The 144,179-nt window shown below is 41.2% G+C and overlaps 2 long non-coding RNA genes and 1 pseudogene across 5 annotated transcripts; 2 read left to right on the top strand and 1 right to left on the bottom strand.

Moving 5' to 3' along the window:
- Window positions 1-22,078: 22,078 nt before the first annotated feature.
- Window positions 22,079-55,694, bottom strand: LOC149120908 (uncharacterized). 3 transcript variants are annotated; one of them, XR_016224639.1, is made up of 4 exons: window positions 55,397-55,694; window positions 54,676-54,808; window positions 25,493-25,628; window positions 22,079-22,439 (listed from the first exon to the last, which is right to left on the bottom strand). It is a non-coding gene; the product is annotated as an uncharacterized LOC149120908 (long non-coding RNA). The 3 variants fall into 3 exon arrangements; XR_016224637.1 differs by having other exon boundaries at window positions 55,293-55,694; XR_016224638.1 differs by lacking the exons at window positions 22,079-22,439; window positions 25,493-25,628 and adding an exon at window positions 49,565-49,784 and having other exon boundaries at window positions 55,293-55,694.
- Window positions 22,668-22,735, top strand: LOC138848378 (U6 spliceosomal RNA; annotated as a pseudogene).
- Window positions 55,695-56,490: 796 nt separating the features above from the next.
- On the top strand, window positions 56,491-59,424 carry LOC149120909 (uncharacterized). Of its 2 annotated transcripts, none has more exons than XR_016225081.1 (3): window positions 56,491-56,593; window positions 57,269-57,434; window positions 59,281-59,424. It is a non-coding gene; the product is annotated as an uncharacterized LOC149120909 (long non-coding RNA). The 2 variants fall into 2 exon arrangements; XR_016225080.1 differs by lacking the exon at window positions 56,491-56,593 and adding an exon at window positions 56,602-56,858.
- The last annotated feature ends 84,755 nt before the right edge of the window (window positions 59,425-144,179 follow it).

Consider the following 144,179-nt stretch of genomic DNA (forward strand, 5'->3'; position numbering starts at 1 on the left):
TCATTTTCCAAAACACAGAATCTCACCTTGGTTGTGTTGCCTATGGATTTCTAATCCTGAAAGGTCAATTTGCTGTGTTTTTTTTTTTTTCTTTCATAATGGCTACTCTGTGCAAAATCTTGCTTGTATTGCATCAGAATACAAAAATTGGGAAGGAAGAAGGCAAAACCAACTCAGACCCCGAAAACATTTAGGAAATTGCCACACAAGAAACCACAAATCAGCTGAGGCACCCAAAACAATGACAGCAAGCCAGAATTGGAGCAAGCCAACAGCTGTGCCCTGATTGAAAAAGAACCTTCCTCTTGTACCCTGAACTCAATATGCCAGCCTCAAAACCAAAGCTCACATCAGAAAATTCATTACAAACCATGATAAATAAGAAAAAAGAGAAAAATGCCAAAAAAATGCAAGAATCCATGATGATATAGGGCTTGATTTAGTCGCTAGGAAACCAGCTGTTCACGGATTCATCCACCCCTCCAGCTGACTGCCTGTGGAATTCTGAATGAATTAACCTGAAAATCACAGTGAAACTCAGTTTGGAGGCAATTAATATCTGTCACCTCAGCCAAAGTGTTCCATTTTATTTTCCAAAACACAAAAACTCACCTTGGTCATGTTACCTGTTGATTTCTAAGCTTCAAACGCCTATTAGTTGTGTTTTTTATTTCATAATGGCTACTCTGTCGAAAATCTCGCTTGTATTGCATCAGAATACAAAATTTGGGAAGGAAGAAGGCAAAGCCATCTCAGACCCAGAGAACATTTAGGAAATTGCCACACAGGAAACCACAAATTGGCTGAAAAACCCAAAACAATGACAGCAAGCCAGAATTGCAGCAAGCCAACAACTGTACCCTCTTTGAAAAAGACAGGTCCTCCAGTACCCTGAACTCCATATTGCAGCCTCAAAACCAAGCTCACATCAGAAAATTCATTACAAACCATGATAAATCAGGGAAATGTGAAAAAGCCAAAGAAATGCAAGAGTCCTTTTTGATATTTGGCTGGATTCAGATACAAGGAAACTGGCTGTTTCCAGATTCATACCCCCCTTCCACAGACTGACTTTGGAATTCTGATTGAATTCACCTCAAAATCGCACTCACACTCAATTTGGAGGGAATTAGAATCTGTCCCCTCAGCAGAACGGTTCCATGTCATTTTCCAAAACACTGAAACTCATCTTGGTCGTGTAGCCTGTAGATTTATAATCCTGAAAGGGCAATTCGCTGTGTTTTTTTTTTTTTTTTCATAATGGCTACTCTCCAAAATATTGCTTGTATTGCATCAAAATACAAAATTTGGAAATAATTTGGGAAGTCAAAACCGACTCAGACCCAGAAAACATTTAGGAAATTGGCACTCAAGAAAGCACAAATCGGCTGAGGCACCCAAAACAATGACAGCAAGCCAGAATTGGAGCAAGCCAACAGCTGTGCCCTGATTGAAAAAGACCCTCCTCCGGTTCCCTGAACTGCATATTGCAGCCTCTAAACCAAAGCTCACATCAGAAAATTCATTACAAATCATGATAAATAAGAAAAAAGAGAAAAATCCAAAGAAATGCAAGAATCCATAACGATATTGGGTTTGATTTAGTTGCAAGGAAACCGGCTGTTCCCAGATTCATCCACCACTAAAGCTGACTGCCTGTGGAATTCTGACTGAATTAACCTGACAATCCCAGTGAAACTCAAGAAACCAAATTTCAGCTGAGGCACCCAAAACACTGACAGGAAGCCAGAATTAGAGCACGCAAACAGCTGTGCCCTGTTTGAAAAAGACCATTCCTCCGGTGCCCTGAACTCTATATTGCAGCCTCAAAACCAAAGCTCTCATCAGAAAATTCATTACAAACCATGATAAATCAGGGAAATGTGAAAAAGCTAAAGAAATGCAAGAGTTCTTTTTGATATTTGGCTGGATTCAGATAAAAGGAAACTGGCTGTTTCCAGATTCATCCCAACCTTCCACAGACTGACTTTGGAATTCTGATTGAATTCACCTCAAAATCGCACTCACACTCAATTTGGAGTGAATTAAAATCTGTCCCCTCAGCAGAAGGGTTCCATGACTTTTTCCAAAACACAGAAACTCATCTTGGGCGTGTTGCCTGTAGATTTCTAATCCTGAAAGGGCAATGCGCTGTGTTTTTTTTTTTTTTTTTCTTTCATAATGGCTACTCTCCAAAATCTTGCTTGTATTGCATCAGAATACAAAATTTGGGAATAAGTAGGCAAAACCGACTCAGACCCAGAAAACATTTAGGAAATTGGCACTCAAGAAACCACAAATCAGCTGAGACACCCAAAACAATGACAGCAAGCCAGAATTGGAGCAAGCCAACAGCTGTGCCCTGATTGAAAAAGAACCTTCCTCTTGTGCCTGAACTCAATATGCCAGCCTCAAAACCAAAGCTCACATCAGAAAATTCATTACAAACCATGATAAATACGACAAAAGAGAAAAAAGCCAAAAAAATGCAAGAATCCATAATGATAGAAGGCTTGATTTAGTCACAAGGAAACCGGCTGTTCCCGGATTCATCCACCCCTCCAGCTGACTGCCTGTGGAATTCTGACTGAATTAACCTGAAAATCACAGTGAAACTCAGTTTGGAGGCAATTAATATCTGTCACCTCAGCCAAAGTGTTCCATTTTATTTTCATAAACACAAAAACTCACCTTGGTTATGTTACCTGTAGATTTCTAAGCTTCAAACGCCTATTTGTTGTGTGTTTTATTTCATAATGGCTATTCTGTACAAACTCTTCTTTGCATTGCATCAGAATACAAAATTTGGGAAGGAAGAAGGCAAAGCCAACTCAGACCCAGAAAACATTTGGGAAATTGCCACACAAGAAACCACAAATCTGCTGAGGTACTCAAAATAAGGACAGCAAGCCAGAACTGCAGCCAGCCAACAGCTGTGCCCTGATTGAAAAAGAACCTTCCTCTTCTGCCCTGAACTCAATATGCCAGCCTCAAAACCAAAGCTCACATCAGAAAATTCATTACAAACCATGATAAATAAGAAAAAAAGAGAAAAAAGCCAAAGAAATGCAAGAGTACTTTGTGATATTTGGCTGGATTTAGACAGAAGGAAACTGGCTGTTCCCAGATTCATCCCCCCCTTCCACAGACTGACTTTGGAATTCTGATTGAATTCACCTCAAAATCGCACTCACACTCATTTGGGAGGGAATTAGAATCTGTCCCCTCAGCAGAAGCGTTCCATGTCATTTTCCAAAACACAGAAACTCATCTTGGTCATGTTGCCTATGGATTTCTAATCCTGAAAGGTCAATTTGCTGTGTTTTTTTTTTTTTTCTTTCATAATGGCTACTCTCCAAAATCTTGCTTGTATTGCATCAGAATACAAAATTTGGGAATAAGAAGGCAAAACCGACTCAGACCCAGAAAACATTTAGGAAATTGGCACTCAAGAAACCACAAATCGGCTGAGGCACCCAAAACAATGACAGCAAGCCAGAATTGGAGCAAGCCAACAGCTGTGCCCTGATTGAAAAAGAACCTTCCTCTTGTGCCCTGAACTCAATATGCCAGACTGAAAATCGATGCTCACATCAGAAAATTCATTACAAACCATGATAAATAAGGGAAATGTGAAAAAGCCAAAGAAATGCAAGAGTCCTTTGTGATATTTGGCAGGATTTAGACACAAAGAAACTGGCTGTTTCCATATTCATCCCCCCCTTCCACAGATCGACTTTGGAATTCTGATTGAATTCATCTCAAAATCGCTCTCACACTCCATTTGGAGGGCATTAGAATCTGTCCCCTCAGCAGAAGCGTTCCATGTCATTTTCCAAAACACAGAATCTCACCTTGGTTGTGTTGCCTATGGATTTCTAATCCTGAAAGGTCAATTTGCTGTGTTTTTTTTTTTTCTTTCATAATGGCTACTCTGTCCAAAATCTTGCTTGTATTGCATCAGAATACAAAAATTGGGAAGGAAGAAGGCAAAACCAACTCAGACCCCGAAAACATTTAGGAAATTGCCACACAAGAAACCACAAATCAGCTGAGGCACCCAAAACAATGACAGCAAGCCAGAAGTGGAGCAAGCCAACAGCTGTGCCCTGATTGAAAAAGAACCTTCCTCTTGTGCCCTGAACTCAATATGCCAGCCTCAAAACCAAAGCTCACATCAGAAAATTCATTACAAACCATGATAAATAAGAAAAAAGAGAAAAAAGCCAAAAAAATGCAAGAATCCATAATGATATAGGGCTTGATTTAGTCGCTAGTAAACCGGCTGTTCCCGGATTCATCCACCCCTCCAGCTGACAGCCTGTGGAATTCTCACTGAATTAACCTGAAAATCACAGTGAAACTCAGTTTGGAGGCAATTAATATCTGTCACCTGAGCCAAAGTGTTCCATTTTATTTTCATAAACACAAAAACTCACCTTGGTCATGTTACCTGTAGATTTCTAAGCTTCCAACGCATATTTGTTGTGTTTTTTCTTTCATAATGGCTATTCTGTACAAACTCTTCTTTGCATTGCATCAGAATACAAAATTTGGGAAGGAAGAAGGCAAAGCCAACTCAGACCCTGAAAACATTTGGGAAATTGCCACACAAGAAACCACAAATCTGCTGAGGCACTCAAAACAATGACAGCAAGCCAGAAGTGGAGCAAGCCAACAGCTGTGCCCTGATTGAAAAACAACCTTCCTCTTGTGCCCTGAACTCAATATGCCAGCCTCAAAACCAAAGCTCACATCAGAAAATTCATTACAAACCATGATAAATAAGAAAAAATAGAAAAAAGCCTAAAAAATGCAAGAATCCATAATGATATTGGGTTTGATTTAGTTGCAAGGAAACCGGCTGTTCCCAGATTCATCCACCACTAAAGCTGACTGCCTGTGGAATTCTGACTGAATTAACCTGACAATCGCAGTGAAACTCAAGAAACCAAATTTCAGCTGAGGCACCCAAAACAAAGACAATAGCCAGAATTGGAGCACACCAACAGCTGTGCCCTGTTTGAAAAAGACCATTCCTCTGGTGCCCTGAACTCTATATTGCAGCCTCAAAACCAAAGCTCACATCAGAAAATTCATTACAAACCATGATAAATAAGGGAAATGTGAAAAAGCCAAAGAAATGCAAGAGTCCTTTGTGATATTTGGCAGGATTTAGACACAAAGAAACTGGCTGTTTCCAGATTCATCCCCCCCTTCCACAGACTGACTCTGGAATTCTGATTGAATTCACTTCAAAATCGCTCTCACACTCCATTTGGAGGGAATTACAATCTGTCCCCTCAGCAGAAGCGTTCTATGTCATTTTCCAAAACACAGAAACTCATCTTGGTCGTGTTGCCTGTAGATTTCTAATCCTGAAAGGGCAATGCGCTTTTTTTTTTTTCTTTCATAATGGCTACTCTCCAAAATCTTGCTTGTATTGCATCAGAATACAAAATTTGGGAATAAGAAGGCAAAACCGACTCAGACCCCAAAAACATTTAGGAAATTGGCACTCAAGAAACCACAAATCGGCTGAGGCACCCAAAACAATGACAGCAAGCCAGAATTGGAGCAAGCCAACAGCTGTGTCCTGATTGAAAAAGAACCTTCCTCTTGTGCCCTGAACTCAATATGCCAGCCTCAAAACCAAAGCTCACATCAGAAAATTCATTACAAACCATGATAAATAAGGGAAATGTGAAAAAGCCAAAGAAATGCAAGAGTCCTTTGTGATATTTGGCAGGATTTAGACACAAAGAAACTGGCTGTTTCCATATTCATCCCCCCCTTCCACAGACCGACTTTGGAATTCTGATTGAATTCACCTCAAAATCGCTCTCACACTCCATTTGGAGGGCATTAGAATCTGTCACCTCAGCAGAAGCGTTCCATGTCATTTTCCAAAACACAGAATCTCACCTTGGTTGTGTTGCCTATGGATTTCTAATCCTGAAAGGTCAATTTGCTGTGTTTTTTTTTCTTTCATAATGGCTACTCTGTCCAAAATCTTGCCTGTATTGCATCAGAATACAAAAATTGGGAAGGAAGAAGGCAAAACCAACTCAGACCCCGAAAACATTTAGGAAATTGCCACACAAGAAACCACAAATCAGCTGAGGCACCCAAAACAATGACAGCAAGCCAGAATTGGAGCAAGCCAACAGCTGTGCCCTGATTGAAAAAGAACCTTCCTCTTGTGCCCTGAACTCAATATGCCAGCCTCAAAACCAAAGCTCACATCAGAAAATTCATTACAAACCATGATAAATACGACAAAAGAGAAAAAAGCCAAAAAAATGCAAGAATCCATAATGATATAGGGCTTGATTTAGTCGCTAGGAAACCGGCTGTTCCCGGATTCATCCACCCCTCCAGATGACAGCCTGTGGAATTCTGACTGAATTAACCTGAAAATCACAGTGAAACTCAGTTTGGAGGCAATTAATATCTGTCACCTCAGCCAAAGTGTTCCATTTTATTTTCATAAACACAAAAACTCACCTTGGTCATGTTACCTGTAGATTTCTAAGCTTCAAACGCCTATTTGTTGTGTTTTTTCTTTCATAATGGCTATTCTGTACAAACTCTTCTTTGCATTGCATCAGAATACAAAATTTGGGAAGGAAGAAGGCAAAGCCAACTCAGACCCTGAAAACATTTGGGAAATTGCCACACAAGAAACCACAAATCTGCTGAGGCACTCAAAACAATGACAGCAAGCCAGAAGTGGAGCAAGCCAAGAGCTGTGCCCTGATTGAAAAACAACCTTCCTCTTGTGCCCTGAACTCAATATGCCAGCCTCAAAACCAAAGCTCACATCAGAAAATTCATTACAAACCATGATAAATAAGAAAAAAGAGAAAAAAGCCAAAAAAATGCAAGAATCCATAATGATATTGGGTTTGATTTAGTTGCAAGGAAACCGGCTGTTCCCAGATTCATCCACCACTAAAGCTGACTGCCTGTGGAATTCTGACTGAATTAACCTGACAATCGCCATGAAACTCAAGAAACCAAATATCAGCTGAGGCACCCAAAACAAAGACAATAGCCAGAATTGGAGCACACCAACAGCTGTGCCCTGTTTGAAAAAGACCATTCCTCAGGTGCCCTGAACTCTATATTGCAGCCTCAAAACCAAAGCTCACATCAGAAAATTCATTACAAACCATGATAAATTAGGGAAATGTGAAAAAGCCAAAGAAATGCAAGAGTCCTTTGTGATATTTGGCAGGATTTAGACACAAAGAAACTGGCTGTTTCCAGATTCATCCCCCCCTTCCACAGACTGACTTTGGAATTCTGATTGAATTCACCTCAAAATCGCTCTCACACTCCATTTGGAGGGAATTAGAATCTGTCCCCTCAGCAGAAGCGTTCTATGTCATTTTCCAAAACACAGAAACTCATCTTGGTCGTGTTGCCTGTAGATTTCTAATCCTGAAAGGGCAATGCGCTGTGTTTTTTTTTTTTTTCTTTCTTTCATAATGGCTACTCTCCAAAATCTTGCTTGTATTGCATCAGAATACAAAATTTGGGATTAAGAAGGAAAAACCGACTCAGACCCAGAAAACATTTAGGAAATTGGCACTCAAGAAACCACAAATCGGCTGAGGCACCCAAAACAATGACAGCAAGCCAGAATTGGAGCAAGCCAACAGCTGTGCCCTGATTGAAAAAGAACCTTCCTCTTGTGCCCTGAACTCAATATGCCAGCCTCAAAACCAAAGCTCACATCAGAAAATTCATTACAAACCATGATAAATAAGGGAAATGTGAAAAAGCCAAAGAAATGCAAGAGTCCTTTGTGATATTTGGCAGGATTTAGACACAAAGAAACTGGCTGTTTCCAGATTCATCCCCCCCTTCCACAGACTGACTTTGGAATTTTGATTGAATTCACCTCAAAATCGCTCTCACACTCCATTTGGAGGGAATTAGAATCTGTCACCTCAGCAGAAGCGTTCCATGTCATTTTCCAAAACACAGAATCTCACCTTGGTTGTGTTGCCTATGGATTTCTAATCCTGAAAGGTCAATTTGCTGTGTTTTTTTTTTTCTTTCATAATGGCTACTCTGTCCAAAATTTTACTTGTATTGAATCAGAATACAAAATTTGGGAAGGAAGAAGACAAAACCAACTCAGACCCCGAAAACATTTAGGAAATTGCCACACAAGAAACCACAAATCAGCTGAGGCACCCAAAACAATGACAGCAAGCCAGAAGTGGAGCAAGCCAACAGCTGTGCCCTGATTGAAAAAGAACCATCCTCTTGTGCCCTGAACTCAATATGCCAGCCTCAAAACCAAAGCTCACATCAGAAAATTCATTACAAACCATGATAAATAAGAAAAAAGAGAAAAAAGCCAAAGAAATGCAAGAATCCATAATGATATAGGGCTTGATTTAGTCGCTAGGCAACCGGCTGTTCCCGGATTCATCCACCCCTCCAGCTGACTGCCTGTGGAATTCTGACTGAATTAACCTGAAAATCACAGTGAAACTCAGTTTGGAGGCAATTAATATCTGTCACCTCAGCCAAAGTATTCCATTTTATTTTCATAAACACAAAAACACACCTTGGTCATGTTACCTGTAGATTTCTAAGCTTCAAACACCTATTTTTTGTGTTTTTTATTTCATAATGGCTACTCTGTGCAAACTCTTCTTTGCATTGCATCAGAATACAAAATTTGGGAATAAGAAGGCAAAACCGACTCAGACCCAGAAAACATTTAGGAAATTGCCACTCAAGAAACCAGAAATCGGCTGAGGCACTCAAAACAATGACAGCAAGCCAGAATTGGAGCAAGCCAACAGCTGTGCCCTGATTGAAAAAGAACCTTCCTCTTGTGCCCTGAACTCAATATGCCAGCCTCAAAACCAAAGCTCACATCAGAAAATTCATTACAAACCATGATAAATAAGGGAAATGTGAAAAAGCCAAAGAAATGCAAGAGTCCTTTGTGATATTTGGCAGGATTTAGACACAAAGAAACTGGCTGTTTCCAGATTCATCCCCCCCTTCCACAGACTGACTCTGGAATTCTGATTGAATTCACCTCAAAATCGCTCTCACACTCCATTTGGAGGGAATTAGAATCTGTCCACTCAGCAGAAGCGTTCCATGGCATTTTCCAAAACACAGAATCTCACCTTGGTTGTGTTGCCTATGGATTTCTAATCCTGAAAGGTCAATTTGCTGTGTTTTTTTTTTTTCTTTCATAATGGCTACTCTGTCCAAAATTTTGCTTGTATTGCATCAGAATACAAAATTTGGGAAGGAAGAAGGCAAAACCAACTCAGACCCCGAAAACATTTAGGAAATTGCCACACAAGAAACCACAAATCAGCTGAGGCACCCAAAACAATGACAGCAAGCCAGAAGTGGAGCAAGCCAACAGCTGTGCCCTGATTGAAAAAGAACCTTCCTCTTGTGCCCTGAACTCAATATGCCAGCCTCAAAACCAAAGCTCACATCAGAAAATTCATTACAAACCATGATAAATAAGAAAAAAGCCAAAAAATGCAAGAATCCATAATGATATATGGCTTGATTTAGTCGCTAGGAAACCGGCTGTTCCCGGATTCATCCACCCCTCCAGCTGACTGCCTGTGGAATTCTGACTGAATTAACCTGAAAATCACAGTGAAACTCAGTTTGGAGGCAATTAATATCTGTCACCTCAGCCAAAGTGTTCCATTTTATTTTCATAAACACAAAAACTCACCTTGGTCATGTTACCTGTAGATTTCTAAGCTTCAAACGCCTATTTGTTGTGTTTTTTTATTTCATAATGGCTATTCTGTACAAACTCTTCTTTGCATTGCATCAGAATACAACATTTGGGAAGGAAGAAGGCAAAGCCAACACAGACCCTGAAAACATTTGGGAAATTGCCACACAAGAAACCACAAATTGGCTGAGGCACTCAAAACAATGACAGCAAGCCAGAAGTGGAGCAAGCCAACAGCTGTGCCCTGATTGAAAAAGAACCATCCTCTTGTGCCCTGAACTCAATATGCCAGCTTTAAAACCAAAGCTCACATCAGAAAATACATTACAAACCATGATAAATAAGAAAAAAGAGAAAAAAGCCAAAGAAATGCAAGAATCCATAATGATATTGGGTTTGATTTAGTTGCAAGGAAACCGGCTGTTCCCAGATTCATCCACCACTAAAGCTGACTGCCTGTGGAATTCTGACTGAATTAACCTGACAATCCCAGTGAAACTCAAGAAACCAAATTTCAGCTAAGGCACCCAAAACAAAGACAATAGCCAGAATTGGAGCACACCAACAGCTGTGCCCTGTTTGAAAAAGACCATTCCTCCGGTGCCCTGAACTCAATATGCCAGCCTCAAAACCAAAGCTCACATCAGAAAATTCATTACAAACCATGATAAATAAGGGAAATGTGAAAAAGCCAAAGAAATGCAAGAGTCCTTTGTGATATTTGGCAGGATTTAGACACAAAGAAACTGGCTGTTTCCAGATTCATCCCCCCCTTCCACAGATCGACTTTGGAATTCTGATTGAATTCACCTCAAAATCGCTCTCACACTCCATTTGGAGGGCATTAGAATCTGTCCCCTCAGCAGAAGCGTTCCATGTCATTTTCCAAAACACAGAAACTCATCTTGGTTGTGTTGCCTGTGGATTTCTAATCCTGAAAGGGCAATGTGCTGTGTTTTTTTTTTTTTCTTTCATAATGGCTACTCTCCAAAATCTTGCTTGTATTGCATCAGAATACAAAATTTGGGAATAAGAAGGCACAACCGACTCAGACCCAGAAAACATTTAGGAAATTGGCACTCAAGAAACCACAAATCGGCTGAGGGACCCAAAACAATGACAGCAAGCCAGAATTGGAGCAAGCCAACAGCTGTGCCCTGTTTGAAAAAGAACCTTCCTCTTGTGCCCTGAACTCAATATGCCAGCCTCAAAACCAAAGCTCACATCAGAAAATTCATTACAAACCATGATAAATAAGGGAAATGTGAAAAAGCCAAAGAAATGCAAGAGTCCTTTGTGATATTTGGCAGGATTTAGACACAAAGAAACTGGGTGTTTCCAGATTCATCCCCCCCTTCCACAGACTGACTTTGGAATTCTGATTGAATTGACCTCAAAATCGCACTCACACTCCATTTGGAGGGAATTAGAATCAGTCCCCTCAGCAGAAGCGTTCCATGTCATTTTCCAAAACACAGAATCTCATCTTGGTTGTGTTGCCTATGGATTTCTAATCCTGAAAGGTCAATTTGCTGTGTTTTTTTTTTTTCTTTCATAATGGCTACTCTGTCCAAAAGCTTGCTTGTATTGCATCAGAATACAAAATTTGGGAATAAGAAGGCAAAACCAACTCAGACCCCAAAAACATTTAGTAAATTGCCACACAAGAAACCACAAATCAGCTGAGGCACCCAAAACAATGACAGCAAGCCAGAAGTGGAGCAAGCCAACAGCTGTGCCCTGATTGAAAAAGAACCTTCCTCTTGTGCCCTGAACTCAATATGCCAGCCTCAAAACCAAAGCTCACATCAGAAAATTCATTACAAACCATGATAAATAAGAAAAAAGAGAAAAAAGCCAAAAAAATGCAAGAATCCATAATGATATAGGGCTTGATTTAGTCGCTAGTAAACCGGCTGTTCCCGGATTCATCCACCCCTCCAGCTGACTGCCTGTGGAATTCTGACTGAATTCACCTGAAAATCGCAGTGAAACTCAGTTTGGAGGCAATTAATATCTGTCACCTCAGCCAAAGTATTCCATTTTATTTTCATAAACACAAAAACTCACCTTGGTCATGTTACCTGTAGATTTCTAAGCTTCAAACACCTATTTTTTGTGTTTTTTATTTCATAATGGCTATTCTGTGCAAACTCTTCTTTGCATTGCATCAGAATACAAAATTTGGGAATAAGAAGGCAAAGCCGACTCAGACCCAGAAAACATTTAGGAAATTGCCACTCAAGAAACCAGAAATCGGCTGAGGCATCCAAAACAATGACAGCAAGCCAGAAGTGGAGCAAGCCAACAGCTGTGCCCTGATTGAAAAAGAACCTTCCTCTTGTGCCCTGAACTCAATATGCCAGCCTCAAAACCAAAGCTCACATCAGAAAATTCATTACAAACCATGATAAATAAGAAAAAAGAGAAAAAAGCCAAAAAAATGCAAGAATCCATAATGATATAGGGCTTCATTTAGTCACTAGGAAACCGGCTGTTCCCGGATTCATCCACCCCTCCAGTTGACTGCCTGTGGAATTCTGACTGAATTAACCTGAAAATCACAGTGAAACTCAGTTTGGAGGCAATTAATATCTGTCACCTCAGCCAAAGCGTTCCATATTATTTTCATAAACACAAAAACTCACCTTGGTCATGTTACCTGTAGATTTCTAAGCTTCAAACACCTATTTTTTGTGTTTTTTATTTCATAATGGCTATTCTGTTCAAACTCTTCTTTGCATTGCATCAGAATACAAAATTTGGGAATAAGAAGGCAAAGCCAACTCAGACCCTGAAAACATTTGGGTAATTGCCACACAAGAAACCACAAATTGGCTGAGGCACTCAAAACAATGACAGCAAGCCAGAAGTGGAGCAAGCCAACAGCTGTGCCCTGATTGAAAAAGAACCATCCTCTTGTGCCTTGAACTCCATATTGCAGCCTCAACCAAAGCTCACATCAGAAAATTCATTACAAACCATGATAAATAAGAAAAAAGAGAAAAAAGCCAAAGAAATCTAAGAATCCATAATGATATTGGGTTTGATTTAGTTGCAAGGAAACCGGCTGTTCCCAGATTCATCCACCACTAAAGCTGACTGCCTGTGGAATTCTGACTGAATTAACCTGACAATTGCAGTGAAACTCAAGAAACCAAATTTCAGCTGAGGCACCCAAAACAAAGACAATAGCCAGAATTGGAGCACACCAATAGCTGTGCCCTGTTTGAAAAAGACCATTCCTCTGGTGCCCTGAACTCTATATTGCAGCCTCAAAACCAAAGCTCACATCAGAAAATTCATTACAAACCATGATAAATAAGGGAAATGTGAAAAAGCCAAAGAAATGCAAGAGTCCTTTGTGATATTTGGCTGGATTTAGACACAAAGAAACTGGCTATTTCCAGATTCATCCCCCCCTTCCACAGACTGACTCTGGAATTCTGATTGAATTCACCTCAAAATCACACTCACACTCATTTGGGAGGGAATTAGAATCTGTCCCCTCAGCAGAAGCGTTCTATGTCATTTTCCAAAACACAGAAACTCATCTTGGTCGTGTTGCCTGTAGATTTCTAATCCTGAAAGGGCAATGCGCTGTGTTTTTTTTCTTCTTTCTTTCATAATGATTACTCTCCAAAATCTTGCTTGTATTGCATCAGAATACAAAATTTGGGAATAAGAAGGCAAAATCGACTCAGACCCAGGAAACATTTAGGAAATTGGCACTCAAGAAACCACAAATCGGCTGAGGCACCCAAAACAATGACAGCAAGCCAGAATTGGAGCAAGCCAACAGCTGTGCCCTGATTGAAAAAGAACCTTCCTCTTGTGCCCTGAACTCAATATGCCAGCCTCAAAACCAAAGCTCACATCAGAAAATTCATTACAAACCATGATAAATAAGGGAAATGTGAAAAAGCCAAAGAAATGCAAGAGTCCTTTGTGATATTTGGCAGGATTTAGACACAAAGAAACTGGCGGTTTCCAGATTCATCCCCCCCTTCCACAGACTGACTTTGGAATTCTGATTGAATTCACCTCAAAATCGCTCTCACACTCCATTTGGAGGGAATTAGAATCTGTCACCTCAGCAGAAGCGTTCCATGTCATTTTCCAAAACACAGAATCTCACCTTGGTTGTGTTGCCTATGGATTTCTAATCCTGAAAGGTCAATTTGCTGTGTTTTTTTTTTTTTCTTTCATAATGGCTACTCTGTCCAAAATCTTGCTTGTATTGCATCAGAATACAAAATTTGGGAAGGAAGAAGGCAAAACCAACTCAGACCCCGAAAACATTTAGGAAATTGCCACACAAGAAACCACAAATCAGCTGAGGCACCTAAAACAATGACAGCAAGCCAGAAGTGGAGCAAGCCAACAGCTGTGCCCTGATTGAAAAAGAACCTTCCTCTTGTACCCTGAACTCAATACGCCAGCCTCAAAACCAAAGCTCACATCAGAAAATTCATTACAAACCATGATAAATAAGAAAAAAGAGAAAAAAGCCAAAGAAATGCAAGAATCCATAATGATATAGGGCTTGATTTAGTCGCTAGGAAACCGGCTGTTCCCGGATTCATCCACCCCTCCAGCTGACTGCCTGTGGAATTCTGACTGAATTAACCTGAAAATCACAGTGAAACTCAGTTTGGAGGCAGTTAATATCTGTCACCTCAGCCAAAGTGTTCCATTTTTTTTTCCAAAACACAAAAACTCACCTTGGTCATGTTACCTGTAGATTTCTAAGCTTCAAATGCCTATTTGTTGGGTTTTTTATTTCATAATGGCTACTCTATACAAACTCTTCTTTGCATTGCATCAGAATACAAAATTTGGGAAGGAAGAAGGCAAAGCCAACTCAGACCCTGAAAACATTTGGGAAATTTCCACACAAGAAACCACAAATCGGCTGAGGCACTCAAAACAATGACAGCAAGCCAGAAGTGGAACAAGCCAACAGCTGTGCCCTGATTGAAAAAGAACCATCCTCTTGTGCCCTGAACTCCATATTGCAGCCTCAAAACCAAAGCTCACATCAGAAAATTCATTACAAACCATGATAAATAAGAAAAAAGTGAAAAAGCCAAAGAAATGCAAGAATCCATAATGATATTGGGTTTGATTTAGTTGCAAGGAAACTGGCTGTTCCCAGATTCATCCACCACTAAAGCTGACTGCCTGTGGAATTCTGACTGAATTAACCTGACAATTGCAGTGAAACTCAAGAAACCAAATTTCAGCTGAGGCACCCAAAACAAAGACAATAGCCAGAATTGGAGCAAACCAACAGCTGTGTCCTGTTTGAAAAAGACCATTCCTCCGGTGCCCTGAACTCTATATTGCAGCCTCAAAACCAAAGCTCACATCAGAAAATTCATTACAAACCATGATAAATAAGGGAAATGTGAAAAAGCCAAAGAAATGCAAGAGTCCTTTGTGATATTTGGCAGGATTTAGACACAAAGAAACTGGCTGTTTCCAGATTCATCCCCCCCTTCCACAGACTGACTCTGGAATTCTGATTGAATTCACCTCAATATCGCACTCACACTCATTTGGGAGGGAATTAGAATCTGTCCCCTCAGCAGAAGCGTTCTATGTCATTTTCCAAAACACAGAAACTCATCTTGGTCGTGTTGCCTGTAGATTTCTAATCCTGAAAGGGCAATGCGCTGTGTTTTTTTTTTTCTTTCTTTCATAATGATTACTCTCCAAAATCTTGCTTGTATTGCATCAGAATACAAAATTTGGGAATAAGAAGGCAAAACCGACTCAGACCCAGGAAACATTTAGGAAATTGGCACTCAAGAAACCACAAATCGGCTGAGGCACCCAAAACAATGACAGCAAGCCAGAATTGGAGCAAGCCAACAGCTGTGCCCTGATTGAAAAAGAACCTTCCTCTTGTGCCCTGAACTCAATATGCCAGCCTCAAAACCAAAGCTCACATCAGAAAATTCATTACAAACCATGGTAAATAAGAAAAATGAGAAAAAAGCCAAAAAATGCAAGAATCCATGATGATATTGGACTTGATTTAGTCTCAAGAAAACCGAATGTTCCCGGATTCATCCACACCTCCAGCTGATGCCTGTGGAATTCTGTCTGAATTAACCTGAAAATCACAGTGAAACTCATTTTGGAGGCAATTAATATCTGTCACCTCAGCCAAAGTGTTCCATTTGATTTTCCAAAACACAAAAACTCACCTTGGTCGTGTTACCTGTAGATTTATATTCTTCAAATGCCCATTTGTAATGTTTTTTATTTCATAATGGCTACTCTGTCCAAACTCTTGTTTGTGTTGCGTCAGAATACAGAATTTGGGAATGAAGAAGGCAAAGCCAACTCAGACCCCGAAAACATTTAGGAAATTGCCACACAAGAAACCACAAATCGGCTGAGGCACCCAAAACAATGACAGCAAGCCAGAATTGAAGCAGGCCAACAGCTATGCCCTGTTTGAAAAAGACCATTCCTCCTGTGCACTGAACTCTATATTGCAGCCTCAAAACCAAAGCTCACATCAGAAAATTCATTACAAACCATGATAAAAAGAAAAAAGAGAAAGAAGCCAAAGAAATGCAAGAGTCCTTTGTGATATTGGGCTTGATTTAGTTGCAAGGAAACCAGCTGTTCCCGGATTCATCCACCCCTCCTAGCTGACTGGCTGTGGAATTCTGATTGAATTCACCTGAAAATCGCACTCACTCTCGATTTGGAGGAAATTAATATCTGCCCCTCAGTGGAAGGGTTCTATGTCATTTTCCAAAACCCAAAAACTCATCTTGGTCATGTTGCCTATGATTTCTAATCATGAAAACCCAATATGTTCTGTTTTTCAATTTCCTGATGGATCCTCGTTCTAAACCCTTGTTTGTATTGCATCAGAATACACAATTTGAAAAGGAAAAAGGCAAAACCAACTCAGACCAACAAAGCATTTAGGAAAAAGTCGCTCAAAATGAAAAATTGCCTGAGGCACCCAAAGCAATTACAGAAAGCCAGAATTGGAGAGAAACAACAGCTGTGCCCTAATTGAAAAAGACCATTCCTCTGGTTCCCTGAACTCCTTAAGCCAGCCTCAAAACCACAACCCACATCAGAAAATTTATTACAAACCATGATAAATAAGAAAATGTGAAAAATGCAAAAAAGAAAAAGAAATGCAAGAGTCCTTCGTGATATGGCGCTTGTTTTAGTACAAGGAAACCAGCTGTTTCCGGATTCATCCACCCCTCCCAGCTGACTGACTGTGGAATTCTGATTGTATTCACCTGAAAAGAGAGAACATTTATAAGTATATTGGGACTGTGGAACCTGTCATTTACCAATCACATGTTAGACTGAATCATAGACCAAATATAGGGAAGAAATCCTATGCATGTAAACCTTGTGGGAATTCATTCAGTATTAAATACCCTCCATCACAGCACTCATATTGTGGAAAACCCTCATGTGTGTAATGATTGTGTGGAAACCACTCACCAGAAGTCAGATCTCATTAGACATCAGAGAATTCACACAGGGTTGAAATCTTACAAATCTAATGACTGTGGGAAGTTCTTTGGCCAGAAGAAACACCTCATAAATCATCAGAGAATTCACACAGGTGAGAAACCTTTTGAATGTAATGACTGTGGAAAATCCTTTGGCCAGAAGGCAAACCTCATAAATCATCAGAGAATTCACACAGGTGAGAAACCTTATGAATGCAATTACTATGGAAAATCCTTTGGCCAGAAGGCAAACCTCATAAATCATCAGAGAATTCACAGAGGGGAGAAACCTTATGAATGCAATCATTGTGGAAAAGCCTTTGCTGAGAAATCAAAGCTCACAAAGCATCAGACAATTTGTACTGGGGGAAACCTTATGATTGCAATGACTGTGGAAAAACCTTTGCTGAGAAGTCAAACCTCAGAAAGTATCAGAGCCTTCACACCATGGAGAAAGCTTATAAATGAAATGACTGTGGAAAAGCCTTTGGTCCCATCCTTGCATACCAAGGATAAATCCCACTTGGTCTGGGTGGATGATCTTTCCGATGCATTGTTGGATTCAATTGGCCAGAATTCTGTTGCAGATCTTTGCATGTATGTTCATCAGGGAAATTGGTCTATAATTACTTTCTTTGTTGCACTTTTTTCAAGTTTAGGAATGAAGGTGATGTTGGCTTCATAGAAAGAATTTGGGAGAATCGCCTCTCTCACAATTGTTTTGAATAACTTGAGAAGAATTGCAGTTAGTGCTTTAAATGTCTGTTAGAATTCAGCAGTGAAGCCTTCCAGTTTTGGGGTTTTCTTGGTAGTGATGGTCTTTATTACTGGTATCATTTCCATCTGGTTATGTGTGTGTTTAGGTTTTCTATATCTTTGTTGCTCAATTTAGGTAGGTTTTATGGATGGAAGGATGGTGGAAAGCCTCTTTGCTGTACTTCATAACTCATAAGATATCAGAGTATCCACACAGGGAATTTTCTACTTGACCTTTTTGTGCAAGTTATATCTCATGAAATATTAGAGAATTCACCAAGGGGAGAAATGCATGAATATAATACATGTGAATAGCCTTTGTGGTGCAAATCAGACCTCATCAAACATAAAAGAATTCTCATGGGGAGCAATTTTATGAATGTAATGACTCAGAGCCTTTTACCATAATTCAGCCCTCATTGTACATCATCAAATTCATATAGGGAAAAACTCCTTTGAAAGTAAAATCCCTTTAATTAGAAGCCATACCTCATAAGACAACAGGGAATTCACGTGGGAGAGAAACCTTATAGGTGTAATGAGTGTTGGAAAGCTCTGCCCAAATCTCTCCTTATATCAGAATGCACAACATATATATCTAATGAATGAAATAAATGTGAGAAAGTCATTTCACATAGGTAATGCCTCATAATCCATCATGGAATTTGAACAAGGGAGAGACCTTAACAATATAATGAATGTGGAAGAGCTTTTCTCCAAAATTCATGTAAGTATTGTGACAAAACCTTTTGCTGGAAATCACATCCTATCCAACAGAGACTCATGTAAAGGAGAAAGCTTATAAATATTATTAGAGTCAGAAGTCAATGGTACATCAGAGAATTGACACAGGTGGTTTCTTAGGCGTATACTGATTGTGCAAAAACATTTTCTTTATTTCAGGCTTGTATAGACACAGAATTCACAAAAGGTGATAGTCTTTGCATGCTGTAAATACAATAAAACCTTTAGCCAGAAATTAGACATCAACAGACTTCAGAGAATTCATAAGGAACAAAAGTCTATGCAATGAATTTGGAAAATGTATTTCTGTTATAAATCAGTCTTCAATTCCCATGAATAGACTCACAAATGAGAAAACATGCATGCATAGAAAAGTTTTGTACCATAAATTATCTCTAGATGGTAAACTAATATATCACACAAAAGAAATATCATGAGTGTAATGGAATTGGGAAACCCTTTGCTATAAGGCAGATTTCCAGAAAGCTTAGCAAGATTACAGAAAAGTCTCTGAAAATGTAACATGTCTGAAAGATTTGTTGGCATCACAAACTGGAGGATAGCTCAAGTGCATGTGTTTTTGTGCCTGGCATCCAAATTGATATCTCTTTTTCTTTGATGAATTCCTTGTTTATTTATTTAGCAGATTTAGAGACAAAGGATTCCTGTCCATTGATTTACTACTATATGCCCACAATTGCCATGGTAAAGTATATGGCAAAAACTGAGTGCTGGGGGCTGTGAATCTGATTCATCACTGATAACATTGAAGACATTGGTTCCTGGTTCTTATGCTGCTATGCATGGAAATGTTTCTCTAATTTCATTTTCAAATAGTTCATTGTTAATATAAAGAAATGCTTCTAATTTTTAAAATTTCATTGAAATAATTTGTGATTAATGTGTCCTAGTCATGCATTATTACAGGGTGTAGTGCAATATTTGCACACATTTATGCAGTAAAAAGTGATCAAGCTAAGCAACTACAGTTTTATTAAGTTTTTAAAGAGTTATTTATTTGAAAGACAGAGTTACAGAGAGAAGTAGCAGCAGAGAGAGAGAGAGGTCTTCCTCTGCCGGTTCACTCCCCAGATGGCCACAATGGCCGGAGCTCTGCCAATCTGATTCCAGGAACCAGGAGCTTCTTCCAGATCTCCCACTTGGGTGCAGGGACCCAAGGACTTGGGCCATCTTCTACTGCTTTCCCAGGCCATAGCAGAGAGTTGGATCAGAAGAGGAGCAGCCAGGACTAGAACTGGTACCCACATGGGATGCTGGTGCTTCAGGCCAGGGTGTTAGCCCACTGTGCCACAATGCTGGCCCCCAAGCAACTACAGTTTCTAATTCTTCTCCATGATTTGAGACTACCAGCTCCTCTCCTTCAGTTCTTTACACAGAACCTAATATGGTTGAATGTAGTCATCTCATTATATTATGGAACACCAGAAGTTCTTTCTGCCTCTTTGATTTTTGATACCTATTATCCAATCCCCCTCTATCCCTAGCTGCTTCCCTTCTCAGCCTCTAGTAATCACAGTTCTGTGTTCAGATCCATTATTTTCTTTCACTTCCACATGCGACAAGGACCAGGTGACATTTGTGTTCCTGCTTCTGGCTTATTTCAATTAATTTAATAATATTTTGTTCTTTTTTTGTATCTAAAAGAGGTTGCCCTGTCCATTGTTTTTCACTGATGGACAGCTAGATTGGTTTCACATCCTGGCTGCAGTGAACTGTGTTATAGTGGCTGTGTTATGGGAAAATTGCTGTATCTTTGATATGCTCTCCTCCTTTCCTTCTAATAAAATTTCCTTATTCTATATAGCCAAGAGCAAGATAACTCTCACATGGTAGGTCAATTTTTATCTTAGTTTAATTTTTGTTATTTATTTGAAAGAGTTACAATAGAGGTAGAGACACAGAGAGGTCCTCCATTAGCTGGTTCGCTCTACAGATGACTACAAAGGCCAGAGTTATGCCATTCTGAAACCTGGAGACAGGAGCTTCCTCTGGGTCTCCCTCATGGGTGCATGGGCCCAAGGACTTGGGCCATCTTCTACTGCTATCCCAGGAGATAGCAGAGAGCTGTATTGGAAGAAGAGCAGCTGGAACTAGAACTGGCACCCAAATGGGATGCTGGCCCTTCAGGCCAGGGCTTTAACTCACTGCACAACAGCGCCAGCCCCAATTTTTATCCTTTTTAAGGAATGACCATACTGTTCTGCATAACATCTGTACTAACTTGTGTTTTCACCTACCATATATGGTGGTTTTCTTTTCCCATGTGCTCTCTAGCATTTGTTATTTTTTATCAGTTTGGCATAAAAATGATATAGTATTGTTCATGTTTTTGTGTATTTTGAAATCAGTTAATTTGTTTATTAAATCTTTATTATTTGAAAGGTGGATTTAGAGAGAGAGGGAAAGACATAGATAGCTTTCATCTGCTGGCTCACACCCCAGAGAGTTTCAACAGTTGAGCCTGGGGCATGCTGGAGTCAGGAGCTTCATCCAAGTCTCCCACATGAGTGGCAAGGACCTGAGTCCTTCGTCCATCTTCTGCTGGTTTCCCAGGTGTTTAGCAGTGAGCTAAATTGGAAGTGGAGATTCCTAAACTCAAAGTGGAACTCAGATGTTATGCTGGCCTCACAGATTGCAGCTTTCCCCACTTGGCCACAATGCCAGCCCCTCTATCAATTTAATTCCTCAAAAATAGCTCAGTAATGTTGGCATCTATCTCATTTTGTTTTTTCTCTGTTATTATTCAACTTATTGATGTCTTATTTTTGTTCACATTATTCCTCTCAATTGCTCTACCTGAGGTGAGTAGGGCTGCTGTGTTGCTTAAATGAAGTGTATGCTTTAGATTACTCATTTAATGAGTGCATGTCATTCACATAGCACTTCACTGAAGTTCTACTATGTCCCAAATCCTCTTCTAGGCACAGAATTTAGACCACTTTTCTCTTAGGCCCAGATCTTGCCTTTAACATACTACTTGGAATTTAGTAGCTCATGAAATCTGCAGACTGCATAAATGAATGAATATTTTGAGGGCTGTGCTTTTGTGGAGGAACTTCATAGGAGACCGAAGGAATAAAATAAATCAAAAGTATCCACAGTATATAGAATGTATACTATTTTACAAGTCACAGAGAAGAAGAAGAAGAAGGAAAGTAGTAAGACTAGAAAGTTTGTGGCAAGACTAACAGGCGCTGGTCAAGAACTTAATAAGCACATTAGGAAAGCAGTAAGGTTTCTTTTTTTTTTTTTTTTTGAGGAAAAGTTTTTATTTCTAGTGATGAAATTGGCTACAGAACATTATGAAAGTTTAAAAATACAAAGAGAAATTGTCTATAATTAATAGATTCAAAATTTGACAATCAGTGAATATAATTATTAGTCATTACCAACAACAGTTATTGATTTGAAAGGCAGAGTGACAGGAAGAGGGAACCACTGCCTCACTCCCCAGACACTTGCAATAGCCAAAGCTTGACCAAGCCAAAACCAGGAACTGGGAATTCATTCTGGATGTCCCATTTGGATGCAGGGACCCAAGCACTTCTGCCATCCTCCGTCTCCTCCCAGGGTGCACACTAGCAGAAACTTGCCTCAAAGCAGAGAAGCTACCACTCAAGCCAGACATTTGTATATGGGATGTGGGTGTGTGGTGGTGATAGCAAGCCCTCATAGATAAAAAAAAAAAAAAGACAAAGTTATTTCTATGCCAAGGAAATTACTCTGTAGTCTTTCTCTTATAAACTACGTATTGCTGAACCTAGATAATTTTTCCTTTATTTAACAATGACATGAAAATGTCAGTTGAGTTGGCTTTCCTGAAGACCTTGTTTCTTGAATATTAGTGGCTAGTTGAGATAAATTCTTTTCATCTCTTTCTTGCTTCGGCAGCACATGTGCTCGCTTCGGCAGCACATATACTAAAATTGGAACGATACAGAGAAGATTAGCATACCCCTGCGCAGTAAGGTTTCTTTACCTCCCTGTAGGCTCTGCTCTCCAGAGGTGAACAGGGTCCTCTAAACCCACTTGCTGCACACACAAACACCTGAGTGTTGTATTCTCCCACAGGTGTTGGAGACTGATATGGTGTTCTGATTTATATTTACATAATGGCTAGTGACATCGGGCATATTCACATGTTTTGACCATGTACATTTCTTCTGAGAAATGTCTATTCAGATCCTTGCCTGTTTCTTCACTGTATTTTTTGGAGTTTTTCCAATTCATGTAAATGTTCTGGAAATCTGTAAACATTCAGAGTTTTAATTTTTCCTGCCATCTGTTCATTGTATCTACACTCTGATGTTTACTTTGTTGTGAAGAAGTATCTTAGTTGGATATACTCAAATGTCTCTGTTTTTATTTTTGTGACTATTGCTATTGGAATCTTACCCAAAAGCTATTGTGTGTTGACAATATTTAGAGTTTCCCTATGTTTACTTGGGTTTGGGTCTTATGATTACATTTTAATTCACTGTGAGTTCACTTTCACATAGTGTAAGAGATGTTGGAGTCTCTTTTCAGGCTTCTACATATGGATAATCAAGTTCCTCTGCACCACTTGTGAAAGAGATTCTTCTTTCTCCAGTTCATTTTAGTTCCTTTGTTAAATATGAGTTGCTGGTAGAAATTTGGGTTTATTTCTATGCTACCAAGTCTTTTCCATTGAACTATGTGTCTGTTATTATATCAGTGCTAACACTTCTTCTTCTTTTTTTTTTTTTTTTTGCAGTATATTTATTTGAAAGGCAGAGTTACAGAGAGGTAGAGGCAGAGAGAGAGAGAGGTCTTCCATCCACTGGTTTACTCCCCAAATGGCCACAATGGCCGGAGCTCTGTTGATCTGAATCCAAGTGTCAGGAGCTTCTTCCAGGTCTCTATGCAGGTGCAGGGGCCCAAAGACTTTGGCCATTTTCTACTTTTTTCTCAGGCTATACCAGAGAGGGGTATAAGAAGTGGAGCAGCTGGGAAACATACTGGCACCCATATGAGATGCCAGCACTGCAGACGGTGACTTTACCTGCTTTGTCATAGTGCTGACCCCTGTAATATGTCTTAAAATATGGTGTGATGTCTCCAGCTTTTTTTTGCTTTATAATATTGCTTTAGATGTTAAGCATCTCTCATGTTTCTATGTGAATTTTAGCATCATTTTTTCTAGCTCTGAGAACATCGTTGGTATGTTGATTGGGATTGCATTGAATTTGCAAATTGCTTTTGGTAGTATGGATATTTTGGTATTATTCTTCCCATTCACAAACATAAGTTTTCTGTGAGACTGTCAAAAAGCCTTGACAAAAATTGGACTTTATTACACAAAAATTCATCACTTTTTGGGATCATTTAAATCCATAATTTTGCACTAATATTTGATAAATAATTAAAGACTTTGAGCATTTTAGTAGGAGAAATTAAAATATTTATCAATTTATTCAAATATTGTTTAGATGTGATATTCAAATATTGTTTAGAGCCATTGTCTGTATTCCCTCTAAATTACGATCTTTTTGCTTTTTGCCTGTTAAACTTGTCCCTTGATTCAACAACCGTTTTTAATGTAATGTAAACTGAAAATGTCATTTCATAAGCTAAAAAAAATGACAAAGAAGGAAAAAGAAGGGAGGGAGGTTGAGTATATAATTATGTTCTCCGAATTTTTTCTATAAAACATATTGAATCATTTAAAAGCTAATTAAAATTAAACTCAAAATTGGACCATTATGACCAATATTTAAAACAAGTGATTAAAAACTGTAGATGTCTTCAATTTTGATTATCATTCTTCTTTAGAATATCTGAAAGAAATCCAGTTTCTCACTTTAAAATATACCAGTGTGTTAGAATTTAGTATTAAATGACTTTGTTTAAAAGTTTTATTTAATCTATTGCTTTAAGTAGTAATACTATGGCCATTGTAAAACAAAATCCTTATCATTTTTCATAAAACAGGAAGGGCCTTTAAAACATCATCACTAAAAATATTAAGAGACCTAAAATATAACATTCTTAAAACCCAAGTGATACCATTCAAAATTTTCAAATATGCAGGGATAGTTCATGTCAAGTAACTAAATAATTGTTAAGTGTATATATGGAATAGCTTCTATAAATTCTTTTGGCAAGGGCTGGCACTGTGGCATAATGGGTGAGGCTGCCACCTGCAGTGCTGGTATTCCATAGGGGCATCAGTTCAAGACCTGGCTGCTCCACTTCCTATCCAGCTCTCTGCTATGGCCTGGGAAACACTATAAAATGGTACAAGTCCTTGGGCCCCTGCAACTGCATAGGAGACCAGGAAGAGGCTCCTGGTTCCTGCCTTCCAGTCAGCACAGCTCCAGCCATGGAGGCCAACTGTGGAGTGAACCAGTGAATGGAAGACCACTCTCTCTGCCTCTCCTTCTCTCTCTGTGTAATTCTGACTTTCAAATAATATAAATAAATCTTTAAAAAATTCTTTTGGCAAATAGATGAAGCTATTTGTTATACATTTCAAATAAATAGCAAACATACTAGAAAAATATATTGAATAAAATTTAAGCAACTCATAGCTATACACAGAAATTTCTCACCATAACAACATAGCAACCACTAAATTTCCAAATTCAATTTTCCACAACTTAGAATCTTTAACTCCAGAAGGAGTACAAAATTGACAGAACAGTGGCCTATGTATCAGGATACCTAATGCTAATACAGAATTATCCCTGCCACAACTTACCTATGTGACCTTGAACAATTCACTTTACTTCTCTGGGCTTGGCATTTAGCATCCTCATGTGATAAAGGAGGCTTGGATAAGATCAGTTGTACTCTATCTTGAGACTTCAATGATCTCTCAGTTTCCAAACAGGCACCTTAAGGGAAAGTAAACCTTTAGATCAAAGCTTACATTTTTAAATCTAAATATATTTTAAACTCTTTCTACAACTAGTACAAAACAACACATTCAAATGTGTACCATGCCACTTTTCAATATTTGGGAATAATTAATGCATCATTTTAGAGCATTGTCTGGAGGCCAGTGCTGTGGTGTAGCTAGTAAAGCCACTGCATGCAGTGGGGGCATCCCATATGGAGGCCGGTTCAAGTCCAGGCTGCTCCATTTTCCATTCAGCTGTCTGCTATAGCCTGGGAGAGCAGTAGGAAGTTGGCCCAAGTCCTTGGGCCCCTGAATCTGCATGGGAGACCCTGAAGAGGTCCTGGCTCCTGGTTTCAGATTGGCATATCTCTGACCTTTTAGGCCATCTGGGGAGTGAACCAGCAGATGGAGGACCTCTCTCTCTTCCTCTTGTTCACTATCTGTGTAACTCGGACTTCCAAATAAATAAATAAATAAATCTTTTAAAAAATCAAAAGAATATTGTCTGGCACACAGTGCACCACTAAGTACAAGATATTATTAGTAATATTAGATTGAAATATTGAAATAAACTAGGCAATAAGCCTTAAGATGCAAATTAATACCAAGAAATATAATCTCAAATTTCTGTGTTCAACAAGGTAGTCTCTTTTCACTACTAACTTTATACTAAATAAGATATTTTGATATTTTGTTAAGAGTAAATTTATCGGGGGCCAGCGCCGTGGCTCACTTGGTTAATTCTCCACCTGTGGTGCTGGTATCCCTTATGGGCAAAGTGTTCTAGTCCTGGTTGCTCCTCTTTCAGTCCAGCTTTCTGCTATGGCCCGGGAAGGCAGTAGAGGATGGCCCAAGTGCTTGGGCCCTGCACCCGGATGGGAGACCAGGAGAAAGCACCTGACTCCTGGCTTTGGATGGGCACAGCTCCAACTGTGGCAGCCATCTGGGGACTGAACCAATGGAAGGAAGGCCTTTCTGATTTCTCACTGTATATAACTCTACCTGTCAAATAAAAAAAAATATTAGTTTTTCATAAAAACTGCAGTATTGAAAAAGTTCTAAAATCCCTCTAATTCTAAATGTCTGTGACTGCTAACTCATTAGCACATATTGCATTCTTTACATCTGGGTAATCATGACAATTCACTTTTAAATGATTAACAGATCTGCTGTTATATATAAATACATGCTTTTCCGAAAATCATACAATAAGCAGGCTACATACTTTACTTCAAGTAGAACTGCCATATCCAGTCCTACAATTGTAAATAAGACAGTTTCAATTGTTCAGCATTATCAATTATAAATTCCAATCGTGTAGCAATACTCATAAGAATTTAGGGGGCTGATGCTGTGGAGTAGCAAGTAGAGCTGTGGCTTGCAGTGCTGACATTCCAATTGGGTGCCAGTTCAAGTCCTGGCTACTCAAATTACTATCCATCTTTTTAGGCAAGTAAGACTTACTATCCAGCAGTAGAGGATGGCCCAGGCCCTTGGGCTCCTGCACCTGCATAGGAGACCCAAAAGAAGCTGCTGGCTCCTGGCTTTGGATTGGCAGAGCTCCAGCCATTGTGGCCAAATGGGGAGTGAACCAGCGGTTGGAAGACTGCTCTCTCTCTCTCCTTCTCTGTGTAACTCTGATTTTCAAGTAAAATAAATGAATTTTTTTAAAAAAAGGATGAAATAAAAAGGAAGATGAAGATTACAAAATTGTTTAATTTTTTTAATAAATATAAATTTCCAAAGTACAGCTTTTGGATTACAGTGGCTTCCCCTCCCCCAAAACATCCCTCCCACCCATAATCCTCCTATTTCCTGCTTCCTCTCCCATCCCAGAAGATTACAAAATTGTATGAAGGACATTTGTACAGTAAACAAATATACTGATTTCCAATGCAATATTTGAATACTTGAAGCAGGAACGCTAAGTACTTCTTTGCCAAAATAACATGTTTTCTCCAGTGTAAAACCCATTTGCCATCCCAATACAAAAAGGGATTTGGGGCAAGAAGGAAAAAAGAAGTCCACACATGCGGAAATTTTAAGCAAAACAAAATAGAGAATGTATTTAGTTTCATGTAAATCACATGAGAATTAATAGTATTCTACCAATTTGCAACAAATATTTTTAACTTTAATGAATGAATGAATTTTCAGTTACATAGCAGGAAACTTCTACCCTCTCCCATAAAACTGAAAGAGAAACTTTTTAAAAGTAAAAACTGATGAAAGAATTCTGCAATACATGTTAATGTTAAGTAGCCCAGCAGAGTTTATTTAGAAATACAAACACACACACAGAAAATAAATACATTAAAATCTTACTGAATAGGTCAGTAATAGTTCAGGATCCAATATGTGTGCAAAAGATTCTGGATTTCCCAGTCACTTTGTATAGGAAATGATGTGCTTTGCTATGTAGCATGTAACTTTAGATTCCTGAACACCTCCACTTTGCTTCTTACCCTGAATCCCAGCAAATACAGGAACACAGCTGTTGAGTCATTCATTTTCTGGATTTGAGAATATCAAAGAATTAATGAGTATAGAAAGTTGTACAGCAGAGACCAAGAATGTCCAAGGGAGGTCACGTAAATCAATTGAACAAGTCAAACTACTATGAATGTATACTGAATGCTCTGTTTTTAATATGTCTTACTTACCTAAAAAGACATGAGGGCTATTGCTCTCTCTCTTAATACAACTAAGGAGAAGATATCACCAATGCTCAAGAAAAATGAATACACAGCAGAGCTAATACAAAATCCCCAAATTCCAAAATAGAAAAACTGGATATGCACTCCTTACACACACCCTGAAGTGGCAATGAAGTAGAACAAATCTAAAATTAGAAAAAAATCTTTTTTTAAAAGATTTATTTATTTATTTGAAAGTCAGAGTTGCACAGAGAGAGGCAGAGAAGAGAGAGGGGTCTTCCATCCACTGGTTCTCTCCCCAGTTGGCTGCAATGGCCAGAGTTGTGCCAATCCAAAGCCAGGAGCAAGGAGCTTCTTCCAGGTCTCCCACATGGGTGCAGGGCCCCAGGACTTGGGCCATCTTCTACTGCTTTCCCAGGCTATAGCAGAGATCTGGATCCATATGAGCTGCCAGCGCTGCAAGTGGTGGCTCTACCCACTATGCCACACCACTGGCCCTGAAAATTCTTGTCAAATTAAGAACATTTAACCTTTGTTTTAGAGTGCATTATTAAAATATCTAAACTGGGGGAATACATAATTTCTTTCTTTAGAAATCAGAAGAGAAAAAGAACACTTCAAGCCTACTGTGACACCACACAGAAGGAATGGAGAATCATGATCTCAATTAGCCTAGGGACAGAATAAAAGGGAGGGAAATAGGAACAACAGAATTAAGATGAATAAGCTTTGACAGCTGAGGGAATCTGAATGTAAAGAAAAGGCATGCAGTTAACTGAAACAATAGAGATAAGTCTGAGAGGAAAAAACATTGTTAAGTCATATTAATGGGGCCAGAGCTGTGACTTAGTAAAGTAAAAAAAAAATCTAAAATTTGTTTTTAAATTATATAATTAAAAAAGATAAAAAAGATGTTCAATCTTAAGTCTCTACAGCATAAGATATACATCAATTTTCCCAGGTTCTATTTGCATTTATTAACAAAGTTTCATGGGTGTAATCACTAAAGTGGCTCCAATAAGTCTTTTTATAAAAATTATTTTTTATTTTGACAGGCAGAGTGGACAGTGAGAGAGACAGAGAGAAAGGTCTTCCTTTTTCTGTTGGTTTACCCCCTAGTGACCGCTGCGGCCAGTGTGCTGCAGCTGGCACATGGCGCTGATCCAAAGCCAGGAGCCAAGTGCTTCCTCCTGGTCTCCCATGCAGGTACGGGGCCCAAGCACTTTGGCCATCCTCCATTGCACTCCTGGGCCATAGCAGAGAGCTGGACTGGAAGTGGAGCAACTGGGACAGAATCTGGCTCTCCCAGCAGGACTAGAACTTGGTGTGCCTGCACCGCAGGTGGAGGATTAGCTTATTGAGCCATGGAGCCTGCCTCCAATAAGTCTTAACCTGGGATGCAACTAAATTTAACAAGGATACTCAATAGGAATTTTAGAAGAATTCCAAAATATGTATCAGAATAAAAATAAATACTTTACTTGGTACATCTCATTTTAACTATACTATTGTCTAAATTTCCAAATATCAGATGTACTAAAAAAATCCCCAAAGCAGCAGAGTTGGTCCGACATGATGAGGAATAAAATAAAGAAAATGAGAATTCGCAGATCCCAGATTAAAATAACCAAGAAGGCCCAATAAAAGAAAACTCAATGTCTTCATACACTAACATTTATTACCTCAGATTTATTTAACAAAAAGGTGATTATTCCAGCTACATCCCATTAGGTAGCCCAATTTTACCTGCTAAATCCATTTAAAAAAAGCACCTCATGATATATTACTAAAATCATATTGCTATATGCCATCCACCATGTCCACTGTACCTTATACCTAATGTTAACAGATCTGATGAAAATCAGTAGATAAATGATGTGTCTTAACCACGTGTGGGAAATGTCTTTTGTTCAACGTTTTTCCAAAAACCCCTCAGTCTCAGTTTGCCTTCACCTTGAAAAGACACTTCTGAGGTTTACTAATCAGTCCAGCTTCTTCGGGCCTCCCTCCAATGAAAGGGGCTAAAATCCATCAAAATAAACTCTAGGCACTGTCCTTGTGCTCCCAGTGACTTTTTCACTCTAGGGGCTCACAAACCTTCTAAATTCTTTAGATCACCTGTGATGTCCATTAGTTCTCAAAGACTATGATGCAAGTAATTTCCCCTCTTGGAACCTTGTTATTAACTGTGCTGTATGAGAAATGAAGTCTCCTACACACCTTGTGCTTACGATTCTCCAAACCATGTTGCCTGCTAGGACTTTGGCCATGAATATAGGACAGCAATACCTGAACATGATTACTGAGATCTCCTTAATAAAGGATAGACTGGGGCCAGCACTGTGGTGCAGTGGTGTAATCCTTTACCTGCAGTGCTGGCACCCCATATGAGCACCAGTTCTAGTCCCCATTTCTCCTTTTCCCATCCAGCTCTCTGCAATAGCCTGGGAAAGCAGTAGAAGCTGTTCCAAGTGCTTTGGTCCCTGCCAAAATGTGGGAGACCTGGAAGCTCCTAGCTCAGATTGGCCCAGCTGCAGACATTGCAGTCATTAGGGGAGTAAATGAGCATATGGAATACCTTTCTCTCTGTCTCTTCCTCTCACTGTCTGTAAGTACACCTGTCAAATACGTAAATAAATTCTATATATATATATATATTTACATTTATTTATATATATTTATGTATATAAATATATTCATATATAAAATATATTATGCTTTATCATATATTATATAATATATAATAATTATAAACAGATAATATTATATAATTTATTATAACTATTATATATATCATATATATATATTATTGAGATGACTTCAATAGCCAGAGTGTGGCCAGGTTGAAGCCAGGAGCTCCTCCTCCAATGTGTGTGGCAGCAACCCAGGCACTTGGACCATCTTTCACTGGTTTTTCAATCCATTGGTATGGAGCTGGATCAGAAATAATTATATATTTATATATAAATAAATTCATATATAATATTTATATATAATTATATATTATATATTTATGATAATTATATGTAATTCTATATTATGTATAGAAATATATAATATATATTATAATATATAAATATATATATGATGGATCAAAATGCGGCATTCTCCATTTGGCAGAAGAGACAGGCTCCAATATCTACTGTCTATGTCAGTATGTCAGTATAATGCAGGAGGTAACCCCTCTACCAAATAAGAAAAGCTATTTCAGTTCAGTTGGACATCATTCTGCTGACTGTTGACCTTATTACTGTTAGTCTGGATGCTTTCATTGGTTGCAATCCAGAGACCCAATTTTCCCATAGATATAAACATCAGCAAACATGAAAATTTGGTAAGAAAAGCTTAAACTGAGAGTTATGATTAGTAAATATTTTAACAAAATTTCTCAGAACCCATCTAATCCAAACCTTGGACAATTGGGAGCTGTTGTACTTGGCCCACCCATAATTGAAATGGATTCTAAATCCTTCAACTGCAAGGAGAGTATCATAGACATTAATGCTCCAAACGGATCCAGTTCCCTGCTAATGTGTCTGGAAAAGCAGCACAGGGTGACTCAAATATTGGGGCTCCTGCACCCATGTGAGAGACCTGGAAGAAGCCCCTGGCTCCTGATATCAGTCTGGCCTAGCCACAGTCACTGCAGCCATTTGAGGAGCGAACAAACCAGGAGGAAGATCCATCTCTCCCACTCTCTCTTTCTAGTGCTGCCTTTCAAATTCATAAATAGACCTTTAAGAAAGTCGATCACTTCAATAAATTTGTCATTGCTCAGTCATGATTACTTTTACTACCTTAAATTCTTTTTCAAAAGATTTATTTATTGGAAAGGCAGAAAGAGGAGCTGGTGGTTGTGGTGCAGTGGACAAAGTTGCTATCTGTTACATTGGCATCCTCTACGTGCACCAGTTCAAGTACCAGCTATTCCATTTCTGATCCAGCTCCTTACCAATGGACTGAAAAAGCAGGGAAAGTTGGCCCAAGTGGCTGGGATGCTGCCACGCACATCGGAGGAAAAGCTCCTGGCTTCAACCTGGCCACACTCTGGCTATTAAAGTCATCTCAAAAATGAATTAGGTGGTGGAAGATTTCTGTCTCTCCCTCTCTCTGTAACTCTTTCAAATAAGTAATTAAATATTTTAATATGATAAAAAATGGCAGAGAGACACAGAGACAAAGAGAGAAGGAAAGAGAAGCAGAGAGATCTCCCATCTGCTGGTTCACTTTCTATATGGCTACCACTGTGCAAGACCAGGTTTCAAGTCCCCATTGAGGTTACAGTTCTCCAAATTAGATGACAAGAAGGAAAGAATTTGAGCTATTATCCATTGCTTCCCAGGGATATTAACATGAAACTGATTTGGAAGTGGAGTACCCAAAACTCAGATTAGCACTGCAATATATGATGCGGGCATCTGTTGTGATGGTTAACAAATTGGAAAACCTAGAGGAAAAATCAACAGATTCCTGGACATACACAATATACCAAAATTGAGTCATGAAGACATATAGAAAAGCTAAACAAATCAAAAACCAAGACAGAGATTGGATGAGTAATAAAGACCCTCCCAACAAGGAAAAGTCCAGGATCAGACAGCCTCACTATTGAATTCTACAAGTCTTTTAAAGAACTAATGCTTCTCAAACTATTCAACACAATTGAAAGAGAGACAATCCTCTCAAACTCCTTCTATTAATCTGACAATGACTCATTCTATCATTTATTTATACATAATGTTGAGAAAATCAGAAGTATTTGTTAGGACTTCTGCTAAAATGCACTAGATTTATAATTTTTAAATACATCTTTCCTAGATGTAATGCAGTCCTTTGCTACTTTAGAGTATCAGAAATTTAAAATGTTGGACTGGTGCTGTGGTGGAGCAGGTTAACACCCTCGCCTGAAGCTCCAGCATCCCATATGGGGGCCGGTTCAATACTCAGCTGCTCCACTTCTGATCCTGCTCTCTGCTATGGCCTGGCAAAGTAGTAGAAGATGGCCCAAGTCCTTGGGCCCCTGTACCCATCTGGGAGACCTGGAACTAGCTCCTGGCTCCTGGCATCGGATCAGCACAGCTATGGCAGTTGCAATCAATAAGGGAGTGAACATCAGATGGAAGACCTCCCTCTTTCTCTCTGGTTCTCCTCTCTGTCTGTAACTCAACTTGTAAATAAATAAATAAATCTTTAAAACAATTAAGAAATTTAAAAAGGGAAAAGTTTTTAAAAAATGTATTTATTTATTGTGAGGCAGAGTGACAGATATAGAGAGGAAGAGAAAGAGAGGTCTGCTATCCACTGGTTCACCCCTAAATGGCCAGAATGGCTGGAGCTGGGCCGATCTGAAGCCAGGTGCCAGAAGCCAGGAGTCAGCAGATTCCTCCAGGTCTCTCACATGGGTGCAGGGGCCCAAGCACTCAGGGCATATTCCACTGCATTCCTAGGCCATTAGCAAAGAGCTGGATTGGAAGTGCAGGAGCAGGGACTCAAACTGGTGCCCATGTGGGATGTTGGTGCTGCAGGTGGATGCTTAATCTACTATGCCACAGAGTGGGCCCAGGGAAAGGTTTTAGGAAGACATCTTTCATGTAGACTAGGCTGCAATATTGCAAGGTAAGGTTTAGCTTTTATTTCCACACATCAGTATTCATCTTTTAGCAACTATAAATACTGAATATCATACATATAGACATAAATATAGGTAACTGCAGATTTTGTTGTCATTCTTTCTAATTCTCTTTTAATGTCTGCTAATAGGCCATCTTATGGATTATTATATTGATGTTATCTGTACACAACCATCAGGCATTTCCACTGTTGAATGTGTTTATGTGTACAGGTAGTTTTGTTTGTGTGTACATGAATGCACATTAGATGGAGATAGCACTGACAGTAATAATGTGAGAAATCCTAATGCTGATTTCAAACTTTCTAATCCGCAGAGATGGCTGTCATTGAAGTAGACCACAGGGCCCCTTTGCTGTTGTGGACTGAAATGTGCCTCCCTAAAACTCAAACACTGAAGTGCTAACCACCAACATAACTCTACCTGAAGAAAGTGCTTTTAAGCAGATCAAATGATAGATGTGTCTGTCACATCAGAGAAGGGCTTCTGGAAAAATCGAGCCTATTAGCACCTTGATCTGATATTTTCAAGCTCTACAACTCTGAGAAGTAAAATTCCATGATTTAAATCATATTCTCTGTGGTATTTTCTTAGCAAATTAATATATCCTCATTTCTGCTAGCATTTTCTGCTGTCATCTAGAAGGTCCTCGTGATTAACAGAGAAATATAGAAAGTAAAAACTATGATTTTAGATTACCAAGTACCTACTAACATAAAAAAGATATCCCAGAAGCAACCTACTACCATCCTCCAGGACCCAGAAAAAAAAAAAAAAAAACAGGAATGAGTCAAGTTGTGGGGCAGTAGAAAAGTGAATAATGAAAGATCACAGCAGAAGTAAATAAGGAAGGGTTTGATGCTGTGGTGTAGTAGGTTAATGCCTTGTCCTGCTGTGCACGTATCCCATATGTTGTTGCTCGAAGACCAGGTTCTCCACTTCCAATCCAGCTCCCTACTAATGCACCTGGGAAATTGGTGGAAGATGGACCATGTTCTTGGGTGCTGGCACCCACATGAGAGACTTGGAAGAAGCATCTGGCCTTTCAAATAAAGAAATCTTAAAAAAAATAGAAGCAGTGTTAGCACTGTTGGAAAAACAGACACATAGTTCAATGGAAAAAATAGGCAGCTGAAATAAACTGACTTTTCTACAGCCAACCCCTATTTAATAAAGGAAAGAAAACAAACAGGAGAAAGAAGAATCCCCTTAGCAAATGGTTTAAAGGAAAGTGATTATCCATATGTAGAAGCCTGAAAAGATACCCCAACACCTCATACACTATGTAAAAGCAACTCAAGGTTAATTAAAAGTCTAAATATAAAACCAAAACCTTGAGAGCTTGTTTTGAGGTTCTAGCAGGGGAGCGCAGCTACTCATATACCCTTGACCGAAGACCGGTCCTCCTCTAGCGGGGAAGGTCGTCCTCTTCGACCCAGCACGCAGCTTCAGGAGGGACACACATGGAGTGGTGAGGGAGGAAGGGGACACCCGCCTAGCCAGCCAGATCAGCCGAATCAACCCTGGCGATCAATGGGGTGACAGATGTCGCAGCCAGATCGCCCTCACATCCTGAGTTCATGCCGGAGCTGAGGGAAGGAAGCAATGCCGTCGGATCTGGCCACTCTGCGGGAGTCTGAGGAACAACTCACACCAGGTGGCCGCCATTCCGTCGTCATGGGTAAAGGAGACCCCAACAAGCCAAGGGGCAAAATGTCCTCCTATGCCTTCTTCGTGCAGACGTGCCGGGAAGAGCACAAGAAGAAACACCCTGACTCTTCGGTCAATTTCGCAGAATTCTCTAAGAAATGCTCGGAGAGATGGAAGACCATGTCTGCAAAGGAAAAGTCCAAGTTTGAAGATATGGCAAAAAGTGAAAAAGCTCGTTATGACAGGGAGATGAAAAATTACGTTCCTCCCAAGGGTGATAAGAAGGGAAAGAAAAAGGATCCCAATGCTCCTAAAAGACCACCATCTGCCTTCTTTCTCTTTTGCTCTGAACATCGCCCAAAGATCAAAAGTGAACACCCTGGCCTGTCCATTGGGGACACTGCAAAAAAATTGGGTGAGATGCGGTCTGAACACTCAGCCAAAGATAAACAACCATATGAACAGAAAGCAGCTAAGCTAAAGGAGAAATATGAAAAGGATATTGCTGCATACCGTGCCAAGGGCAAAAGTGAAGCGGGAAAGAAGGGCCCTGGTAGGCCCACAGGCTCAAACAAGAAGAATGAACCTGAAGATGTGGAGGAAGAAGAGGAAGAAGAAGAAGATGAAGATGATGAGGAAGAGGATGAAGATGAAGAATAAATGGCTATCCTGTAATGATGAGTGTGGAGTGTGCGTGTGTGCTCAGGCAGTTGTTTTGCTAAGAATGTGAATTCAAGTGCAGCTCAATATTAGCTTCAGTATAAAAAAACTGTACAGATTTTTGTATAGCTGATAAGATTCTTTGTAGAGAAAATACTTTTTTTAAAAAATGCAGGTTGTAGCTTTTTGAGGGGCTACTACATACAGTTAGATTTTAAAGCTTCTGATGTTGAATGTTCCTAAATATTTAATGGTTTCTTTAATTTCTTGACTTGTGTATGGTAGCACAGCAAAGTTGTAGGAATTAGTATCATTTGTAAATTTGGATTTTTTGTTAGGATGTTGCATTCTGTGTTGTTTTTTTAAAAAAAATTTTGTAATAAAATTATGTATGTTAAAAAAAAAACCCAAAACCTAAGTAAACATATGAGAAACTGTAAAACATTAGCAGAGACAACAGTTTGCATAAGATTCCAAAAGCACAAGTAACAAAAATAAAATATACAAATTTGAGCATATCAAATTAAGATACATCTTCACAACAAAGTAATCAACAGAGTGAAGATACAATGGACGGAATGGCAGGAAACATTGAAAACTCTGACTATGACAAAAGATTGATAGCCAGAACATACATATATAGAACTGGAAAAACTCCAAACAAGAAGCAAAATGTACACGTAAAGAAATGGGCAATGATCAGAATAGATGTTTCTCAGAAGAAGAAATCTCAATTGTCAAGACATAGATGAACATGCCCAATATCACTAGCCATTAGGGAAATGTAAATCAAAACCAATAGCAGACTCCATCTGTGGGAGAAGACAATGCTTGGGTTTTCATTTGTGCAACAAGTGGGTTTAGAGGACCCTGTTCACCATTAGAGGGCAGAGTCTACATGGAAGTAAAGAATCCTTAATACTTTCCTAATGGGAGAAGAGGAAGCCTGAGACCTCGCAAGCGGGAAGTGGTCCAGAAACTGCTCAGGTGTGGGTGTAGGTGGCTGAGCAACAGGCAGTCCTGCCTTGATTCCCCACAAAGATACAGGGGAAACCCTTCTGGATGGAGCAGCCGTGAATCGGAGGACCTACTGGGAGAACAAGGTCGCCCACCACGCGGAAGCCAAGTCCCGGACCCAGACGCAGAAGCCCCAGGGTCTGCGCGACAGTGCTCCAAGGGGAGTGCATGCCACACAGACAACAGCGGGGAGACTTGGGACGCTCAGGGCTCCGAGTCCACACATCGGCGCTGGAAGGGGAGGTGAGCTCAATAACCCGAGACATTGGTGGGGAAACGGGGGTCAGAATCTAGAGGGGGGCCGGAAAGTGCAGCAAACTCACTACCGGAAAGAAGGAAAAAAAAAAGCTTTGGGGTTTCTCTTCCCCCTAACCTTGCAAAGGTTACAAGGCTGCAAGGCTTGAAGAATTCCCAAGAGACAAAGAGCAGGCCTCCTCTTTGGATTTACATATCAATGGGGGAGAGTTAAGGAACTGAGTCACTACAATTCAGTAGCCTAGCCAACCCAGTGGGAGTCCAGAGGAGCCAAAGACTGGAAGCTAAATACCATCAATTCTGCACAGCCCTGCCCTGCGGTGTTACTTACCCCCTGAATAAATAAAATAAATAAATAAATAAAAAGAGAGAGATTTACCACGCATAACCTGAGGGTGTCACCTTTGCACACCCTTAACCAGGAAGAACCAGGCAGAGCTCTCAGGCCGCACCCATCTCAAGCCTCCAAGGCTCCTCCAACAGCAGGCAGTCCACTTAACACAGACACAGTATAAAAAAAAAAAAAAAAGGAAAAAACCGCACAGTGACACAAGAAGAATTAACTATGCCGAGTAACAAACACAGAAATAGAGGGAGCAAGATCAACGATGACACTATGATGCCTCCAAATAAGCAAAACACCCCAAGCCAAGAGTATGAAGATGATGAGATAGAAGAAATGCAAGATACGGATTTCAAAAAATTTATGATAAGAACATTTAGAAGTTTTCAAAAGCAAATCCTTGAACTACAGAAATCCTTAATGGACAAGATTGAAAATCTCTCTCGTGAAAATGAAATTTTAAGGAAGAGTCAAAATGAAACTCAGAAACTAGTAGAACAGGAAAGTGTAATAGTCAAGAGAAATCAAAATGAAATGAAGAGCTCAATAGATCAAATGACAAACACATTAGAAAGCCTTAAAAACAGAATGGGTGAAGCAGAAGAGAGAATATCGGACTTAGAAGATAGAGCACAGGAAAACATACAGTCAAACCAAAGAAAAGAAGAGGAAATTAGAAACCTAAAAAATATTGTTGGGAATCTACAGGATACTATTAAAAAAACCAACATTCGAGTTCTAGGAGTTCCTGAAGGCATGGAGAGAGAGAAAGGATTGGAAGGCCTTTTTAGTGAGATACTAGCAGAGAACTTTCCAGGTTTGGAGAAGGACAGAGATATCCTAGTACAGGAAGCTCATAGAACCCCCAATAAACATGACCAAAAGAGATCCTCACCACGACACGTGGTAATTAAACTTACCACAGTGAAACATAAAGAAAAGATCCTAAAATGTGCAAGAGAGAAATGTCAGATTACTCTCAGAGGATCTCCAATCAGACTCACAGCTGACTTCTCATCAGAAACCCTACAAGCTAGGAGGGAATGGCGAGACATAGCATAGGTGCTAAGAGAGAAAAATTGCCAGCCCAGAATATTATATCCTACCAAGCTCTCATTTGTGAATGAAGGTGAAATAAAGACCTTTCATAGCAAACAGAAATTGAAAGACTTTGTGGCCACTCATCCGGCCCTGCAAAAGATACTTAAAGATGTGCTACACTCAGAAACACAGAAACACGGCCATCAATATGAAAGAAGGGAAAGGAAGAACACCTACCAGTAAAAGAGCATGGGAAGCTCAAAGCATATACTAGAAAATATTTCCGGGAAAATGGCAGGGCAAAGTCACTACGTATCAATTGTCACATTGAACATTAATGGTCTGAATTCTTCAGTTAAAAGACACCGTTTGGCTGACTGGCTCACAGAACACAACCCAACTATTTGTTGCCTACAAGAAACACATCTCTCTAACAAAGAGGCATGCAGACTGAAAGTGAAAGGTTGGAAAAAGATATTCCATGCCAACAGAAACCAAAAAAAAAGCAGGTGTAGCCATATTAATATCAGACAAAATAAACTTTAATACAAAAACTGTTAAGAGAGACAAAGAGGGACACTATATAATGATTAAGGGTTCAATTCAACAGGAAGATGTAACTATTATAAATGTATATGCACCTAATTACAGGGCACCGGTCTATTTAAAAGATATGTTAAGGGACTTAAAGGGAGATTTAGATTCCAATACAATAGTACTGGGGGACTTCAATACTCCACTCTCAGAAATAGACAGATCATCTGGACAGAAGATCAACAAGGAAACAGCAGATTTAATTGACACTATTGTCCAAATGGATCTAACAGATATCTACAGAACTTTCAACCCTACATCTACAGACTTCACATTCTTCTCAGCAGCGCATGGAACCTTCTCTAAGATTGATCACATACTAGGCCATAAAGCAAGTCTCAGCAAATTTAAAAGAATTAGAATCATACCATGCAGCTTCTCAGACCACAGCGGGATGAAGCTGGAAATTAGCAACTCAGGAAACCCCAGAAAGTATGCAAACACATGGAGACTGAACAACATGCTCCTGAATGAACACTGGGTCATTCAAGAAATCAAAAGAGAAATCAAAAACTTTCTGGAAGTAAATGAAGACAACAACACAACATATCAAAACTTATGGGATACAGAAAAAGCAGTATTGAGAGGCAAATTTATAGCAATAGGTGCCTACATCAAGAAATTGGAAAGGTACCAAATAAATGAGCTTTCAGCGCACCTCAAGGACCTAGAAAAACTGCAGCAAACCAAACCCAAATCTAGAAGGAGAAGAGAAATAATTAAAACCAGAGAAGAAATTAACAGGATTGAATCCAAAAAAACATTACAAAAAATCAGCCAAGCGAGAAGCTGGTTTTTTGAAAAAATAAACAAAATTGACACCCCATTGGCCCAACTAACTAAAAAAAAGAAGAGAAAAGACCCAAATCAATAAAATCAGAGATGAAAAAGGAAACGTAACAACAGACACCACAGAAATAAAAAAGAATCATCAGAAATTACTACAAGGACCTGTATGCCAGCAAACAGGAAAACCTATCAGAAATGGATAGATTCCTGGACACATGCAATCTACCAAAATTGAACCATGAAGACATCGAAAACCTAAATAGACCCATAACTGAAACAGAAATTGAAACAGTAATAAAGGCCCTCCCAACAAAGAAAAGCCCAGGACCAGATGGATTCACTGCTGAATTCTACCAGACATTTAAAGAAGAACTAATCCCATTTCTTCTCAAACTATTCAGAACAATCGAAGAAGAGGGAATCCTCCCAAATTCTTTCTATGAAGCCAGCATCACCTTAATCCCTAAGCCAGAGAAAGATGCAGCACTGAAAGAGAATTACAGACCAATATCCCTGATGAACATAGATGCAAAAATCCTCAATAAAATTCTGGCCAATAGAATACAACAACACATCAGGAAAATCATCCACCCAGACCAAGTGGGATTCATCCCTGGCATGCAGGGATGGTTCAACATTCGCAAATCAATCAATGTGATTCACCACATTAACAGACTGCAGAAGAAAAACCATATGGTTATCTCAATTGATGCAGAGAAAGCATTTGATAAAATTCAACACCCTTTCATGATGAAAACTCTAAGCAAATTGGGTATAGAAGGAACATTCCTCAATATAATCAAAGCAATTTATAAAAAACCCACAGCCAGCATCCTATTGAATGGGGAAAAGTTGGAAGCATTTCCACTGAAATCTGGCACCAGGCAGGGATGCCCACTCTCACCACTGCTATTTAACATAGTTCTGGAAGTTTTAGCCAGAGCCATCAGACAAGAAAAAGAAATCAAAGGAATACAAATCAAGAAGGAAGAAGTCAAACTATCCCTCTTTGCAGACGACATGATTCTGTACTTAAAGGATCCAAAGAACTCTACTAAGAGACTATTGGAACTCATAGAGGAGTTTGGCAAAGTGGCAGGATATAAAATCAATGCACAAAAATCAACAGCCTTTGTATACACAAGTAATGCCATGACTGAGAAAGGACTGCTAAGATCAATCCCATTCACAATAGCTACAAAAACAATCAAATACCTTGGAATAAACTTAACCAAGGACGTTAAAGATCTCTACGATGAAAATTACAAAACCTTAAAGAAAGAAATAGAAGAGGATACCAAAAAATGGAAAAATCTTCCATGCTCATGGATTGGAAGAATCAACATCATCAAAATGTCCATTCTCCCAAAAGCAATTTATAGATTCAATGCAATCCCAATCAAGATACCAAAGACATTCTTCGCAGATCTAGAAAAAATGATGCTGAAATTCATATGGAGGCACAAGAGACCTCGAATAGCTAAAGCAATCTTGTACAACAAAAACAAAGCCGGAGGCATCACAATACCAGACTTCAGGACATACTACAGGGCAGTTGTAATCAAAACAGCATGGTACTGGTACAGAAACAGATGGATAGACCAATGGAACAGAATTGAAACACCAGAAATCAATCCAAACACCTACAGCCAACTTATATTTGATCAAGGATCTAAAACTAATTCCTGGAGCAAGGACAGTCTATTCAATAAATGGTGCTGGGAAAACTGGATTTCCACGTGCAGAAGCATGAAGCAAGACCCCTACCTTACACCTTACACAAAAATCCACTCAACGTGGATTAAAGACCTAAATCTACGTCCTGACACCATTAAGTTATTAGAGAACATTGGAGAAACCCTTCAAGATATTGGCACAGGCAAAGAATTTCTGGAAAAGACCCGGGAGGCACAGACAGTCAAAGCCAAAATCAACTATTGGGATTGCATCAAATTGAGAAGTTTCTGTACTGCAAAAGAAACAGTCAGGAGAGTGAAGAGACAACCGACAGAATGGGAAAAAATATTTGCAAACTATGCAACAGATAAAGGGTTAATAACCAGAATCTACAAAGAGATCAAGAAACTCCACAAAAACAAAACCAACAACCCACTTAAGAGATGGGCCAAGGACTTCAATAGACATTTTTCAAAAGAGGAAATCCAAATGGCCAACAGGCACATGAAAAAATGTTCAAGGTCACTAGCAATCAGGGAAATGCAAATCAAAAGCACAATGAGGTTTCACCTCACCCCGGTTAGAATGGCTCACATACAGAAATCTACCAACAACAGATGCTGGCGAGGATGTGGGGAAAAAGGGACACTAACCCACTGTTGGTGGGAATGCAAACTGGTCAAGCCACTATGGAAATCAGTCTGGAGATTCCTCAGAAACCGTTCGACCCAGCCATCCCACTCCTTGGAATTTACCCAAAGGAGTTTAAATTGATAAACAAAAAAGCGGTCTGCACCCTAATGTTTATTGCAGCACAATTCACAATAGCCAAGACCTGGAACCAACCTAAATGCCCATCAATGGTAGACTGGATAAAGAAATTATGGGATATGTATTCTTTAGAATACTATACCGCAGTAAGAAACAACGAAATCCAGTCATTTGCAACAAAATGGAGGAATCTGGAACACATCATGCTGAGTGAAGTAAGCCAGTCCCAAAGGGACAAATACCATATGTTCTCCCTGATCAGTGACAACTGACTGAACACCAAAAAGGAAACCTCCTGAAGTGAAATGGACACTATGAGAAATGGTGACTTGATCAGCATAGCCCTGACTGCTAATGGACAACTTAATACATTATCCCTCATAGTATTTTTTTTTTGTCTGTTCTACTTAATATGACTGGTTTAATTCTGTAATTATCACACAGTTATTCTTAAGTGTTGAAAATTAACTGAAATGTGATCCCTGTTAAACATAAAAGTGGGAATAAGAGAGGGAAGAGATGTATAATTTGGGGCATGCTCGGGCTGACTTGCCCCAATTGGTAGAGTTGGAAACATACCAGGGGATTCCAATTCAATCCCATCAAGGTGGCATGTGCCAATGCCATCTCACTATTCCAAGTGATCAATTTCAGTTCACAATTGATCATAATGAAAGGACTAAGAGTCAAAGGGAGCACATAAACAAGTCTAGTATCTGCTAACACTAACCGATAGAATAAATAAAGGGGAGAGTGATCTAACATGGGAAGTGAGATACTCAGCAGACTCATAGAATGGCGATGTCCTAAATAGCACTCTGGCCTCAGAATCAGCCCTAAAGGCACTCGCATCTGGCTGAAAAGCCCATGAGAGTATTTCAGGCATGGAAAGCCAAGACACTCTGGCAAAAAGATCTCTGTGAGTGAGATCCCAGTGGAAAGAACAGGTCTTCAAAGAGGGAGGTGCCTTTCTCTGAAGGGAGGAGAGAACCTCCACTTTGACTATGACCTTGTCTAAACAAGATAAGAGTCAGAGAACTCAAGGGGCTTCCATAACCTTGGAAACTCATGACTGGTGCAAAGGGAGATTACTGATGCCATAAACAGGAGTGTCAATTTGTAAAGTCAACAACAGGAGTCACTGTGCACTTACTCCTCATGTAGGATCTCTGTCCTTAATGTGCTGTACACTGAGGCTTAATGCTATAACGACTACTCAAACAGTATATTTCACTTTGTGTTTCTATGGGGGTGCAAACGATTGAAATCTTTACTTAATGTACACTAAACTGATCTTCTGTAAAAAAAAAAAAAAGAAATTATCAATTCCCAACTTGACTCTCACTGGGATTAAACATGACAATAGGTCTGATCTGATTTCATCATCATTTAAAAAAAATCATCTATTATTTTTCACTTTATGTTTCTGTGTGGGAACAAACTGTTGAAATCCTTACTTAAGGTATACTAAGCTGATCTTCTGTATATTAAGATAATCAAAAATGAATCTTGATGTGAATGGAAGGGGAGAGGGAGTGGGAAAGGGGAGGGTTGTGGGTGGGAGGGACGGTATGGGGGGGAAAGCCATTGTAACCCATGAGTCGTACTTTGGAAATTTATATTCATTAAATAAAAGATAAAAAAAAGAAAATAAAAAAAATAAAAAAAATACTTTCCTAATGGGCTTGTTGAATTCTTGACTAGTGCCTATTACCTTTGCCACAACCTTTCCAGTCTCACTACTTTCCTTCTTCTTCCTCTTCTCTATAGCTTGCAAAAACAGTATATCTTCTATATACGGAGGATACTTTTGTTTTGTTTTATTCCTTCTGTCTCATGATGTTCCTCTAAGAAATCACAACCCTCCAAATATTCATTCATTTATGCAGTCTGCAGTTTTCATGGGCTACTACATGGCAAAGTACTAGGTTAAAGGAAAGGTATAGGTCAGGAACTGAGCAAAGTTCACAATGATGTAGTATTATCTGGGGAAATGAACCTGATGGAAGACATATCTCTCTCTCTCTCTCTCTCTCTCTCTCTCTCTCTCTCTGTCTCTCCTTCTCTCTCTGTGTAGCTCTGATTTTCAAATAAATAAATAAATCTTTAAAAACTAACTAAATAAATATACTAATAACCTGGTGGCAACACCTTTCTATAAGAACATGTGAAGCACTCAAACACAGTTTGTCCCAGAAAGTCAGCCATAGTTTTCAAGGGCACATCTTCTACTCCATTTGTGGACATCTCTGAGTGGAGTAAGGGGCACTTATTTCTTCCCCTCTTCTTTCTTACCACTCTCACAGTTATAACTTCTATTGATGCTTCCACAGAGCAGTCTTTATGAAATTGTAGAACTAATATCCTCCCATTTTAAAAATGTCATGGGTTTAACCACAGAACCCAAAATAAGACAAGTAACTGACCTTCTTAATTACACAGTGTGGAATGTAAGATTCTCAGTGGATCACTGGGTAACTGTAAAGTACTGGGCAGAGAAAAAGATGTTACTTATCTGTATTTATGATGTTGTAATTCTCCACTTTATGCAAACTCAGATTAAAAGGGCTCCAGTTAGTGGGCAACACTGTTGCATAGTGGGTAAAGCTACTGCCTGCAGTGTCAGCATCCTATATGGGTGCCGGTTGGGATCCTGGCTGCTGCACTTCCCATCCAGCTCTCTGCTGTGGCCTGGGAAAACAGTAGAAGATGGCCCAAATCCCTCATCTCCTGCACCCACCTATGAGACCTGGACAAAGCTCCTGGCTTCTGGTTTTGGATCCAAACAGCTCCAACCATTGATTTCTGTTTCTACCACTCTGTAACTCTGCCTTTCAAATAAATAAATAATTATTTTAAAAAACAGCTTCATCCCAGAAGAAGCTCCTGGCTTCAGACTGGCACAGCTCCAGCTGTTGCTGCCAATTGGGGAGTGAACCATCGGACAGAAGACGTCTCTCTCTCTTTCTCTCTCTCTCCTCTCTCTGTGTAACTCTTTCAAATGAATAAATAAATCTTTAAAAAAGTAGCTCCAGTTATTGACAACACAGTAGACTTGCATTAATTTTAGTTCCCTTCTCACTTTGCAAAGGGATCAGCGTCAGGTCAAAACAGTTGACAGCCTTGCTAACAGGAGAAGAAATAGCTGAAGACAGAAAATGAAAAGCAGCCAAATAAATCATCAAAGAAAGAGAAGTGGACCACATCCAACACAAACCTTTAAAAGTGGATGCTCACAATTAACGAGTGAAACAGCTGCCCACTGAAATCTTATTTAGGGAGGGAAGATGTCCTAAGTTCTGCTTCTGTAAACTCCAGTCATAAATCTATCCTAATAAATCTGTCCCCGGCATCTCTTTTACAAACATACTGGACCCACTGACCATTGGAAATGTGGACCTAAGTCATGAAGGCTGCCATTTAAACCCACCAATGCTGTAACAGCTAAGAAACTTGAATTTGATGCACAATTCTCAGGAAATCATTCCAGCTGAGCCTAGGGCCATTAATAGAAACTCCTTGGATCCTCCACTGTCTCTGTGCCTGTTTGAAAGAAGGGAGTTTTCCCACCCCAGGTTTCTGGAACAGCTTCAAATTCCACATTGGAAAAGTCTGATAATTAATACTTGAGAGGGATCAATGCACACTTCACACTGCTCCCCACCAGGAAGATGAGGTGCAGGATGAGAGCAGTGGGGCAGAACCTAGTCAGATCCTCCTGCCCACCCCTCTGCTGCCCCAGGTTCCCTGCTGAAGGCCACCCAGACCCACCCTGCAGGAACCAGTCCAGTAAACATCAAGAGGCCTGGCCAGACTGCATTCTGAGTCCACCCACAGTGGGAACCCAGCTTATTTAACTGTGGAGAGCTGGAGTCTTTCTGCCTTCCTTCCCTGCGTGTGCATGTTCCCAGAATGCTGCCCCCTCTCTCCTGTAACCACTAAATAAAGCGCATTAGGGACAGTTTGGGTGAGGTCCTGCAGGAGAGATTCCAGGCACTGGGAGCCTTGGAAGTGGAGGTGGGAGACAGAACAGCCCGGGTCCCAGTCCTGACCTCGGGGGAAGCTGCCATGATCTATGGCTCCCTGGCACCCACCCTTCTCCCACACATGTCCTGCCCCTTCCTGCATGCCAAACCTGCAGCAGAAAGTCCCTGGAGGAGGTACCCTTTCTTCTGGACACACGGGGAGCGATTCGGGGAGTGGCGGGAAGAGACTCCCTGGTAAGTGGGACCCACAGGTGAATGATGAAGAGGGAAGATGCAGCAGGAGGCAGGCTCGGGGTGAGCACTTGGAAACTCCCTGGGATCGCACGTGCAGAGCAGGAGATGCAGTAAATGCCAGAGAAGAAGAAGCACAGCCCCCAGGGCTGACCCTGATCAGGGAATGAACTCCCTCTGTTCCAACTCAGGCCCCAGGGAATGGCAGCAGCATGCACATGTGCACAGGCATTCAGAAGGCATAATACATCTGAGCTCCTGGGAACTCTGGGAAATGGAGTACAGGCCACATCATCCATAGAGACACCAGCTGGCCCTCCCAAAGGCTGTAGTCAGGGGTGGGTGCCCACAACCAGAGGGCCTTTGCTTTTATTCAGTCCCTCCTTCCTTTCCTTCCCCCCACCAAAATCTCAGGGATCAGTTGCTTTCTTCCTTTCCTGAATCAAATCTGAAAGAGTGACACTCACTGCTGCTAACTGACCCCAAATCCTGGCTCCCTCATAACCTCTGTCTCTTCCAGAAAAATCTTATTTACTACTTTGGCCCTAGAAATCATAAATGACTATGATAGAATGTAGCTTTTAACAGAGGTGTAGAAGGCATGGTTTAATATCCAGTTTTGAGAATACAATTTTCATTTGTGTTTTATTGATGTTTATAGTTCTTTTAAGATTTGTTGATTTATTTGGAAGTCAGAGTTACAGAGAAGGAGAGGCAGAGACAGAGAGAGAGAGAGAGGTTTACCATCTGCTGGTTCACTCCCCAATTGGCAGCAGCAGCACAGCACCGACCCCTTATAGTTCTTTTCAAATCATTTTAAACTGTCTTTTTATTCATCTAGTACAGAGACAGAAGAATGGACACAGAGCTAACATAGCTGCGTATTCAAAGAGACAGGTTAAGGGTTTAAATGCCTTATATCATAGCATTTATACCTTAGATTAATTCTGGGGACAGTATTATCTGGAGTTTACAAAATAGAAACTGAATGGAAAGAGCTTAGAAAAGCATGGTGTTTTTTAATATCATAAAAAAGTCTAAGTTAAAGGCCAATCAAGGGGCCAGCACTGTGGCATAGCATGTAAAGCATTGACATTCCATATGGGTGGAGGTTGAACCCGGCTACTCTGCTTTCGATCCAACTCTCTGCTATGGCCAGGGAAAGCGGTGGAAGATGGCCCAAGTCCTTGGGCAGCTGCATCTGTGTGGGAGACCCAGAAGAAGCTCCTGACTGCTGGCATTGGAGCTGTACAGCTCCAGCCATTGTGACCAATTGGTGAGTGAACCAAAAGATGGAAGATGCTTCTCTCTCTCTCTCTCTCTCCCCTTCCTCTCTGTGTAACTGTGACTTTCAAATAAATAAATAACTGTTTTTTAGAATGTCAATCAATATATAATACTAGCTTAAAGATATTTCTTTTGTCTTGTGTCTCAGTTTTTAAAATCTGATTTATCAAATGGAAAAATGTGAGAGAGATGAAGAGTACCTACAAAAATAATTTACTGTAATTATTTACTGTAATAATTTACTGTAATGATGTACTGTAATTTATGGTAATAATGTACTGTAAAGAACCACATAGGATTATAACTTGTCTAGAAAACAAAGGAGATTCAAAGTTGCTATTTTTCATGATTATTTGTTCTTATTTTTAATATCAAGATAGTATATAAATATTATGCACTCCTAGGTATTTGTGTGTTGTTTGATATGTTTTATTTTTTAATCAGAAATTCAAAGAGATAACTGGGTAACATGGAGTTCTGTGTTTCTGATTACTTCTCTCAATTAGAGATCATGGGATTAGAGTTAGTGCTAGATTAAGAATGCTTCAATCTTTATCCACTGACTTCACCCCAGCATTTACTATGTTAAACAATATTCTTTGGGTAGATGGCTCTTTCTTGCCAGACTGTAAACTTCATGGGGTCTAGAAACATATTTGCTTTGACACTAAAACTCAGCATCTTGACAGTCAGTCTTTTAGTTGAATAAATACATGATATACAAAATAAATATTTCTGCCCCTCAAGAACTGCCTAAGAGAGAAGAAAATAGAAATCAATTTGATGACTCTCAGTATTAGGTGAATATATAATTTGTCATTCTGACATAAGCCTTGTCATAAAAAGGGCATATGAATAATCACACAGAGTTGAAGTGTATGAACACCTAGGGCCAAGTGGATTAAAAGTTCAGCCTAGCTATGTAAGGCATTCCATGTCAATAGGAGAGGAAGGAGGAAGAGGGGAGGGAGTGTAGATGGGAAGGTGGTTACGGTGGGAAGAATCACCATGCTCATTACTTAGCAGCAAAGAGAGAATCTGTGATCATTTGTTGCTTAAGAAAGGGTGATAGGCATTATTTAATTATAATGCAGGCATCAGTGTTCTTCTGTCTCTGAAATAGGAAGTCTATAACTCAGAATTCCTTGCTGTTTCATCAAAAACAATTCAAAACAAAAACCTAATTAAGCATAAGTGGAAGTTACGCATTAGAAGTCTATTCCAATCTCTAGGAGGTTCAGGGGTTGGAAAATTCATCTAAAATCTTGCTGCCAAATGTCCCACACATTTTCCATGAACACTACCCTTAAGCATAAGCTTTTTTTTTAAAAAAAAGATTTATTTATTTGAAAGTCAGAATTACAGAGAGAGGAGAGGCAGAGAGAGAGAGAGAGAGAGAGAGAGAGAATCGTCCATCTGCTGGTTTACTCCCCAATTGGATGCAATGGCCAGAGCAGAGCTGATCCAAAGCCAGGAGCTAGGAGCTTCTTCCAGGTCTCCCATGTGGGTTCAGGGGTCCAAGGACATGGGCCATTTTCTACTGCTTTCTCAGGCCACAGCACACCTGGATTGGAAGTGGAGCAGGCTGGACTCCAACCGGTGACCATATGGGATGCTGGCACTGCAGGAGGCAGCCTCACCTGCTATACCACAGCACCAGCCCCCATAAGCCCTATCTTCTGCAGAACCAGCACCCCAGACACCAGCCACCACATGGCATCCCATGGCACATTCAACCCTGGCAATGTTCTGCAGCTCTTGCTCCTCTCCACTTTCACTGGAAGAATCTGCAACTCCTTGTTTTCATGCAAGTAATTCTGATTCAGATGATGCCCCTGACACAATTGGCTGGCAAGTGCCATGGCATGTGTCCACGGCCTAGCTAAATGCAAAGCTGGAACATTTCACTGCCATGGTGAGACACGGACTCCATCTAATGAAGTAGGGGATTTTTCAGGGAGTCTAGAGAATCAAATATGACAAAATGACAAATCTTAACCAAAGAGTGCCGTGGTACAGATGAAGAGAACCCAAAACGTATTTTTCTATCTTTTCTTTTCTGAGTTAAGTGCCTAAAAACAAAGCCAATGAGGGTTAAACAGACCCATTCTGAAAATTCCTTAACATCTTCATTTTCATCCAAATTAATATATTACTTGAAGGAAATAAATTTTACATAAATGAAAATGCAGCACCACAGACAATTGTACAGAACATAGCCCTTCAGTTAGCTTCAAACCATCTGGGTGCATTAATGTGTTCTTCCAGAACCCAAGCTGCAGTACAATAGAACCACAGCCTCTGACATTCCTCCTCCACCCTGATGGATCTTGGGTTTTCCTCCCACCTCCCCTCTCCTGTGAATACATCAGTAGCAGGACAAATGGAATCCAAAGATACGATGATGTTATTTAACATGGAATAAACATAGTGTTTTAGTCAGTACAATCCTCAATACTACAATAATAATTCCGAGTTCACTGATTATGAAAGTAAGTATATGAAATCTATTCCTAAGTAATCACACCATCGAGAGCTGAATGTAGACTTTCAGAGGGAAAGAAACAGAGAATTGTGTAGAGATGTGTATCTCTATAATACAGATCTACCGCTGTACTTTATAGACAGTACACCATGTTTGTATTTTCTTGTTTTTTGTGGTTTTTTTTTTTTTTGCAGTCTGGAATAGTTTATTACATCCAGCTTGTCACTTTGGAAATTTTATGATTAGACACTAATATACAACAAATTTTGAATCCTTACAGACAATATAGAGCACCCTAGGCCCTCCCAAGGGCAGAAAACAGACCAAGAGCTCATAGACTAGCTGCAACTGCAAGAAGCAGATGAAGATATCGTCAGAAAGATACATATTCCTGCAGTGTGGCTGCTGAGCAGTTCTGCCCTTATGGATCTCATCTCTGTTTCAGATCATTAAAGAAAGTTACATGCTTTCTGACATTTCTAAAGATTTCAATAATGAGAATCTAATATATGTTCACTATGCTAAGAGCTTCAGAACAGCCCAAAGATGTGGGCCATCTATTGCTTTCCCAGGCCATAGCAGAGAGCTGGATCAGAAGAGGAGCAGCTGGGACTAGAACCGGAGCCCATATGGGATGCTGGCACTTGAGACCAGTGCTTTAACCTGCTGTGCCACAGCACTGGCCACAACGTAGTATTTCTAATAGAAGAGATGGTTAAGTCATTAACTCCTCTAAAATACAAGTTAAGTATTAGTTTTGAAACTCTGATTCATTCATGAGAAAAACAAAAGGTTAATTTTCACTCTTTGCTTCTGGGTATGTAAATTTTCTTCTAAGAAATTAATCATGACTTTTACATTTCAGACCCTATTATGAGTAAGTAGAGAATATTGTGGGGTCATACGCTCATTCTATCAAAGGAACATTTCTCCAATTAAAGAAAACATTATGGGCATCCCATATGGGCACTGGTTTGAGTCCTTGCTGCTCCACTTCTGATCTAGCTCCTGGCTATGTCCTGAGAAAGCAGTAGAAAATGTCCCAAGTGCTTGGGCCCATGCACATGCATGGGAGAACTTGAAGCTTTTAGCTCCTGGCTTCAGATCAGCGCAGCTCCAGCCATTGCAACCAGCTGGGGAGTAAACCATCAGATGGAAGACCTCTCTCTCTCTCTCTCTCTCTCTCTGTGTGTGTGTGTGTGTGGGTGGGTGTTTGTAACTCTTTCAAATAAATAAACAAATCTTTAAAAAAAAAAAGCCAGGGGTCAGGGAAATTTCATCGAGGTCTCTCGCTTGGGTGCAAGACTCAAGGATTTCTACCATATTCTACTGTTTTCCCAGTATGTTTTCAGAGACCTGCATCAGAAGTAGAACATGCAATGGTGCCCATAGAGGATGCTAGTGCTGCAGGTGTTGCTATAACCCATTTTGCCACAGTGCTGGCCCTGTAACAATTTTTAATTCCTATTAATTAACAGGGAAGAAAGAAGTATGGCAGGATACCTTTTTTAAAAAAAATATTTTATTCATTTGAAAAAGTTATATGGAGAGGTAGAGAGTGAGCTGATCAGAAGCCAGGAGCCAGGAGCTTTTTCTGGGTCTCCACATGAGCAAAAGGGCCCAAGGACTTGGGCCATCCTATAATGTTTTCCCAGGTGCATTAGCAGGAGGCTGGACTGGAAGTGGAGCAGCTGGGACTCTACCAGCACTCATATGGGATGCCTGTATTTCAGGCCAGGGCTTTAACCTGATGTGCCATAGTGCTAGCTCCAACAGGTGACCTTTTATGCTCAATAATCTCTTCTTGGTATTGGCAGCAGTTTGTAATTTTTTGTTTATTTGCCTTCTTCTTAATCTATATTTTTAAAAAAATTACAAAAAGTTCCAGCACCCTGAGAACCTCCATCACAAGGGCATACAATCAGATGTTTGTCCAGAAAAGGGTGGTGTAGATGCAACGTGGAAAATGCAAGGTGAGTTGATTCATCTTTCTCAGGCTGTGGTTTCCATGGGCAACTTTTACAACCAACTGCCTTATTTGTTCCTCTTCCACAGAGTGGAAAACACGTTAAGTCATCCTATTTAGCCAAAAGCCAGTGGCAGCACTTCAATATGTCATCAATCCAGGGCCAGCGTTGTGGCACAAAGGAGTAAGTTGCCAACTGCAACAGCAGCATGCCTTATGGCACTGCTTTGAGACTCACCTCCTTCACTTCTCGTCCAGCTCTTTGCTTGGGAAAGCAGCAAAGATTGCCCAAGTGTTTGGGTTCCTGCACCCCCATGGGGGACTGGGGCAGACTTCCAGGGTCCTGGCTTCGGCCTGGCTCAGCCCCAGCTTTTGTGGCCATCTGGAAGTGAGCCAGCAGATGAAAGATAGATCTCTCTCTCTCTCTCTCTCTCTCTCTTCCTTTTACCTAAACATACATTACATACATAAATGAAGATGCATCAATGTAGCAACTTTTTGAGGAAAAGTCTTCTGATTATTGCAGGTACTGTCTCAATGCATAAAAATATTCAGACACAAAAATTATAAACTGATTTATATTTATATTTCTCAACCACATACTTTTCAGAAAAAATTGTCTGCCACTCAGCATCAGGTATCAGTCTGAAAGCATTCATTAAAAAATCAAGTAATTTAACTAAACACAAAAACCTCTAGTATAGGCTGCATATAAACCAGTGGCTTCCATGGGTATACACAGATTGATTTTTGTTAATTTACAGGGATCACTGCACTTTCCTGGCACGGAGCTGTCTGAAGAGTTTAAACACTGATGGGTGTGGCATTATTTCTGATATTTGCTTATTATCCAGAGTGCATTTATTCAATATCTATCATGAACTCCACACTCTCTATATAAATCTATTTCAAATATGTTGATATTTAATGGTACTTACACACTTAAAAACTGAGCTAATCCTCCTAACTTCTCTCTGGAATAGCTATGCCTTTGACATTGCCTTTTTTCACACATATGGAAATGCATATATGCTTCTGTATGGTACTTCAGAATTTATAAAAGGCTTTTCAGGTAAAATTTACATAACATCATGTGAAAGTGGCCAAAGGACACAGTCTTCTCATTACAGAGGGGAGAGGTATGAAGTCACTCTCTGAACAGTTACTCAGATTCTGTCAATCAGGTTCAGAACCTTATTAGGTATCAGATACACATCTAGATTTTTTCCCTACTGTCTCTTTGTCAGAATTCCCAGCTTATGAGTGAACTTCAGTCTGAATGAATGCTAATATTCAAGGTTCTAAGTGAAAAAATTACTGAGGTTTGTATTGGTGAGGAAAGCATGTATCTAAATGTTACTTGTATTTAATAATAAGTATTGAATCATGAAACTGAATATAAGATTATGCAAATTTTTAAGATGAAGAGCATATATTTAAAACCACATTCTTACATTTTGCAAACGTGTTGAAACAGCTTACTGGAGCATGTGTTTGGCATAGTGGTAAAGACTTCCACATCCCAGTCAGAATGCTCAGGGCTCAAGCCCTAGCCCTGCTTCTGCTTCTGGCTTCCTGCTAACAGAACCCTGGGAGGCAGCAGCTGATGGCTCAAGTACTTGAGTCCCTGCCACCTGTGTGGGAGACCCACACTGAGTTCCTCGCTTCAGCCTGACCCAGCTCTGGTTGGTGCAGACATTTGAGGAATGAGCAGGAAATGGAAGGGCTCTCTCTGCCTTGCAAATAAACAAAAATAACTATACAGACATTTCCTTAAGGTGTCTTGCTCACTTTTAAATGATTTCCCTTTTCACAGTAAAATGCCTTACTGTCCTCTTTAGTTACAATGCATGTTTTGCTCTCCATGTCCACTCCTGAGCTCCAAGTACTGGCAGCTCACCCTAGCATGCTGACTGGTTCCAATGTTCAAGTACTCATCTCCCATTCTCTTTTGGTGGGTCTACTGGAAAGAAAGGAGAGTATCTACAGTAGTTAATATCTTACTGTTGCTCTTGCTGTCCACCTGCAGGCCTGAAGGATGATCAGCTGAATACACACTGTGATGTTCTGGACGTAGTTTCCAAACTTCAGTCACTTTGCAGTGGAGGGACTCTGTCCTCGTCAATCACCTGAAAGCCTGCAGGAGTAGGGAGAAGCTGTGTTTGAAGAATTCACAAATACAGTGCATTGAAGCCAACCACTACCACCCCCACCACACCCCTACTTCAGGTTCTGGAAAATCCCAAACCAGGAGTTTGGGACCAGCAGTGGTTCAGGAGGTGACCTCAACTCCTTACTCTGAACAGCTCCAAAGTGCCTGGTGCACCCAGCGGGAGCTCAGCGCCTCGACCTCCCACCCTCCTGCCCTTGCCACCAGGACGCCCAGCTCCCAGAGCCTCCAGGAGGCCTGCAGCAGACCAGCAGGTCCAGGCGCGCTGGGTTGTGCATCCAGAGCAAACCCAAAATACAGGCCCAGCTCAAGTGTCACCTCCCCACAAAGTCTCTGTATCCTACTCCCTCCCGGAAGGCTGCGGGCCAGCACTCAGAACTGGGAGTCGCGGCATTTGGGGTTCACCCATGCTCCCATGAAGGAAGATGCCCCCATGGGAACCCCGCTCCACCTGTGGGCAGGGCTGGGGAAGGAGGGCTGAGTAAGCCTCCACCCTAGGACTGCAGCCTGGGAAAGTCCAGGGCCCCAGCGCCCTTGCCGGGCATGGGGTCTCACTAAGTGTGCTCTGAGCCAGGGCCTCAGCCATCAGCAGCTCTCTTGCTTCCAGAATCTGCTGCAGGACAGCTCAGGCTCCACCCAGCGGGGAACCTCGGGCCAATCCTTCCTGCCCTGGGGCAGGACCAGTGCTGCCAGACCCGCCCCATGTAGGCTGGCTATAAAGGCGGTGGTCATTGTTGGGCAGCTGGTAGTTGCCACCTCTCCCGCTGGCCCTGCTGGCTGAGGCTTGCAGCACGTGCTGCGCTTGGGGAAGTAATGAAGGCCAAGTCTCATCAGGAAAACCAAGTGCGCGGTGCTGATTTACTCACTGACACAGCATCTGTGTGGTCTGTATGGGCAGACAGGGGGAAGGGTTTGGTAGAAGGGTGCTGGAGGTGCACTGGGCCTTTGTGCTGCTGCCTGCTGTAGGCATCCAGGGCAGCAGAGTCCTGCGGGGTCCCTAGAGATCCTGGCCATGCTGTGCCTTCCATCATCCACCCTCCTGCACTGATGCTGGGGGAAGTGCTTCTGCGGTTGATATCTCATTTGAATCCATGGTCATTTTCTCATGATGGGCTGATCTCACACAGTGACAATCATGGGACAAATCACTGTTCTGCAGCATCTTCCTACCAGGAGCATTGCAGGTAGACAGGGGGCCACGGGTGACCAATGGCACCTCCTGTGCATGGTCTCTGGCCCATCCAGGACTAAAGGTGGAAAGGGAAGGAGAGGAGTAGGCTCAAGGCAGTACTGCTGCAGGTTCCATCAGGTGCAAAATGTCTCCCAATTGTGATTAACCTTGCAGGGAAACTGTCTCCTTTTGTGGGCCAGAGACAGCATCTGCCTTATTAGCTGTGCAGTGTATTGATAATTAAAATTTGGGCAGTCCTATCTTTAGTGCTCACAGCATAGTTACATTCTGAGGAACTGATGAAACTGCTTAGTACTTCGGGGCTGAGTGTAATATTAGGTGGGTAAGCCTGTTGTTGGCTTTTGGTTTATAGCTATTGGGCGACTTTATTTGGTAAAAATGCTTTCAGGCTCAGTAGTATATTCAAGGATGACCACTTACTGAATTGTCTTTTTTTTTTTTTTTTTTTTTTTTGTAAGAATAAGAGTACTGAAGACCGGGTTGAGCTACCTATGGCAAAACTCCACCATTCCTGGGAAGGCCACAATTGGCAAGAAAAGCAGGTAGCAAGCTTTCATCAAGTAAGTTGAGATTCCTGTGTTTGCAATCTGAAGAGCTCACTGCTGAGCTGGGAGGGGAACTGCTCTGAGCACAACTCATTAGAGAACTGCTCTTGCAGACCTTCCCCGAAGGAAGCACTGTTGTGGTCAGAAGCATTCCAGGAGCTGCTGGCCAGCAATTGTGAATTAGGCTTGAATTGAATCCATTGCAAGTATCACAAGAGTGCAGAAAGGCTGTGTCCTCAAATCAGCAGCTCAACAGGGAGAATTTGACTTAACCTAGAAGGTCTGTTTATCTCCGCTTATTTTGCAGCATATTCACACCAGGTGGGGAAGATAAATCACCCTTCAGCTCTGCAATGGCAGTGCTCTTGGTTGAGGCTGAGGATGCTTTTCATTGCATGCAGTATTTGCAAGAGACTTAGTTCCCTGAGGATTTATGCCTCTCCTGTAAATACATTTTTGGCACTAAAACAAACTGAAGTATTTCTGTTTTAGTAGTATGGAACCAATGAAGTATTTTGCCTACAGGCATCTTTGTCTTTAAAGAGCTAAATCCGCAGGATTACAGGATTGAGTAAAAACGAGAATAGCTAATCCTAGTACTAGAAAAGTACAAGGGATTATTTGATCATTAGCTTCCTCATATTCCTCATGTTTCTTTTTATTTTTCTGCCTGCTCTTCCCTACATACAGATGGTCTGGCTGTATTGGAGGCTTTTCTAAAAACTGAATTCTGTGAAGAAAATATAGGCTACTGGCTGGCTTGTGAAAACTTCCAAGAAAGATCCACCCACCCCAGAAGCCATCCTTATATGCAAGAAAAATATATACACTCTTCTTAGAAAAAGGCCCAAAAGAGGTAAGACACAATTCCTCATTTCAGCATAAAGAGTACACTCTTGACATCAAGATGCAACAAAAGAAGTAAAGACATAAGACTAAAGCAAGGGCCAGGGAATCTGAAAAGCTTCCTCTCCTGGTATCCTGTCTTTCAAATAAGTCTCCCCAGACCTGGCAGGTGGAGCTCATCACACATTACCGCTTCTAATTTTCACTTTCAAAGAGCAGAGCCCCCTTCTCTAACAAAGGATAATGAGTGATCTTTGTCTCAGATGAACATGCTTTCAAACCAGAACTCTTATTATCCAAAATATAAAAGAAGCTATGACTCCCAGCTTTACAACTGCCTGGAAAAGGGTGTATTACTTGATGGAGAATAACTTTTTGAAGTTGTATTTATTTGCAAGGCATAGTTACAGAGAGAAAAAGAGAGGAAACACAGAGGTCCATCTGCTGACTCACTCCCTAAATGGCCACAATGGCCAGGGCTGGGCCAGGCTGAAGCCAGCAGCTTCCTCCAGGTCTCCCATGTGGGGGCAGAGGACCAAGTGCTTGGGACATTCTCTGCTGCTTTACCCAGCAAGGAGCTAGGGAAGAAGTAGAGCAGCTGGGAGTCAAACTGGCATCCATGTGTGATGTTAGTGCTGTAGGCAGCAGTGTAACTTGCTATGCCACAACACCAGCCCCCAGAAAGAACTCTTATCCCTGGTCTTTCTTTTGAGTCAGAATGCTACCAGGATTTGTGTTGAAAACCACAGATCACCACAGAACCCCATGAGAAGAAAAAGGAGTCCCAGAGTAGAGGACATGTTCTGTTTCCTAAGGCAGAAGTTTTTGACTGCCACAGACGAACATTCAGTTCAGCCTGGGTGTTTGGGAAACATCCCTCACAACTGTTGATTCCAGTTCAGGTAGTAAATCAGGAAGCTGGTGACTATCCAGGAGATGCCTGTATCAGAACAGCTTCCACCACCGTGAAGACACAGGCAGGAAATACATGGTCTGAGTGGGGTGGGTCTCACTGGAAAAGCAGGACTCTGAGATGGAAGATAATGCAATGGAATGCTGTTGTTCCAGACTCACTTAAAATCAATAGGTCTGGGATTCTGTGGTCTTAGCTACCTAGCTCTACATCTTTCCTTAAATCCATCCATATTACCACATGGTTTTAGTTCTAGGTTTTAAGTCCAAACTAATGTAACATGTTTATTATGTAGAATCATCCATTCTATTGTTGTGTATTGCTGAAGCTGAAGTGATGTTTGAATTGTTAAATGGTATATAAAATAGTGAGTGCTCATGTGTAGAAAACCACAGTGGCTGTTCCAGTGCCAAACACTCTTGAAGGCAGTTAAGCTTTGAAGTGGTCTTTGAATATTTGAATACATTTATTTTGATAACTAATGTCATTGAATACTCAGAGTCCAGGTGTGAGTTGATTTGATTTTTGTAACTGGAAATATGACCAACATAAGATCTTTGTAGTAGAGAAGAAGCATGCATTACTGAATCTGTTCAGGGATCACAAAGTGACCTGAATTGACCAGTTTGGGGTGGAAATACCTGAGGCACCACTGGAGCCTGGGCTGGGCTGCTGTGGGTGGGGCAGAAGGAGAGGGGAGATGCCTGGGACCTGCGGGCCAAGGCTGCAGGTGTTCCTATTGGCCCCTGGTCACCCGTGGGGCCTCAGACCCTCTCACAATGGAACCGCACATGCACCTCAGATCGTTTTTACCCCTAATTCCACTTTAAAGAAAAGTTTATCAAGGCCGGCACCATGGTTTGGGGGTGCAACCAGAACTGCAAGGCCTGCATCACAGTTGCTGATTCAAATCCCTGCCGCCCAAATTCCTGTCCCACTCCAGCCAACAGGTGCAGTGGTGATGGACAGGTGCTTGGACCCCACACCACATGGGAGAACTGGAAGGGGGCTCATCGGCCTTCAGCCTCACCCAAACATTGGGGGATCAAACCAGCAGATGGAAGACCCCTGTCTCTATGCCTTTCAAATAAATCTCTTAAAATAAATAAAAAAGAAATGCAAAAATAAAAAAGAACCAGCTAAATAGAAGTGAACTGTATGGAGACAAACACCAATATTACATTACTCAACTCTCCACTGCTCCAATGAACAAAGAAGACAAATAAGAGGGATATAGGCCTCCCCTTTTTTGTTATGCTTCCCTTGGTTCTAACTAGCATGGGCTTCCAGAAAATGCACAAGGAATCCATTCTCTTCTGTGGTCAATACATGATCTCAGAATTTCCCTTATTCATTTGCCTAACAGATTTTGATTATGTTACTCTAAGGAAAGGGAAGGCAACAAAACTGCCCTTTTCCCCCATTTTAAAAATCTATTATTTATTTGAAAGGCAGAGTTACAAAGAAGTGGTAGAGACAGATCTTCCATCTGCTGGTTCACTTCCCAAATTGACCTCAGCTGAGCCAATCTAAAGCCAGGTGCTTCTTGCAGGCCTCCCACATGAATGCAGTAGTTCAAGCACTTGGGCCACCTTCTGATGCTTTCCCAGGCACATTAGCAGGGAGCTAGATTGTAGGTGGAGCAGCTGGGACTTGAATCAGCACCCATATGGGATGCTGGCACAGCAGGCCATGGCTTTACCCACTGTGTTGGTACTGTGTGTGTTTGTGTGTGTGTATGTATTTTTATTTCAAAGACTCATTTATTTATTTGAAAGGCAAGGTTAGAGAGGGAGAGACATAAGAAAAGAGATCTTTCAACCTCTGGTTCACTCCCCAAATGTCCACAACAGCAGAGGCTGGGCCAAGCCAAAGCCTGGAGGCTGAACAGCAGATAATCTTTAGTTATTAATTTAAAATGAATAGGCTGTAGCTGGTGCTGTGGCATATAAGGTGAAGCCACCACCTGCAGTGCTGGCATCCCCTATGGGCACTGGTTCATATCCCAGCTGCTCTGCTTCTAATCTAGCTCCCTGCTAATGTGCCTGGGAAAGCAGCAGGAGATGGCCCAAATACTTGGGCCCCTGAATCCATGTGGGAGAACTGGAAGAAGCACCTGGCTTTGGATTAGCCCAGCTCCAGCTGCTTGCAGCCACGTGGGGAGTAAAACAGCAGACAGAACATCTCTGTCTATTTCTGTGTCTCTCTCTATAATTCTGTCTTTCAAATTAATAAATAAATCTTTAAAAAGGGTTTATTAACATATACTATAATCCAATCCAGGAACAGTAAGAGAAGCATTAAATATTGCTACCTATATTTTTATTTATTTTTTTATTTTTAAATTTTTTAAACTTTTATTTAGTAAATATAATTTTCCAAAGTACAGTTTATGGATTACAAAGGCTTCCCCCCCATAACTTCCCTCCCAACAGCACCCCTCCCATCTCCCACTCCCTCTCCCATTCCATTCATATCAAGATTAATTTTCAATTATCTTTATACACAGAAGATCGATTTAGTTTATATTCAGTTAAGATTTCATCAGTTTGCAGAACACAGAACATAAAGTGTAAAATACTGTTTGAGTACTAGTTATAGCATTACTTCACATTGGACAACACATTAAGGACAGAGATCCCACATAAGGAGTAAGCACACAGTTATTCCTGTTGTTGACTTAACAATCTGACACTCTTGTTTATGGCATCCGAAATCTCCCTGGGCTCTAGTCATGAGTTGCCAAGGCTATGGAAGCCTCTTGAGTTCACTGAGTTCGATCTTACTTAGACAAGGTCATAGTCAAAGTGGAAGTTCTCTCCTCCCTTCAGAGAAAGGTACCTCCTTCTTTGATGGCCTGTTCTTTCTACTGGGATCTCACTCACAGAGATCTTTTATTTAGGTCCTTTTTTTTTTCTTTTTTGCCAGAGTGGCTTTCTGCTGCTCCTCCGCACGCGGAGGAGCCACACCGGACCGGACGCTTGTTGTTCCCTTTTTTTACAAGTCCTTTCTATAGTAAAGTAAGAATAAGTAAACAGCAAACTCCCAAAGCAAGAATGAGTAGAGAGAAGTGAGAAAGAATGAAGTAACGAACTTCCCCGCGAACTCTCCAATGCACTCTCCAACCAACCCACACCACCATGCCATCTCTCTCCTCCTATATAGTCCTCTCCACCAATCCGTGCTCTGCTACCCACACGCCGAGCGCGCCGCTCTCCTCCAATCAGGAGCGGCTCTTGCAGCTTATCAAGTTGGTAAGGGGCAGCTGGGTAGAAGCTGTACGCTCCTCTCCCAGCACCACATTGTGGGAGAGCAGATGCATAGAATAAGTCTTAATTCCAGTAACAGTATAGTCCGAGTTGCTCCCCACAGATCCCCCTTTCTTTTTAATTTTTTGGCGTTGATACGCGCCTGTGTAAAGTTCAGCGTGATCTTCATGCTATTGACTGTCTTGTTTGTCATGCTACTTCAGAGTTCCTTGAAAAATGTCCCATATTCAAGATCCCAGGGATTGGTTATTCATTGTTTTTCTTCCTCAAATAGAGTTTTTTTCTTCTAGCTCTTCTGCTGGTAGGTTTACCAACCGAATTCTTCTCTCAGGGGTCCATATTGGTTGTGCCACACCCTGTGGAAAAAAACAAACGGCGCCTCGTATTCTTCTGAGTAAGGGGAACGGGCCTTTCCATTGGTTGTCCTGTAAATCCTTCCACATTATCCACTGTATTGATTCCTTATCAGCTGATTGAGCATGCATTTCTGCAGGTGTTTTACCGTTCTTTTTCTTGTTCAAAAAATTAATTGTATAAAGAGCTAGGGCCAAGGCATCCTTGTTGGATGTGGCCATTTCCCCTATTCCCCCTTTTTGTTTAATTATTAAATTTTTTAAATATAAGTGAGTGCGTTCTACCACAGCTTGCCCTTGTGGATTGTATGGAATACTGGTAATATGGGAGATTCCGAATTCTTTCAAAAATGCAGCAAAACGAGTTGATGTATACGCTGGGCCGTTATCCATTTTGATCACATGAGGAACTCCCCAGGCTGCAAAAGCCTGCAAGCAGTGTTGGATTACTTGTTGTACTCCTTCTTTATTCATGGCTGTGGCCATAACTACACCTGAATATGTATCTACAGTGACGTGAACACAGCTTTGTCGCCCAAAAGAGGGGATATGTGTAACGTCCATCTGCCAGATATGTCCTGGTTTAAGGCCACGGGGATTGGCTCCCGCAGGAATCTTTGGAACTATGGTAACAACGCACTTTTCACAGGATCTAATAATATCTTCTGCTTGCTTGCAGGGAATATTAAATTTAAAACTTAAAGTGTGGGTGTTAACATGCCATTTAGAGTGATATTCTTTAGCTTGTTCCAAAGCGGTGCATGCAAGCAAGAATCTTGAATAATGATCTGCCATCATGTTTCCTCGAGTAAGTGGGCCAGGTAAATTAGAATGAGCTCTTATGTGGCCTATGTAAATAGCATGCTCTCTTTGATTTAATAACCCCTGAATTTCACTTAAATAAGAATAGACTGAGGAGGATTTAAGAATAAGGCACTGTGTAGCAAGCATCTGAACTGCATTCACCACATATGCACTATCAGACAAAATATTCATGGGTGCGCTCTCTCTGCGTAATACTGTTGCGATAATAGCTAATTCTGCATGTTGTGGAGAAGGGGATGCTGTTAAGACAAAATATCGTTGATTGTTAAATATAGCTGTTCCTGTTCCGCCTTTAGCTCCATCCGTAAATATGGTAACTGCCCCTTGAATTGGATCCCTTCGCACCTTCTGCACCCGTTTTATTGAAACCTGTGTGCAGAAGTTAACAAATGGATGGCGAGGGTAGTGATTGTCAATCTCTATTTGTAGAATGAGAACTATGTATGCCCATTGCCAGCATTCCCTTGTAAAGGCTTCTACTGCCTCTTGAGCAAAGGGAACTACACATCGCTTTGGAGTCTTCCCCGCCATTTCTGTCACCTTTTTTATTGCTGTTAATATCAAATCAGCCACTGCTATGCCTTGGGTGTATAGTACACGCGGTGCATGTGAATGTGGGTATACAAACAACAAGGGTTCTCCTTGCCAAATGACTGCGAAGGGATACAGCTGTTCCATAAAAATTAATATTTCTAGGGCTTGTTGTGGATCACATCTTTCCATCTGCATTGCTTTAATTTGTTTTTCGATTTTCTGTAACGCCAAGCGGGCTTCTTTTGTCAATCTACGAGGGGAATCAAGCTGGGCATCTCCTTCTAAAATATTGAATAATGGCATCATATCTTCGGTGGTTAATTTACAATAGGGCCTCAACCAATTTAAATTGCCACATAATTTTTGGAAGTCATTAAGGGTCTGCAACCCATCTATTGCAATTTCAAATTCTAATGGGGTCACCTTTTCAGAAGTTACTTTAAGCCCTAAGTACTGTACTACTTCCCCTTTTTGTATCTTCTCTGGCGCTACTTGTAACCCAACTTTTTCCAAATATAATAGCAGCAGCTTATATGCTTCCATAAGGTGACTTTCACTTTCAGCCGTTATTAACAAGTCATCCATGTAGTGTAAAATTTGTACTTTTGGGCACTGTTGTCGAACCGGCTCTACTGCCTGGTCAACATATAGCTGGCATATGGCAGGACTGTTAGTCATTCCTTGGGGAAGCACCTTCCATTCATATCTTTTGTCGGGACCTTGATGATTAATGGAAGGTACGGTGAAAGCAAACCTCTGAATGTCTTGTTCATGTAGAGGTATGCTAAAAAAGCAGTCCTTCAGATCGAGTACTATTAATGGCCAATGCTTTGGGATCATAGTAGGAACCGGGAGTCCAGGTTGTAATGCCCCCATGGGTTGCATCTGCTGATTAACAGCCCGTAAATCATGCAACAACTGGTATTTCCCCGATTTTTTCTTTATCACGAATACTGGCGTATTCCATGGGGAGGTTGATGGTTGCAAATGGCCTGCCTCTAATTGTTGTAACACTATATCATTTACCGCAGCCAACTTTTCCTGGGTAAGGGGCCACTGTGGTATCCACTTTGGCTTGTTGTCCAGCCATGACAATGGTAGCGGCTGCATCTCAGTGGCCCCCACGAAAAACCCGTGTCCTGTCTTTTAAAATCGCCTTTGGGCTGGGCTAGGTCCCTTCTGCCTTCTCTGGAGCCTAATCCTCTCTCCTGATATCCCTTTTTATACATAATACGCCGTCCTGTAGAACTCTCCAATTGGTCCTCATTTGTTAATGTCAGTCCCAATTGTTCTAAAATGTCTCTTCCCCATAATGTGATGGGGAGTGCACTAACATAAGGTTGCACATTTCCCTTGTTCCCTTCTTGATCCTGCCAATGAAGCACCTGAGCACTTCTTGATGGTGTCATGGCCGCACCTAGGCCTACTAAAGTATTATCTCCTGGCTGAAGGGGCCATGACTTCGGCCAATCATTTTCTGAAATTATACTTACATCTGCACCTGTATCTAGCAGGCCCTGAATCGACTTTCCTCTAATGGTTAAGGTCCACAGAGGTCGATCTGCTAAAGATAGGGACAAGGCTGTAAATTTCTCCCCTTGGGGTCCATGAACATCCTGCGCTCCAATCATGATCAGCATTTGAGCCACAGGTTCTTCTGGCTTGATTTGAATAATACCCTTTGTAGATTGTATTAGCACTTTTAACTTATCAAAAGGTAATTGAATGACTCCGGTAATGACCATTAGGCCTCTTAAAGCATTTGTTTCTTTTCCTATGATTATTCCAAGTCCCTTATGCTCCGCTGAAATTGTTTCTGCCCTCACCTCTATGGCTTGTGGCCCCATTTGAGGTGTTAGTACCGAATATTCGGTGGCTCGTAACTCTGCGCAGTAAATATTTGGTTTTTGTATTGTTGGGACCGTGGCACCCACCAATTGTTTTGGCCCCAGGGTGCAGGGGCCCACATTCCGTTTTTTTGCTGTTGTCCATATACACCTGATCTTCTTATGGGGCCCGGCTCATTTGGCATCCTCAGGGGATTGCCTGCGCTATTCATTTTAAAGTAACATTCACTGACCCAATGATTCCCTCTTCTACAGCGTGGGCAAAGGCCTGGTCTTCTCGAGTTCTCTATGCCCTGCCGATCTCGGGCTGGAAATTTCACCCTACATTCCCTCATTAGATGCCCTTCTCAACCACATCTAAAGCATATTCGTCCCCTCATGTTCTGTCTAAATTGTCGGGTTACAGCTACTGCAGCATGTGATCCAGAAGCTACATCATCCATGACATCCCTACAGATTTTCAAAAAGGTAGGGATGTCTTTATGCTGCCATGGTCTAAGAGCTTCACGACATGTTTTATTGGCCTGTTCATACGCCAATCTTCTGACTAAGGGCATTGCTTCTTCCACAGTTTCAAAAATGTTTCCTGCTGCTTCCATTAATCTGTTCACGAAGTCAGCGTAAGGTTCAGTAGGGCCCTGTACTATCTTAGTTAGGCTGTGTCTTATTTCTCCTTTTCTGGGTATCACCTTCCAGGCTCTTCTTGCTATCTCTCTCACTTGTAAGAGGACAGCTGTTGGTAATCGGGCCTGCTCATCAGGATTGGCAAATCGCCCTTCTCCATTTAACATTTCCTCATCCCATGCTTGATTCCCTGCTTGATAGTTCTGCTTTGAATATTCTCGCGCGAATTCTTTATAAGCAGCTAACCATAAGAGGAAGTCACCCCCACCCAACACCGCCTTTACTAAGTTTCTCCAATCCTCGGGTATTAGGCCTTGCTGCCCAATGTTATCAAGGATTGCCTGAGTGTAACTTGCATGGGGCCCATACAATTGTACTGATTGTTGCAACTCTTTAAGTAATTTATGGTCAAGAGGTGTCCAACCCCTGTTTTCCTGTTGATCCTGAATTACAGGAAACACCTGGCCTGGTTCCTGGTACTGCTCCCAAGCAGGTTTTCTATAAACAGCTCCCCTTTGCTTGCTTTCGGTTCTCGGCCTTTCTATCTCCTCCTGCATACCTACTCCCTCCATCACTCCTTTTTCCTCCTCCCACTCTTCTTCAATCTCATGTGGAAAAAAGGGGCTTTTTTTACAGGAGGAAACTTTGGTAGTACTAATGGGCGATACCAGGGTGGTGATTCATCCTTTATGGTTGAATTTGCCAGCCTTGTAGGGCCAGGATATATTCTTGGCATCTCTCTCGGGGGCGAGGTTCCCTCTTCAGCTTCCTTCTCCCCCGCGTAAGCTTCCTGGCTCTCTAAATCCTTCTTTGATTTTCTTCTCACCTGTTCATTACAATAGCTGCTCTCCTGGCTGCCCTGCCATAATTCTTCCTGCAATTCACTCCCCTCATTAAGCAACAACTCGATCCCTTCCGTGGGGTCCTGAAGCACCTGATCAACGAGTTGCCACAGCTTCAGCACTTCTATCGATTCCCCAGCCTCGCGTAATTTCCATCCCACCTGCCTCCACTGCTGTAGAAACCAGGGGGACATCTCCACGACTGCTCTTACGAAAGCATGAATTTTCCTCCCCCCTCGTTTCCCTCGCTTAGAAGAAAAGCTGCGAGGAGGTGGGGAGTAGGAAGAGAGAGAAACCACATTCAGCCCACAATGGATGATCTTTAGGGAGAAATAGAGAATGGTGCCTAGCAGGAGGAAGAGGTAGCCAGTGGGCAAAGAGTAGCCAAAGAACTCCATTGTCTGTACCGTCTGTGACATGTTGGAGCGGTGGGCGTAATGGAAGACTGAGTCTCCCAGACGTTCCCAGTTAATACCTCTTTCCTAGCTTCTAATTTTCTTCCCCCACGGCTTTTTTCCTGGGTTCTAACTAGCTTTTCACCGGCACTCTTTCCGTCTGGCCTTCCCCTAGGCTCTTTGCTAGTCTCTCTCTCCGGTAATTTCCCACTTCTTCCCGTTTTTTCCCTCCTAGGTTTCCTATCTGAGTCACGGCACCATTTGCTGCTCCTCCGCATGCGGAGGAGCCACACCGGACCGGACGCTTGTTGTTCCCTTTTTTAACAAGTCCTTTCTATAGTAAAGTAAGAATAAGTAAACAGCAAACTCCCAAAGCAAGAATGAGTAGAGAGAAGTGAGAAAGAATGAAGTAACGAACTTCCCTGCGAACTCTCCAACGCACTCTCCAACCAACCCACACCACCATGCCATCTCTCTCCTCCTATATAGTCCTCTCCACCAATCCGTGCTCTGCTACTCACATGCTGAGCCCGCCGCTCTCCTCCAATCAGGAGCGGCTCTTGCAGCTTATCAAGTTGGTAAGGGGCAGCTGGGTAGAAGCTGTACGCTCCTCTCCCAGCGCCACATTGTGGGAGAGCAGATGCATAGAATAAGTCTTAATTCCAGTAACAGTATAGTCCGAGTTGCTCCCCACAGCTTTCCATACCTAAAATACTCTCATGGGCTCTTCAGCCAGATCTGAGTGCCTTAAGGGCTGATTCTGAGGCCAGAGTGCTGTTTAGGACATCTGCTATTCTACGAGACTGCTGTGTATCGCACTTCCCATGCTACCTATATTTTATATAGTCTAAGTATTGTATAAACTAAAATATACAACACTAGGAGTATGCTATCAGTAATTACACTACCAATCTCAGTGATTATAAATAAGAATGTTAGCAACTATACTGATTCTGAACAGTGATTCAATGTTTCTGTTTTTAAATTTAAAAATGCCCATGAACTTGAATGTTTCTGTGTAGCTCCTAATAGAACTACAAGCCTTAGAAGTTCTATGCTGTTTAACATTTCATCTTCAGTGCCAACTTGATTATTACACTGCCAGTTTATAAAACACTTCACAGTCATGTGAACCTTACCATAAGATAGGACTGTGTAGAATAAATCCTTTAACTACAAAGACAATCTTATCTCACAAGGGAGGAAGATCCAGAGGGGTCAAATGACTTGCTAATGTCACTTAGCTCTGTTGGCACAGAAACAAGGAAAGCTCTCAGCTTCCTGCCACCTCCCCTTACACCACCTGCCTCAACTAGACGAGCCTGTAATTTTAAGGATGCTCAGGTCCCATGAGTTTAAATGAATTTTTCAAGGTTACATGACAAGTACCAAAGCCAGAAGCAAAAATTATTGCTTCCATCTTTCTCTTCCTTGTCCACAATGGAAGTTTGATGTACACTTATGCATTATTCAAATATCATTTACAACCAAGAAGCATTATTTTTCCCCAAAAATAACAATGACACTACTTTTTCCATTGAGGAAGTTATTTTAATGGATGATGCAAACATACTTGTTTTGTTTTTTACTTTGAGATGCAAAGAAATGAACAAGTAGACAGAGAAGTGGTATTCACCCTCTAGTTAACTGCTGAAATGTCCACAGCGGTCAGGGCTGGCCCAGGAGCAGGGAACCTAATCATCTGAGCCATCACTTGCTAGCTACCAGGGTCTACATTATCTGAAAGTTGGAGTCAGGGGCTGGAACCGGGAATCAAACCCAAAAACTCCAATGTGGGACACAGACATCTGAACCATAAGGCTGCACCCTGGCTTCCAGACTTGTTTTTTCACCAGTCCTCTGAAAAGGAAAGTTAATTACAACCTGAAATCCAAGACTCTGGAGTCCTCAGGTGTGTGTGTCTATGCATGAGAGTTAGTTGGGTAGATCAAGAGTCTGCAGTTTAGAGAGAACAGAAGAGTGAAACATGTGTCAGAGGATGTCAGCATTGGAGAGGTGGCTGTGCTCTAGTCAGAGGCAGAGGAGGACAAGTCCACAGAGAGCAGCAGCACCAAGGGAGAATGCTATACTAGCAAGTAAGGAGAAAAAATGTTGAAAAATAAATATGTGAAAAGGATTTATTTATCTGGAAGATGGAGTTATAAAGAAGGAGAGACAGGGAGGGGGAGAGAGAGATCTTCCATCTGCAGGTCAACCCACCAAATGGACACAATGTCTGGGACTGGGTCAGATCAAAGCCAGGATCTGGAACTCCACCCAAGTCTCCCTCATGGGTGGCAGGGACTCAAGAACTTGGGTTGTCTGCTGCTTTCTCAGATGCATTGCCAGAGAGCTGGATGGGAAGTACAGCAGCTGAGACACAAACAGTGGCCATATGGGATGCCAGCATCAGTGGCAACAGATTATCCTAATGCATCACAACACTGGCTCCAACAAATGAACTTAGGTAAACAAGTCCAAATGCCAGGGAAACATCAGATAAAATGCCAAGGATGAGCATTGTGGTGCAGCAGGGTAAACCACTACTTAGGAGGCATACCTCATTCTTAAGTATGAGGATGGCTTTTAACCACTTTTGTACAAGAGAGTACAAGCCAGAACACCATAGCATCTTCCAGATTCGGCACTGCCTGTTCTCAGGGGGCCCCCCACAAACTCCTGTGCTTCCCCTGGGCAGTTTGTTTTGGCTGAAGCCAGCCAGAACCCTGGGGTCATTGGAGTAGGAAATGGGATTAAAGGATTTCATGCTGCAAAACTGCTCCAAGCCAGTTTTTTCACTGAGAGACAGAGACCCAGAATGACCTCCCCGGAGCTCACAAGACCATGCCTGGACACCTGCCAGGGAAAAAGTTGGAAAAAAAAATCCAGATTCTGGAATCTTCTGGAACATTCTAGAATATTCTAGAATTTTCCCAGAATGTCCTAGAGATTTTGTAGGATGTTCCAGAATGTTCCAAAATGCCACCTAGTTATCCTAGGGGGATTCTGGGATGCAGGTCTGAGTGGAAATTCCCCAGCCAGGTGCAGCGGGTGTCCTGGTGCTGTGCCCAGCCCGGCTGACATTTACACAGCGCACATAGCCTAAGCACCTGCACACATGGGAGGGGAGTCAAGGGGGTGTGGCCACTCCAGGACATCCTGTGCTGATCTCTGGGGGCCGTAGTAATTTCCAGCCCATCAGAAGAGGTTCTCGGCCCCCCAAGATGGTCACTGGGCAATCTGGAATGTTCTAGGACATTCTACAAAAATCTAGAAATACTGAGAACATTCTAAAAAATTCCAGGACCCCCAAAGACTTTCACTGCATGTTCTGGGAACATTCTAGAAAATTCTGAGAATATTCACCATTGTTTCTAGAACATTTCTAAAACCCCAATGATGCCTACCTGGTGTTCAGGAAAAATTCCAAGAACATTCTGGAAACATTCTGGAAAAATTTCTGAGAGCATTCTTGAAAATTCTGAGTGTATTCTAGAACGTTTTAGTAAATTCTATGACCCCCGAAGACACTCAGCAGGTATTCTAGAAAAAGTTCTAAGAACATTCTAGAAAGTTCTAAAAAAAAACTCCATAAAATTCTAGAATATTCTAAGACCTGAGAAACACTCGCCTAGTGTCCTTGAAACATTCTAGAAAATTCTGGAAAATCCCTAGCCCCAGAGAATCCATAATGGAAGCTCATGGAAGCTCCTGGAACATTCTGGAATGCCCCGGGACCTCATCCCATCCCAGTGCCACCTGGATGTTTGCACAACCTCAGCCCTGCCCACTTCTCCCAAGCCCTGGCTATAAAGAGATGCCTGGTAGCAGCCGGTTCCAGACGACGAAAAGACGATGATGATGAAGGCTCTCATTCTTGCCCTTGTGGTGGGCGTGGCCTGTGCCCAGGTATCAATTACTCGCATCATTTGTGCAATGTTCCATAATGTCCTAGAATGTTCCAGAATGTTCCAGATGATTGCAATAGACTCTCTAGCAGGCCCTACGGGAGCAACTGGAATGTTCCAGAATATTCCAGGATGTTCTAGAACACATCCAGACAATTCCACAATGTTCTAGAATGTTCCAGAATCTTTCCAATTTTGTTTCTAACAATTCTAGGATGTTCTGGAATGTTCTAGAATCTCTCCCCCAGAATATTACAGAACATTCTGGAATGTTACAGACAGTCCCAGTAGACTCTAGCAGGCCCTAGGGAAGCATCCAGAGTGTTCCAGAAAAATTCCATAATGTTCTAGAATGTTCCAGAATGTTCTAGAAAATGCCTCTGGAACGTCCCAGCATGCCCCAGGATGTCCCAGCATGCTCCACAATGCCCTGAAACATTCCACCATGTTCCAGCATGCCCTGGCACACCCTGAATGCCCACCTCTCCCCCTGAAGTTGAAGGCCAGAACTACTTCAAGTTCCTGGTGCAGGAGAATGGCCACATCTTCTTTCTCAATCAGAATGTGGGCACCGATGGCACTGCCACCTGCGTCACTCTTACTGCTGGTGAGCCCCCTGCACACACATGTGGATACAGCCAGCACCTGCTAGAAAGAGAGTCTGACCCTGACTGTATACACAGACCCTGAGTGTATGCAACCAGTCCAGAGCTTGACCCTGACTGTATACATGGATCCTGAGTGTATACAGTCGGCTCCTACTAGGGACACACATTGCAACCTGAAAGCCTGACCCTGCTGTATACAGTTAGCACCCACTAGAGAGAGATACATTCTGACCGTGACCGTATACAATCAGTGCCTACTATGCAGAATAACTTTGACCCTGGTGCATCCTAGAGGGGCTTGGCCAGCTGTATACTGGTGGCACACACTAGAGAGAGAGCCTGACCCTGGCTGTGTTCAGGCAGCACCTACTAAATACAAGATCCTCAACCCCAGCACACCCTAGAGGGGGGCTCGGCCAGCTGTATACAGTCAGTGCATACTAAGTAGATCCCATCCTGTCCGGGGTGGGCTTGGCTGACTGTATACAGTCAGCACCCACTAGATGGGGCAAGCACATACAGTCAGCACCTACTAGATATCTGGGGCAGGTTTTGCTGAATGTATACAGTCAGTGCTTACTGAACAGAACCATCCCAGCCCCATCCTATCCTGGGTGATTTTGGTTGACTGTATACAGTCAGCACACACTAGAAGGAGCCATCCTGACTGTGACTGTATACAGTTGGTGCAGACCCAGTGGTAGTTAGTGGGCACCCTCTAGACAGAGGCACCCTCGGTGTACACAGCACGGAGCCCATGCTGCCTGAGGTGCGTCTGGCTGGCTGTATACAGTCAGCGCCCACTAGACAGGGCAAGTGTATACAGCTGGCGCCACCCACAGCCCAGGACCAGGAGCTGAGCGATAATCACCTGGCACAGTTCTTGGTGTTAATGAAGGAGAACGGGATCCCCGGGAGAACATGGAGTGTGTGGCCAGCATGGGTGAGCTGGGGGTGTGGCCAGTGTGGAGGGTTCATGGCCAGGATGGGCATGGCTGTCACGAGTGAGCCAGGGGTGTGGCCAGGGTGGAGGCATGGCTGTGAGCTGGGGGCATGGCTGACATGGATGAGAATCAGGTGTGGTCTGGGTGGAGGGGAATGAACTGGTGTGTGTGGCCTGGGTGGAACATTCCAGGGGGTTCCAGAAAAATCTAGAAAACTCTAGAACGTTCCATGGAGCCACCAGGCCATCCCATGCTGACTCAGCCAATTTCTCCTCCCTGACAGACACCTGTCCCCAGTGATGATGCTGACGCCCAGGTGAGCAGTGTGGTGCCAGCCAGTCCTCACACCTTCCCAGGGGAACATTCTAGAGTGTTTCCGAAATATCCCAGAATGTTCTAGATGTTCAGGCAACAGGAATATTCTGGAACATTCCAGAGCATTCTGCGACATTTCCAGAATGCTCCACATTTTTTTTCTCCTCCCCAACAGGTAAAAAGCCAACGTCTCCCTGCCCCTCACTTGCAATCTCTGCTGGAAGCTTCTGGAATGTTCTGGGATGTTTTCAGAATGTTCCAGAATGTTCTGGAATGTCCCATAAGCCTCTGTCCCCAGCTCGCTCTCAGTTTCTCTTTCTCATTGATGTCATAAACTGATTGCACACGACTGTGGATTCTGTGGTCTCTCTGGAATGCTCCCACATCTGGCTCCCAGAGGCCCTTGGGGCCCCCATGTCTGGCTCAGAATCCCCTGGGAGAAACCACGCCCTCACTTCTGGCTCCCAGAAACCCCTAGGTCCCCTACTCCAGCGCCATCTTCCCCACCACCCACACCTTGTGGGAACATGGGGTTGGGGATCAGGACTATCAATCACCATAGCCCTGCCCATTTCCAGGCCCCAAGCCTGCACCAGGGGCTGCATTGGTGTCTCTAAAGCTCCATACAGGTCTCCATCTGGGTCTCAAAGGCTCCATATGGGTCCCCAGGGGCTCCATACGGGTCTCTAGGGCTTCATCCGGGTCTCCAGAGCTCTATCCAAGTCCCCATGGCTCCATCCATATCTCCAGGGGCTCCATCCAGATCTCTAAGGCTCCATCCAGGTCTCTAGCAGGTGCATGGGCCCACCAGGAGCTCCATCCAGGTCTCTAGGGCTCCATCTGGGTCTCGGGGGCTACAACCAGTTCTCTAACAGGTGCACAGGGCTCCATCCGGGTCCCCATGGCTCCATCCATATCTCTAGAGGCTCCATCTGAGTCTCTAGCAGGTGCCTGGGGCTCCCAGGAGCCCCATCTGGGTCTTTAGGGCTCCATCTGGGTCTCCAGGGGCTGCATCTGGGTCTCTAACAAGTGCACAGGGGCTCCATCTGAGTCTCTAGGGGCTCCATCTGGGTCTCCAGGGATCCATCCAGGTCTCTAAGGCTCCATCTGGGTCCCCAAGGCTCTACCCATATCTCTAGGGGCTCGATCTGGGTCTCTAGGGGCTCCATCCAGATCTCTAACAGGTGCATTGGGCCCCAAGGAGCTCCATCCAGGTCTCTAGGGCTCCATCTGGGTCTCTAGCAAGTGCCTGGGGCTCCCAGGAGCTCCATCCAGGTCTTTAAGGCTCCATCCGAGTCTGCAGGAGCTCCATCTGGGTCTCCAGGGATTCATCCAGGTCTCTAAGGCTCCATCTGGGTCCCCAAGGCTCTACCCATATCTCTAGGGGCTCCATCTGGGTCTCTAGAGGCTTCATCTGGGTCTCTAGCAGGTGCCGGGGGCTCCCAGGAGCTCCTTCAAGGTCTTTAGGGCTCCATCCAGGTCTCCAGGGGCTCCATCTGGGTATCTAGGGGCTCCATACAGGTCTCCAGGGCTCCATTGGGTCTCCAGGGGTTGCATCCAGGTCTCTAGCAAGTGCACCGGGCCTCCATCTGGGTCCCCAGGGCTTCATCCAGGTCCCCAGCAGGTGCCCAGGGCCCCCAGGAGCTCCATTTCCAGTCCAGCTGGAACCCTCCCCCCAAAGCTGGGGACCCCCAAGGCCCCTGGGCCAGAACCGTGGAAAATGCAGAGACTGTGGGAACATGGCTAGGCAACTCCATGAAGGCATCCTCCACGCCTCTGGCTTTCTCTCGTTGCTACGCAACCCCGTGCAGGCTTGCCCGGGGCTGCGGGGCTTAACCCAGTTGCTAGGCAATCCCTCAAAGGTGCGTTCAGGGCCTCTGGCTTAAGCAAGTTGCTAGGCAATCCCACTCATGCACACTAATTATTTAATTATTTTTTAAATTAATTTTAAAAGAATTTTAATGAATTTTTTTTTTATTTTTTGACAGGCAGAGTGGGCAGCGAGAGAGTGAGACAGAGAGAAAGGTCTTCCTTTGCCATTGGTTCACCCTCCAATGGCTGCTGCCGCCAGCGCGCTGCGGCCAGTGCACCACGCTGATCCGATGGCAGGCGCCAGGTACTTCTCCTGGTCTCCCATGGGGTGCAGGGCCCAAGCACTTGGGCCATCCTCCACTGCACTCCTGGGCCACAGCAGAGAGATGGACTGGAAGAGGGGCAACTGGGACAGAATCCGGTGCCCCGACTGGGACTAGAACCCGGTGTGCTGGTGCTGAAAGGCGGAGGATCAGCCTAGTGTGCCGCGGCGCCGGCCAATTTTAATGAATTTTTTAATGGAATTTGAATGTCTTTTTACATTTTTAATTTTTACTTAATTTTTAATTTTTAATGAATTTTTAAATGAAATTTTTAAGAAATGTATTTTTAGATTTTCTGATGACAGCCATATTGGAGTCTGGCAAATTCTCGTTCTGACATCAGCAGCAGAATGTTGGATCCTGGCAAATTCTCATTATGACAGGAATGACAGGCATCTTGGAGGCTGGCAAATTTTTCTGACAGGAGTGGCAGCCATGTTGGAGTCTGGCAGTGTGTTTTCTGATGTCAGTGGTGGCCATCTTGGATTCTGGCAATTGTTTTGACAGGAGCTATAGCCATATTGGATCCTGACAAAATTTCTCTGACAAAAACTCAAGGGAGTCCCTGTAAGAAAAGGTGTCTTTCGGACCCAGGACCAATTTGCTGAGAGAAACTTGTATGAGAATTAAAATGTTTTTCCTGAGTGACAGGTCTATTCTGAGTGATGGACAGGTTTCTGAGTGATGGACAAGGGTGACTGGGTGATGGACAGGTGTCCCCGCCAAGAGCCCTGGGACCCCCAGAGACCCTCAGAGACCCCCAGAGATGCTGAAAGACCCTGAGAGAACCCCAGAGACAACTGGGACCCACAGAGACCCCCAGGGACCAACAGAGACCCTCTGGGAAGTGACTATAAGAACCTGGAAGTACACCAGAAGTACCCAAAAATGGGTATAAACAGAACCAAAGTGACTGAAAATGGGTATACAATGGCCGGAAGTGGACCGGAAGTGACTTAGGAACCCAGAAGTAGACTAAAGTGAGTCTGAGAACCCTGAAGTGACATAAATTAGCTGGAAGTTAGTGACTGTAGGAATCGGGAAGTTGACTGGAATTGACTCTGGGAATGCAGAAGTGGACTGGAAGTGGGTCTAGAATGACCAGAAGTGGGTTTAGGAAATTGAAAGTGGACCAGAAATGAATGCAAAGAGGGGAGGGAAGGAAGGAAGGGATGAGTCATGCTGAGACTCCTGCTGAGTCATCAGGAAATTCTGCTGAATCATCACTAGCACACACCTTGTGAGCCATCATTATACATACCCACTTAATCCTCATTATCCCAGACCTGGTGAGTCATTGAGAAACTTCTGCTGAGTCACCATTTTATACCTGCTGAGTCATTATTACCTACCAGGCATCCTTACCCACAAAGGTAGACAACTACACCTGCCAAGTCATACTCTTAGGCCAGTGAGTCGCACTTCTAAAATTGCTGAATCATGCTTCCAGACCTCCTGAGTTGTGCTTCTAAACTTGGTGAGTCATGCTTCAAACATGAACCCTAACCCAAATCCCATCCCCACCCTAACCTTGACATCAAACCTAACCTGCTGAGTCATGGCACCAGGCCAGCTGAGTCATGCTTCTACCCCTAAATCTAACCCAAGGTTGCAACGAAGGAAGGAGGGGCCCCTTGCACCTGCTGGGACTGGATGGAGGTCCTGAGCACCCCATGCACCTGCTGGAAACCAGGATGGAGCCCCTGGGGACCCAAATTGAGCTCTGGAGACCCAGATGGAGCACTGAAGAACCAGATGGAGCCATGGAAACCCAGATGAGGCTCCTAGAGACTGTATGGATCCCTGTGCACCTGCTAGAGACCCAGATGGAGCCCTAGAGACCTGGACGGAGGCCCCGGCACTTGGATGGAGGACCTGGGGACTTGGCTGGTGGCCTGGAGACCCGGATGGAGACCAGGAGATCTGTATGAAGGCCCTAGAGACTGAATGGAGCCCTGGGGACCCAGATGGGGCAATGTATACCTGCTAGAGACTAGGATGGAGCTGCTGGGGACCACCCTATCTCTCAGGACCCCTTGACAGGGCTCAGGTCTCTAAAGAGAACATGTGGGGACCAGGGAGGTGGTAATGATGAGTCAGCAGAAATTTCATGATGACTCAGAAGGTATGGTAATGATGACCCAGCAGAAATTTCATGATGACTCAGCATAAATGGATGGTGCTGACTCAGGAGCGAGGAAATGGATGGACAGGAGGAAGTGGTGGCCCTTTGTGAACTTCTGGCTGTGGGAGACCCTGAGGAAGTGTGCTCCCAGCACTGAAGGATGCAGGATCTCTGTACTTGCGAACTCCAGATAGCTGGGTCTGGGGAGAGTGCAGGGGTGACCTGCGCAGGCCCTGCTGCAGCCACCCTGGGACCTTGAGGCCAACCCATGGGTGCCACAGGGCCCCTCAGGGTCTCTCCCAGCCAGTGCTGTGCCAATCCTCCCTTCTTATCTCTGGCTCTCAACTGATTCTGGGATTTTTCCAACCCGGAGGTGGGGGCACCAGACCAGAGGTCAGGGAATGGTGGGGGGTGAGGGCCACCAGGTGCCCCGTGCACCCTGTGGGAGCCAACCCATGACCCCACCACATGGCTGTGGAGGAAGGCTGGCTGCAGGGTTTCTGGAGGCCCCAGGGCTGGGAGTGAACCCTGGTACACATGACTGCTAGAGGGCACAGAGAATGCAGCTACTCCCCCTCAGTGTGGGGTGACCCTGGCACTTCCCTGCCAAGGGTGGAAGCAGATGCTGAGCTAGTCTTAGAGCACTTCTCTCTCCAGTCCTGTTATCCATGGGTTCTCAGTCTGGGAAGACAGGTTTCAAAGTGTTTTCAGAAGACTTGGCATCCTAAGAACTGCTGGAAACTCACAGTCATAGTCAGTGTCATTCTAGAGTAAAGGTGCATTCGATGTGAATAACCAGGTTTGTGTTTTGAGTCTGCAATCCTTTCAGTCTATATGTTAGGTCCCTATGTTGTTACCTGTTTCCAAGTGATTGCAAGACATTGCTGTGAAAATTAAAAAAAAAAAAAAAGAAGTGATAGGAAATAAATTGAGATATTAAATTTTGTGTTTTTTATTTTTATTTTTTGGCAAAGTTAGACAGTGAGAGACAGAAAGATCTTCCTTCCATTGGTTCACCCCCCAAATGGCTGCTACGGCCAGTGTGCAGCACTGATCCAAATCCAGCTGCCAGATACCTCCTCATGGTCTCTCATATGGGTGCAGGGCCCAGGCAGTTCGGCCATCTTCCATTGCCTTCCCAGGCCACAGCAGAGAGCTGGACTGCAAGAGGAGCAGCCAGGACTAGAACCCGGTGCCCATATAAGATGCTGGCACTACATGTGGAGGATTAACCAAGTGAGCCACGGCACTGGCCCCAATTTTGTGTTTTTCCACACCCCCTGGTCCCTCAGTCTTCCAGAGGCAGTCACAGATTTTGTTATGATTATCTGTACTTCTTACTTCTAAAGTAGGCTTTACGGACACATATTAGCCTCAGAGACAAGGAGTCTGTCACGTGGCATCTTTAAATGGTGGTTGCTCAAAGGGAGGCTTTATCATGACAAACAGACAGTGGAGAAGTAGAATTCTGATGCATGAATGGCCTCCCTAGACACAGTCTTATTCCATGTGCCTTCATAAGTCTCCATCCCCTGTGTCTCCAGCACCTCTTTTTAAAAAAGATTTATTTGAAAATTACATAGAGGGCCAGTGCCATGGCTCACTAGGCTAATCCTCTGGCTGTGGCACTGGCACTCTAGGTTCTAGTCTTGGTTGCTCCACTTCCAGTCCAGTTCTCTGCTGTGGCCCGGGAAGGCAGTGGAGGATGGCTCAACTTACTTGGACCCTGCACCCGCATGGAGACCAGGAGGGAACACCTGGCTCCTGGCTTTGGATTGCCACTATGCACTGGCCGTGGCAACCATTTGGGGTGTGAATCAATGGAAGGAAGATCTTTATCTCTCTCTCGCTGCCTAACTCTGTCCAAAAAAAACCCATGAAATTTAATATCTCAAGTTATTTCCTTATCACATAGAGGGAGAGACAGAGGCATAGAGAGACAGAAAGAGCTTCCATCCTCTGGCTCACTCCCCAATTGGTTGCAATGGCCAGGGTTGGGCCCATCTGAAGCCAGGAGTCAGGCCTTTGGAGCTTCTTCTGGGTCTCCTACGTGGGTGGCAGAGGACAAAACAGTAAGGCCATCTTCCACTGCTTTCCCAGGTCTTTGGCAGGGAGCTGGATCTGAACGGGAACAGCCAGCATACAAACCAGCACCCATATGTAATGCCAACATTATAGGTAGTGGTGTAACCCACTGCACCACAATGCCAGACCCTCCATCACATCTTTCCTTGAGTGTCCATCTGTGCCTGCATCCCAAGCCAGCTGTCAGGTCCTCCAGCCCCTCTGCATGAAGCTGTGATCTCCCATCAGTTATCTGCATCTCTACTCCAGAGTATTATCCTGCTACCCTGGAGTGACTTCATAGCCTGAGCCTTCAGCTCATGGCAGCCTTCAGATACCTCTCTGCCCTTTGCTTGAAGTCATTGTCTTCCTTGGGCTTCTAGATCCCCTATGACTTCAGCCTCGGCTTTTTTCTTGTGTCCCCATGCTAAATGCCTGCACCCTAATCATCTCATGTGTCTTCATCTCCTGTTCTCTTCCCAGGGTCTCCACGCACTTTGAAGGTTTGGTTATGTGGTTAACTGTTGAGGAACAATGTGGTTTTCTATGAGCTTTAGCCATTGTGAATAAAGCTGCTATATATATTTTCATGTCAGCTTTTATCAAGGCATACGTTTTCACACCAGCTCTGTAAATATATTAGAACATGTATGGTGTATGACACGGTATTGGATTCCTAATAACATGCCAAGATGTCTGATAAAGCATCTACCCCATGATGCATTCTCACCAGGAATGAATGAGATGTCATGCTACTCTATCCTTGAAAGCATTTGTAATGTGTGTTTTTAAGTGTAACCATCCTGATACACAGTGTATCCATCTTGTTGCTGTCTAAATGTGCTCTTCCTTTATGTACAGTACATTTCTTTTTCTCAGAATTCTCTAATATTCAGATTGGTTTATATGCTTTTTTATTTATTTGACAGATAGAGTTAGACAGTGAGAAAGAAAGAGACAGAGAGAAAGGTCTTCCTTCCATTGGTGCATCCCCCAATGGCCACTATGGCTGGAACTATGCTGATCCGAAGCCAGGAGCCAGGTGCTTCCTCCTGGTCTCTGATGTGGGTGCAGAGCCCAAGCACTTGGGCCATCCTCCACTGCACTCCCAGGCCACAACAGAGAGCTGGACTGGAAGAGGAGCAACTGGGACTAGAACCCTGTGCCCATATGGGATGCCAGCACTACAAGTGGAGGATTAACCAAGTGAGCCATGGTGCCAGCCCCATATATGTTTATTTTATTATGCATTTTACATGTGTCTCTATGTATTCTGGCAGTATTTAAATTTGAAGGCATTTATTTTCCTGTTACTGAGTTCTCCAAGTTTTTGTTAAATTTGCATACAATTCCTTCAAGTGTGTATTTTTCTTTTTTATACGATTAATTTATTTATTTGAAAGGAACAGTTACAAAGAGGGAGACACATAGTGAGACAGAGAGACAGATCTTTCATCACTGGTTCACTCTAAAAATGACCACAATGGCTAGTTCTGTGCCAGACTGAAGCCAGAAGCCTGGAACTCCATCTGGGTCTCCCATGTGGATGACAGGGGCCCAAGCACTTGGGTCACCTTCTGCTGCTTCCCCAGACACATTAGCAGGGAGCTGGATGGGATGTGGAGTTGAACTAGTGCTCATATGGGATGCCAGTGTCACAGAGCATGGCTTAACCTGCTGTGTGACAATACCAGCCACTGTTTTGCCTTTGATAATAGGCATTCTAACTGGAGTAACTTGGTGTCTAATTGTGGTTTTGATTTGTATTTGTATTTCCCTGTTAATTAGTGATGCTGAACATTTTTCATGTACTTCTTGGCCATTTGTATGCCTTTCTTTGACAAATGAGCATTTAGATCTAATGCCAATTTTAAAATCTGTTCATTTTTCATTGAGTTTTTAAAATGTCTTAAAGGGTGTATACACCTTAATAGGTGTATATTTTCTAAATATTTTCTCCAATTTCATATTGTCTCTTTGTTATGTTGATTATTTTGTTTGCTTTGCAGAAGTTTTTTAATTTGGTAAAATTCCAGGGCCAGTGCCGTGGCTCACTTGCTGCAGTGCCGGCATTCCATATGGGCACTGGGTTCTAGTCCCAGTTGCTCCTCTTCCAGTCCAGCTCTCTGCTGCATCCCAGAATGGCAGTGGAGGATGGCCCAAGTGCTTGGGCCCTGCACCCATATGGGAGACCACAAGGAAGCACCTTGCTCCTGGCTTTGCTCCTGGCACAGCGCCAGCCATAGTGGCCATTTGGGGAGTGAACCAATGGAAGGAAGATCTTTCTCTTTGTCTCTGTCTCTCACTGTCTATAACTCTACCTGTTAAATAAATAAAAAAGTGCATTTGACTATTTTTGCTTTTTTCTTCTAGTGCTTTGTTGTCGTATCCTTCAAATACTTACTCAATCCAATGTCCTGAAGCATTTTTTTCCTAGTACTTTCAGATCTTACATTTAAGTCTTTAAATAATTTTGAATTGAGTGTAAAATTATTTATTTGAGAGCAGATAAACAAAAAGAGAGAGCTCTCATGTTGATTGACTCCACAAATGCCCACAAAGGACAGGACTGGGCCAAACAGAAGCCAATAGTGTGGAATTCAACCCAGCTTTCCTGCATGGTGGAAGGAACCCAGTACTTGAGTTATCCCTACTCCCTCCCAGTATCTGCATTAGCAGGAAACTAGAGTCAGGAGTCAGAGCTGGGTATCTACTAGGTACTTTGATATGAGACACTAGCATCTTAACTGACATCTTAATGCCTAGGGTAAATGAACACCTTTGAGTTCAGTTTTGTATATGATGAGAGATAAAGTTTAAATCTTCTATGTGTGAATATTCAATATTCAAAGCACCATTCATTGAAAAGACTGTCCTTTCTGCAGTGAATATTCTTAGCATTTCTGCTGAAGATCAGCTCGTAGGAGATGTTTACCTTTAGGCTCTCCAAAATTTTTTATTAATATAAAGAGAACAGATATCATGTATTTTATAAATACAATGCTAAGAAGATATCCATAGTCCCCTCACTCCCTCCATCAATCCCCACTCACCTTTCCTTTTTCTCTATAAGTTTTGCAAAAACATAAATGCAAAAAAACATGATTTCACAATTTTCTTTTGAACCTTGGGTTTAGTGCACCACTAACCATACTATTCAACAAATAAAAAAAAATCCAAAACCACAGTTTGACTAGAGTATTCACAAGGGCTAAAAACAATAATCAAATCATAAATCTATTTTATTCTTATTTATTCTTGTATCCTATATTAATCAGAACTTATCAGGGAAGAAATGACATTCATCTTTCTTGAATTGCTCATTTCAATAAGCATAATGGTTTGCAGTTGCATTCATGTATTGCAAAGACAGGGTTTCATTCTTTTTTATGACTGAGCAGTATTCCATACTACTCATTTTCTTTTTCCAGACATCAGTTAATGGGAATCTGATTTGATTGCTTATCTTAATTATTGCCAATTGAGGTGCAGTAAACATGGGGGTTATAAATAACTCTTCCAAAGCCTGATTTCATCTAGTTTGGGTAAATTCCCATGGGTGGGATTGCTGGGTCATATAGTAGATCTATTTTCAGATTTCTGAGGAATATCCTTACTGTCTTCCATAATGGTTGTACTACTTTACATTCCTATGAACAGCGTATAAGTGTGCCTTTTCTCCAACATCCTTACCAGCATTTATTATTTTTTTTTCATTTTTGGATGATAGACATTCTAACTGGGATGAGATGAAACTTTATGGTGTTTTTGCATTTCCCTGATGGTTAGTGATGCTGAGTATCTTTTCATGTGTCTGTAGGCCATTTGTATTGATTGCATCCTTTGAAAATTTTCTGTGCATGTCCTTTGCCCATTTCTTAACTGCATTATTTTATTGAAGTTGAGTCTCTTAAGATCTTTATGAACATCAGATTGTTGTACCTGAGTGAGTGCAAACAAAAGAGCTCCACAGATTGATAAAATTTGGTGGTCCTTTATTGCGGGTGGTGGAGAGTGGGCTCATGCTCTAAAGAACTCTCGACCCTGAAGCCCAAAGCAACAGGGTTTACAAAGGCAAAAACCACAAAATCGGGAGGGGAATTCATGCTTGCTAGGAATAGGGGGGAATACATGGTTACTGGTTACTGGTTACTGACCTAAAACCTATGTGAAACTAGTATCAATTATAATCTAGTATCAATAAGCTAGTATCAATAAGCTAGTATCAATTATATTGACAACACCAGTTACAATCTTAACAATTCCAATTATAATCTTGACATTAATCCAGGTATTGGTTTTAATCATACGTAGGACTTAGACAAATTACAGTTTTTATCATTAACCCAGGTGTAGTCTATCCACTTCCAAGCTTGAGCGATCATGCTAGGGGGTTTCTGTGCTCTGCCAAGTGAGATGTAGTGGACTGCTATTATTCAACTGTTTTAGATCATAGTCTCAGACCAGAGTCTCATGGTGTGGGGGGGGCACCTTCCCAGAATGGAGTCTCAAGTGCTCCAAAATGGAGTCCCTACTGTCAAGGTGTTACGTCAAGATATTAACCCTTTATCAGTTATATAGTTTGCAAATATTTTCTACCACTCTTCACTTTGCTTAGTGTTTCCTTTGCAGCACAAATCTTCTAAGCTTGATGTAATCCCTTTTGTCTCTTTCTGCTTTCATTGCCTGTGCTTCTGGGGTCTTTACCAAGAAGTCTTTCCTATGCTAATATCTTGCAGTTTTCCCAATATTTTCCTCTAGTAATTTGTTGATATCAGGCCATAGATTTAGAGTCATGATCAGTTGTGAGTTGATTTTTGTATGGGTGTAAGTACAGGTTTTGTTTCATATGTCTGCATGTTGAGATCCAATTTTCCCAACACTATTTGTTGAAGAGACTGTCCTTTCTCCAGGGATTGATTTTAGCTCATTTGTCAAAGACTAGTTGGTTGTAGCTGCATGGATTAATTTTTTTGGTTTATATTTTGTTTCATTGGTATACATGTCTTTTTCTGTTCCAGTCCCAGGCTGTTTTGTTTGTAACTGCCCTGTAGTATGTCTTGAAATCTGGTCTTCTGATACTTCCAACTTTTTCTTGTTTAATGTTGCTTTAGTTATTTGGGGGTCTCTTGTGTTTCTACACAAATTTAAGCATTCTTTTTTTCTAGATCTGAGAAGAATGTTCTTGGAGTTTTGATTGGGGTCTCATTGAATCTATAAATCGCTTTGGGTAGTATGAACATTTTGATGATATTATTTTTTCCAGTGCACAAACATGAAATATTTTTCCATTTTTGTGTGTGTTCTTCTATTTCTTCCTTTAATGTTTTTCAATTTTCATTATGAAGATCTTTCAAATTCTTAGTTAAATTTATTCCAAGGTATTTAATTTTTTAGTAGGTATTATGGTTGGTATTGTACTTACAAGTTCTCAGCCTGAATTCATCAAATACAAATATATTTAGCTTATCCAATTCCCAAAGGATTCAAAGTTCACTTTTTTGGTACATTATAAAAATTGTATAAGGAGTTGTTAATTATCCATCCCAGATAATAATTCCTGTCAGATCCTTCATAGAAAGATACAATTATAAATGTGGATGTTAGTTATAAGTGTAGGTGTTGATGAATCTGCCATAGTTTACTGTGGTATTTTTGGTTAAATTTTAAGTCATTCCTGATTACAAACTGATGAGTATCATAACATTTGTGGCAGTGAAGTGTGCTCATAACTTAACATTCCTACTTTCTCTGAATTCTGAATGGTTCAAGCTGGACATGGAAAGAAGTCAAAATGTAAGCTTTCTAGCCCACAGAGTTGTTGGTCTTGGTGCTTAGCAACAAAGATTCCTTTCCATTGCCCTAGTACATTACATTGCATCCTTACCTAGTCACTTACAGAGCACAGGTTTTTTGCTAAATTTACAGTATAAAAAAGGGCAGACAAGAACCCATGTTCTCATAGGCATCCTAGAAAAGTGCTAAATAAAGAAAAAGGGGGGTGGTAGCTCATTGCCTCTTTCATCTCTCCATTCATGCAAGTCATTCATAAATCCCACATAGAGGAACAAGTGAGCAGGGGTCAGGAGCAGTGCTCTAATGTTTAGGCATTTTACTTTGTGGAGGGGGTTGTATCCTTGTCAGCCTACATTCAAAAAAGATACTCTGTCCCAGGAAAACAAGAAGACTAGGAAAGTCAGCATACCCAAATTGTTTCTTTTAATTTTAAAGACTCTCTTGTGTCCAACTGTGGTCACTATGTTAAAAGGAATATTTAGAAGACTGTGAACATTTTGAATGTTGAGCAAGGAGTTGCTCTCCTATGACATGGGTGAATCTATTGTAAGAACAACATGCATGAGTACATTCTTATAGAATATTTCTGCAGTGGTTTTTGAGTTCTTACAGATTTGAGTTTTATAAAATGATGCCAAATCATTATATTTACTTGTTTACTCAAGAGACACAAATATTTTTCTTTAAAGTGAAGAAACAAATTGTAAATGTTGAGAAGCAATTAATTTTGGGATGTGTTAATTTGGAATAACCAGTAAGGATGGCTAATATATATATATACATATATATATGTACAAATTTAAAATGCAAACCAAGAAGTGAAAAATGTTTTTGTTACTTTAAAAATGAACGTTATAAATTCTCTCCTTAAACTATATTTCACCAGGTACGTGGCTCACAAGGCTAATCCTCCGCCTGCAGTGCTGGCACCCCAGGTTCTAGTCCCGGTTGCTCCTCTTCCAGTCCATCTCTCTGCTGTGGCCCAGGAGAGCAATGGAGGATGGCCCAAGTGCTTGGGCCCTGCACCCACATGGGAGATCAGGAGGCCATAGTGGCCATTTGGTGGGTGAACCAATGGAAGGAAGACCTTTCTCTCTGTCTCTCTCACTGTCTAACTCTGCCTGGCAAAAAATAAATAAATAAATAAATAAATAAATAAATAAATTTTGCCTTGTACACTCTCAGTTCTTATTCTGAAGATGTTAAAGTGTATCACATTTTTATTGAGAAGCAAAGAAAAATGTTCCATTTTAGAATATTAAAAACATACAATTTAAATTTTGCTGAACAGTTTGTAATAGTTGAATTTGTATTTTTAGGCATAAATATGTTTTCTTATTGATGTATTATGACAGATATATTATTTTCATGGTAGTGGAATGTATGAGGTAAATGATCCAACAGATTTGTTTTCATTAGATCAAACTTTCCATGGGGTACCTAAACTTAGAATGAGTTTGATATCACAACACTATTTACATTCTCTGTAAGAAAAATAAAGGACATTTGTCCCTAGATTTCAAATCACAGAATGAGATAGTCCAATTTATTTTTGGTTCTCAGTGAGGTATTGCTGTGTTTTATAACACCATGCTTTCATGAAAGATAGATTTTTATTCAAAAGTTCACATTTGTACCACATTTTTTTTCTGTAGGTCTAAAATTTTTCTAAAGGTCAATCTTTCTATAAAAAAGTTCATATGTGTTGCCTGATGTAATCAATTTCTTTTTTTCTAGATTTATTTTTATTTATTTGAAAGACAGAGTTATATAGAGAGGTAGAGACAGAGAGAAAAGTCTTCAATCTGCTGGTTCACTTCCCAATTGGCTGCAAAAGCCGGAGCTGAGCTGATCTGAAGCCTGGAGCCAGGAGCTTTTCTCAGGTCTCCCACATGGGTGCAGGGGCCCAAGGACTCGAGCCATCCTCTGATGCTTTCCCAGGTGCATTAGCAAGGAGCCAGATCAGAAGTGGAGCAACTGGAACTCAAACCAGCACCCATATGGGATGCTGGCACCCTAGGTTGGGGTTTTAACATGCTGTGCCCTGTAATCAATTTCTAAAGTGTATACACTGACAAGAAGAATTACACAAAGTACACTCATCTAACAAGGCATATCTTTGCTAAATTTAAAGACAATGGCTTTACCTGCTACACGTAATGCTAGCCTCAAGTATTTGCTTTGGAGCAATACTCATCTGCAGTTTTCATAGGTTTTATCAGAAAGTATCATTTGATAGTAAATCCTTTTAGTGAATATATGAAATAGATCAAACATTGAATTTGTGAAAAAAAATGGCTGCCATTCAGATCATGCCAAGTCTAAGGCTTTGCCACTTCATGATTATATATCCTTGGGCAAACCAGTTACTTACCTCTTCATGCCTCAGTTGCATTTTCTTTAAAGTTAAAATAACAGGAGCTACCTCCATTTTTCTGGAAACATAAAATTCAGGAAACATCACCTGGTATAAAATAAATGTTAGCAATTATTATTATTATCTATTCACATTTTCCTAAATAAAGGTATTTAAATATCTGTGCCTTTATGCTTAATGTTGTAGTGTACACATTTAGATACAACTCAAAATTTATTTGAAATTATATACATTCAAGTTTTGTAAAACTTCATATTTTGCTTGACATGGTAACTCAAACTAGATTCAATTCCTTTTAATTTGATGAGTGAGCCATTTCTTATCTAATTCCCTGGATAATGTAACTTATTCACTCATTTGTGCTTTGTGATGATACCTGCCTCTTTGTCAAAACAGTAACTAAACTGCATCCTTTTTGGTCAAAAATAAATCAATAGAGTAAATTGGTATTTAAAGAAAGGGACTATTCTTTGGCAGTAATCTTAAACTAGCACATTGATGCACTTTGGTAAGTGCATTGGAGACTTGCTGATTGTGTATGTACATTTGTGAATGTATGTATGGTACATGGGTATGTGTGTGTGTGTGTGTGTGTGCTCAATTTAAAGCTACAATAAAATTGTAGCATTATCCAAAGAAATAATTCTAGAAAATCATAGTTTGCAATGATTTTTGCTCTTTGGAGATTATGATGTTTAGATGATGCCTAAAGTTTCTGTGAATTTTTTTCAGAATTCTAGTAATATACAACACTGAAATTCATAAAGAAGGGGAAAATAGTTGGGTTCAAAGATATCATTAGACTACAGAACCAATCAGCCATAATTCAGGCCTCCAAATTAAACTACTTGTATGAGAAAATTTAAGTAGTTGTACTGATGTCACATATTGTTTGCAAACAAATGTATCTTTTTAAAAATTATTTATCTATTTACTTATTTATTTGAAAGCCAGAGTTACACAGAGAGAGAAGAAGAGGCAGAAAGAAGAGAGATAGGTCTTCCATCTGCTGGTTCACTCCCCAATTGGCTGCAATGACTAGAGCTGCACTGACCCAAAGCCAGGAGCCAGGAGCATCTTCTGGGTCCCCCATGCGAGTTCTGGGGCTCATGGACTTAGACCATCTTGCATTGCTTTCCCAGGCCTTAGCAGAGAGCTGGCTCAGAAATGGAGCAGCCGGGACTCAAACCGGCATCCATTTGGGATGCTAGCACTGCCAGGCTGCAGCTTTACCCGCTATGCCACAGTGCCAACCCCAAATGTATATTAATATTACTGTATTTGGTAAACACATAACATTAGTGTTAAAAGAATAAATAATTATAAACCTCAGTGAAGGCAATTTGTCATTAGGTAACAAAACCATGCAATGCATTCAATTGATTTCTAGTCTAGATATTTTTTCATAAAGATATTTTAAACAAAATTATATTGATGCCAAAATATTCACAATAGAATGATTCCCTGAAGTGCAAACATATGGTAATCATTTACATTGGATGATTGCTTGATAAAATACATCGATAAATTTCATGTAGTCTATCATTTAATAAATCCTTTAAATTAATTGAATTAGTTTGAGGATATGCTTTGAAGAGCGTCTATAAAATGTGTAGGGCAATAATTTATACTGACAATCATAACTTCCCCCACCCACCCATAACCCTCCTATTTCCTGCTCCCTCTCCCATCCCAGAAGATTACAAAATTGTATGAAGGACATTTGTACAGTAAACAAATATACTGATTTCCAATGCAATATTTGAATACTTGAAGCAGGAAAGCTAAGTACTTCTTTGCCAAAATAACATGTTTTGTCCAGTGTAAAACCCATTTGCCATCCCAATACACAAAGGGATTTGGGGCAAGAAGGAAAAAAGAAGTCCACACATGCGGAAATTTTAAGCAAAACAAAATAGAGAATGTATTTAGTTTCATGAAAATCACACAAGAATTAATAGTATTCCACCCATTTCCAACAAATATTTTTAACTTTAATGAATGAATGAATTTTCAGTTACATAGCAGGAAACTTCTACCCTCTCCCATAAAACTGAAAGAGAAATTTTTTAAAAGTAAAAACTGATGAAAGAATTCTGCAATACATGTTAATGTTAAGTAGCGCAGCAGAGTTTATTTAGAAATACAAACACACACACAGAAAATAAATACATTAAAATCTTACTGAATAGTCCAGTAATAATTCAGGATCCAATATGTGTGCAAAAGATTCTGGATTTCCCACTCACTTTGTATAGGAAATGATGTGCTTTGCTATGTAGCATGTACCTGTAGATTCCTGAACACCTCCACTTTGCTTCTTACCCTGAGTCCCAGCAAATACAGGAACACAGCTGTTGAGTCATTCATTTTCTGGATTTGAGAATATCAAAGAATTAATGAGTATAGAAAGTTGTACAGCAGAGACCAAGAATGTCCAAGGGAGGTCACGTAAATCAATTGAACAAGTCAAAATACTATGAATGTATACTGAATGCTCTGTTTTTAATATGTCTTACTTACCTAAAAAAGACATGAGGGCTATTGCTCTCTCTCTTAATACAACTAAGGAGAAGATATCACCAATGCTCGAGAAAAATGAATACACAGCAGAGCTAATACAAAATCCCAAAAATCCAAAATAGAAAAACTGGATATGCACTCTTTATACACACCCTGAAGTGACAATGAAGTAGAACAAATCTAAAATTAGAAAAAAATCTTTTTTTAAAGATTTATTTATTTATTTTAAAGTCAGAATTACACAGAGAGAGGCAGAGAAGAGAGAGGGGTCTTCCATCCACTGGTTCACTCCCCAGTTGGCTGCAATGGCCAGAGTTGTGCCAATCCAAAGCCAGGAGCAAGGAGCTTCTTCCAGGTCTCCCACATGGGTGCAGGGGCCAAGGACTTGGGCCATCTTCTACTGCTTTCCCAGGCTATAGCAGAGATCTGGATCCATATGAGCTGCCAGCACTACAAGTGGTGGCTCTACCCACTATGCTACACCACTGGCCCCGAAAATTCTTGTCAATTTAAGAATATTTAACCTTTGTTTTAGAATGAATTATTAAAATATCTAAACTGGGGGAATACATAATTTCTTTCTTTAGAAATCAGAAGAGAAAAAGAACACTTCAAGGCTACTCTGACACAACACAGAAGGAATGGAGAATCATGACCTCAATTAGCCTAGGGACAGAATAAAAGGGAGGGAAATAGGAACAACAGAATTAAGATGAATAAGCTTTGACAGCTGAGAGAATCTGAATGTAAAGAAAAGGCATCCAGTTAACTGAAACAATAGAGATAAGTCTGAGAGGAAAAAACATTGTTAAGGCATATTAATGGGGCCAGAGCTGTGGCTTAGTAAAGTAAAAAAAAATCTAAAATTTGTTTTTAAATTATATAATTAAAAAAGATAAAAAAGATGTTCAATCTTAAGTCTCTACAGCATAAGATATACATCAATTTTCCCAGGTTCTATTTGCATTAATTAACAAAGTTTCATGGGTATAATCACTAGAGTGGCTCCAATAAGTCTTTTTTATAAAAATTATTTTTTAGTTTGACAGGCAGAGTGGACAGTGAGAGAGAGACAGAGAGAAAGGTCTTCCTTATTCTGTTGGTTTACCCCCCCAGTGGCCACTGCGGCCAGTGTGCTGTGGCTGGCACACTGCGCTGATCCAAAATCAGGAGCCCGGTGCTTCCTCCTGATCTCCCATACAGGTGCAGGGCCCAAGCACTTGTGCATCCTCCACTGCACTCCTGGGCCATAGCAGAGAGCTGGACTGGAAGAGGAGCAACTGGGACAGAATCTGGCTCTCCCAGCAGGACCAGAACTCAGTGTGCCTGCGCTGCAGGTGGAGGATTAGCCTATTGAGCCATGGCACCTGTCTCCAATAAGTCTTAACCTGGGATGCAACTAAATTTAACAAGGATACTCAATAGGAATTTTAGAAGAATTCCAAAATATGTATCTGAATAAAAATAAGTACTTTATTTGGTACATCTCATATTAACTATACTATTGTCTAAATTTCCAATTGTCAGATGTACTAAAAAAATCCCAGAAGCAGCAGGGTTGGTCCAACATGATGAAGAATAAAATAAAATTTTTCAGTTAAAACTTGCCTAGAGAAAATGAGAATTCACAAATCCCAGATTAAAATAACCAAGAAGGCCCAATAAAAGAAAACTCAATGTCATCATACACTAACATTTATTACCTCAGATTTATTTAGTAAAAAGGTGATTATTCCAGCTATATCCCATTAGGTAGCCCAATTTTACCTGCTAAATCCATTAAAAGAAAAAGCACCTCATGATATATTACTAAAATCATATTGCTATATGCCATCCACCATGTCCCCTGTACCTTATACTTAATGTTAACAGATCTGATGAAATCAATAAATAAATGATGTGTCTTAACCAAGTGTGGGAAATGCATTTTGCTCCAAGTTTTTCCAAAAACCCCTCAGTCTCAGTTTGCCTTCACCTTGAAAAGACACTTCTGAGGTTTACAAATCAGTCCAGCTTCATTGGGCCTCCCTCCAATGAAAGGGGCTAAAATCCATCAAAATAAACTCTAGGCACTGTCCTTGTGCTCCCAGCAGTCATTAGGGGAGTAAATGAGCATATGGAAGACCTTTCTCTGTCTCTTCCTCTCACAGTCTGTAAGTACACCTGTCAAATACATAAATAAATAATTTATATGTATACATTTATTTATATATTTATGTATATAAATATATTCAATATAAAATATATTATAGTTTAACATACAATATATTATATAATATATAATAATTATAAACAGATATTATATAATTTATTATTAATATTATATATAATATACATATATATTATTGAGATGACTTCAAAAACCAGCGTGTGTCCAGTTTGAAACCAGGAGCTTCTCCTCCGCTCTGTGTCGCAGCAACCCAGGCACTTGAACCATCTTTCACGGCTTTTTCAATCCATTGGTAAGGAGCTGGATCAGAAATAATTATATATTTATATATAAATAATAAATTCATATATAATTATATATTTATAATAATTATATGTAATTCTATATTATGTATAGAAATATATAATATAATATATATTATAATATATAAATATATATATGATGGACCAAAATGTAGTATTCTCCATTTGGCAGAAGGGACAGGCTCCAACATCTACTGTCTATGTCAGTATGTCAGCATAATGCAGGAGGTAACCCCTCTACCAAATAAGAAAAGCTATTTCAGTTCAGCTGGACATCATTCTGCTGACTGTTGACCTTATTACTGTTAGTCTGGATGCTTTCATTGGTTGCAATCCAGAGACCCAATTTTCCCATAGATATAAACATCAGCAAACAAGAAAATTGGGTAAGAAAAGCTTAAGCTCAGAGTTATGATTAATAACTATTTTAACAAAATTTCTCAGATCCCATCTAATCCAAACCTTGGACAATTGGAAGCTGTTGTACTTGGCCCACCCATAATTGAAACGGATTCTAAATCCTTCAACTGCAAGGAGAGTATCATAGACATTAATGCTCCAAATGGATCCAGTTCCCTGCTAATGTGTCTGGAAAAGCAGCACAGGGTGACTCAAATATTGGGGCTCCTGCACCCATGTGAGAGACCTGGAAGAAGCCCCCAGCTCCTGATATCAGTCTGGCCTAGCCACAGTCACTGCAGCCATTTGAGGAGTGAACAAACCAGGAGGAAGATCCATCTCTCCCACTCTCTCTTTCTAGTGCTGCCTTTCAAATTCATAAATAGATCTTTAAGAAAATAGATCACTTCAATAAATTTGCCATTGCTCAGTCATGATGACTTTTACTACCTTCAGTTCTTTTTCAAAAGATTTATTTATTGGAAAGACAGAAAGAGGAGCTGGTGGTTGTGGTGCAGTGGACAAAGTTGCTATCTGTTACATTGCCATCCTGTATGTGCACCAGTTCAAGTACCAGCTATTCCATTTCTGATCCAGCTCCTTACCAATGGACTGAAAAAGCAGGGAAAGATGGCCCAAGTGCCTGGGATGCTGCCACACACATCAGAGGAAAAGCTCCTGGCTTCAACCTGGCCACACTCTGGCTATTAAAGTCATCTCAAAAATGAATTAGGTGGTGGAAGATTTCTGTCTCTCCCTCTCTCTGTAACTCTTTCAAATAAGTAATTAAATATTTTAACATGATAAAAAAGGCAGAGAGACACAGAGACAAAGAGAGAAGGAAAGAGAAGCAGAGAGGTCTCCCACCTGCTGGTTCACTTTCTATATGGCTACAACTGTGCAAGACCAGGTTCTCAAGTCCCCATTGAGGTTACAGTTCTGCAAATTAGATGACAGGAAGGAAAGTATTTGAGCTATTATCCGTTGCTTCCTAGGGGTATTAACATGAAGCTGATTTGGAAGTGGAGTACCCAAAACTCAGATTAGCACTGCAATATAGGATGTGGGCATCTGTTGTGACTGCTAACAAATTGGAAATCCTAGAGGAAAAATCAACAGATTCCTGGACATATACAATATACCAAAATTGAGTCATGAAGACACATAGAAAAGCTAAACAAACCAAAAACCAAGACAGAGATTGGATGAGTAATAAAGACCCTCCCAACAAGGAAAAGTCCAGGATCAGACAGCCTCACTATTGAATTCTACAGGACTTTTAAAGAGCTAATGCTTCTCAAACTATTCAACTCAATTGAAAGAGAGACAATCCTCTCAAACTCCTTCTATTAATCCTGCATCACCTTAATTCTTCAACTAGAAAAAGATACAGTGGAGAGAGAGTACTATAGAAAAATATCCCTGATGGGGGCCAGTGCCATGGCACACTGGGTTGATCCTCCACCCGTGGAGCCAGCATCCCCTATGGGTGCCAGTTCTGGTCCCGGTTGCTCCTCTTCCAGTCCAGCTTTCTGCTCTGGACTGGGAGGGCAGTGGAGGATGGCCCAAGTGCCTGGGTCCCTGCACCCACTTGGGTGACCAGGGAGATGCTCCTAACTCTGGCTTCCGATTGGGCCAGCACCACCTGTTGTGCCATATGGAGAATAAACAAGCAGATAAAATACTTATGTCTCTCTGCCTCTGCCTCTGCCTCTCCCTATAAGTAACTCTACCTTTCAAATAAATAATTCTTTGGAAAAAGTCAACAAACAATAAAGGATGGTGGAGAGGGAGAGAAAAAGGTACCCTAACCCACTGTTGGTGGGAATGAAGCTAGTACAGCCATTATGGAAGGCAGTATCAAAGTTCCTCAGAAATCTGAAAACAAACATACCATATGATCCTGCCATCTGACTCCTAGGAATTTATCCACATGAAATGAAATAGAATATGCATAGGCATGAGTTATCTGTACCTCATGTTTATTACAATTCAATTCACAATAGCTAACATGGAATCAACCCAGAAGTCCATCAACTGGTGACTGGAAAAAGAATATGAGCTATAAATACAGTGTAAAATACTATTCAGCCATAATTGTGAATGAAATCCTATCTTTTGTAACTAAATGGATGAACTGGAAAAAAGTATGCTTCATGAAAGAAGCCAGCCCCCAAAAGACAAATACCATATGTTTTCTCTGACTGGTGGTAATTAATATATAGACAACGAAAAGTAGCATATGAGTTAATATGACATTTTGAGATTTGAGTATTGTCCATAGCACTTTTCTGTACTCTTTGATAGAGTACACAACATATACTCATTGATATTTCTGCTACTACTTGCTGAATTCTTTACTTTGTAGAGGGTTAAAGCTTGTGATTCTAAAATAAAATCAAAGCATGCAGCTGTCAAAATTAAAAGAAAATAAAACGAGAAGGAGGGAGTTGGAAATATGAGACCAAGGGAAGATAGGATAGGATGTTATCAGGTTGCTCTTCAAACTGTATATATAAATTACATGAAATTTGTTCACTTAATATGCATTTAAAAATATAAACTTAACACTGGAAGAAAAAACCTGGGATCTGTGTTTTCTGGATCACCACTAATAAATTTTAGTCTTCATTTATGTCTGACCATATTTAATTTCTTATTTATTTATTTTATAAGAAAATTAACATCACCATTCCTAACAAGTCCATCCTGCTTCATCCATATCTATCAGTTCCCACTATGCTAATAATTTCTCATGAATTTAAATCCATATCATCTTAAAGTGATGTAATGTGGGGCTGGTGCTGTGGCATAGCAGATAAAGTTGCTGCCTGCAGTGCTGGTTTCCATATGGGTGCCAGTTCAAGTCGTGGCTGCTCCACTTCTGAACCAGCTCTCTGCTATGGCCTGGGAAAGCATTAGAAGGTGGCCCAAGTCCTTGGGGCCTTGCACACATGAGAGATCCGGAAGTAGCTCCTGGCTTCGGATTGACACAGACCAGCCATTGCGGCCAACTGGGAGTAAACCAGCAGATGGAAGACCTCTCTGTCTCTGTCTGTCTGTCTGTCTGTCTCTTTCTCTACCTCTCCTCTATTTGTGCAGCACTTTCAAATAAATAAATAAATCTTTAAGAAAAAAACCTGATTCATGTTATTATTTATGTGTTTTAGAGGCTTTCCAGATGTTGATTACATGTGCCATGGAAACCCATTAAAATGCAAATCCTATAAGAGGCAACCCTTATAGGTAAAATCCAGTGGATGTGTTGAGAAAAACACACTAGCAATACATTTCAAAAAGCTGTAAAATGTTATAAGTTGCTGTCAAAAGCTAAAAATCTGACAATGACTCATTATGTCATTTAGTACATAATGCTGAGAAAATCAGAAGTATTTGTTAAAACTTCTGCTAAAATGCACTAGATTTATAATTTTTAAATGCATCTTTCCTAGATATAATGCAGTCCTGTACTACTTTAGAGTATCAGAAATTTAAAATGTTGGACTGGTGCTGTGGTGGAGCAGGTTAACACCCTGGACTGAAGTGCCAGCATCCCATATGGGGGCCGGTTCAATACTCAGCTGCTCCACTTCTGATCCTGCTCTCTGCTATGGCCTGGCAAAGTAGTAGAAGATGACCCAAGTCCTTGGGCCCCTGTACCCATCTGGGAGACCTGGAACTAGCTCCTGGCTCCTGGCTTCAGATCAGCACAGCTCTGGCAGTTGCAATCAATTAGGGAGTGAACATCAGATGGAAGACCTCTCTCTTTCTCTCTGGCTCTCCTCTCTGTCTGTAACTCAACTTGTAAATAAATAAATAAATGAATCTTTAAAACAATTAAGAAATTTAACATGTGAAAGGTTTTTAAAAAATGTATTTCTTTATTGTGAGGCAGAGTTACAGATATAGAGAGGAAGAGAAAGAGAGGTCTTCTATCTACTGGTTCACCCCTAAATGGCCAGAATGGCTGGAGCTGGGCCGATCTGAAGCCAGGTGCCAGAAGCCAGGAGCCAGCAGCTTCCTCCAGGTCTCTCACATGGGTGCAGGGGCCCAAGCACTCAGGGCATATTCCAGAGCTTTCCTAGGCCATTAGCAAAGAGCTGGATTGGAAGTGCAGGAGCAGGGACTCAAACTGGTGCCCATGTGGGATGCTGGTGCTGCAGGTGGATGCTTAATCTACTATGCCACAGAGTGGGCCCAGGGAAAGGTTTTAGGAAGACATCTTTCATGTAGACTAGGCTGCAATATTGCAAGGTAAGGTTTAGCTTTTATTTCCACACATCAGTATTCATCTTTTAGCAACTATAAATACTGAATATCATACATATAGCCATAAATATAGGTAATTGCAGATTTTGTTGTCATTCTTTCTAATTCTTTTTTTAATGTCTGCTAATAGGCCATCTTATGGATTATTATATTGATGTTACCTGTACACAACCATCAGGCATTTCCACTGTTGAATGTGTTTATGTGTACAGGTAGTTTTGTTTGTGTGTACATGAATGCACATTTGATGGAGATAGCAGACAGTAATACTGTGAGAATTCCTAACGCTGATTTTAAACTTTCTGTCCTCTGCAGAGATGGCTGTCATTGAAGTAGACCACAGGGCCCCTTTTGCTGTTTTGAACTGAAATGTAGATTAAATGATAGATGTGTCTGTCACATCGGAGAAATACTTCTGAAAAAATCGAGCCTATTTAAGCACCTTGATCTACATTTTCAACCTCCACAACTCTGAGAAGTAAAATTCCATGATTTAAATCATATTTTCTGTGGTATTTTCTTAACAAATTTATATATCCTCATTTCTGCCAGCATTTTCTGCTGTCATCTAGAAGGTCCTTGTGAGTAGCAGAGAAATATAGAAACTAAAAACTGATTTTAGATTACCAAGTATCTACTAACACAAAAAAGATATCCCAGAAGCAACCTACTACCATCCTCCAGGACCCAGAAAAAAAAAAAAAAAAGGAATGAGTCAAGATGCAGGGCAGTAGAAAAAAGTGAATAATGAAAGATCACATCAGAAGTAAATAAGGAAGGGTTTGATGCTGTGGTGTAGTGGGTTAAAGCCTTGACCTGCTGTGCATGCATCCCATATGTTGCTGTTAGGAGACCAGGTGCTCCACTTCCAATCCAGCTCCCTACTAATGCACCTGGGAAATTGGTGGAAGATGGACCGTGTTCTTGGGTGCTGGCACCCACATGAGAGACTTGGAAGAAGCATCTGGCTTTTCCAATAAATAAATAAATCTTAAAAAAATAGAAGCACTGTTAGCACTGTTGGAAAAACAGACACATAGTTCAATGGAAAAGAATAGGCAGCTGAAATTTACCGACTTTTCTACAGGTAACTCCTATTTAACAAAGGAAAGAAAACAAACAGGAGAAAGAAGAATCCCTTTCGCAAATGGTTTAAAGGAAAGTGATTATCCATATGTAGAAACCTGAAAAGATACCCCAACACCTTATACACTATGTAAAAGCAACTCAAGGTGAATTAAAAGTCTAAATATAAAGCCAGAAACTAAGTAAACATATGAGAAGCTGTAAAACATTAGCATAGACAACAGTTTTGGGTCAGATTCCAAAAGCACAAGTAACAAAATAAAATATACAAATTTGAGCATATCAAATTAAGATACATCTTCACAACAAAGTAATCAACAGAGTGAAGATACAATGGACAGAATGGCAGGAAACATTGAAAACTCTGACTATGACAAAAGATTGATAGCCAAAACATACTTATATAGAACTGGAAAAACTCCAAACAAGAAGCAAAATGTACAGTTCAGAAATGGAGAATGATCTGAATAGATGTTTCTCAGAAGAAGAAATCTCAATGGTCAAGACATAGATGAACATGCCCAATATCACTAGCCATTAGGGAAATGTAAATCAAAACCAATAGCAGACTCCATCTGTGGGAGAAGACAATGCTTGGGCTTTCATTTGTGCAACAAGTGGGTTTAGAGGACCCTGTTCACCATTAGAGGGCAGAGTCTACATGGAAGTAAGGAAACCTTAATGTTTTCCTAATGGGCTTGTTAACTTCTTGACCAATGCCTATTACTTTTGCCACAAACTTTCCAGTCTCACTACTTTCCTGCTTCTTCCTCTTCGCTGTGGCTTGCAAAAACAGTATACCTTCTATATACGGAGGATACTTTTGTTTTGTTTTATTCCTTCTGTCTCATGATGTTCCTCTAAGAAATCACAACCCTCCAAGTATTCATTAATTTATGCAGTCTGCAGTTTTCATGGGCTACTACATGGCAAAGTACTAGGTTAAAGGAAAGGTATAGGTCAGGAACTGAGCAAAGTTCACAATGATGAAGCCATTGGGGAAATGAACCTGATGGAAGACCTCTCTCTCTCTCTCTCTCTCTCTCTGCCTCTCCTTCTCTCTCTGTGTAACTTTGATTTTCAAATAAATAAATAAATCTTTAAAAACTAACTAAATATACTAATAACTTGGTGGCAACAGCTTTCTATCAGAACATGTGAAGCACTCAAACACAGTTTGTCCCAGAAAGTCAGCCATAGTTTTCAAGGGCATGTCTTCTACTCCATTTGTGGACACCTCTGTGTGGCGTAAGGGCACTTATTTCTTCCCTTCTTCTTTCTTACCACTCTCACAGTTATAACTTCTATCGATGCTTCCACAGACCAGTCTCTATGAAATTGTAGAACTAATATCCTCCCATGTCAAAAATGTCATGGGTTTAAACACAGAACCCAAAATAAGACAAGTAACTGACCTTCTTATTTACACAGTGTGGAAAGTAAGATTCTCAGTGGATCACTGGGTAACTGTAAAGTACTGCGCAGAGAAAAACTGTAACTTATCTGTATTTATGATGCTGTAATTCTCCGCTTTATGCATACTCAGATTAAATGAGCTCCCGTTAGTGGGCAGCACTGTTGCATAGTGGGTAAAGCTACTGCCTGCAGTGTCAGCATCCTATATGGGTGCCGGTTATGATCCTGGCTGCTGCACTTCCCATCCAGCTCTCTGCTGTGGCCTGGGAAAACAGTAGAAGATGGCCCAAATCCCTCATCTCCTGCACCCACCTATGAGACCTGGACAAAGCTCCTGGCTTCTGGTTGTGGATCCAAACAGCTCCAGCCATTGATCTCTGTTTCTGCCACTCAGTAACTCTGCCTTTCAAATAAATAAATAATTATTTAAAAAAACAGCTTCATCCCAGAAGAAGTTCCTGGCTACTGGCTTCAGACTGGCACAGCTCCAGCTGTTGCTACCAATTGGGGAGGTAACCATCGGATGGAAGATGTCTCTCTCTTTCTCTCTCTCTCTCTCTCCTCTCTCTGTGTAACTCTTTCAAATGAATAAATAAATCTTTAAAAAAGTAGCTCCAGTTATTGACAACACAGTAGACTTGCATTAATTTTAATTCCCTTCTCACTTTGCAAAGGGATCAGTGGCAGGTCAAAACAGTTGAGAGCCTTGCTAACAGGAGAAGAAATAGCTGAAGACAGAAAATGAAAAGCAGCCAAATACATCATCAAAGAAAGAGAAGTGGACCTCATCCAACACAAACCTTTAAAAGTGGATGCTCACAATTAACGAGTTGAAACAGCTGCCCACTGAAATCTTATCTAGGGAGGGAAGATGTCCTAAGTTCTGCTTCTGTAAACTTCAGTCATAAATCTGTCCTAATAAATCTGTCCCCAGCATCTCTTTTACAATCATACTGGACCCACTGACCATTGGAAATGTGGTCCTAAGTCATGTAGGCTGCCATTTAAACCCACCAATGCTGTAACAGCTAAGAAACTTGAATTTGATGCTCAGTTCTCAGGAAATCATTCCAACTGAGCCTAGGGCCATTAATAGAAACTCCTTGGATCCTCCACTGTCTCTGTGCCTGTTTGAAAGAAGAGAGTTTTCCCACCCCAGGTTTCTGGAACAGCTTCAAATTCCACATTGGAAAAATCTGATAACTAATATGAGAGGGATCAACACACAAAGCAGCTATTCATGCTTCACACTGCTCCCCACCAGGAAGATGAGATGCAGGATGAGAGCAGTGGGGCAGATCCTAGTCAGATCCTTCTTCCCACCCCTCTGCTGCCCCAGGCTCCCTGCTGAAGGCCATCCTGCCCCACCCTGCAGAAACCAGCCCAGGAAACATCAAGAGGCCCAGCCCAACTGTATTCTAAGACCACCCACAGTGGGAACCCAGCTTATTTAACTGTGGAGAGCCAGAGTCTTTCTGCCTTCCTTCTCTGCATGTGCAGGTTTCCAGAACGCTGCCCTCTCTCTCCTGTAACCACTAAATTAAGCACATTAGGGACAGTTTGGGTGAGGTTCTGCAGGAGAGAGTCCAGGCACTGGGAGCCTGAGAAGCAGAGGTGGGAGACAGAACAGCCCAGGTCCCAGCCCTGACCTCGGGGGAAACTGCCAGGATCTCTGGTGCCCTGGCACCCACCCTTCTCCCACACATGTCCCCACCCCATCCTGCACACCAAACCTGCAGCAGAAAGTCCCCGAGCAGGTAAGCTTTCTTCCAGAAACACGGGGAGCAAAGCAGGGAGTGTGGGGAACAGAGTCCCTGGTAACTGGGACCCACAGGTGGACAATGAAGAGGGAAGAAGCAGCAGGAGGCAGGCTCAGGTGAGCACTTGGAAACTGCCTGGGATTGCACGTGCAGAGCAGGTGATGCAGTAAATGAGAGAGAAGGAGCACCACAGCCCCCAGGGCTGACCCTGATCAGGGAATGAACTCCCTCTGGTCCAACTCAGACCCCCAGGGACTGGCAGTTTTACACACATGTGCACAGGCATTCGGGAAGCAGAATATGTTGGAGCTCCTGGGAACTCTGGGAAATGGAGTCCAGTCCGCAGCATCCATAGAGACACCAGCTGGCCCTCCCCAAAGGCTGCAGTCGGGGGTGGGTGCCCACAACCAGAGGGCATTTCCTTTTGTTCAGTCCCTCCTTCCTTTCCTTCCCAACCCAAAATCTCAGGGATCAGTTGCTGTTCTTCCTTTCCTGAATCAAATCTGAAAGAGTGACACTCACTGCTGCTAACTGACCCCAAATCCTGGCTCCCTCATAACCTCTGTCTCTTCCAGAAAAATCTTATTTACTACTTTGGCCCTAGAAATCATAAATGACTATGATAGAATGTAACTTTTAACAGAAGTGAGGAAGGCATGGTTTAATATCCAGTTTTGAGAATACAATTTTCATTTGTGTTTTATTGATGTTTATAGTTCTTTTAAGATTTGTTGATTTATTTGGAAGTCAGAGTTACAGAGAAGGAGAGGCAGAGAGAGAGAGAGAGAGAGAGAGAGAGAGAGGTGTTTTCCATCTGCTGGTTCACTCCCCAATTGGCAGCAGCACCACAGCGCTGACCCCTTATAGTTCTTTTCAAATCATTTTACACTTTCTTTTTATTCATCTAGTACAGAGACAGAAGAATGGACACAGAGCTAACATAGCTGAGTATTCAAGGAGACAGGTTAAGGGGTTAAATGCCTCATATCATATCATTTATACCTTAGATTAATTCTGGGGACAGTATTATCTGGAATTTACAAAGTAGAAACTGAATGGAAAGAGCTTAGAAAAATACGGTGTTTTTTAATATCATTAAAAAGTCTAAGATAAAGGCTAATCAAGGGGCCAGCACTGTGAAATAGCAGGTAAAGCTACTGCCAGCATGGACATTCCATATGGGTGGAGGTTGAGCCCGGCTAGTCTGCTTTCAATCCAACTCTCTGCTATGGCCAGGGAAAGTGGTGGAAGATGGCCGAAGTCCTTGGGCAGCTGCACCTGTGTGGGAGACCCAGAAGAAGCTCCTGGCTGCTGGCATTGCAGCAGTACAGCTCCAGCCATTGTGACCAACTGCTGAGTGATCCAAAAGATGGAAGATGTCTCTCTCTCTCTCTCTCGCCTTCTACTCTGTGTAACTCTGACTTTCAAATAAATAAATAAATCTTTTTTAGAGAGCCAATCAACATATAACACTAGCATAAAAATCTTTCTTTTGTCTTGGGTCTCAGTTTTTATAATCTGATTTCTCAAATGGAAAAATGTGAGAGAGATGAAGTGTACCTACAAAAATAATTTACTATAGTTATTTACTGTAATAATTTACTGTAATGATGTACTGTAATTTACTGTAATAATTTACTGTAAAGAACCACATAGGATTATAACTTGTCTAGAAAACAAAGGAGATTCAAAGTTGCTATTATTTAATGGTTATTTTTTCTTATTTTTAATATCAAGATAGTATATAAATATTATGCACTCCTGGGTATTTCTGTGTTGTTTGATATGTTTTATTTTTAAGCAGAAATTCAAAGAGATAACTGGCTAACATGGAGTTCTGTGTTTCTGATTACTTCTCTCAATTAGAGATCATGGGATTAGAGTTGGTGCTAGATTAAGAATGCTTCAATCTTTATCCACTGGCTTCACACCAGCATTTACTATGTTAAAAAATATTCTTTGGGTAGATTGCTCTTTCTTGCCAGACTGTAAACTTCATGGGGTCTAGAAACATATTTGCTTTGACACTAAAACTCAGCATCTTGACAGTCAGTCTTTTAGTTGAATAAATACATGATATACAAAATAAATATTTCTGCCCCTCAAGAACTGCCTAAGAGAGAAGAAAATAGAAATCAATTTGATGACTCTCAGTATTAGGTGAATATATAATTTGTCGTTCTGACATAAGCTTGGTCATAAAAAGGGAATATGAATAATTACACACAGTTGAAGTGTATGAACACCTAGGGCCAGCGGGTTAAATGTTCACCCTAGCAATGTAAGGCATTCCATGTCAATAGGAGAGGAAGGAGGAAGAGGGGAGTGGGTGTAGGTGGGAAGGTGGTTACGGAGGGAAGAATCACCATGCTCATTACTTAGCAGCAAAGAGAGAATCTGTGATCATTTGTTGCTTAAGAAAGGGTGATAGGCATTATTTAATTATAATGCAGGCATCAGTGTTTTCCTGTCTCTGAAATAGGAAGTCTATAACTCAGAATTCCTTGCTGTTTCATCAAAAACAATTCAAAACAAAAACCTAATTAAGCATAAGAGGAAGTTACACATTAGAAGTCTATTCTAATCTCTAGGAGGTTCAGGGGTTGGAAAATTCATCCAAAATCTTGCTGCCAAATGTCCCATACATTTTCCATGACCACTACCCATCAGCATAAGCTCTTTTAAAAAAAAGAAAGATTTATTTATTTGAAAGTCAGAGTTACACAGAGAGAAGAGAGGCAGAGAGAGAGAGAGAGAGAGAGAATCTTCCATCTGCTGGTTTACTCCCCAATTGGATGCAATGGCCAGAGCTGAGCTGATCCAAACCCAGGAGTTAGGAGCTTCTTCCAGGTCTCCCATGTGGGTTCAGGAGTCCAAGGATGTGGGCAATATTCTAATGCTGTCTCAGGCCATAGTAGAGCTGGATCAGAAATGGAGCAGCGGGACTTGAACCAGTGACCATATGGGATGCTGGCACTGCAGGTGGCAGACTTACCTGCTACACCACAGCACCAGCCCCCATAAGCCCTATCTTCTGCAGAACCAGCACCCCAGACACCAGCCACCACATGGCATCCCATGGCACACTCACCCCTGGCAATGTGCTGCAGCTCCTGCTCCTCTCCACTTTCACTGGAAGAATCTGCAACTCCTTGTTTTCATGCAAGTAATTCTGATTCAGATGATGACCCTGACACAATTGGCTGGCAAGTGCCATGGCATGTGTCCATGGCCTAGCTAAATGCAAAGCTGGAACATTTTAAACTTTTCACTGCCATGGTGAGACACGGACTCCATCTAATGAAGTAGGGGATTTTTCAGGGAGTCTAGAGAATCAAATATGACAAAATGACAAATCTTAACCAAAGAGTGCCATGGTACAGATGAAGAGAACCCAAAATGTATTTTTCTATCTTTTCTTTTCTGAGTTAAGTGCCTAAAAACAAAGCCAATGAGGGTTAAACAGACCCATTCTGAAAATTCCTTAACATCTTCATTTTCATCCAAATTAATATATTGCTTGAAGAAAATAAATTTTACATAAATGAAAATGCAGTACCACAGACAAGTGTACAGAACATAGGCCCTCAGTTAGCTTCAAACCATCTGGGTCCATTAATGTGTTCTTCCAGAATCAAAGCTGCAGTACAATAGAACCACAGCCTCTGACATTCCTCCTCCACCCCAATGGATCTTGGGTTTTCCTCCCACCTCCCCTCTCCTGTGAATACATCAGTAGCAGAACAAATGGAATCCAAAGATACGATGATGTTATTTAACATGGAATAAACACAGTGTTTTAGTCAGTATAATCCTCAATACTACACTAATAATTCCGAGTTCACTGATTATGAAAGTAAGTATAAGAAATCTCTTCCTAAGTAATCATAACATCGAGAGCTGAATGTAGACTTTCAAAGTGAAAGAGAGAATAGTGTAGAGATGTGTATCTCTATAATAGAGATTTACCGCTGTAATTTATAGACAGTACACCATGTTTGTATTTTTTTTGTAGTCCTGCATATTTTATTACATGCAGCTTGTCACTTTGGAAATTTTATGATTAGACACTAATATGCAACAAATTTTGAATCCTTACAGATAATATAGAGCACCCTAGGCCCTCCCAAGGGCAGAAAACAGACCAAGAGCTCATAGACTGGCTGCAACTGCAAGAAGCAGATGAAGATATCGTCAGAAAGATACATATTCCTGCAGTGTGGCTGCTGAGCAGTTCTGCCCTTATGGATCTCATCTCTGTTTCAGATCGTTAAAGAAAGTTACATGCTTTCTGACATTTCTAAAGATTTCACTAATGAGAATCTAAGATATCTTCACTACGCTAAGAGCCTCAGAACAGCCCAAAGACTTGGGCCATCTTCTACTGCTTTCCCAGGCCATAGCAGAGAGCTGGATCAGAAGAGTAGCAGCCGGGACTAGAACTGGAGCCCATATGGGATGCTGGCATTCAGGCCAGTGCTTTAACCTACTGTGCCACAGCACTGGCCACAACATAGTATTTCTAATAGAAGAGATGGTTAAGTCATTAACTCCTCTAAAATACAAGTTAAGTATTAGTTTTGAAACTCTGATTCATTCATGAGAAAAACAAAAGGTTAATTTTCTCTCTTTGCTTCTGGGTATGTAAATTTTCTTCTAAGAAATTAATCATGACTTTTACATCTCAGACCCTATTATGAGTAAGTAGAGAATATTGTGGGGTCATACGCTCATTCTATCAAAAGAACATTTCTCCAATTAAAGAAAACATTATGGGAATCCCATATGGGAACTGGTTTGAGTCCTTGCTCCTTGCTGCTCCACTTCTGATCCAGCTACTTGCTATGGCCTGGGAAAGCAGTAGAAAATGGCCCAAGTGCTTGGGCCCATGCACATGCATGGGAGGCCAGAGCTATGGCCCAGCAGATTAACATCCTGGCCTGAAGCACTGTCATCCCATAAGGGCACTGGTTCAAGACCGGGCTGCTCAACTTCTGATCAAGCTTTTAGCTTATGGCCTGGGAAAGCAGTAGGAGAAGGCCCAAGTCCTTGGGCCCAAGCCTAAGTGGGAGACATGGAAGAAGTTCCTCGTTCCTGGCTTCAGATCAGTACAGCTCCAGCCATTACAACCAGTTGGGGAGTAAACCATCAGATGGAAGACTTCCCTCCCTCTCTCTCTCTTTCTCTCTCTCTCTCTCTCTCTCTCTGTGTGTAACTCTTTCAAATAAATAAACAAATCTTTAAAAAAAAAGCCAGGAGTCAGGGAAATTTCATCCAGGTCCCTTGCTTGGGTGCAGGACCCAAGGATTTACCATATTCTGCTGCTTTCCCAGGTATGTTAGCAGGGAGCTGGATCAGAAGTAGAACATGCAATTGGTGCCCATAGAGGATGCTAGTGCTGCAGTTGTTGGTATAACCCATTTTGCCACAGTGCTGGCCCCATAACAATTTATAATTCCTAGTAATTAACAGGGAAGAAAGAAGTATGGCAGGATACCTTTTTTTTAGAAAAATTATTTTATTTATTTGAAAAAGTTATATAGATAGGGAGAGAGAGAGAGAGAGAGAGAGAGAGATAGAGAGAGAATCTTCTGTCTGCTGGTTCACTGCCCAAATGGCTACAATGGACAGAGCTGAGCTGAACTGAAGCCAGGAGCAAGGAGTTTCTTCTGGGTCTCCCACATGTGCAAAAGGTCTCAAGGACTTGGGCCATCCTCTACTGCTTTCCCAGGTGCATTAGCAGAAGGCTGGACTGGAGGTGGAGCAGCCGGAACTCTACCAGCACTCATATGGGATGCCTGTATTTCAGGCCAGGGCTTTAACCTGATGTGCCACAGTGCTGGCTCCAACAGGTGACCTTTTACTCTCAATAATCTCCTCTTGGTATTGGCAGCAGTTTGTAATTTTTTGTTTATTTGCCTTCTTCTTAATCTATATTTTTAAAAAATTACAAAATGTTCCAGCACCCTGAGAACCTCCATCACAAGGGCATACCATCAGATGTTTGTCCAGAAAAGGGTGGTGTAGATGCAAGGTGGAAAATACAAGGTGAGTTGATTCATCTTTCTCAGGCTGTGGTTTCCATGGGCAACTTTTACAACCAACTGCCTTATTTGTTCCTCTTCCACAGAGTGGAACACATGTTAAGTCATCCTATTTAGCCAAAAGCCAGTGGCAGCACTTCAATATGTCATCAATCCAGGGACAGCATTGTGGTACAAAGAGGTAAGTTGCCAACTGCAACAGCAGCATGCCTTATGGCACTGCTTTGAGACTCACCACCTTCACTTCTCATTCAGCTCTTTGCTTGGGAAAGCAACAAAGATTGCCCAAGAGTTTGGGTTCCTGCACCCCCATGGGGGACTGGGACAGAGTTCCAGGGTCCTGGCTTCAGCCTGGCTCAGCCCCAGCTATTGTGGCCATCTGGAAGTGAGCCAGCAGATGGAAGATAGAGATCTCTCTCTCTATTACTTTTACCTAAGCATACATTACATACATAAATGAAGATGCATCAATATAGCAACTTGTTGAGGAAAAGTCTTCTGATTATTGCAGGTTTTGTTTCAATGCAGAAAAATCTTCAGACACAAAAATTATAAACTGATTTATATTTATATTTCTCAACCACATACTTTTCAGAAAAAATTGTCTGCCACTCAGCATCAGGTATCAGTCTGAAAGCATTCATTAAAAAATCAAGTAATTTTACTAAGCACAAAAACCTCTAGTATAGACTGCATATAAACCAGTGGCTTCCATGGGTATACACAGATTGATTTTTGTTAATTTACGGGGATCACTGCACTTCCCTGGCATGGAGCTGTCTGAAGAGTTTAAACACTGATGGGTGTGGCATTATTTCTGATATTTGCTTATTATCCAGAGTGCATTTATTAAATATCTATCTTGAACTCCACACTCTATAAATCTATTTCAAATATGTAGATATTTAATGGTACTTACACATTTACAAACTGAGCTAATCCTCCTAACTTCTCTCTGGAATAGCTATGCCTTTGACATTGCCTTTTTTCACACATATGGAAATGCATAATATGCTTCTGTATGGTACTTCAGAATTTATAAAAGGCTTTTCAGGTAAGATTTACATAACATCATGTGAAAGTGGCCAAAGGACACAGTCTTCTCATTACAGAGGGGAGAGGTATGAAGTCACTCTCTGAACAGTTACTCAGATTCTATCAGTCAGGTTCAGAATCTTATTAGGTATCAGATACACATCTAGATTTTTTTCCCTACTGTCTCTTTGTCAGAATTCCCAGCCTATGAGTGAACTTCATCTGAATGAATGCTAATATTCAAGGTTCTAAGTGAAAAAATTACTGAGGTTTGTATTGGTGAGGAAAGCATGTGTCTAAATGTTACTTGTATTTAATAATAAGTATTGAATCATATGAAACTGAATATAAGATTATGCAAATTTTTAAGATGAAGAGCATATATTTAAAACCACATTCTTACATTTTGCAAACGTGTTGAAACAGCTTACTGGAGCATGTGTTTGGCATAGTGGTAAAGACTTCCACATCCCAGTCAGAATGCTCAGGGCTCAAGCCCTAGCCCTGCTTCTGCTTCTGGCTTCCTGCTAACAGAACCCTGGGAGGCAGCAGCTGATGGCTCAAGTACTTGAGTCCCTGCCACCTGTGTGGGAGACCCACACTGAGTTCCTCGCTTCAGCCTGACCCAGCTCTGGTTGGTGCAGACATTTGAGGAATGAGCAGGAAATGGAAGGGCTCTCTCTGCCTTGCAAATAAACAAAAATAACTATACAGACCTTTTCTTAAGGTGTCTTGTTCACATCTAAATGATTTCCCTTTTCACAGTAAAATGCCTAACTGTCCTCTTTAGTAACAATGCATGTTTTGCTCTCCATGTCCACTCCTGAGCTCCAAGTACTGGCAGCTCACCCTAGCATGCTGACTGGTTCCAATGTTCAAGTACTCATCTCCCATTCTCTTTTGGTGGGTCTACCAGAAAGAAAGGAGAGTATCTACAGTAATTAATATCTTACTGTGGCTCTTGCTGTCCACCTGCAGGCCTGAAGGATGACCACCTGAATACACACTGTGATGTTCTGGACGTAGTTTTCAAACTTCAGTCACTTTGCAGCTGAGGGACTCTGTCCTCGTCAATCACTTGAAAGCCTGCAGGAGTAGGGAGAAGCTGTGTTTGAAGAATTCACAAATACAGTGCATTGAAGCCAACCACTACCACCCCCACCACACCCCTACTTCAGGGTTCTGGCAAATCCCAAACCAGGAGTTTGGGACCAGCAGTGGTTCAGGAGGTGACCTCAACTCCTTACTCTGAACAGCTCCAAAGAGCCTGGTGCACCCAGCGGGAGCTCAGCACCTCGAACTCCCACCCTCCTGCCCTTGCCACCAGGATGCCCGGCTCCCAGAGCCTCCAGGAGGCCTGCAGCAGACCCGCAGGTCCAGGTGCACTGGGATGTGCGTCCAGAACTAACCCAAAATACAGGCCCAGCTTAAGTGTCACCTCCCCACAAAGTCACTGTCACCTACTCCCTCCCGGAAGGCTGCAGGCCAGCACCCGGCACCGGGTGTCATGGCATTTGGGGTTCACCCGCTCTCCCTCAAAGGAAGATGCCCCCGTGGGAACCCCGCTCCACCTGCGGCAGGGCTGGGGGTGGAAGGGCCGAGCCAGCCTCCACCCTAGGACTGCAGCCTGGGAAAGTCCAGGGCCCCAGTGCCCTTGCCAGGCATAGGGTCTCTCTAAGTGTACTCTGAGCCAGGGCCTCAGCCATCAGCAGCTCTCTTGCTTCCAGAATCTGCTGCAGGGCAGTTCAGGCTCAGTCCAGCAGGGGGCCTCAGGACAATCGTTGCTGCCCTGAGGCAGGACCAGTGCTGCAAGACCCGCCCCATGCTAGGCTGGCTATAGAGGCGGTGGACATTGGTGGGCAGCTGGTAGTTGCAGTGTGTGCGCATGACATGGGTGGTGTTAGGTTCTTGGCTGTCCCGTTTCGTGCCTTGGGGCTAAAATGCCGGTGGTGGCCCCTGAGTCAGGAGGGGCAGGAGAAGAAGAGACAGACCTGGTGAGTGTGACTGCCCACCTCTCCTGCCAGCCCTGCTGGCTGAGGCTTGCAGCACGTGCTGCACTTGGGGAAGCAATGAAGGCCAAGTCTCAGCAGGAAAACCAAGTGCGCGGTGCTGATTTACTCACTGACACAGCATCTGTGTGGTCTGCATGGGCAGACAGGGGGAAGGGTTTGGTAGAAGGGTGCTGGAGGTGCACTGGGCCTTTGTGCTGCTGCCTGCTGTAGGCATCCAGGGCAGCAGAGTCCTGCGGGGTCCCTAGAGATCCTGGCCATGCTGTGCCTTCCATCATCCACCCTCCTGCACTGATGCTGGGGGAAGTGCTTCTGTGGTTGATATCTCATTGGAATCCATGGTCATTTTCTCATGATGGGCTGATCTCACACAGTGACAATCATGGAACAAATCACTGTTCTGTGGCATCTGCCTCCCAGGAGCATTGCAGGTGGACAGGGGGAAACGGGTGACTGGTGGCACCTCCTGTGCATGGTCTCTGTCCCATCCTGGACCGAAGGTGGAAAGGGAAGGAGAGGAGCTGGCTCAAAGCAGTCCCGCTGCGGGTTCCATTAGGTGCAAAATGTCTCCCGATTGCGGTTAACCTTGCAGAGAAACTGTCTCCTTTTGTGGGCAAGTGACAGCATCTGCTTTATTAGCTGTGCAGTGTATTGATAATTAAAATTTGGGCATCCCTATCTATAGTCCTCACAGCATAGTTACATTCTGAGGAAGTGATGAAACTGCTCAGTACTTCGGGGCTGAGTGTAATATTAGGTGGGCAAGCCTGTTGTTGGCTTTTGGTTTATAGCTATTGGGCGACTTTATTTGGTAAAAATGCATTCAGGCTCAGTAGTGTATTCAAGGATGACCACTTAGTGAATTGTCTTTTTTTTTTTTTTTGTAAGAATAAGAGTATTGAAGACTGGGTTGAGCTACCTATGGCAAAACTCCACCATTCCTGGGAAGGCCACAATTGGCAAGAAAAGCAGGTAGCAAGCTTTCACCAAGTAAGTTGAGATTCCTGTGTTTGCAATCTGAAGAGCTCACTGCTGAGCTGGGAGGGGAACTGCTCTGAGCACAACTCATTAGAGAACTGTTCTTGCAGACCTTCCCCGAAGGAAGCACTGTTGTGGTCAGAAGCATTCCAGGAGCTGCTGGCCAGCAATTGTGAATTAGGCTTGAATTGAATCCACTGCAAGTATCACAAGAGTGCAGAAAGGCTGTGTCCTCAAATCAGCAGCTCACCAAGGAGAATTTGACTTAACCTAGAAGGTCTGTTTATCTCCGCTTATTTCTCAACATATTCACACCAGGTGGGGAAGATAAATCACCCTTCAGCTCTGCAATGGCAGTGCTCTTGGTTGAGGCTGAGGATGCTTTTCATTGCATGCAGTGTTTGCAAGAGACTTAGTTCCCTGAGGATTTATGCCTCTCCTGTAAATACATTTTTGGCATTAAAACAAACTGAAGTATTTCTGTTTTAGTAGTATGGAACCAACTTAAGTATATTGCCTACTGGCATCTTTGTCTTTAAAGAGCTAAATCCACAGGATTACAGGATTGAGTAAAAACAAGAGAATAGCTAATCCTAGTACTAGAAAAGCACAAGGGAATGTTTGATCATTAGCTTCCTTATATTCCTCATGTTTCTTTTTATTTTTCTGCCTGCTCTTCCCTACATACAGATGGTCTGGCTGTATTGGAAGCTTTTTTAAAAACTGAATTCTGTGAAGAAAATATAGGCTACTGGCTAGCTTGTGAAAACTTCCAAAAAAATCCACCCACCCCAGAAGCTATCCTTATATGCAAGAAAAATATATACACTCTGCTTAGAAAAAGGCCCAAAAGAGGTTAGACACAATTCCTCATTTCAGCATAAAGTGTACACTGTTGACATCAAGAAGCAACAAAAGAAGTAAAGACATAAGACTAAAGCAAGGGCCAGGGAATCTGAAAAGCTTCCTCTCCTGATGCCCTGACTTTCAAATAAGTCTCCCCAGACCTGGCAGGTGGAGCTCATCACACATTACAGCTTCTGATTTCCACTTTCAAAAAGCAGAGCCCCCTTTTCTAACAAAGGATAATGAGTGATCTTTGTTTCAGATGAACATGCTTTCAAACCAAAACTCTTATTATCCAAAATATAAGAGAAGCTATGACTCCCAGCTTTACAACTGCCTCGAAAAGGGTGTATTGCTTGATGGAGAATAACTTTCTGAAGTTGTATTTATTGGCAAGGCAGAGTTACAGAGAGAAAAAGAGAGGGAAAGACAGCGGTCCATCTGCTGGCTCACTCCCTAAATGGCCACAATGGCCAGGGCTGGGCCAGGCTGAAGCCAGCAGCTTCCTCCAGGTCTCCCATGTGGGGGCAGAGGACCAAGCGCTTGGGACATTCTCTGCTGCTTTACCCAGCAAGGAGTTGTGGAAGAAGTAGAGCAGCTGGGAGTCAAACCGGCATCCATGTGGGTTGTTAGTGCTGCAGGCAGCAGTGTAACTTGCTATGCCACAACACCAGCCCCCAGAAAGAACTCTTATCCCTGGTCTTTCTTTTGAGTCAGAATGCTCCCAGGACTTGTGTTGAAAACCACAGATCACCACAGAACCCCATGAGAAGAAAAAGGAGTCCCAGAGTAGAGGACATGTTCTGTTTCCTACGGCAGAAGTTTTTGACTGCCAGAGACGAACATTCAATTCAGCCTGGGTGTTTGGGAAATATACCTCGCAACTGGGGATTCCAGTTCAGGTAGTAAATCAGGAAGCTGGTGACTGTCCAGGAGATGCCTGTATCAGAACAGCTTCCACCACCGTGAAGACACAGGCAGGAAATACGTGGTCTGAGTGGGGTGGGTCTCACTGGAAAAGCAGGACTCTGAGATGGAAGATAATGCAATGGAATGCTGTTGTTCCAGACTCACTTAAAATCAATAGGTCTGGGATTCTGTAGCCTTAGCTACCTAGCTCTACATCTTTCCTTAAATCCATCCATATTACCACATGGTTTTAGTTCTAGGTTTTAAGTCCAAACTAATGTAACATGTTTATTATGTAGAATCATCCATTCTATTGTTGTGTATTGCTGAAGCTGAAGTGATGTTTGAATTGTTAAATGGTATATAAAATAGTGAGTGCTCATATGTAGAAAACCACAGTGGCTGTTCCAAGTGCCAAACACTCTTGAAGGCAGTTAAGCTTTGAAGTGGTCTTTGAATATTTGAATACATTTATTTTGATAACTAATGTCATTGAATACTCAGAGTCCAGGTGTGAGTTGATTTGATTTTTGTAACTGGAAATATGACCAACATAAGATCTTTGTAGTAGAGAAGAAGCATGCATTACTGAATCTGTGCAGGGAGAACTGACAGCCCCCAGAGCTGAGATGAGGGTGGCAAGGAAGATGCTCTTTTCTAAACCTAAGTCACAGCACATCTTTAGAACGACCCAGGGTTAAAATTACTAACAGAATCTTTAATTAAACATTAAGGTATTTGATGAGAATAGAACATTGACCTAAATCCCTTCTTGAGGATTAAGAACCAGCTAAATAGGAGGCTGCGGTGGTGACCTCAAAGGGGTTGGAGCCTGGGGTCAGGGGTCGTGGGTCCCAATGGCTGGTCCAGAATCATCACGGGCTACCTGGGTCGTGGGCCAGCACCATGGCTCGGGGCTCCAGAGGTCGGGGGAAGCCTGCTGGGCCCCTTCTTGCTTCCTTCTTTGGGCAGAAGTCAGGCATCACAAAGTGACCTAAAGTGACCAGTTTGGTGCCGAAATCCCTGAGGCACCACTGGAGCCCGGGGCCAGGCCTGCAGGCAGGGCAGAAGCAGAGGGGAGACACCGGGACCTGGGGGCCAAGGCTTCAGGTGTTTCTGTTGGCCCCCAGGCACCCACGGGGCCTCAGCCTCTCTCACAACGGAAATGTGCATGCACCTCAGACCATTTTTACCCTTAATTCCACTTTAAAGAAAGGTTCATCGAGGACGGACTCATGGCATGGGGGTGCAACCACAGCCTGCATGGCCCACATCATGGGCACCAGTTCCATTCCCTGACGCCCTACTTCCTCTCCAACTCCAGCCAACGAGTGCAGTGGTGATGGACAGGTGCTTGGACCCCACACCACATGGAGATGGGAGGGGGCTCATGGGCCTTCAGCCTCACCCAAACATTGGGGAATCAAACCAGCAGATCGAAGACCCCTGTCTCTATGCCTTTCAAATAAATCTCTTAAAATAAATAAAAAAGAAATGCAAATAAAAAGAACCAGCTAAATAGACATGAACTGTATGGAGACAAACACCAATATTACATTACTCAACTCTCCACTGCTCCAATGAACAAAGAAGACAAATAAGAGGGATATAGGCCTCCCCTTTTTTGTTATCCTTCCCTTGGTTCCAACTAGCATGGGCTTCCAGAAAATGCGCAAGGAATCCATTCTCTTCTATGGTCAATACATGATCTCAGAATTTCCCTTATTCATTTGCCTAACAGATTTTGATTATGTCACTCTAGGTAAAGGGAAGGCAAGAAAACTGCCCTTTTCCCCCATTTTTAAAATCTATTATTTATTTGAAAGGCAGAGTTATAGAGAAGGGGTAGAGACAGATCTTCCATCTGCTGGTTCACTTCCCAAATTGGCCTCAGCTGAGCCAATCTAAAGTCAGGCGCTTCTGCCAGGCCTCCCACATGAATGCAGTGGTTCAAGCACTTGGGCCACCTTCTGATGCTTTCCCAGGCACATTAGCAGGGAGCTAGATTGGAAGTGGAGCAGCTGGGACTTGAATCAGCACCCATATGGGATGCTGGCACAGCAGGCCATGGCTTTACCCACTGTGTTGGTAACGTGTGTTTGTGTGTGTGTATGTGTGTGTGTGTATGTATGCATGTATTTTTATTTCAAAGACTCATTTATTTATTTGAAAGGCAAGGTTAGAGAGGGAGAGACATAAGAAGAGAGATCTTTCAACCTCTGGTTCACTCCCCAAATGTCCACAACAGCAGAGGCTGGGCCAAGCCAAAGCCTGGAGGCTGAACAGCAGATAATCTTTAGTTATTAATTTAAAATGAATAGGCTGTAGCTGGTACTGTGGCATATAAGGTAAAGCCACCACCTGCAGTGCTGGCATTCCCTATGGGCACTGGTTCATGTCCCAGCTGCTCTGCTTCTAATCTAGCTCCCTGTTAATGTGCCTGGGAAAGCAGCAGGAGATGGCCCAAATACTTGGGTGCCTGAATCCATGTGAGAGAGCTGGAAGAATCACCAGGCTTTGGATTAGCCCAGCTCCAGCTGCTTGCAGCCACATGGGGATTAAAACAGCAGACAGATCATCTCTATTTATGTGTCACTCTTTATAATGCTGTCTTTCAAATAAATAAATAAATAAACCTTTAAAAAAGGTTTATTAATGTATGCTATAATCCAATCCAGGAACAGTAAGAGAAGCATTAAATATTGCTACCTATATTTTTATTTTTTAATTTTTTTAAACTTTTATTTAGTGAATATAATTTTCCAAAGTACAGTGTATGGATTACAAAGGCTTCCCCCCATAACTCCCCTCCCACCAGCACCCCGCCCATCTCCCACTCCCTCTCCCATTCCATTTACATCAAGATTCTTTTTCAATCATCTTTATACAAAGAAGATCGATTTAGTTTATATTAAGTTTTCATCAGTTTGCAGCACACAGAACATAAAGTGTAAAATACTGTTTGAGTACTAGTTATAGCATTACTTCACATTGGACAACACATTAAGGACAGAGATCCCACATAAGGAGTAAGCACACAGTGATTCCTGTTGTTGACTTAACAATCTGACACTCTTGTTTATGGCATCAGAAATCTCCCTGGGCTCTAGTCATGAGTTGCCAAGGCTATGGAAGCCTCTTGAGTTCACTGACTTCGATCTTATTTAGACAAGGTCATAGTCAAAGTGGAAGTTCTCTCCTCCCTTCAGAGAAAGGTACCTCCTTCTTTGATGGCCCGTTCTTTCTACTGGGATCTCACTCACAGAGATCTTTTATTTAGGTCCTTTTCTTTTCTTTTTTTCTTTTTTTGCCAGAGTTTCTTTCCATACCTAAAATACTCTCATAGGCTCTTCAGCTAGATCTGAGTGCCTTAAGGGCTGATTCTGAGGCCAGAGTGCTGTTTAGGACATCTGCCATTCTACAAGACTGCTGTGTATCGCACTTCCCATGCTACCTATATTTTATATAGTCTGAGTATTGTATAAACTAAAATATACACTAGGAGTATGCTATCAGTAATTACACTGCCAATCTCAGTGATTATAAATAAGAATTTTAGCAACTATACTGATTCTGAACAGTGATTCAATGATTCTGTTTTTAAATTTAAAAATGCCCATGAACTTGAATGTTTCTGTGTAGCTCCTCATAGAACTACAAGCTTTAGAATTTCTATGCTGTTTAGCATTTCATCTTCAGTGCGAACTTGATTATTACACTGCCAGTTTATAAAACACTTCACAGTCATGTGAGCCTAACCATAAGATAGGACTGTGTAGAATAAATCCTTTAACTATAAAGACAATCTTATCTCACAAGGGAGGAAGATCCAGAGGGGTCAAATGACTTGCTAATGTCACTTAGCTCTGTCAGCACAGAAACAAGGAAAGCTCTCAGCTTCCTGCCACCTCCCCTTACACCACCTGCCTCAACTAGATGAACCTGTAATTTTAAGGACACTCAGGCACCATGAGTTTAAATGAATTTTTCAAGGTTACATGACAAGTACCAAAGCCAGAAGCAAAAATTATTGCTTCCATCTTTCTCTTCCTTGTCCACAATGGAAGTCCGATGTACAGTTATGCATTATTCTAATATCACAACCAAGAAGCATTATTTTTCCCCAATTTAACAATGAAACTTTTTTTCCATTGAGGAAGTTATTTTAATGGATGATACAAACATACTTTTTTGTTTTTTAATTGGAGATGCAAAGAAATGAACAAGTAGACAGAGAAGTAGTATTCACCCTCTAGTTCACTGCTGAAATGTCCCCAGTGGCCAGGGCTGTCCCAGGAGTAGGGAACCCAATCATCTGAGCCATTTCTTGCTAGCTCCCAGGGTCTACATTATCAGGAATTTGGAGGCAGGTACTGGAACCAGGAATCAAACCAAGAAACTCCAATATGAGACATAGGCATTTGAACCACAAGGCTACACCCTGGCTTCCAGACTTGTTTTTTCACCAGTCCTCTGAAAAGGAAAGTTAATTACAACCTGAAATCCAAGACTCTGGAGTCCTCAGGTGTGTGCTTCTATGCAAGTTGATGCATTAGAGTTACATATGTTGCCCAAGAGTCTGCAGTTTAGAGAGAACAGAAGAGTGAAACATGTGTCAGAGGATGTCAGCATTGGAGAGGTGGCTGTGCTCTAGTCAGAGGCTGAGGAGGACAAGTCCACAGGGAGCAGCAGCTTGATTTAGTCACAAGGAAACCGGCTGTTTCTGGATTCATCCACCCCTCCCAGCTGACTGGCTGTGGAATTCTGATTGAATTCACCTGAAAATCCCACTCCCACTCGATTTGGAGGGAATTAATATCTGTCCCCTAAGTAAAAGGGTTCCATTTCTTTTTCCAAACCACAAAAAATCATGTTGGTTGCGTTGCCTGTAAATTTCTAAGCATGAAACACCAATTTTTTTTTTTTTAATTTCATAATAGCTACTCTGTCTGAACTCTTGTTTGTATTGCATCAGAATACAAAATCTTGGGAGGAAGAAGGCAAAACCAACTCAGACCCAGAAAACATTTAGAAAATTGCTGCTTAAGTACCAAAATTAGCAGAGGCACACAAAACAGTGACAGAAAGCCAGAATTGGAGCAAGCCAACAGCTATGCCCTGATTCAAAAAGACGGTTCCTGCTGTACCCTGAACTCCTTATTCCAGCCTCCAAACCACAGCTAACATCAGAAAATTCATTACAAACCATGATAAATAAGAAAACTGTGAAAAAAGCCAAAGAAATGCAAGAGTCCTTAGTGATATTGGGCTTGATTTAGTCACAAGGAAACCGGCTGTTTCTGGATACATCCACCCCTCCCAGCTGACTTGCTGTGGAATTCTGATTGAATTAACCTGAAAATCACAGTCAAACTCGATTTGGAGGAAATTAATATCTGTCCCCACAGCAAATTGGTTCCATTTCATTTTGCAAAACACAAAAATTCATCTTAGTTATCCTGCCTGTAGATTTCTAAGCCTGAAAAGCCAATTTATTATGTTTTTTATTTCATAATGGATCCTCTGTCTAACTTCTTGTTTGTACTGCATCAGAATACAAAATTTGGGATGGAAGAAGGCAAAAGAAACTCAGACCAAGAAAACATTTAGAAAATTGCTGCTCAAAACCAAAAATTGGCTGAGGCACCCAAAACAATGACAGCAAGCCAGAATTGGAGCAAGCCAACATCTGTGCCCTGATTGAAAAAGACCATTCCTCCCGTGCCCTGGACTCCATATTCCAGTCTGAAAACTAAAGCTCACATCAGAAAATTCATTACAAATCATGATAAATAAGACAAATGTGAAAAAAGCCAAAGAAATGCAAGAGTCCTTTGTGATATTAGGCTTGATTTAGTCCCATGTAAACTGGCTGTTTCTGGATTCATCCACCCCTCCCAGCTGAATGGCTGTGGAATTCTGATTGAATTCACCTGAAAATCGCACTCACACCTGATTTGGTGGGAATTAATATCTGGTGCTGGTTCTGCGGGCTGGGGCTTTAACCCACTGTGCGATAGCACTGGCCCCTGTAAGTGGTTTTCTTAATTATTCCCAGCTTTCTGTCTGTTTTGTTTTTAGATTTATAATAATTTCTTAATGAAAATGGATGTAGGAAGGTAAATTTTATTCTCAGGGAATATATAGAAACAAGATGTATGATGAATTTGTCATGACTATCAATCATTGCATTTATCCAAGAAAAGGCAATGTCATCTCTCATTTTCTGTTGCCATAGCAAAATATATATTTGTTATATGATTTCAATTGAAGTCAAGGATAATATTCTAAATTTTGGGGTCATAATGTCCAACACATTCTTTAGTGTTATACAGATGATGTAGTGGGCAGTGTTTTAGTTCCACCCTGGAAATAAACACTTAGCATTCTGCAAGAGAATTACTTACCTAGGGCTAAACCACAAATCAGTGACATTTATTATTTTTTTTGACAGGCAGAGTGGACAGTGAGAGAGAGAGAGACAGAGAGAAAGGTCTTCCTTTGCCGTTGGTTCACCCTCCAATGGCCACCATGGCCGGTGCACAGCAGCCGGCCCACTGTGCTGATCTGATGGCAGGAACCAGGTACTTATCCTGGTCTCCCATGGGATGCAGGGCCCAAGGACTTGGGCCATCCTCCACTGCACTCCCTGGTCACAGCAGAGAGCTGGCCTGGAAGAGGGGCAACTGGGACAGAATCTGGCACCCCGACTGGGACTAGAATGAAGTGTGCCAGCGCCACAAGGTGGAGGATTAGCCTAGTGAGCCGCGGCGCTGGCTGCATTTATTTTTTTTAATTGTTAGAGTAATGCAGTCCTTAATAGTTTGAGGAGATGAACTTGATTCCCAGCTAGAGTAAGAACACTGTGGGGAAAATAATCTACTGCATGTTCTTTCACGTTTTAAGATTGTATTTAACAATTTATTTATTTATTTAAAAGAGTTACACAGAGAGAGGAGAGGCAGAGAGAAAGAGACAGAGGAGAGATCTTTCATTCAACATTTCACTCTCCAATTGGCTGCACTGGCCCTGCTGCACCCATCTAAAGCCAGGAGCCAGGAGAATTTTCTGGGTATCCCACACGGCTTCAAAGGCCCAAATCCTTGGGCCTTCTTCTACTGCTTTCCCAGGTCATAGCAGAGAGCTGGATCAAAATTAGAGCAGCTGGGTCTTGAAACGGTGCCCATATGGGATGCTGGTGCTTTAGGCCAGGGCATTAACCCACTGTGCCACAGTGCCAGCCCCAAGGTTTATTTATTAACTTATTTGAAAGGCAGAGTAATAGAGATAGGGAGAGATGGGTAGTGAGAAAGAGATATCTTCCATCTGCTGGTTCATTCAACAAATGGCCACAATGGTTGGCCAGGCCAAAGCCAGGAGTCTGGAACTCTATCTGGGTCTCCCATATTTGTGGAATTGGCCCAAATACTCAGGCCATCTTTCACTGCTCTTTCAGCCACTTTAGCAGGGAACTCAATTGGAAGTGGAGCACCAAGGACTCAAATTGTCTGTCCACATGGGATGCCTGAATTGCAGGTGGAGATCTACCTGCTGTACCACAATGCTGGTGCCTACTGCAGGTTCTCAAAGCTCTCTGTATTTCCCTCAGTCACAAATGCAGATTATAGTACAGAATTTCTCAGGTTCTGTTCTTGGGTAAATAACTCCATAGCTTTTACTTTAATTTGTTATCATGTTATTTCAGTTCTTTAAATGTTTATGAGTAGAATAATTATAGAAAAAGCAAAAGCTACTTTCTATTCTTTCTTGAATCTCCTCCCTTACTTAAAATATTTATGAGCCTGATAGAGAAAGAAATTGATGGAGTGAGAGAAAGCTAGAAAGCTCCCATGCACTTCTTCACTGCCTAAATAAAAATATCAAACAGAGGTGGGGCACAACTGAAGCCAAGAGTCAGGAATGGAATCTAGGCCTCCCTCTTGGTTGGCATCACCATTGCTTCCCCTGGTCTGCATTAGCTGGGAGCTGGAAACTGGAGCTGGCACTGAAATCCAACTTTGGAAATTTGATGCAGAGAGAGAGTATCTGAGCTGGCATCATAAACACTAAGTTAAATGCCTACTGTCTCTTTTAAAAATTTTTTTCTCTGCCATAATTGCATTGACTGTGTATAGTGTTTTTCTGGAAATTCTTCATTGTTCAATCCCTTCATAACTTCCCTGATGGTTTCTTGTCTTTTTTCCTGAATACTTCTACATTCTTCTGAACACTGCTCATTCCAGAGTGACTCTTGTCCCCCTTTCAGCCTACTGTGCAATTGCCCTTGACATAGTCTGGCCTTTGTGAACAGAAATTCCTGTTTCCCTCCAGCTTGGGCAATTTTCACAGCCTTTATACCATAGGTTTGATCCCCTGTGGAATGCTTCTGTGTGGCTGCCCAAAGGCTCATAAATCTGAAATGAAATGGCATTCTTGCTTCTTCATCCATACCCATGTAGAAGATATACAACTGCCATTGTTTGTTAGGTGACAGAGTTGACATGTTGACCAGGAGTGTTCTGTCACAGGGGATGATAGCATTTGAAGACCTGGCTGTGTACTTTACCTGGGAGGAATGGCAGAACATGAACCAAGCTCAGAAAATCCTGTACAGGGATGTGATGCTGGAGACCTACAGCAGCCTGTTCTCCCTGGGTGGGTGACACTCATCACATGCCCAATGGTAACATTTTCTTGCTATTTGACAACTAAGTGAGCACTATTCATAAAGTTGAATGAGGGACAGGTATAGAATTTGAGTCCATGAAGAATCTGAATATATATCACCTGGGAAGGATTTCACATTGGAACATTTGTTGCATAGCTCCTGGACCAAGCTGTACTCCTTTCATTAACCCAAGATAGTGATTTCACAAAGTCTATATTGTTTCCATTAGTAGGGCACTGCAGGACTAAACCTGACTTGATCTTCAAGTTGGAGCAAGGAGCAGAGCCATGGATGGGGGAAGAATGCCTACATCAGAGCCTTCCATATCAGTGTGTACATAACGGGCAGGGAGGCCAAAGCAGAAGCAGTGCAACAGATATTGACTGGTGTTCTTTCCACGAGTTTTTCCCAAGTCTTACTCCTGAAGACAGCTGGTCCTGTGATTCAGACACAGACATTCTACAGTATCTATGGAGATCAGTATCTCTGGTAAAGGCAAAGGAAATGAAGTTTTCTGTGAAAATCAACAAACCTCCAGAAACTCAAATTATCACAGAGGAGTGTTTATAGAAAGAAACAAGAGGAGGCAACCAGGGCTGACGTCTTCACAATGAGTTAGAAATCAATTTTCAATAATTGAGCAGACTCTGGGTTGCAGGAATAAATTATTTCAACTGGTGGGAATGTATAGCCAAGGTGGTATATTGGAACTTTCTGTAACTGTTGTAGTTATTAGAAGATTAGGATGTCAGGTTTCCTTAGAAATATGGGGAAACTATAATAGTGCAGATAAAACAGAGATTTTCATTAGAAAAATCCCACAAATGCTGTTTGCCTGGGAAGACAGAACACAAGACAACCACATATTCAAATCTTGTCCCATGAATGTGATCCTGCTTAGAGTATAGACACATTTCACTCTTTACCTTCAAGGAAATGATCTAGTAAAACTTCCCCATATTTATGGTTGAAATATCACAGAAGTACAAAACCCACAATTTTTCTAAAAATGAATTGAAAAAGGGGCTGGCACCGTGGCTCACATGGTTAATCCTCCCCCTGCAGCACCAGCATCCCATATGGGCCCCGGGTTCTAGTCCTGGTTGCTCCTCTTCCAGTCCAGCTCTCTGCTGTGGCCCGGGAGGGCAGTGGAGGATGGCCCAAATGCTTGGGCCCCTGCACCTACAATGGAGATAAGGAGGAAGCACCTGGCTCCTGGATTTGGATTGGCATAGATCCAAATGTATTTGCCATTTGAGGGGTGAGCCAATGGAAGGAAGATCTTTGTCTCTGTCTCTCACAGTCTAACTCTCACAAATAAAGAAATAAAAATACATTAAAAAATGAACTGAAGAAATGGACAGGGAAAAATTGGTTTCTAGATTACAGGTGAATATATTTATTAAATATTAGTCCATTCTGTGAAGTCTTATTCATTTTTGTGAAAGTAGAAAGTGAGAGAGAAACAGTGAGGAATAGATTTTCTATTAACTCTCTCCCCAAATACTATCAACAGTTATGACTAATCTGAAGCCAGAAGCCTGGAATTTCACCTACTCATCTCTATCACAGGGTCCCAAGCACATGAACCATTATCTGCTGCTTTCCAGTATCTATTATCTCAGAGCTGTATTGGAAGCAGAGTAGCCTCGGCTTAAACTGGCACTGTTTTGAGATACAGGCATCCCAAGCAGTGATTTAAGACATCTTACCACAAAAACCATTCAATCATACTTGGAAAAAATTCTGGTAGTAAACAGGATCATGGATGAACATTGGAAAATCTATGGATACAATTTAATATATTAATGTATAATGGAGAAAACCTGTATATTCATAAATATGTATCTTCTAATCATTTTTTGAAAATCTTATGATGGAATGAGGATATAAGCCTGAGCCATTCTCCCTCATTGCCCAAAGTAGATAAACTTTGGAATGTATTCCTTGCCCTTGAAACTCAATTGGGTCTCACAGCCTATTGCCTTCATACCCCACCCTGCATTATTTTCCAGGTTCCTAAGGCCCCCACCCAGTTCCTGGAATTCCCCTCCACTGCTGCCCCCTACCCTCATGCCCAGCCTTAGCCCTCCTCAAAAAGGTCTGGCCCCTGGGAATTGGGGCCTTCATGCTCCATCTTGTACAGGCAGTTGGTCACCCACCTCTGTGGATTAATTTTCTCTGAATAAATTCTGTCTGGCTGTAAATTCATACACTTTCTCCTCTATTCTACAACTCTTTTCCTAACATTTTGGTGCCCTGTGTGAGGAGGCACAAATGCAGAACTTTTCCTAACATCTTATCCCTCTTAAATACAAGTAACTTCATTCCTTTTACACGAGTATGCTAGAAGAAACAATTATATTTGATGTAGTGACATCATTTTTTTCTCACTTCAGTTGCCATGAAACTGGATGAACTGATTAAGACCAACCAGAAAAGTCTGGAGAAAAATCTGCATCAGGATGTTATGACAAATAATAAGACATTAACTCCCAAGGGAGTTGAATTCAGAAAAACACTTAATTTAAGTATAAGCCATATTCCAAAACTGAGTATCAAAAAGAGAAACTATTCAGGAATAAAACCTGAAGAATGCAGTATATGTCACAATATGTGTCCCCATTGTGGGCCTGATCAACTACAAGCTGGAGAGAAATTTTGTGCTACTAAGGTACCTGGGAACACTCTCCAGTTCTGTGAACCTCTTAATCAACAGCACAATATTCAGATCAAGGAGCAGGCACTTGAACAAATTGGACAAGGGAAAGTCTTCAAAAGCAAGAATATATTCTGTGAATCTGAGAAGCTTTTTATGGTAGAAACCTGTAATAAGTCAATTGCCACTATTGGCAAGACAACTCAAATAGTACAAGATTTCCATAAGAATTCTAACCTCAGTATACATCAACAAAGTCCCAAAAGAGAGAACGTTTATAAGTATATTGGGCCTGTGGAACCTGTTATTTACCAATCACATGTTAGACTGAATCATAGACCAAATATAGGGAAGAAATCCTATGCATGTAAACCTTGTGGGAAGTCATTCAGTATTAAATTCTGCCATACCCTCCATCACAGCACTCATATAAGTGGAAAACCCTCATGTGTGTAATGATTGTGGAGAAACCACTCACCAGAAGTCAGATCTCATTAGACATCAGAGAATTCACACAGGGTTGAAATCTTATAAATGTAATGACTGTGGGAAGTTCTTTGGCCAGAAGAAACACCTCATAAATCATCAGAGAATTCACACAGGTGAGAAACCTTATGAATGTAATGACTGTGGAAAATCCTTTGGCCAGAAGGCAAACCTCCTAAATCATCAGAGAATTCACACAGGGGAGAAACCTTATGAATGTAATCATTGTGGAAAAGCTTTTGGCCAGAAATCAACACTCACAAATCATCAGAGAAGTCACACAGGGGAGAAACCTTATGAATGCAATGACTGTGGAAAAACCTTGGGCCAGAAGTCAAACCTCATAAATCATCAGAGAAGTCACACAGGGGATAAGCGTTTATGAGTGCAATGACTATGGAAAACTCTTTGGCCAGAAGCCACACCTCATAAATCATCAGAGAATTCACACAGGGGATACGCCTTATGAATGCAGTGACTGCAGAAAAGCCTTTGGCCAGAAGGCAAACCTCAGAAAGCATCAGAGAATTCACACAGGGGAGAAACCTTATGAATGCAATTACTGTGGAAAAACCTTAGGCCAGAATTCAAACCTCAGAAAGCATCAGAGAATTCACACAGAAGACAAGCATTATGAATGCAATGCCTGCGGAAAAAGCTTTGGCCAGAAATCACAACTCAAAATGCATCAGAGAAGTCACACAGGGGAGAAACCTTATGAATGCAATAATTGTGGAAAAGCCTTTGCTGAGAAGTCAAAGCTCACAAAGCATCAGACAATTTGTACTGGGGGAAACCTTATGAGTGCAATGACTGTGGAAAAACCTTTGCTGAGAAGTCAAACCTCAGAAAGTATCAGAGCCTTCACACCATGGAGAAAGCTTATAAATGAAATGACTGTGGAAAAGCCTTTGGTCCCATCCTTGCATACCAAGGATAAATCCCACTTGGTCTGGGTGGATGATCTTTCTGATGCATTGTTGGATTCAATTGGCCAGAATTCTGTTGCAGATCTTTGCATGTATGTTCATCAGGGAAGTTGGTCTATAATTACTTTCTTTGTTGCACTTTTTTCAGGTTTAGGAATGAAGGTGATGCTGGCTTCATAGAAAGAATTTGGGAGAATCACCTCTCTCTCAATTGTTTTGAATAACTTGAGAAGAATTGCAGTTAGTGCTTTAAATGTCTGTTAGAATTCAGCAGTGAAGCCATCCAGTCCTGGGGTTTTCTTGGCGGCGAGGATCTTTATTACTGATATCATTTCCATCCGGTTATGTGTGTGTTTACGTTTTCTATATCTTTGTTGCTCAATTTAGGTAGGTTTTATGGATGGAAGGATGGTGGAAAGCCTCTTTGCTGTACTTCATAACTCATAAGATATCAGAGAATCCACACAAGGAATTTTCTACATGACCTTTTTGTGCAAGTTATATCTCATGAAATATTAGAGAATTCACCAAGGGGAGAAATGCATGAATGTAATACATGTGAATAAGCCTTTGTGGTGCAAATCAGACCTCATCAAACATAAAAGAATTCTCATGGGGAGCAATTTTATGAATGTAATGACTCAGAGCCTTTTACCATAATTCAGCCCTCATTGTACATCATCAAATTCATATAGGGAAAAACTCCTTTGAAAGTAAAATCCCTTTAATTAGAAGCCATACCTCATAAGACAACAGGGAATTCACATGGGAGAGAAACCTTATGGGTGTAATGAGTGTTGGAAAGCTCTGCCCAAATCTCTCCTTATATCAGAATGCACAACATATATATCTAATGAATGAAATAAATGTGAGAAAGTCATTTCACATAGGTAATGCCTCATAATCCATCATGGAATTTGAACAAGGGAGAGACCTTAACAATATAATGAATGTGGAAGAGCTTTTCTCCAAAATTCATGTAAGTATTGTGACAAAACCTTTTGCTGGAAATCACATCCTATCCAACAGAGACTCATGTAAAGGAGAAAGCTTATAAATATTATTAGTGTGAAAAGGTTGTTTGTCAGAAGTCAATGGTACATCAGAGAATTGACACAGGTGGTTTCTTAGGAGTATACCGATTGTGTAAAAACATTTTCTTTATTTCAGGCTTGTATAGATACAGAATTCACAAAAGGTGATAGTCTTTGCATGCTGTAAATACGATAAAACCTTTAGCCAGAAATTAGACATCAACAGACTTCAGAGAATTCATAAGGAACAAAAGTCTATGCAATGAATTTGGAAAAAGTATTTCTGCTATAAATCAGTCTTCAACTCCCATGAATAGACTCACAAATGAGAAAACATGCATGCATACAAAAGTTTTGTACCATAAATTATCTCTAGATGGTTAACTAATATATCACACAAAAGAAAAATCATGAGTATAATGGAATTGGGAATCGCTTTGCTATAAGGCAGAGTTCCAGAAAGCTTAGCAAGATTACAGAAAAGTCTCTGAAAATGTAACATGTCTGAAAGATTTGTTGGCATCACAAACTGGAGGATAGCTCAAGTGCATGTGTTTTTGTGACCTGGCATCCAAATTGATATCTCTTTTTCTTTGATGAATTCCTTGTTTATTTATTTAGCAAATTTAGAGACAAAGGATTCCTGTCCATTGATTTACTACTATATGCCCACAATTGCCATGGTAAGGTCTATGGCAAAAACTGAGTGCTGGGGGCTGTGAATCTGATTCATCACTGATAACATTGAAGACATTGGTTCCTGGTTCTTATGCTGCTATGCATGGAAATGTTTCTCTAATTTCATTTTCAAATAGTTCATTGTTAATATAAAGAAATGCTTCTAATTTTTAAAATTTCATTGAAATAATTTGTGATTAATGTGTCCTAGTCATGCATTATTACAGGGTGTAGTGCAATATTTGCACACATTTATGCAGTAAAAAGTGATCAAGCTAAGCAAGTACAGTTTTATTAATTTTTAAAGAGTTATTTATTTGAAAGACAGAGTTACAGAGAGAAGTAGCAGCAGAGAGAGAGAGAGGTCTTCCTCTGCCGGTTCACTCCCCAGGTGGCCCAATGGCCGGAGCTCTGCCAATCTGATGCCAGGAACCAGGAGCTTCTTCCAGATCTCCCACTTGGGTGCAGGGACCCAAGGACTTGGGCCATCTTCTACTGCTTTCCCAGGCCATAGCAGAGAGTTGGATCAGAAGAGGAGCAGCCAGGACTAGAACTGGTACCCACAGGGGATGCTGGTGCTTCAGGCCAGGGTGTTAGCCCACTGTGCCATAATGCTGGCCCCCAAGCAACTACAGTTTCTAATTCTTCTCCATGATTTGAGACTACCAGCTCCTCTCCTTCAGTTCTTTACACAGAACCTAATATGGTTGAATGTAGTCATCTCATTATATTATGGGGCACCAGAAGTTCTTTCTGCCTCTTTGTATTTTGTTACCTATTATCCAATCCCCCTCTATCCCTAGCTGCTTCCCTTCTCAGCCTCTAGTAATCACAGTTCTGTGTTCAGATCCATTATTTTCTCTCACTTCCACATGTGACAAGGACCAGGTGACATTTGTGTTCCTGCTTCTGGCTTATTTCAATTAATTTAATAATATTTGGTCTTTTTTGAATCTAAATGAAGTTCCCCTGTCCATTTTTTTCATTGATGGATAGCTAGATTGGTTTCAAATCCTGGCTGCAGTGAACTGTGTTATAGTGGCTGTGTTATGGGAAAATTGCTGTATCTTTGATATGCTCTTCTCCTTTCCTTCTAATAAAAGTTCCTTATTCTATATAGCCAAGAGCAAGATAACTCTCACATGGTAGGTCAATTTTTATCTTATTTTAAATTTTTGTTATTTATTTGAAAGAGTTACAATAGAGATAGGGACACAGAGAGGTCCTCCATTAGCTGGTTCGCTCTACAGATGACTACAAAGGCCAGAGTTATGCCATTATGAAACCTGGAGACAGGAGCTTCCTCTGGGTCTCCCACATGGGTGCATGGGCCCAAGGACTTGGGCCATCTTCTACTGCTATCCCAGGAGATAGCAGAGAGCTGGATTGGAAGAAGAGCAGCTGGAACTAGAACTGGCACCCAAATGGGATGCTGGCCCCTCAGGCGCTGCACAACAGCACCGGCCCAATTTTTATGCTTTTTAAGGAATGGCCATACTGTTCTGCATAACATCTGTACTAACTTGTGTTTTCATCCACCATATATGATGGTTTTCTTTTCCCATGTGCTCTCTAGCATTTGTTATTTTTTATCAGTTTGGCATCAAGATGATATAGTATTGTTCATGTTTTTGTGTATTTTGAAATCAGTTAATTTGTTTATTAAATCTTTGTTTATTTGAAAAGTGGATTTAGAGAGAGGAGGAAAGACAGAGATAGCTTTCATCTGCTGGCTCACACCCCAGAGAGTTTCAAAGTTGAGCCTGGGGCATGCTGAAGTCAGGAGCTTCATCCAAGTCTCCCACATGAGTGGCAAGGACCCAAGTCCTTCGTCCATCTTCTGCTGATTTCCCAGGTGTTTAGCAGTGAGCTAAATTGGAAGTGGAGATTCCTAAGCTCAAAGTGGAACTCACATGATATGCTGGCCTCACAGATTGCAGCTTACCCCACTTAGCCACAATGCCAGCCCCTCTATCAATTTAATTCCTCAAAAATAGGTCAGTAATGTTGGCATCTATCTCATTTTGTTTTTTCTCTGTTATTATTCAACTTATTGATGTCTTATTTTTGTTCACATTATTCCTCTCAATTGCTCTACCTGAGGTGAGTAGGGCTGCTGTGTTGCTTGAATGCAGTGTATGCTTTAGATTACTCATTTACTGAGTGCATGTCATTCACATAGCACTTCACCGAAATTCTACTATGTCCCAAATCCTCTTCTAGGCACAGAATTCAGACCACTTTTCTCTTAGGCCTAGATCTTGCCTTTAACATACTATTTGGAATTTAGTAGCTCATGAAATCTGCAGACTGCATAAATGAATGAATATTTTGAGGGCTGTGTTTTTGTGGAGGAACTTCATAGGAGACCGAAGGAATAAAATAAATCTAAAGTATCCACAGTATACAAAATGTATACTATTTTACAAGCCACAGAGAAGAGGAAGAAGAAGGAAAGTAGTGAGACTAGAAAGTTTGTGGCAAGACTAACAGGCACTGGTCAAGAACTTAACAAGCCCATTAGGAAAGCAGTAAGGTTTCTTTGTCTCCCCGTAGACTCTGCTCTCCAGAGGTGAACAGGGTCCTCTAAACCCACTTGCTGCACACACAAACACCTGAGTGTTGTATTCTCCCACAGGTGTTGGAGACTGATATGGTGTTCTGATTTATATTTACATAATGGCTAGTGACATCGGGCATATTCACATGTTTTGACCATGTACATTTCTTCTGAGAAATGTCTATTCAGATCCTTGCCTGTATTTTTTGGAGTTTTTCCAATTCATGTAAATGTTCTGGAAATCTGTAAACATTCAGAGTTTTAATTTTTCCTGCCATCTGTTCATTGTATCTACACTCTGATGTTTACTTTGTTGTGAAGAAGTATCTTAGTTGGATATACTCAAATGTCTCTGTTTTTATTTTTGTGACTATTGCTATTGGAATCTTACCCAAAAGCTATTGTGTGTTGACAATATTTAGAGTTTCCCTATGTTTACTTGGGTTTGGGTCTTATGATTAGATTTTTCATTCACTGTGAGTTCACTTTCACATAGTGTAAGTGATGTTGGAGTCTATTTTCAGGCTTCTACATTTGGATCATCAAGTTCCTCTGCACCACTTGTGAAAGAGATTCTTCTTTCTCCAGTTCATTTTAGTTCCTTTGTTAAATATGAGTTGCTGGTAGAAATTTGGGTTTATTTCTATGCTACCTAGTTTTTTCCATTGAACTATGTGTCTGTTATTATATCAGTGCTAACACTTCTTCTTTTTGTGTTTTTTTCTTTTTTGCAGTTTATTTATTTATTTGAAAGGCAGAGTCACAGAGAGGTAGAGGCAGAGAGAGAGAGAGGTCTTCCATCCACTGGTTTACTCCCCAAATGGCCACAATGGCCGGAGCTCTGTTGATCTGAATCCAAGTGTCAGGAGCTTCTTCCAGGTCTCTATGCAGGTGCAGGGGCCCAAAGACTTTGGCCATTTTCTACTTTTTTCTCAGGCTATACCAGAGAGGGGTATACGAAGTGGAGCAGCTGGGAAACATACTGGCACCCATATGAGATACCGGCACTGCAGACGGTGACTTTACCTGCTTTGTCATAGTGCTGACCCCTGTAATATGTCTTAAAATATGGTGTGATGTCTCCAGCTTTTTTTTGCTTTATAATATTTCTTTAGATGTTAAGCATCTCTCATGTTTCTATATGAATTTTAGCATCATTTTTTCTAGCTCTGAGAACATCGTTGGTATGTTGATTGGGATTGCATTGAATTTGCAAATTGCTTTTGGTAGTATGGACATTTTGATATTATTCTTCCCATTCACAAACATAAGTTTTCTGTGAGACTGTTAAAAAGCCTTGACAAAAATTGGACTTTATTACACAAAAATTCATCACTTTTTGGGATCATTTAAATCCATAATTTTGCACTAATATTTGATAAATAATGAAAGACTTTCTCTGAGCATTTTAGTAGGAGAAATTAAAATATTTATTTTATCAATTTCTTCAAATATTGTTTAGATGTGATATTCAAATATTGTTTAGAGCCATTGTCTGTATTCCCTCTAAATTACGATCTTTCTGCTTTTTGCCTGTTAAACTTGTCCCTTGATTCAACAACCCTTTTTAATGTAATGTAAATGGAAAATGTCATTTCATAAGCTAAAAAAAAATGACAAAGAAGGAAAAAGAAGGGAGGGAGGTTGAATATATAATTATGTTCTCTTAATTTTTTCTATGAACCGTACTGAATCTTTTAAAAGCTAATGAAAATTAAAACTCTAAATTGGACCATTATGACCAATATTTAAAACAAGTGATTAAAAACTGTAGATGTCTTCAATTTTGATTATCATTCTTATTTAGAATATCTGAAAGAAATCCGGCTTCTCACTTAAAATATACCAGTGTTTTAGAATTCAGTATTAAATGACTTTGTTTAAAAGTTTTATTTAATCTATTGCTTTAAGTGGTAATACTATGGCCATTGTAAAACAAAATCCTTATCATTTTCCATAAAACAGAAAGGGCCTTTAAAACATCATCACTAAAAATATTAAGAGACCTAAAATATAACATTCTTAAAACCCAAGTGATACCATTCAAAATTTTCAAATATGCAGGGATAGTTCATGTCAAGTAACTAAATAATTGTGAAGTGTATATATGGAATAGCTTCTATAAATTCTTTTGGCAAGGGCTGGCACTGTGCCATAGTGGGTGAGGCTGCCACCTGCAGTGCTGGTATTCCATAGGGGCATCAGTTCAAGACCTGGCTGCTCCACTTCCTATCCAGCTCTCTGCTATGGCCTGGGAAAGCATTATAAAATGGTGCAAGTCCTTGGGCCCCTGCACCTGCATAGGAGACCAGGAAGAGGCTCCTGGCTCCTGCCTTCCAGTTGGCACAGCTCCAGCCATGGAGGCCAACTGTGGAGTGAACCAGTGAATGGAAGACCACTCTCTCTGCCTCTCCTTCTCTGTCTGTGTAATTCTGACTTTCAAATAATATAAATAAATCTTTAAAAAATTCTTTTGGCAAATAGATGAAGCTACTTGTTGTACATTTCAAATAAATAGCAAACATACTAGAAAAATATATTGAATAAAATTTAAGCAACTCATAGCTATACACAGAAATTTCTCACCATAACAACATAGCAACCACTAAATTTCCAAACTTAATTTTCCACAACTTAGAATCTTTAACTCCAGAAGGAGTATGAAATTGACAGAACAGTGGCCTATGTATCAGGATACCTAATGCTAATACAGAATTATCCCTGCTACAACTTACCTGTGTGACCTTGAACAATTCACTTTACTTCTCTGGGCCTTGGCATTTAGCATCCTCATGTGATAAAGGAGGCTTGGATAAGATCAGTTGTACTCTATCTTGAGACTTCAATGATCTCTCAGTTTCGAATAGGCACCTTAGGGGAAAGTAAACCTTTAGATCAAAGCTTACATTTTTAAATCTAAATATATTTTAAACTCTTTCTACAACTAGTACAAAACAACACATTCAAATGTGTACCATGCCACTTTTCAATATTTGGGAATAATTAATGCATCATTTTAGAGCATTGTCTTGAGGCCAGTGCTGTGGTGTAGCCAGTAAAGCCACTGCATGCAGTGGGGGCATCCCATATGGAGGCTGGTTCAAGTCCCAGCTGCTCCACTTTCCATCCAGCTGTCTGCTATAGCCTGGGAGAGCAGTAGGAAGTTGGCCCAAGTCCTTGGGCCCCTGAATCTGCATGGGAGACCCTGAAGAGGTCCTGGCTCCTGGCTTCAGATTGGCATATCTCTGACCTTTTAGGCCATCTGGGGAGTGAACCAGCAGATGGAGGACCTCTCTCTCTCTTTTCCTCTTGTTCACTATCTGTGTAACTCTGACTTCCAAATAAATAAATAAATAAATCTTTTAAAAAATCAAAAGAATATTGTCTGGCACACAGTGAACCACTAAGTATAAGATATTATTAGTAATATTAGATTGAAATGTTGAAATAAACTAGGCAATAAGCCTTAAGATGCAAATTAATACCAAGAAATATAATCTCAAATTTCTGTGTTCAACAAGGTAGTCTCTTTTTCACTACTAACTTTATACTGAATAAGATATTTTGATATTTTGTTAAAAGTAAATTTATCGGAGGCCAGCGCCATGGCTTACTTGGTTAATTCTCTGCCTGTAGTGCGGGTATCCCATATGGGCAAAGGGTTCTAGTCGTGGTTGCTCCTCTTTCAGTCCAGCTCTCTGCTATGGCCCAGGAAGGCAGTGGAGGATGGCCCAAGTGCTTGGGCCCTGCACCCAGATGGGAGACCAGGAGTAAGCACCTGACTCCTGGCTTTGGATGGGCACAGCTCCAACTGTGGCAGCCATTTGGGGAGTGAACCAACGGAAGGAAGACCTTTCTGTCTTTCTGTCTATAACTCTACCTGTCAAATAAAAAAAATTATTAGTTTTTCATAAAAACTGCAGTATTGAAAAGGTTCTAAAATCCCTCTAATTCTAAATGTCTGTGACTGCTAACTCATTAGCACATATTGCATTCTTTACATCTGGGTAATCATGATAATTCACTTTTAAATGATTAACAGATCTGCTGTTATATATAAATACATGCTTTTCCAAAAATCATACAATAAGCAGGCTACATAATTTACTTCAAGTAAAATTGCCATATCCAGTCCTACAATTGTAAATAAGACAGTTTCAATTGTTCAGCATTATCAATTATAAATTCCAATAGCGTAGCAATAGTCATAAAAATAAAGGATCCGATGCTGTGGTGTAGCAAGTAAAGCTGTGGCTTGCAGTGCTGACATCCCACATGGGTGCCAGTTCAAGTCCTGGCTACTCAAATTACTATCCATCTTTTTAGGCAAGTAAGACTTACTATCCAGCAGTAGAGGATGGCCCAGGCCCTTGGGCTCCTGCACCTGCATAGGAGACCCAAAAGATGCTGCTAGCTCCTGGCTATGGATCGGCACAGCTCCAGCCATTGTGGCCAAATGGGGAGTGAACTAGCGGTTGGAAGACTGCTCTCTCTCTCTCTCTCTCTCCTTCTCTGTGTGTGTAACACTGAATTTCAAGTAAAATAAATGAATCTTTTTTTAAAAAGGACGAAATAAAAAGGAAGATGAATATTATAAAATTGTTTAACTTTTATTTAATAAATATAAATTTCCAAAGTACAGCTTTTGCATTACAGTGGGTTCCCCTACCCCATAACTTCCCTCCCACCCATAACCCTCCTATTTCCTGCTCCCTCTCATATCCCAGAATATTACAAAATTGTATAAAAGACATTTGTACAGTAAACAAATATACTGATTTCTAATGTAATATTTGAATACTTGAAGCAGCAAGGCTAAGTACTTCTTAGCCAAAATAACATGTTTTGTCCAGTGTAAAACCCATTTACCATCCCAATACACAAAGGGATTTGGGGCAATAAGGAAAAAAAGAAGTCCACACATGCAGAAATTTTAAGCAAAACAAAATAGAGAATGTATTTAGTTTCATGAAAATCACATGAGAATTAATAGTATTCCACTCATTTCCAATAAATATTTTTAAGTTTAATGAATGAATGAATTTTCAGTTACATAGCAGAAAGCTTCTACCCTCTCCCATAAAACTGAAAAAGAAACTTTTTAAAAGTAAAAACTGATGAAAGAATTCTGCAATACATGTTAATGTTAAGTAGCGCAGCAGAGTTTATTTAGAAATACAAACACACACACAGAAAATAAATACATTAAAATCTTACTGAATAGGTCAGTAATAGTTCAGGATCCAATATAGTGTGCAAAAGATTCTGGATTTCCCAGTCACTTTGTATAGGAAATGATGTGCTTTGCTATGTAGCATGTACCTGTAGATTCCTGAACACCTCCACTTTGCTTCTTACCCTGAGTCCTAGCAAATACAGGAACACAGCTGTTGAGTCATTCATTTTCTGGATTTGGGAATATCAAAGAATTAAGCAGTATAGAAAATTGTACAGCAGAGACCAAATATCCAAGGGAGTTCAGGAAAATGAATTGAACAAGTCAAACTACTATGAATGTATACTGAATGCTCTGTTTTAATATGTCTTACTTACCTAAAAAGACATGAGGGCTATTGCTCTCTCTCTCTTAATACAACTAAGGAGAAGATATCACCAATGCTCAAGAAAAATGAATACACAGCAGAGCTAATACAAAATCCCAAAAATCTAAAATAGAAAAACTGGATATGCACTCTTTACACATACAATGAAGTGACAATGAAGTAGAACAAATCTAAAATTAGAAAAACTTCTTTTTTTAAAGATTTATTTATTTATTTGAAAGTCAGAGTTACACAGAGAGGCAGAGAAGAGAGAGGGGTCTTCCATCCACTGGTTCACTCCCCAGTTGGCTGCAATGGCCAGAGTTGCTCCGATCCAAAGCCAGGAGCAAGGAGCTTCTTCCAGGTCTCCCACATGGGTGCAGGGGCCCAGGACTTGGGCCATCTTCTACTGCTTTCCCAGGCTATAGCAGAGATCTGGATCCATATGAGATGCCAGCACTGCAAGTGGTGGCTCTACCCACTACGCCACACCGCTGGCCCCAAAAATTCTTGTCAAATTAAGAACATTTAACCTTTGTTTTAGAATGAATTATTAAAATATCTAAACTGGGGGAATACATAATTTCTTTCTTTAGAAATCAGAAGAGAAAAAGAACACTTCAAGGCTACTGTGACACCACACAGAAGGAATGGAGAATCATGACCTCAATTAGCCTAGGGACAGAATAAAAGGGAGGGAAACAGGAACAACAGAATTAAGATGAATAAGCTTTGACAGCTGAGAGAATCTGAATGTAAAGAAAAGGCATCCAGTTAACTGAACCAATAGAGATAAGTCTGAGAGGAAAAAACATTGTTAAGACATATTAATGGGGCCAGAGCTGTGGCTTAGTAAAGTCAAAAAAAATCAAAAATTTGTCGTTAAATTATATAATTAAAAAAGATAAAAAAAGATATTCAATCTTAAGTCTCTATAGCATAAGATATACATCAATTTTCCCAGGTTCTATTTGCATTTATTAACAACGTTACATGGGTATAATCACTACAGTGACTCCAATAAGTCTTTTTATAAAAATTATTTTTTATTTTGACAGGCAGAATGGATAGTGAGAGAGACAGAGAGAAAGGTCTTCCTTTTTTTCTGTTGGATTACCCCCCAGTGGCTGCTGCAGCCAGTTTGCTGGACTTGAAGAGGAGCAACTGGGACAGAATCTGGCACTCCCAGCAGGACTAGAACTCGGTGTGCCTGTGCTGCAGGTGGAGGATTAGCCTATTGAGCCATGGCACCAGCCTCCAATAACTCTTAACCTGAGATGCAACTAAACTTAACAAGGATACTCAATAGGAATTTTAGAAGAATTCCAAAATATGTATCAGAATAAAAATAAATACTTTTCTTGGTACATCTCTTTTTAACTATACTATTGTCCAAATTTCCAATTGTCAGAATTACAAAAAAAATCCCAGAAGCAGCAGAGTTGGTCCAACATGATGAGGAATACAATTAAGTTTTTCAGTTACAACTTACCTAGAGAAAATGAGAATTCTCAGATCCCAGATTAAAATAACCAAGAAGGCCCAATAAAAGAAAACTCAATGTCTTCATACACTAACATTTATTACCCCAGATGTGTTTAACAAAAAGGTGATTATTCCAGCTATATCCCATTAGGTAACCCAATTTTAGCTGCTAAATCCAATTAAAAAAAAAGCACCTCATGATATATTACTAAAATCATATTGCTATATACCATCCACAATGTCCACTGAACCTTGTACCTAATGTTAACAGATCTGATGAAAATCAATAGATAAATGATGTGTCTTAACCAAGTGTGGCAAATGCGTTTTGTTCAAAGTTTTTCCAAAAATCCTGAGTCTCAGTTTGCCTTCACCTTGAAAAGAAACTTTTGAGGTTTACAAATCAGTCTAGCTTCTTTGGGCCTCACTCCAATGCAAGGGGCTAAAATCCATCAAAATAAACTCTAGGCACTGTCCTTGTGCTCCCAGTGACTTTTTCACTCTAGGGGCTCACAAACCTTCTAAATTCTTTAGATCACCTGTGATGTCCATTAGTTCTCAAAGACTACGATGCAAGTAATTTCCCCTCTTGGAACCTTGTTATTAACTGTGCTGTATGAGAAATGAAGTCTCCTACACACCTTGTGCTTATGATTCTCCAAACCATGTTGTCTGCTAGGACTTTGGCCATGAATATAGGACAGCAATACCTGAACATGATTACTGAGATCTCCTTAATAAAGGATAGACTGGGGCCAGCACTGTGGTGCAGTGGTGTAATCCTTTACTTGCAATGCTGGCACCCCATATGAGCACCAGTTCTAGTCCCCATTTCTCCTTTTCCCATCCAGCTCTCTGCAATAGCCTGGGAAAGCAGTAGAAGCTGTTCCAAGTGCTTTGGTCCCTGCCAAAATATGGGAGACCTGGAAACTGCTAGCTCAGATTGGCCCAGCTGCAGACATTGCAGTCATTGGCGGAGTAAATGAGCATATGGAAGACCTTTCTCTCTGTCTCTTCCTCTTACTGTCTGTAAGTAAACCTGTCAAATACATAAATAAATTCTTTATATATATATTTACATTTATTTATATATATTTATGTATATAAATATATTCATATATAAAATATATTATAATTTAGCATATAATATCTTATATGTGTTAATTAAAAATAGATAATATTATATAATTTATTATAAGTATTATATATAATATATATTTTTTAATAACTATTTTAACAAAATTTCTCAGAACCCATCTAATCCAAACCTAGGACAATTGGGAGCTGTTGTACTTGGCCCACCCATAATTGAAATGGATTCTAAATCCTTCAACTGCAAGGAGAGTATCATAGACATTAATGCTCCAAACGGATCCAGTTCCCTGCTAATGTGTCTGGAAAAGCAGCACAGGGTGACTCAAATATTGGGGCTCCTGCACCCTTGTGAGAGACCTGGAAGAAGCCCCTGGCTCCTGATATCAGTCTGGCCTAGCCGCAGTCATTGCAGCCATTTGAGGAGTGAACAAACCAGGAGGAAGATCAATCTCTCCCATTCTCTCTTACTAGTGCTGCCTTTCAAATTCATAAAAGGATCTTTAAGAAAATAGATCACTTCAATAAATTTGCCATTGCTCAGTCATGATGACTTTTACTACCTTCAGTTCTTTTTCAAAAGATTTATTTATTGGAAAGGCAGATAGAGGAGCTGGTGGTTGTGGTGCAGTGGACAAAGCTGCTATCTGTTACATTGCCATCCTCTCCGTGCACCAGTTCAAGTACCAGCTATTCCATTTCTGATCCAGCTCCTTACCAATGGACTGAAAAAGCAGGGAAAGATGGCCCAAGTGCCTGGGATGCTGCCACGCACATTGCAGGAAAAGCTCCTGGCTTCAACCTGGCCACACTCTGGCTATTAAAGTCATCTCAAAAATGAATTAGGTGGTGGAAGATTTCTGTCTCTCCCTCTCTCTGTAACTCTTTCAAATAAGTAATTAAATATTTTAATATAATTAACAAAAAGGCAGAGAGACACATAGATAAAAAAGAAGGAAAGAGAAGCAGAGAGATCTCCCATCTTCTGGTTCACTTTCTATATGGCTACAACTGTGCAAGACCAGGTTTCAAATCCCCATTGAGGTTACAGTTCTCCAAATTAGATGACAGGAAGGAAACAATTTGAGCTATTATCCGTTGCTTCCTAGGGGTATTAACATGAAATTGGTTTGGAAGTGGAGTACCCAAAACTCAGATTAGCACTGCAATATAGGATGTGGGCATCTGTTGTGACTGCTAACAAATTGGAAATCCTAGAGGAAAAATCAACAGATTCCTGGACATACACAATATACCAAAATTGAGTCATGAAGACACATAGAAAAGCTAAACAAACCAAAAACCAAGACAGAGATTGGATGAGTAATAAAGACCCTCCCAACAAGCAAAAGTCCAGGATCAGACAGCCTCACTATTGAATTCTACAGGACTTTTAAAGAACTAATCATTCTCAAATTATTCAACAAAATTGAAAGAGAGACAATCCTCTCAAACTCCTTCTATTAATCCTGCATCACCCTAATTCTTCAACTAGAAAAAGATACAGTTGAGAGAGAGTACTATAGAAAAATATCCCTGATGGGGGCCAGTGCCATAGCACACTGGGTTGATCCTCCACCCGTGGAGCCAGCATCCCCTATGGGTGCCAGTTCTGGTCCCGGTTGCTGCTATTCCAGTCCAGCTTTCTGCTCTGGACTGGGAGGGCAGTGGAGGATGGCCCAAGTGCCTGGGTCCCTGCACCCGCATGGGTGACCAGGGAGATGCTCCTAACTCTGGCTTCCGATTGGACCAGCACCACCTGTTGTGCCATATGGAGCATAAACAAGCAGATAAAATACTTCTGTCTCTCTGCCTCTGCCTCTCCCTATAATTAACTACACCTTTCAAATAAATAATTCTTTTGAAAAAGTCAACAAACAATAAAGGCTGGTGGAGAGGGAGAGAAAAAGGTACCCTAACCCACTGTTGGTGGGAATGAAGCCATTATGGAAGGCAGTATCAAAGTTCCTCAGAAATCTGAAAACAAACATACCATATGATCCTGCCATCTGACTCCTAGGAATTTATCCACATGAAATGAAATAGAATATGCATAGGCATGAGTTATCTGTACCCTCATGTTTATTACAGCTCAATTCATAATAGCTAACATGGAATCAACCCAGAAGTCCATCAACTGGTGACTGGAAAAAGAATATGATATACAGTGTAAAATACTATTCAGCCATAATTGTGAATGAAATCCTATCTTTTGTAACTAAATGGATGAACTGGAAAAAAGTATGCTTCATGAAAGAAGCCAGCCCCCAAAAGACAAATACCATATGTTTTCTCTGACTGGTGGTAATTAATATATAGACAACGAAAAGTAGCATATGAGTTATATTGATATTTTGAGATTTGAGTATTGTTCATAGCACTTTTCTGAACTCTTTGATAGAGTACACAACATATACTCATTGATATTTCTGCTACTACTTGCTGAATTCTTTATTTTGTAGAGGGTTAAAGCTTGTGATTCTAAAATAAAATCAAAGCATGCAGCTGTCAAAATTAAAAGAAAATAAAACAAGAAGGAGGGAGTTGGAAATATGAGACCAAGGGAAGATAGGGTAGGATGTTATCAGTTTGCTCTTCAATCTGTATATATAAATTACATGAAGTTTGTTCACTTAATATGCATTTAAAAATATAAACTTAACATTGGAAAAAAAAGACCTGAGATCAGTGTTTTCTGGATCACCATTAAAAAAATTTAGTCTTCATTTATGTCTGACCATATTTAATTTCTTATTTATTTATTTTATAAGAAAATTAACATCACCATTCCTAACAAGTCCATCCTGCTTCATCCATATCTATCAGTTCCCACTATGCTAATAATTTCTCATGAACTTAAATCCATATCATCTTAAAGTGATGTAATGTGGGGCAGGCGCTGTGGCATACCAGATAAAGTTGCTTCCTGCAATGCTGGCAAGCCATGTGGGTGCCAGTTCAAGACGTGGCTGCTCCACTTCTGAACCAGCTCTCTGCTATGGCCTTGGAAAGCAGTAGAAGGTGGCCCAAGTCCTTGGGGCCTTGCACACATGAGAGATCCGGAAGTAGCTCCTGGCTTCGGATTGACACAGACCAGCCATTGCGGCCAACTGGGAGTAAACCAGCAGATGGAAGACCTCTATGTTTCTGTCTGTCTGTCTCTCTCTCTACCTCTCCCCTATTTGTGCAACTCTTTCAAATAAATAAATCTTTAAGAAAAAAGCCAGAATCATGTCATTATTTATGTGTTTTAGAGGCTTTGCAGATGTTGATTACATGTGCCATGAAAACCCATCAAAATGCAAATCCTATAAGAGGCAACTCCATGTGCACTAAACTGGTAAAATCCAGTGCATGTGTTGAGAAAAACACACTAGCAATACATTTCAAAAAGCTGTGAAATATTATAAGTGGCTGTCAAATGCTAAAAATCTGACAATGACTCATTATGTCATTTATTTATACATAATGCTGAGAAAATCAGAAGTATTTGTTAAAAATTCTGCTAAAATGCACTAGATTTATAATTTTTAAATGCATCGTTCCTAGATGTAATGCAGTCCTGTACTACTTTAGAGTATCAGAAATTTAAAATGCTGGACTTGTGCTGTGTTGGAGCAGGTTAACTCCCTGGCCTGAAGCACCAGCATCCCATATGGGGGCCGGTTCAATACTCAGCTGCTCCACTTCTGATCCTGCTCTCTGCTATGGACTGGGAAAGTAGTAGAAGGTGGCCCAAGTCCTTGGGCCCCTGTACCCATCTGGGAGACCTGGAACTAGCTCCTGGCTCCTGGCTTCGGATCAGCACAGCTCTGGCAGTTGCAATCAATTAGGGAGTGAACATCAGATGGAAGACCTCTCTCTTTCTCTCTGGCTCTTCTCTCTGTCTGTAACTCAACTTGTAAATAAATAAATAAATCTTTAAAACAATTAAGAAATTTAAAAAGGGAAAGGTTTTTAAAAATGTATTTATTTATTGTGAGGCAGAGTTACAGATATAGAGAGGAAGAGAAGGAGAGGTCTTCTATCGACTGGTTCCCACCTAAATGGCCAGAATGGCTGGAGCTGGGCCGATCTGAAGCCAGGTGCCAGAAGCCAGGAGCCAGCAGCTTCCTCCAGGTCTCTCACATGGGTGCAGGGGCCCAAGCACTCAGGGCATATTCCAGAGCTTTCCTAGGCCATTAGTAAAGAGCTGGATTGGAAGTGCAGGAGCAGGGACTCAAACTGGTGCCCATGTGGGATGCTGGTGCTGCAGGTGGATGCTTAATCTACTATTCCACAAAGTGGGCCCAGGGAAAGGTTTTAGGAAGACATCTTTCATGTAGACTAGGCTGCAATATTGCAAGGTAAGGTTTAGCTTTTATTCCCACACATCAGTATTCATCTTTTAGCAACTATAAATACTGAATATCATACATATAGACATAAATATAGGTAATTGCAGATTTTTTTGTCATTCTTTCTAATTCTCTTTTTAATGTCTGCTAATAGGCCATCTTATGGATTATTATATTGATGTTACCCGTACACAACCATCAGGCATTTCCACTGTTGAATGTGTTTATGTGTACAGGTAGTTTTGTTTGTGTGTACATGAATGCACATTTGATGGAGATAGCACTGACAGTAATACTGTGAGAATTCCTAACGCTGATTTCAAACTTTCTGTCCTCCGCAGAGATGGCTGTCATTGAAGTAGACCACAGGGCCCCTTTTGCTGTTGTGAACTGAAATGTGCCTCCCTAAAACTCAAACACTGAAGTGCTAATCACCAACATGACTTTACCTGAGGAAAGTAGTTTTAAGCAGATCAAATGATAGATGTGTCTGTCACATCGGAGAAAGGCTTCTGGAAAAATCGAGCCTATTAGCACCTTGATCTGATATTTTCTACCTCTACAACTCTGAGAAGTAAAATTCTATGATGTAAATCATATTCTCTGTGGTATTTTCTTAGCAAATTAATATATCCTCATTTCTGCCAGCATTTTCTGCTGTCATCTAGAAGGTCCTCGTGATTAGCAGAGAAATATAGAAACTAATAACTATGATTTTTGATTACCAATTGTCTACTAACACAAAAAAGATATCCCAGAAGCAACCTACTACCATCCTCCAGGACCCAGAAAAAAAAAAAAAAAAAGGAATGAGTCAAGATGCAGGGCAGTAGAAAAAAGTGAATAATGAAAGATCACAGCAGAAGTAAATAAGGAAGGGTTTGATGCTGTGGTGTAGTGGGTTAAAGCCTTGACCTGCTGTGCATGCATCCCATATGTTGCTGCTAGGAGACCAGGTGCTCCACTTCCAATCCAGCTCCCTACTAATGCACCTGGGAAATTGGTGGAAGATGGACCGTGTTCTACAGTTCTGGCACCCACATGAGAGACTTGGAAGAAGCATCTGGCCTTTCAAATAAATAAATAAATCTTAAAAAAAATAGAAGCAGTGTTAGCACTATTGGAAAACAGACAAATAGTTCAATGGAAAAGAATAGGCAGCTGAAATTTACCGACTTTTCTACAGGCAACTCCTATTTAACAAAGGAAAGAAAACAAACAGGAAAAAGAAGAATCCCTTTCGCAAATGGTTTAAAGGAAAGTGATTATCCATATGTAGAAGCCTGAAAATATACCCAACACCTCATACACTATGTAAAAGCAACTCATGGTGAATTAAAAGCCTAAATATAAAACCAAAAACTAAGTAAACATATGAGAAACTATAAAACATAAGCATAGACAACAGTTTTGGGTAAGATTCCAAAAGCACAAGTAACAAAAATAAAATATAGAAATTTGAGCATATCAAATTAAGATACATCTTCACAACAAAGTATTCAACAGAATGAACATACAATGGACAGAATGGCAGGAAACATTGAAAACTCTGACTATGACAAAAGATTGATAGCCAGAACATACATATATAGAACTGGAAAAACTCCAAACAAGAAGTAAAATGTACACTTAAGAAATGGGCAATGATCAGAATAGATGTTTCT

Source organism: Oryctolagus cuniculus, chromosome 18 (genome assembly GCF_051225735.1).
Source record: "Oryctolagus cuniculus isolate XC-2025 breed Fujian yellow rabbit chromosome 18, ASM5122573v1, whole genome shotgun sequence".
NCBI lineage: Eukaryota > Metazoa > Chordata > Mammalia > Lagomorpha > Leporidae > Oryctolagus > Oryctolagus cuniculus.